Source organism: Narcine bancroftii, chromosome 1 (assembly GCF_036971445.1).
Source record: "Narcine bancroftii isolate sNarBan1 chromosome 1, sNarBan1.hap1, whole genome shotgun sequence".
Lineage (NCBI taxonomy): Eukaryota > Metazoa > Chordata > Chondrichthyes > Torpediniformes > Narcinidae > Narcine > Narcine bancroftii.
Window position 1 is genome coordinate 299,075,477 of NC_091469.1, and position 144,179 is coordinate 299,219,655.

At 39.1% G+C, this 144,179-nt stretch overlaps 2 protein-coding genes across 5 annotated transcripts in view; both read left to right on the forward strand.

Moving 5' to 3' along the window:
- The first annotated feature begins 11,502 nt into the window (after positions 1–11,502).
- Positions 11,503–118,332, forward strand: lgr4 (leucine-rich repeat containing G protein-coupled receptor 4). Of its 4 annotated transcripts, XM_069905242.1 has the most exons (18): positions 11,504–11,929; positions 47,638–47,709; positions 51,159–51,260; positions 57,328–57,399; positions 66,308–66,379; positions 78,304–78,519; positions 81,010–81,081; positions 81,842–81,910; positions 84,286–84,357; positions 84,450–84,521; positions 86,918–86,989; positions 88,156–88,221; positions 98,283–98,354; positions 100,045–100,116; positions 100,430–100,555; positions 101,940–102,064; positions 110,355–110,429; positions 114,471–118,332. In XM_069905242.1, exons 1-18 carry the CDS (start codon positions 11,676–11,678, stop codon positions 115,745–115,747), a joined length of 2,958 nt encoding a protein of 985 aa, XP_069761343.1. In that variant the 5' UTR covers positions 11,504–11,675; the 3' UTR covers positions 115,748–118,332. The 4 variants fall into 4 exon arrangements, with proteins under 4 accessions (XP_069761353.1, XP_069761343.1, XP_069761358.1 ...); XM_069905252.1 differs by lacking the exon at positions 100,045–100,116 and having other exon boundaries at positions 11,503–11,929; XM_069905257.1 differs by lacking the exon at positions 51,159–51,260 and having other exon boundaries at positions 11,505–11,929.
- A 15,416-nt stretch (positions 118,333–133,748) lies between these two features.
- Positions 133,749–144,179, forward strand: part of LOC138751864 (coiled-coil domain-containing protein 34-like) — a 23,698-nt gene continuing 13,267 nt past the window's right edge. Inside the window, exons 1-3 of the mRNA XM_069914730.1 lie at positions 133,749–133,973; positions 138,973–139,303; positions 141,338–141,580. Of these exons, the coding sequence (XP_069770831.1) occupies positions 138,990–139,303; positions 141,338–141,580 (557 nt within the window). The 5' untranslated portion in view covers positions 133,749–133,973; positions 138,973–138,989. The remainder of the gene's footprint in view (positions 133,974–138,972; positions 139,304–141,337; positions 141,581–144,179) is intronic.

Here is a 144,179-nt window from a genome sequence, read left to right on the forward strand (position 1 = left end):
TACTGACATTGGGTTACTTATCCCATCAGTGATTGCGCTATGAAGACCGCTTCAATGGTATTTTTCCTTACCCTTGAGATGCTTGGCGTGAACAGTCCAGATCTCACAGCTGAGGAATTTAACTAATTGATAAATTTGGGCATTGTTTACAATGAAGTGATACTACCTTCAGGCAAAAATTACAGCTGACAAGAAAAGTGGTTCAGCCTTAGCTGTCAAAGACATTGGTGCTCTGTGATTAGTAAGGGATTGCATAAGGTGGTATGTGAGTGGGAAGGGAAGATTGAGAATCACTGCTCTAGACCCAATTGTTACTGATATATTTTGCTTGAGAAAACTTGTCATTGGCCCATTTCCTTTGGAGTTATGAAACCATGCACATAGTGAGTCATTTAGGTACAATTAAAACAATGGTTTTCAACCTTTTTCTTTCCACGCACATCCCACATTAAGCAATCCCTTACGAATCACAGAGCACCTAAGGTATAGGGAATACTTAAAGTGGGATGGAAAGAAAAAGGTTGAGAACCACTAGTGATGCGGGACAAAAGGGTGGGGGCTGGACCTTATGGGGACTGATGATCATGATTGTTTGGAGGGGCACAGCTCCTCACTTGGGGGGCAATGCCTGTGGATGTCCCCCTTGGTGCCGACCTTGAGGTTTCAGCCAAGAGGATCATCAAAACCAACATAATCTGATCTTACTCAACAATATTTTGTAATAGAATTACCAAAGAACATTTGGTAGAAGGGATCCTGGTTGAATTAACACTCCTCTTCTGCAAGGCAGCTAATTTAAAATAAAAATCAATAACTGGAACCTGATTTTAATATTACCTCAAAATTGTACGTTCAACTGTGAGACCACTGGCAGCAGATTCCCTCTGGCAATTCTACAAAAAATAGATGATCACTATCCCCCAGTCTGTGTTTGAACAAACATCAAAGTATTTTGCTCAACAATGAATTAGTGATATTAGCTAATCTTAGATTACTGGAAGGAGTTTGCACATTGGCTTCAGCTCTGAAATCAACAAGAAAATCACCCCCCCCCACCCCCCCAAATGACGTCTGATTTCACTGGAAACAAATTTTTTTGAAAAGGTTAGCTTCTTGAAAAAAATTAGAGATTATGATAGACAAGTTCAAGAAGAACTCCAAGATAGGGTCAGGGGCCCTTCCTTGGAATTGGGGGAGTAATTGAAGATGTATAGTTTTCAAAACAACTGGAGTAAAGAGTGAGGTGCAAGATAAAAGATTAGATGAAGATTGTGGTTAAGACTGTAACAGGTATAGAAATGGAAAGTCTCTCGACCTCCAATAGTGTTTCAATGGTTCTCTCATATTATGTCCTGTTTAAGTTCAGAAAAAAAATAGAAATCATGTATTTGATTTGAAGGTACATGGTGATCTTTTAAGTCTTATTTTCATTTGATATAAATGTCTTTAATGTGATTAGATGTATGAATCAAAAGCTACAAAATATACATAACTCTCAGATGGTTTTTGGTTAATTTTCTATTTTTAATAGAGTAGGTTAGGTGGGGTTTTTTTACACGTGTGTGTGTGTGTGTGTGTGTGTATATATATATATGTGTGTACATATATATATATGTGTGTGTGTATATATGTGTGTGTGTATATATGTGTGTGTGTGTGTATATATATATATATATGTATATATAGATATATGTAGATATATCTATATATATATATATCTTCTTTGGCTTGGCTTCGCGGACGAAGATTTATGGAGGGGGTAAAAAGTCCACGTCAGCTGCAGGCTCGTTTGTGGCTGACCAGTCCGATGCGGGACAGGCAGACACGATTGCAGCGGTTGCAAGGGAAAATTGGTTGGTTGGGGTTGGGTGTTGGGTTTTTCCTCCTTTGCCTTTTGTCAGTGAGGTGGGCTCTGCGGTCTTCTTCAAAGGAGGCTGCTGCCCGCCAAACTGTGAGGCGCCAAGATGCACGGTTTGAGGCGTTATCAGCCCACTGGCGGTGGTCAATGTGGCAGGCACCAAGAGATTTCTTTAGGCAGTCCTTGTACCTTTTCTTTGGTGCACCTCTGTCACGGTGGCCAGTGGAGAGCTCGCCATATAATACGATCTTGGGAAGGCGATGGTCCTCCATTCTGGAGACGTGACCCATCCAGCGCAGCTGGATCTTCAGCAGCGTGGACTCGATGCTGTCGACCTCTGCCATCTCGAGTACCTCGACGTTAGGGGTGTGAGCGCTCCAATGGATGTTGAGGATGGAGCGGAGACAACGCTGGTGGAAGCGTTCTAGGAGCCGTAGGTGGTGCCGGTAGAGGACCCATGATTCGGAGCCGAACAGGAGTGTGGGTATGACAACGGCTCTGTATACGCTTATCTTTGTGAGGTTTTTCAGTTGGTTGTTTTTCCAGACTCTTTTGTGTAGTCTTCCAAAGGCGCTATTTGCCTTGGCGAGTCTGTTGTCTATCTCATTGTCGATCCTTGCATCTGATGAAATGGTGCAGCCGAGATAGGTAAACTGGTTGACCGTTTTTAGATATAAAATATTTTGTCTTTTCTGTTTTCACCCAATGCAGTGGAGGGGGACTGAGTTTATATAGTTTGAAGTTTTATCTTGATAAATATACACATATGTGATGTTGTATTTTCAGTTTTGTTCCTTTTTCTTCATTGATTTGTATTTATTTTAAAAACCAATTAAAAAAAATGATTGGAAAAGACTGTAACAAGTATAAGAAGCAATTATTATTATCAATTTCCATTCTTTACATTACTCCATTTTCATACTCCAGTTGTTGCAACGAGTATGAATTTGATTTGCATATTGCATTGATCACACCTTTCCTATCAGATCATATGCAACTCTTTTAGCTTGCAGTCGTCATTCTATTTCAATGATGGTGTGGAGCATCTATATATAAATCTGATTTTTTTTTTCTGGTTTTATGTTTTAAGCGATGGATCCATAAAAGAATGAAATCCTCTTGATCAGTTGTTCAAACCATCTTTAATTAAGTCCAAATATTTTTTTCCTCAATAAATATTGTTTCAAGTTTATAAAATGGAATATATGCTATAAGCGTGCAAATCATTTTCTCATGGATGGAATGAGTAACATTCTATGCTATTGCAGATGATATTTCAAGAATATCGTAATTATTTTTGGAATTGGTGCTGGGTCCTGTTGATATACCACTGGGTTTGGTTACAACAATACAATGATGATGTACAACAGTTGATGGCCATCTTTTAATTACTTCTGTCTACTACAGATTTGTCAATAAAAATTGCATTACTTGAAACAAGGGACTACCTACTTGCTATTAAAGCTCCTGTTGCCAATTTTCAGATCTTAATCAAATTTGACTGGTCAAAATTAGTCTTATATCATTGATTCTTATCAGTTTTGAAATGTCACTGAGCTCATCAACAGTGGCTGGCTGAATTCCACACTCTTTAATATCCTGTGTTTTGATTTAAAGAGTTGTGTACTTTGCTGTGGTTTATGCACTGTTTTTCAATTCCTATCTCTAATGTCTATCTATGGAGGAACTCGGAAGCATCAGTGGGAGAAAAATAGTGGTCGATGTTTCAGGCCAGAGCTCTTCAGCAAAACGGAAGCAGGGAGATAGTCAGTCTCATGAGAGGGAGGGGATGGAAAAGGCCAGTAGGGGATTTGTAAATGATGACAGACAAGTTGGGAATAAAGGAATACAGATCATGAATAGGTCCTTGGGATTGGTTAGATTGGCATCATGGATGATGATGTCTTTGTGCCTGAAGGGCCTGTTCCTGCACTGTATTGTTCTGTAAAATGCTTAGCAATTTCTGGAGGCTAATATAAGGTTTACTAAGCTTTCACTTTAGGAATCCTTTTTAAGTATTTCTCAGTTTTCCCATTCGAAGTGTGATCGTTATTATTTCTCATCTCTTTTGTGCTGTGCTCTTTTCACCACAAAACTACTAATGCCATTCAGAGGAAGACATCTTCCACCCACAGCCACTCTAGCCTGTAAAGAAACATTGAAAGATAAGAACAGGATCAGGTCTTTCTTCCCATAACTCCTGTTGTCTTTTCTGTCCACAAATCTCTCCTTAAATATAATCAGCAACCTGGCCTCCTTCTATGGTAGAGAATTCTGAAGATTCGTCACCCTCTGCATGAAGAACTGTTACTTCATCTCAGTCTCGAACATTTTAGCTGATATCCTGAGGTTGTAATCCTAAATTCTAGACTTATCAGCAAGGGGAAACAACCTTCATACATTCAGCCTGACAAGCCTTTTAGAATTTTGTATATTTTAATGTGATCTCTTCTAAAATGGAATATGGGCTTAATCCCTTCTTAAAAAAAAAAGAGTCCCACCATCCTAAGAATAGCTTCACAAACCTTTGTGCATTCCCTATATAACAAATATATCTTCTCTTAGGTAAGGAGTTCAAAACTACATATAATACTTTTGGTGTGATCTCATCAAGGCCCTGTATAATTGTAGTAAAACTTCCTTACTCCTGTATTGTTACCTGTAGGGAGTTAAACACGCAAGTCTGAAAATGCTGTGATTATAGTAAAAACACACTGAAATGTTGGAGGAACATCCAGTCTCGCAGTGTCCATAGGAGGTAAAGATATATTACTGACTGAAGGGCCTGAGCCCTTCTTCAAGGAATTAGCAAAATGCAGGAACACATCAGAATAAAGACTCAAGAATGGCTAGGGAAGGAGTCCAGATCAATAAAAATGTTGTTTGGATCTAACATTGATTTCTCTGTTAAACACTTCCCTCCCCCCACTGCTTCTTCCCTCTGTCACTTTTCTCCCAGCTCTGCCTTTTTCTTCTCTCCCTCTTTTTTTCACCCTTTCCTTCTGTTTCCTTTCACAGAGCCAAAATCAATTCCCACCTCTCCTTATCATATCCAATTAACACCTTTTGTTGGTCTGGACTCTTCTCCCTGATAATCTTCAGTTGTTATTCTGATGCCTTCTTGTTCTTTGCTTATTCTTGAAGGGCTCAGGTCAAAGCATTGTTAATGTATCTTCACCTCCTATGGACACTGTGAGACCAGCTGAGTTCCTCCAGCATTTCTGCATGTAATGTAGGGTTCCATTTGCTTCCTATAAAAGGTTTAAAAGGACTTCCATATTCCTTTCTATAACATTTCCCAATTTATTGCTATTTGTCTTTCTTTTTTTGAGCAAAATCAATAACTTTACATTTATCCACATGATATTATATGTCATATATTTGTTCACTAATTCATCTTGCCATAATGGTCCCGACACTACCTTGCATATTCTTCATAATGCACAATTTCACCCATCAGGAAGCTTAAAAATATTACAATTGGTTTCCTCTTCCAAATCATTGATGTTATGTTGTGAATAGGTGGGACCCAAAAACTGATTTATTTCTGATCCATTTCCTATCTGTCAGCCAGTTTTCCATCCATGCTTCTGTAGTCCCATGTACTTTACTGTGACACACTAACTTCCTATGTGGTACTTTATTAAAGGCTTTTTGATAATCCAATATAACATATCCACTGATTCTCCCTTATCTATTCTGCTAATAATCGTTTCAAAACATCCAGTTACAATTTCTCTTTCATAATTTGACATTCTCTCTGTCTAACTGGATTGATATTTTCTAAGTGTACCTGTTATTGTATTCTTTATAATTGACTAGTATGTTTCTTACCACAGTACTATAATTCTAACAATCCAGAATGCTTAATATTTTAGTGGAAATGGACTGGCAGGGATTATTTTGAGATTATTTCTATTAATACCCCAACAATACATGTAATTCACTTTTTTAAAGATATTTTCCAGTAAAGCCAAAATCATGGTCTGGTAATGGGGACACCAATAGCCCTGAGCGGAAAGCCCTGCAAAAGATAATGGGCACCGCTTAGGCCATCACAGGCAAAACCCTCCCCACCATCAAGAAAATCTACAGGGAACGCTGCTATCAGAGAGCAGCAGCAATCATCAAGGATCCACGCCACTCAGTTCTCACTGCTACCATCAGGAAAGCAGTATAGGTGCCATAAGACTCAGATAACCATGTACTGGAACACCTGCTGCCCCTCTACCGTCAGACTCCTCAACAACAAACTTGATCATAAATTCATTTAAGGATAATTACTTTTGCACTTTATTGATTTTTTTCTCTCTGCTTTGCACATGCCATCTGTTTGCATTTTTTAAATTTGTTTACATGTATATATATCTTCTTGAGTACAGTTTTTTGAACTACCAATAAGTGGTAATTCTGTCTTGCCTGCAGGAAAAAAAAATCTTAGGGTTGCATGTGATTTCATGTATGTTCTTTGACCATAAATTTAAATTAAGTTAAAAAGCATTTGCAAACTGGGATACCAGTGAATTGAATGAGGATGTGGGAACTAGGATTGTGGTGAATCAGAAGGGAGTTCAAGAATTGCCGCTCTTATGAGTTAAAAGGAAGTGGCAAACATAACTGGGAAACTATACACCAGAGCATATGAATTTTTGAAAAGTTAGATAATGGTTTATCAAGAGTTTTACAGCATTGAGTTTAGGTTTAGTAGTCTAGTTTCCCATTTTTCTCCCCCTTTTTTAAATCACATTTTCCATCCATAAATCTGTAATTATTGCATTCAGAAAGATGACAACCAAAGCTGACCTGTAGAGACACAAGAGACTAAGTAATGACAGTGATAAGTGGAACTAGGTCAGGAAGAGATAATGGGAGGACAGACTGCATTTGGAGGGTGGGGGGGGGGGGGGGTCTGGAGACACAGCATGTAAGTGCTAGGTAGATGGAAATATCTGGAGAAGAGGAGAACATGTTGATCAGGAGGAGAGGGAGAAAGAAACACAAGGTTGTGTGGGTTACCTGAAAGTTTTATTATTCATTAAAATAATGCAGATCTGCTCGGTGTAGATGTGAGCTACCAGATCTTGCACAGAGGGTTTCCTGGATTTTGAACTCCCGGTGCTGTATATTTTCTCCATTTTATTTAGTTTTTATCTTGCTCTTAAAAGTATTTGATCAATAGACAACTGAAGGGTATTAGTTTGAATTTCCCCAATGACAAGAATTTGTATAATGCCTTTAAATTAGAAAGGCAACCAGGTAGGAGTTGAAAGATGAATAAATGGCACTCCAGAGAAGAGTGATGGACAAAATTGTAAGATTTAAAGCAAAGTGGGGGAGGGGGGGGGTGGAAAGAGATGGAGAGAGGAAGATTTAAGAAGTGAATTCCAGTGTTTAAAACCCCAACAGCAGAACTTTAATCATCAAAGATAAGGCAAATGGATAGGGGTATACTATCAGAGCAAGCAATGAAATGCTGGAGAAACTTGGCAGGTCATGCAGCATCCATGGTCAATCACTGTTTCAGGTGGGACTATTCATCAGGACTGAGCCTCAATAAAGGGTCCTGACCCCAAACAATGTCTGACCATTTCTACCCTTGGATAATTCATGACCCACTTGATTTCCTTTAGAGTATGGTTTATAGTCCACAATCATGGAATTTTGCTGCTGCACAGGCAATCTAAAAAAAGATGTGCAGTAATTTTGAGTGAATTCCTGCACTGTGATTTATCCTGCAGGACCCCTAAAACTTTTTGGAGGAAGCCTGCAGTGTAAATCACACCGGAAAAATTCATTGTTGTTCATTCACACTATTGCACGTCCAACCACCGGGTCTGTTGCACTCAGGTACTTGCAGTCTAAAAAGGCGCCCAGTGTGAATGACCACATGGGCAGTAATTATGTTAATTTTTTCAGAGATTTTCTCAACGTCGCAATCTGAAAAACATTATTGTTTGCTCAAGATTCCTGTACCTGTAGTTTTTTTTTAATGTTTCTTTATTGGACACATACAAAGGACTGAAGAGTTTGTGAGGTTGAGTGTGTCGCGTATGAACTGAGGGCAGTGTGGCGATATTGAATGTAACAGATGGTGGATTCAAAGCTAGGAAGTATTATAAGACATTAAAGTTAATATTTTAAGTTTCAGGCACTGGGTGACTAGGGGCGTATAAAAGATTAGTGAAGGGAAAGAAATTATAGATGTTGTACTTGGTATTGGACAGAGTAGACACAGCAGAGTTTTAGTTGAGCTGAAGTTAGTGGAGAATGTCAAAGTGATCAAAAGAAAGATTTCAAGCATGGTAAAGGAATATTCACTAGCAAATGGGGTGAAATGAAAAATCCTATTTTAGATGGGCAAATTTTTAACCAATGATATACAAAATTAGAGCGACATATTAAACTGGTGATTTTATTTCAAGATATGCAAATTGCATTGCCTCTTGACCACAAGATAAGTATCAATAATATTTCATCATACAATAGTTTAGAAGGATATGATACTAGGCATTCAAGGAGAGGTAGTAAACTAGATTTGCAATTGCCAGTATGGGAGAAGGCAGAGGGCGATAGTTGATGGTTGCTTCTCAGATAGGAGGCCTGTAACCAGTTTAGACCGTTGATGTTTGTTGTATACATCAATGATCTGGAAGATAATGTTGTGAATTAGATCAGCAAGTTTGCTGATGAGACAAAGATAGGAGGTGTTGTGGACAGCAAGGAAGGTTATCAAAGCTTGCAGAGATAGGAGAATGGGCCAGAAAGTAGAAGACGGAAATTAATACAGACAAGTGTGAGGTGATGCATTTTGGAAGGGCAAAACAGTAAATGATGAGCCACTAAGGAGTGTGGAGGAGCAGAGGGATCTAGGAGTGCAGATACATTGTTCCCTGAAGGTGGCATCACATGCATACAAGGTAGTAAAGAAAGCTTTTGGTATCTTAGCCTTTATCAATCAAAGTATTGAGTATAGAAGTTGGGATGTTATGTTGAAGTTGTTTAAGACATTGGTAGGCCAAATTTGGAATATTGTGTGCATTTCTTGGTGTGAGCGCTGCTGTGTGAATAATTCTGATGCAAAGTCTACAGACTATACAACAGGCTTTAATTAGCTTAAACTTGTACACATCAGTCTCAGTATCTTTGCTGGCTCGATGTGCCTGACTCTCCAAAGGAGCTGACTCAAGTTTTTATACGGGCCGGTGATTGACAGCCGGCAGGTGGGGCCAGCCTCCTGGGTTGCCTAGCTGCTGGTACAGTGGTTGACCCCTGCAGTAGGCTGATAGGAGTGTGGCCAGTGTAGTAGTTGAATCACTATACTGGGTGCCTAACTACAGGAAGGATATCAATAAGATTGAATGCAGAGAAAATTTACTAGATTGTTGTTGGGTCTTCAGGAGTTGATTTACAGGGAAAGATTGGACAGGTTAGGACTTTATTCCTTAAAGCAAAGAAGAACAGGGGGGAGATTTGATTGAGTTTAACAAGATTATGAGAAGTATAGACAGTGTGGATGCGAATAGGCTTTTCCCACTTAGATTGGGTGAGATAAATATGAGAGATCATAGTTTTAAGCAGAAGGGGAGAGGTTTAGTGGAAGTTTTTCACTCAGAGGGTATTATAAACTCTCATTTTAGTAAATGGGATTACCACAGTAAGGGATAGTATAGACAGGAGGAACTGAATGGTCACAGTGAATATTTGACATTTCATAAAGGACAACATGTCACAGCTCAGCAACAATTAGATACATTGGAAGAACTGAGGGAAGGTTTGTCACAGTCTGATCCAGATTTGATACATTTGCAAAGACATCGTCATTTTGCAAAGGAGAACCATTCTGACTGCTGAAGAGAAAGCAGCTTTTTGAAGCAGCTCTTGTGGCCAGCCATTTTTTATGGAATTCAGGCAAAGCATGAACGACTGGGCCTTTTCAGTGGATTGACCTGTGCCGAGAGGGTCTTTTGGGAAGCAAAGTGCTTCATTTTGATTGTGATTAACAGTGAAGGTCACTTGGAGAGACTGCTTCATTTTAAGTGTGACTAGCAGTTAAGTTACTTGGAGAGACCAGTGCTAGGGTCTTGGAAGCTTTGTGGAGGCCACCCAATTTTTGAGCCTTGCCTACAAAAGGACCAGGAGTGTTATGACCACAGCTCGTGTGGATGGACATTTCTTCAAAGGCATTGCAAGGAGAAGTCGTGAGTCTGTAGCAGCCACAACCCCAGTCTTCCCATCAGTTTAACATTAATTCTGCCCATCAAATTTCCAAAGACCTACACTTCAGCACTGAACTTAAAAGACTGAACTTTGAAGTAACTTTCTGGATCTTGGCCTGGACTGTAATGGTTTGGGAATATCACACACGTGCACTGGACACCTGCACATAATTGGGGATAGATTTAATGTTAAGGATAGTTTAAAAGTTTAAACTATAGTTTGAGTTAGAAATAAAATTAGTGTTTTAAAATTAAATACTGTCTGGTTCATCACCTATTGTTGCTCGTTAAGTGTGGTTCATAACAGAGGGAGTGTGGAATGAGCTGACATCTGACATGGTGAATGCTGGCTCGATCTTGTGTTTTGGTTAGGTACATGAATGAGGTTATGGTATTGGGAGCAGGTCAGTGGGACCATGGAGAAGATGGTTGGCACAGACAAGAGGGACCGAACGCCCTGTTCTCTGTGCTGTAGCATTCCATGGTAACTACTCCAGCAATTGGAGGTACAGGCTTTTAATACCATCTGCTCGCGTCTCTGAAATCAAGCCATGAAAGATACTGAGAATGTGCATGTTCTCACCCTCTGCCTCCAGGTAATTTCTTCCAGCAGCTGTCACTGAAGGTTTTGTCATTAGCTATATGACACCTACCTTCAATGAATGTCTGGATCTGGCAGCGACCTGAATCCAGGAGAAGTTTAATGCTGAGGACGAGGCTTTGTCGCCACCGGTTTTGTTTCAACACCAAACCACAGTATATCGTAAGAACGTAATACATCCTAAAATCTCTGATCATGGGGTGTGCGACTGAAATGCACTTAACTGAAGGCTGCATTTTACCAGTTTTTGAGGTGATTACATTTGGTACTTTCTTTAACCACCCCCCCCCCCCCCCCAACATGTTGCACTTGAGGATGGGATGTTAAATTTAAAACCTTTGTCTGTTCGAGGAATGCAATTCTGCTGGAGTGAGGGGATTGCAACTTGGTCCGCCGGAATTTCTCACACTAGGGATTTTGTTTTGTCTCCAGGCTTCCCATCTTTAGAAACCAACGTAATTTACTCAATTGCTGCTTCTAATATTTCCCTTTAACATTGAATCGACAGAACTGGCTTGAAGGGCCAAATGGCCTATTCTTAAGTCAAGCTAATAATGTCTTGGGTGCAAGGGACGAGACTAAATTATTGACAAAGCGACGAGCCACTCCGAGCCTCCTACATGATTTAAAAGAGAAGTTGCCGCAAAAATAACCTTGGGTGAAATGTTGGACGCACGGTCTTGAAGGCGGGGTGGGGGGGGGGTTGTGGGAGGGAGGGAAGCGGGAGCGGCGGCTCGGGGTGTCAATCATCCGCTGGCTCCGCCCCCGGGCCCGCGGCGTATCCAATGGCGACGGGAGAGGGGCACGGCCGTCTCCGTCGTCTGCTTGGTGGGGCGATACGTCAGCTGTTTACCGAGCGGCGGTGCGGAGTGCGGGCAGCCGGAGCGAGGGTTCCGCGTCGCCGGCTGGTGGGGCAGAACGGGGGAGAGTTGACGAAAAGGGAGTTTGATTCGCCTCCTCTTTAAAAAAAAATCGTGGTGATTTCTTGCCCCTTCCCTCCATGTGCCGGTGGTGTGCGCGGTGCCAGCGGCCGGTGTCCCAACGGCGCTGCCCGGCTCCTCGGCGGCGGCGGCTGCTGCTGCTGCTACTACTGCTTTGGGTGGGATCGAGCGGGAGCGGCGCCGAGAACGTGGCTGCTCCTTGCCCGGCCGTGTGTGTCTGTGAAGGCGACAGCGGCTCGCCGCACAGGGTCGACTGCTCCGGTCGCGCACTCACCATCGTCCCGCAAGGCCTTGGCATCTTCACCTTCTTTCTGTGAGTAGAACGAACGTGGGGTAGTCCGGCTCCAATGTTAAAAAGGTGTTGCATGCTCTTGCATTGAAGGTGGCGGACCGCCCCCGTGCACTGGGGCTGTCAGCCAAGGTGGCGAGATTTAAATCCGGCAACTGGGGCACAATTTTCAAGCCAGAGATGCCCATAATTTACGATTGCAGTAGATATTAATCGTGAGCACCAACAACCATCATGGGCTCTACTTTTCGTCCAGGTCGAAAGCAGGACATTGCCAATTGGGAATGTCCGAGAGGAAAGATTGCTTGTTGGAACTTGGGGGGGGGGGGGGGGCTACTTTGTGAATTTACTACCGAAATATTCTCAACTTTAAGGTAGTTTTTATTATGAAGGTGGCATAGTCATGGAAATATTTTGGGCAATGATTTTTTTTAAAACTTACCTGCTTAATGTGGGAGGTTTGACATTGAATAGGTAATTTGCATCGACATTAATTCAAGTTTAATTAATTTTACTTTTGTAGAATCCTATTAACAGGCCCTAGTGGCTTGGTTACTGATCCAAACCTCTTAAGACGTAAACAGTTTGTTTTGGCTTTTAGGAGCTTGCTCCATACAATTGTGGTGGGGAGAAATAATTTCTTTATTCCTGGATGTCATCTGTGTTGTCTGATTTAACTTGAGCATGAAGCAGTGCTCCGGCGGACCACACAGAATGACGCTGCTGAAGTTGGTAGTTCGTCAGTAGGAAACTTATGGGAAATAGATTTATTAGGAAAAGTTCCCAAGTACTCATTGAAGTTTTTAATGCACACTCTGAAGTGTAAATTTTGTGAAATTAGTGGAATTGACTTTTGTGTATTAGCAATTTTACCAGTAGTTAAATACTGATTAGCTCTGCATGTGCTCTATCTGCTCATACCCCTTTCAGTGCCCCCCCCCCCCCCCCCATGTCCAAAGACAACCATGTAAGTGGGCAATTTGACTCTGGTTACCAGCACACATTGCCTTGCTTGTTGCAATATATATTGAGCATACTGTGTTTACAAAGCCGAGTAGTATAATTATATGCTTTTTTTTCCTGGGAGTTTAAAAGTACATGAGCCAGTTTTCAAGTACAGGAATGGAGATCAATTTCAGGAGGTGCTTGTTATTTGTATTCCTTTATTTCACTTTTTTTTCCTGATTCTTGCAAAGTCAGAAAGTCTGGATACTGGATTTTTTTAAAAATGAATCTGCCCACAACTTGAATTTGCAATGAGAATGTCTCAAAAAAGCTCAACTTTTCTGCACCCAAAATATGTGCAAGGAAATACATTGCTTAAAAAAACATGAAACTTGACTTTCATTTGTTAATACCCAGATGTCATACACCTGAATGATTTTTCATTTAGTGCATCGATTGAAAATAATTGTATTTAGACAGTGAGCTTTCTTTATTTAAACAATTTGTAAAGTGTACCTCCTGGATTTGTCAGAAGTTTTGGAATTGTACTTGAAAGAAAATTGTTTCCAATAGAAACTGAAATTGCTCCAAGATAAAATAACTTTAATGCTTTCTAAGATTTTTTTAACAATAGTTCACTTTATAGATAGTATGGTCCTCAATTTTGACTGCACTTATTATACAAGGATAATTTAAAACATGGTCAGACATTACTGATAATAGAAAGTATAGTAATTTGACCATGAGCCTACTTTACAATTGCAATCATACATCCTGCCAAATTTGTGGCTTATGATAGTCAAATGCTAACAGCTATATTTTCCCCATGCAACACAATTAATAATTAAAGAAAAATAACTTGTTCTTCTGAGTTTTGCATTGAATTTATTCTTGTCTGTTAGAATATTCACAAATTCTATCTTAGTATTGAATGCATACTTTTTTTAATTTGCTTTTTAGTTTGGGGGAAAAAAGACCCTTTGTTATTAAATACATTTGTGCAAAGGATGGTGTTAAGTTTCTGGAACAAACTCCTCAAAAAAAAACAAATTGGGCCATAATATTTGACAGCAGAATGTAAACTGCACCAGGGAAGCTGTTAAAATGCCACTGATCTCATAATCAGAAGTGCAGCATTTATAAAGCCATTAATTATTTTTGAGACATTTTTTTTCCAAATAACTGCCTTCAGCCTTGTATGTTCAAGGATTTTAACTACTTGTTCAAATTAATGGTCACTTGTATCACTTTTTTGTATGACTTGCTCATAAATGTTGTAATCTGAAAACAAACATTAGCATATTTGAAACTAATCCAGTGCCCAATGAAGGTTTTAAAGTTTTTTCTTCTGCTGTTGTGTCATAATAACCATATATAACCATATAACCATTTACGGACAGGCCATGTCGGCCTTTCGAGTCCGCACCGGTTCACTAGAACAAACTCCACATATATTCTGTTATTTCAGTAAGTACAGTACTTTGAAAAAGTATATTCTTTATAGTTAATGTTTTTAAAAGAGGACAAGAAACAGAAGTTTGCAAAAAAATTAGAATCTTTTGTGCAGTACTAGTATGTACACTTATAAATTGAATTTACTGACAAACCCATATTTCCAAATTTAGTGTATTTACAGTACAATAAAATTTGTAAGATGTAATTAATGATTTGTGAATAAATACCGTCAAATAGAAGCTTATATGGTAACTTCATAATTCCAAGATTTTTTTTCTCAAAGAAGCAATCTTTTGGGGTGGGGGAGGGAGTTGGTGTGCATGTGTATGTGTGTGTGACTATTGCATAAATAATGGGAGGAGGTTGAAATTTGGTCATAAGAGTTGTATAGCATCAAAACAGTTTCAGCTCCACTTATCCATACTGGTAAAATTGCCCACCTTCATTCTTTCCTTTTGGCCAAGTTTGGAACGTATCCAAATTATTTCTATCCATACATCAGTCTAGATGTTTTTTCACCATTACTTGCATCTAGTAGCCATAAGTTTGGGTAGTTAGTAGTTTGCCTGTATTTGCATCCTTGATTTAGCCCCTTTTCCTCTGGAACCTTGCGCCAGGAATTGACAGCCAATTTACCAGTTAAGAATCCAATGGAAAAGGGAAACAATCAGCACGCTGGCGTCAACCGACCTAAAATCACGTCGGGGATTGACAGCCTTGATCCCTACTCATATCCCTGGTGTCAGCTGATGCCGGCGTGCCAAACAAACCAGTGGAAAAAGGATGTTGCATCCCTGGACTATTGTTGAAGGGAGACTGTCCTATCCCTGGGGATGACTTGTGGTCAGTGCGAAAGCAATTGGTGACCCAGTTAAAAGTGGCCTAGTGGAAACAATAAAAATGGTTTCTTTAACCGGGACACTGCATGGCCAATTGACTGGAATGCCGTGGAAACAAGGCTATTGTTAACAAAACAAAATCTGTTTATCTTTTTGCAGATAAGATGCTAGAAGTACTGTTAAGTGAGCTAGTTATTCTATTTGTTGATCTGATAAATACTTCAGAAATTTGCAGCTTAAAAATAAATTCTGATTCTTTGAATAACAAGGCAGATTTTTTTTGGCACCTGGAACAATACATAAAATCGCCTTACAAGTTTCCAGTGAACACTTTATTACCACTGATGCATTGCAGACAAACTAAAAAAAAACAAAATTTTTCATATTGTCTTTTCTAATTATTTGTTGTTAAAATTTAATCCCTTGTCAGAGGGATTTCTATGTGTGGCATATTAGTTCTTGATAGTGTTACCAGCAAGACCAGTACTTGTTGTCCATCCTCGTGTGTGGCGTCTGCCACCTTAATTTGGCTGCCGATTTTTTTATTAGTGGTTGAAAAAGTGTTACAGGACATTTTGATCTAATGACTGAATGGATGTTACTGTGTTTATATTAGTGTATGGTTGTTTTCCAGACTCTTTTATGTATTCTTCCAAAGGCGCTATTTGCCATGGTGAGTCTGTTGTCTATCTCATTGTCGATCCTTGCATCCGATGAAACGGTGCAGCCGAGATAGGTAAACTGGTTGACCATTTTGAGTTTTGTGTGCCCGATGGAGATGTGGGGGGGCTGGTAGTCATGGTGGGGAGCTGGCTGATGGAGGACCTCAGTTTTCTTCAGGCTGACTTCCAGGCCAAACATTTTGACAGTTTCCGCAAAACAGGTCGTCAAGCGCTGAAGAGCTGGCTCTGAAAGGGCAACTGAAGCGGCATCGTCTGCAAAGTGTAGTTCACGGACAAGTTGCTCTTGTGTATTGGTGTGAGCTTGCAAGCGCCTCAGATTGAAGAAACTGCCATCCGTGCGGTACCAGATGTAAACAGCGTCTTCATTGTTGAGGTCTTTCATGGCTTGTTTCTGCATCATGCTGAAGAAGATTGAAAAGAGGGTTGGTGCGAGAACGCAGCCATTGTTAATGGAGAAGGGTTCAGAGAGCTCATTGCTGTATCTGACCCGACCTTGTTGGTTTTCGTGCAGTTGGATAACCATGTTGAGGAACTTTGGGGGGCATCCAAGGCGCTCTAGTATTTGCCAAAGCCCTTTCCTACTCACGGTGTCGAAGGTTTTGGTGAGGTCAACAAAGGTGATGTAGAGTCCTTTGTTTTGTTCTCTGCACTTTTCTTGGAGCTGTCTGAGGGTCTGAAAAACCTCACAAAGATTAGCGTATACAGAGCCGTTGTCATACCCACACTCCTGTTCGGCTCCGAATCATGGGTCCTCTACTGGTCAGTGCGAAAGCAATTGGTGACCCAGTTAAAAGTGGCCTAGTGGAAACAACAAAAATGGTTTCTTTAACCGGGACACTGCATGTCCAATTGGGTCCTAGAATGCTTCCACCAGCGTTGTCTCCACTCCATCCTCAACATTCATTGGAGCTACTTCATCAGCAACATCGAAGTACTAGAGATGGCAGAGGCCGACAGCATCGAATCCACGCTGCTGAAGATCCAACTGCGTTGGGTAGGTCAAGTCTCGAGAATGGAGGACCATCACCTTCCCAAGATCGTGTTATATGGCGAGCTCTCCAAAGAAGAGGTACAAGGACTGCCTAAAGAAATCTCTTGGTGCCTGCCATATTGACCACCACCAGTGGGCTGATATCGCCTCAAACCGTGCATCTTGGCGCCTCACAGTTCGGCGGGCAGCAACCTCCTTTGAAGAAGACCGCAGAGCCCACCTCACTGACAAAAGACAAAGGAGGAAAAATCCAACACCCAACCCCAACCAACCAATTTTCCCTTGCAACCACTGCAACCGTGTCTGCCTGTCCCGCGACGGAATTGTCAGCCACAAACGAGCCTGCAGCTGACGTGGACGTTACCCCTCCATTAATCTTTGTCCATGAAGCCAAGCCAAAGAAAATAAATTAGTGTATGGAGGATGATGGTCATGCTCCTTCTGCATTTGGCAATTGTATTAAGATCTTGTTCATTTTCATTAATTTTTGATTTAAGTTAGTGCTGATTTGTTATTGCATCTACTTGATCTAATGAGAATGCGTGAGTGGTTCTATTGATCTGGATGTTTTTCTCTAACCATTCTTTAAAATATGCGGTTTGTTGTTTAAAATATGGTGCAATGTTGCTATGATAATCAGTTCAAGTACCATGTGAAGTGCATGCCAACAGGTTATTCTGGGTGGGGGGGGGGGGGGAGGAATTGCATTGAAGTGGCGCCCAACTAATACTTGTCTGAAGTCCATATATAACAAACATTTCCAAGAAGAGAAACACTGCAAAATCTTTGCCAACTAATTTTATCCTTTCCTAACCTGGGGGCACGCAAGCTCCATTTTTATGCTATTACTGCCATTCTGGTTATTTGAAAATTCAAAGCAGATTGTAATCATGTTTATTTTATGGATTAAAAATATTTTAATTTGTTAAGGAATGTACTGGAGTCAGATTTTCTGTATGCTAGAGATGTTAGATTCTAGTTTTATGGTATGGATGCATGCCTTCTGGACACCAATTGCATAGTTTAGAACTGACTCTTATTGGAATAATTAAAATTGAAACACCTTGAGGGAATCAAGAACTTAAAATGTAAATGTCAAATAATTTCACCTTTGCCATTTGTCTAAGTATTGTTATCTAACCTGAAATCCTTCATTGTCAACATGATAGGAAAACAAAGGATATCCTTTTGGTAAAATTTGAAAAACTAAAATAAAAAGATAGATTACTGAACAGTTGCAACATTTTGAGCAATGAACACGATGAGGTATAATTAGTGAACTATGTTTATAACCATTTTTTAAAAATGCTTACATTTCATGTAGAAATTGCTTTTATTTTGGGAAGTTCACTTTAAGCTTGAAAACTCTTTAATGAGCCTTTTTGAGGAATGATTCTCTCTACTCTGGACTGCTGCTTTTCAAAGCAAATCCTTTTAGCCACTGGCTATAGGTCTTGATTTATACTACCTTCAGTTTGTGCATTCCAGTGTTGGTGGTGACTTGAATTATGAAATTTGAGGACTGATAGCTTTTTTTCCCCCAACCAGCAAACTGTTGCCAATTGTTGCACTGGATGTAGAAAAATTGTAGTTTTAAAAAATTAGAAACCCCACATGATGGCTTATTTGAACAAGTGTGAAAGTGCTTTGTCGTGTGAGTGTATAAATTGATTTCTTCCAATTTTATTTTTCTCCCTCAATGAAATTTTGATTTTTTTTAAATTAACTGAGCCTAATAATAGAACAGTTTAATATTTCCTGCATAAACTTCTGAAGGAAAGATTACCTGTATGACTTTTAAAAAGTGACTGGACATGATATACACACTGGAATGTGCTGGCTGAAAAGGTGAAAGTAGTCACTTTCAAAAAAAAAGTATTCCATAAATATTGAATGGAAAAAGCAGGAAGTGAATGATGTTATGAACATTATAATTTTTGAGAGAAGCTTGCTCAGAATGATGTGGGATGATTCCCTAAACTGTGAAATGATACTATAATCTGTGAAAATTCCCATTTTAACTAATTAGACAGGTGGCATTGGTAGGAATATATGGTAATTTCACAGTTTCATTTTTATTACTGTAACCATTGTTGAGTGAATGGCGTGATATTGTTTAGCCTTGCAATGGTGCCTTAAAAGTACAATATGGTCCAGGATAACTTCTCATTTAAACTTACTTTCTATAATTGAAGAAGTAAATTATTTCACATAACATTTTTAATTTGTTGGTTTTACATTAGATTTTTTTTCCAGAAATATTATCTATAAATACAACATTACAACATGGGCTAAAAATAAAGTTTAATGATCTTAAACAATTTGTAATCATTACTGATTAGTTCATGTGGGCAGATAAGCAATAAATTGCATTGTACATATAAAGTTTGTTAAATGATTACTCAAAGAATCCAATGCAGTAAAACTTGATAAATTTGACAGCAAAAATATAAATTTGATCTATAAAAGGCAAAGGAAAGAATGATTTGTTCATCTGACTAATTATAAACTTATTTGGATTGTGTATTTGGTACGTCGAGGGGAGGAAATTAACTGAATGTGAGTTGCCTTTTGAGGCGGGAAGAGAACTTGGCAAATAACAGAAAAATCCTATTTTTATATATTAAAAAAATTGTATACTTACCTCTTGTTTCCACAGGAAACACGTTTACGCTGACTTGCTCTGACGTGGTGGATGTGCAATGTACATCCGATACACAGCGTCACTACATTGACTGTGTAGTTGGCTTCACTATCCTATGTCCAAAAATTCAGGAAAAGGAAATGTCTCTTGATACTCCGACCATTGATAGCTATTTTGATTAGCGTCATGCGAACGAACCTCCTGACATGTCTCCTTGGTTTGCTGCATATTTAAAAATCCTGCGTTGTCATCACGAGGTGAATGCATCATAGTGTGTCATCAGGAACATTGTATTCACTACCAAGTTTCTTACATAGTGCCTGCTGTCAATTTAGACTGCAGGCGGTCTGTAAAAATGTCTAAGGGTCCTGGAGGAAAAATGAAGGGATGGAATTTAGCAAATAAATTCCATCACAACATTTTTACACTACCAGCAGAGCAGGAAATTTGTGCAAATTTTCCGCTTCTCAGCAGCTGTGTAAAAGTCATAAACGATAGATCTATTTGTATGCTGTTTATCAGAATCCTGTAAATGCATTGACTTCTGTCTCAGCCAGGAAATGTAACAAGCATTGACACAACAATGAAATGACAAGTTTTAAAATATTATTTTCGTAGCACAATGTATAGTTTGTAACTACACATTTCATTTTGCCAAAAAAAATTATAGCTTAATAATTTTGAAATGAAAACTTTCAAGAAATGACAAAAGCAACTGCCGCAAAATATGTTTACTGGCAAGCTTCACAGTATCCATTTTGAAATGAGTTGTTAGTTTCCACTTGGTTGCATATGAATAGTTGCACGGGCCCTTGACCTGGTCCCTCCACAGGGAAGCTGATGTGGGCTTTATGGCAGGAACCTTGCTGGTAACAAAGAAAACATATGGAATATTTCACTTTCCCTTTTTAGGTTGGTTCAGCTTGGTGATTTGTGCTGCACATAACCATCAGTTTCAGAACATGGGGTCAACATTGACCTACCTTTCGGTGATATTTTGAAGAACCCATCCAGCTGAGAATTTGGTGTTTGAAACAGCCAGTTGTATTTATGATACAAAACAAATTTTAAAATGTTAAATTATACAGTAAAATGATGAACTGAGGAGTTTATTCTTTCCATGGGCAGTGAGGCTGCTGAATGACTTCAGAAGCAACACTCCATAACTATTTATGAAGGATATTTATTTTAATATATGTGCATGGCTACTGCATGTGTGTATGCTTTGTATGTGTTATTTCTGTATGCAGGTTTTGCACTGTTCTGCACTGTGGACTGGAGAGCACTGTTTTGAGTAGTACTAGAACAGTTGGATGACAAATAACCTTGAACTTGAACTTATTTTTGGACATCAGTATGTTTTTATGTTGAAACAATCTTGATATCTGCACATTTTTTGGGGTTGTGTGTTGTTCACAAATGTCTCAAAACAAGTGTTTTTAACACTTTAATCTGGAATAGTAAACACTAACATGTTAATAATTGACAGAATTGTTCTTTTTTGGAAACTTGGAGAAGCCTACCTATAGTTGTTTTAAGGCCAGTTTTCCAGCATGTCAGGATTCCTGAATTCTTTTCTGAACCATTTGATTACAGGATGTGAAATTGGTTCTGTTTCTGTGTTCTACAAATCCCTCAATAAGTCAATCCCTTCAAGAATAAAGTCTGCAAATCCTTGGTGAAGTTGTTACTCTGTCTGCCTGTTCCTTGTTTGCCCCCTTTTCCACCTCATTAAGTTAACTTTAAATCTTGATGTGGTTAATGACATGCAGGGTTGATTATTCTCTTTGGCTAGTGAGATATTTCCTTCCAGTAATTGAGTTCTATGGCCTTTCACCCAGGAAACGCCTGGATGTTTAATTTGTTTTTCAGGGAGTGTTAGTAAGCAATTAAACCACACAGTGTTCTTTTTAGGTACCTCGCACCTGTGGTGTGCCAAATTATTCAGCAAATAATTTTATTTTAAACAGTTCATTGTATTCTTTTTTAAAGCTATGTTTTAATAAAATTATAATAGTCTTTTAGTAGCCTTAAGATTTTGTTAAAGGAGTTGACTAATTGGCTACAGAATTTGTTTAGCTTTTGTTGACAACTTTTTACCTACAGCTAATGGTATTTTGAATCATAGTAAAATATGTAAATGTACCCACTTTTTAAAAAAAAAAACATCTTATTTTCAAATCTTATCGAAAGGCTTGGTGAATATAATGTGTTCATATGTGTAAGTATGAAGTGAATTTGGGCATTCGTAGTTATCTTCCCCCAGTGTCACTTGATTTGTGACTTTAAAAAAAAATTATCCATATGGCAATGTGTCTGTCTTTCTAATCCTATTGGCTCTAATTTCTTTCCACAATTAATTTTTTTTGTGTTGAGAAATTACATTTGACTGAATCTTAAGAACAAGAAATGCTCAGATGAAATGGTCTGCTTTCTTGAGATTCTGATGGCTTAGAACTGATTAGATGAATTCAGTAAGTCTATACTGCCAAAAATATGGACCCCTATCAGTTTGAATGCAGTCTTGACACTAAAGCCTTTGCCTTGAAAATTAGTTATATTGCCCTAATTAGTTTGAGTGACTGCACCTTTTTTTTAATGATTTACCATTCACTAACATTTGACTATTGAAGTAGAGTGGTGAGTTGAGTTTGCAAATGTAGTGCCAAATGAACAACAGCTCAGCATTTGAACACATCATCTTTTCTCTAAAAAGGTAGTAAAGCAGCAGTTTGTTGCTGCCTATGGAAACTTGCTTGTTTCTGATTTGGCAAAATATTTCTGCTTTTCTTTTTCAAGAATGGTATTATTCCATTATAATCTCCATGAGCATTTGCAATATTCAAAAATGTAGTAGAAACTCAGCAGGTCATGCATCATCTATACCTCTCATCAAGGTATGAGTAAAAAATGGGCAGGTGTCTGAATAAAGAGATAGGGGAGGGGGAAAGGGGTGGAGCATAGGGACATGGGTGGATACAGTGGGAGGGTCAAAGAGAAAAAAAGATGAGGGTAGCTCTCTGAATGCAGAGGGAAGGAGTGAGGAGCTGCAGGAAAAGAGACAGCAATAGGGAAGGAAAGAATTGGGGGAGGGATTTAACAGAAGTTGACGTGAATGCCGCTGTATAGTTAGAGATTGCCCAGTCAGAATACAAGGTGTTCTTTCAATTTGCCAGTAGCCTTGGTTTGGCAATGCAAGAGGCTGTGGATAAATACAGTATTTAATATTTACACATTGAGTTCATTTAACTATTTTTTTTTCTGATTCAACTTTTTGACATTTAATGCATCAAATATAAATATGCATTGCCAAAATTCAATTTGTACAATCAATATCTGTAAATTTGGCTATGTAAAATCTCTAAATGAAGAAATTGCCATGGTTAAGTGAAGGGGGTAATAGAATAGATCGCCACCCTACCAGGTGTCAAATAAACACTGTCAATAGCAGAAAAATGTACAATAATTTATCAAAAATTAAGTTGCAGCTCTCCTTTTTAAGTACCCTTTGTTTTGTTATCATTGGTCATGTGGGATTATAGTTATATAGTGGTTAATTAGTAGAAATTAACTAATTATAGGAACCAAAAGCAAACAAAAATCATGTAGAAAGAAGTTGTACATTGTTCTACCATTAGGTAATGAAAACAGACTGAAGGATGGCTTGAAGTACTGGGACATACATACTTTGAAACATGGGAAAATTAGCTGTTTTGTTTATTTTGACATTTGAATTGTCTTCTTAAAAACTTTCTATTGACATTAATACCTAAAGTTTCAGTGCAAGAGTTTATTGACCATATTTATTGTGATGAAAATTAACTGCATGGAAGCTAATATGAAAGGAAGTAAAAATCTTCCCTTGCCAATAATTTAACCATTAATTTGGCATTAAATAATTGCTACCTCCTCTCTTTGTAATTATAGTCCTTGACTAGTCCTGTGGTTCCATTGCTCTAACAAATTGCAGTATATCGTATAACAAACTCTATTAGCAATGGCAAATTAGAATTGCAATTTTTTTCTTTCTTATTGAATCTTGAGCCAAAAATTCTCCAATATATTCCACTGGATGTGTGATACTTTACTGAAGTGTAATGTATAACTAACTTGGAAGATGTGGATAAGAAGCTGGGGTCTCTGCTGATTACATAAATAATTACTGGTATCTTTTTGTCCCATAATTGCTTCTTAATCTACTGGATAGTCAGCATTTATCATGAAGGTAACTTGTTTATGGAAATTCCTTTGCAGGCATCATATCGGGTATTTTTTTTTAAAAGGCATTGGTATTGTGGACCAGAGCTTTCGAATTAAATGGCAGTCTCACTGAGCCTCTGAACTTTATTTGAAAGTCTCTTAAAGATGTTACTGTAATAGGATTTGTTACTTCTGAAAAGAGTATTACAAGTTAATGGTATAAAATGTGCAGGGGGTGTCAGTTGTGTGTATAGCTGAATTTGCTATAAGGACTCAGAAACGGTAGTGGACTCAATGGAGGGAAATGTACAGAAGCCTCAAAGAAAGCCATGCACGATTAGATCTGGAGTTGGAGTAATTCGTAGACAAAAAAGGTTATGTTGAGGTTGATTGTTATGTTGGCTCCTTTTGAAGGAGCCTGGGAGTTTTGTGGCCTGCATTCTCCATCTTTCTGTCAAGCTGCTGCATGGAAACGGGTCTAGTGCTGCTTACCACAGAATAAACACATTTACAATAGAATGGGGCCAGATTACTCTTTGACGGATTGAAAATTACTCTTCAGAATGAATGCATTGTTAGGCATTTGTTCCTGTTTAGCACCCTCCCCCCAAGCCACCCCCAGTGAACCATGAATAGAAGCAATCACATTAGTCTGTCACTCAGTCTGTCGTCATGATCTAAAAGAAAAACGGAACAGTCAGGATCTTGCTAAAATCGTCTACGAACTAAAAGTTAGAGTTTAAATTACAGGTTTGTCTTTTATCCCATGATCTCTTTTTCCTGTCCTGGGCCTCTTTTGCTACCTTCTAATTCCATCAACTTGTATGAAGGACAAATCAATATCATGAAATAGACACCTCAACCAAATATGTGAAATAAGCAATACTCTTCAAAACAATTTAAAAAAAAAATAAACGACGTAATTTAATGTGTCTTGGGATTCAATTTCCATTTTGTAAAAAAAATTGTACAAGCGTGTAATTCCACCAAATAAAAAAAAACGATGGGTGTGCATTGTGTAAGTCTTAATTAACGGCTTTGTAAAGCTAAACAAAAGGAGGAAGAAAATGCTACAGAGTTATTGTTATTCCACCCTGTTGGTTCTGCTAGTTGACCATCCATTGGTGCATTTTGTAAATTTAAACTGAATGACACTTTTGTTCTGGACTAACAGAGGTGAAAGAAGCCAATTATTGCATTACTTTCTATGGGCAGCTGCAAGCATGGGAGATTAAACTAAAGGTAAATAGAAAATTTCAACCATTTTAGGTTTAGTTGAGAATTTGTGTGAATCATTAAGATGTTTTCCTTGTAAACCTTTGTGCATTTGGATGTTAAGGGACCACTAGATGGCTATTTGATGTATAGAAACTAGTGAAAACTGAAGTGACTTTTAATGTCTTGATTATTACACAATTGAGGTGAAAATGATTCAGTTTGAGGGTAAACAAATAGTGGTTATATTACTATTATTATGTCTGTTTATCATTAATGAACTGTTTTGGATCCTTGAGCTATAAATTTCATTTGTTTGAAATTTTTGCAAAAAAACATTGACTTGGTATATTTATTCTGGAAGTTTGTTTTTGCCTATAAATTTGGATTATATCCTTGGAGGTTAGTTAAAAGTAGGTATTTGCCATATTAGTAAATTTAATTGTGGTGCTATAATTGACCTTGTTGGTCCTAGCTTAACAAGAGAAGATATTTTTGCTGAAAATTGATTTTTGTGGAAGAATCAAACTGTTGTGATGGTTTTTTGCAATCATCTACGGTCTTGGCACCATTGGACAAGTTTTTAAAATTATTGGTAATGTAAGATACAAGAAGGGAGATTCTGCCTTTTGGAGCAATTTGACACTAGTGACTCAAAAGCGTGAAGCATGGCATTGCAAAGATAGCAAGTTGTATGATTTTTAAAACATATTTTGGATATCAATCTTGTAAATTTTAGATGGGAGTGGATGAGGGACAGACCTTGATGGGGTGTTATTAAGTTGAAGCTTTGAAAAATTCAGAATTTTGCTTTAATTTTCAGTGGTAATTGAAATAACTTTCAAAAATGGTGTTTCAAATTACTTTTTAGTTTATTATAAAATAAACATGGCCCAACATGTTATTAAGGAGGATTCAACAGAATGACAAAGAGTGAAATTTGGTACTGGAGTATTGTGAGAAAGTTGGTCCGAGCTAATGGATTCAATTTCTGTACAATGTGGCCTTTTTTAGTGGTGACAGCTGACATCCTGTCTATTTGTAGCTTCCTGACAGGTTCAGTTCTTTCTTCTGCAGTAAGGAATTATTGTGGTCTTTTCCAAAAAGCATTCTTAAAATGTAACCATATTCTGTAATTCAGATCCATAAAATTGCAGGCAATCCACTGTAGTTTTATATCTGATTCCCAATGTGACTTGGGTTTGAATGACTTTTTATTATTTGTCCTGTTATTCAAATATAAAAAAACATACAGAGCTGATTAAATTCAAAAGCCTTTTATGAATATTAAAGTAAGTACTCAAATCTTGTTTTAATAGAAACAAAGTCTTATTTGAGATATTCGTATAAAATTTTAGTCCCTTTCAAAAAAGATCAGAGAAAAGGTCGTTTTCACTAGGGATAGTAATTCACTGCTTGGGTTTTCAGTTACAGAAGCCTTGGTACCAATTTATTGGTATCCCTACAAATTGCCTTCAGGGCTAATAACAGAAAAGGTTTGTTGAACACACATTATTTTTGAATTGATATGATCAACTCCCATATTTAAGTTTTTTTTAATCCACATTAAACCTATAGAGACAAAAGGGGAGGAGCATGGTGACAAAAAAAAAGATGAGGAAAAGGTAAGTGATTTTTTTTTACAGACTAAAGACCTCAAAACCTATTATGGTCACTTAAAACAATGATGTACCTTCAAGAGCCTCTGCACTCCCTGACAACTCTGGTTTTAGTTTGAGGCTGACATGAAAAAAATCTTCAAGGGGGTGAATACTTGGAAAATATTCACCCTAGACAATCTATCTGGCTTTATCCTCAATCTAGCACAGACCAACTGGCTGACATTTTCAATCTCTCTCTCTCTCACTGCTGTGGTCTGAGGTCCCCAGATGCTTCAAAAGGACATCCATCCATCATGCTGGTGCCAAAAGAGCAAAGTGACCTGCCTCGATGGCTGGTGGCATTTGCATTCACTGCAATGAAGTGCTTTAAGAGGTTGTTAATAGAGAAAATCAACTCCTGTCTCGGAAGGACCCGGATCCACTTCAATTTGCTTATCAGGTAATAGTGGAAGTCGTTTCGCTGGCCCTCTACTCACATGGGCAACAAGAACACACTTTTCAGGCTGTTGTTGATTGAGTGCAGCTCAGTGTTTAACACTATCATACCAACAAAATTAATAATCAGACACTGGATTTTGTGATCTGTCAATCTCTCTGCAACTGCATCCTTTAGTTCCTCACTGGCAGACCCCAATCAGTACGGATTTCAAAATCACCTTCTCTTTGCTGGCCATGAACACTGGGAACTTAAGGCTGCATGCTTAGTCTCATGCTCTATTACCTCTGCACTCTCAATTGTGGAGCCAATTTCTGCTCCGCTGCAGTCCATTAATTTTGCTGATGAAACCACTGTTTTTGGCCTAATAAAATGGGAAATGGTGAGTCAGTATGGATTGGAAGAACATCTTCTAACTGACAGTCAACACAGATGCTCCTCAAGGATGCGTGCTTAGCCCATGCTCTACTCACTCTACACCCATTCCTGTGTGGCTGGACACCATTCAAATGCCATCCACAAATTTGCCGATGACACCACGGTCATCGACAGAATCACAAATGGCAATGAGGAAGTGTACAGGAGGGAGATTGATCTGCTAGTTGAGTGGTGTAGGAACAACCTTGAATTCAACATTGGCAAAAGCAAGGAACTAATTGTGGACTTCAAGAGGACATCTGAACACTATGTATCAGTCCTCATCAAGGGGTCAGCAGTGGAGAGGGTCAAGAAGCTCAAATTCTTAGTTGTCAACATCTCTGATGATCTGGGACCTGCACGTTGATGCTAACATGAAAAAGGTTCACCAGCGGCTATACTCCTTGAGTTTGAGAGATTTGATATGCCACCAAAAACTCCCAAATTTCTACAGCTGTGCCATGGAGAGCATTCTAACTGGTTGCATCAGGCCAGGAAAAATCTCCAGAGTTTTTAACTTGGGCATCATGGGCATTAGTCTTCACTCCATCAAGGGCGTGAAGAGGTAGTGTCTTGAGAAAGCAGCCTCTATGCTCAAGCCCACCATCACCCAGGCCAGGCCCTCGTCACACTGCTACCATTAGGAAGTAGATACAAGCAGCCAATGGCACAAGGACAGCTTTACTCCTCTGCCATCAGATTTCTGAATGGACAATTAACCACAGACGCTATATCATTTTCTCCTAATTTTTGCACAAATTATTTTTTGAAATGTAATTTCTACTGTAATCCTGCTGCAAAACTACTAATTTCATGACATGTTCTGACATTCATGATATTCTGATAATGTACGATGGAGATTGAGAATCTGATTGTGTGATGCCAGAACAACAATCTTGCTCAAAGTCCACTAAACCAAGGAGTTTATTGTGGACTTGAAGCAGGGAAGGCTGAGGGCCCATGCAGCTCTGTTATTGATGTGGAAAAGGTTTGTGTCTTCATGTTCCAGGGAGTTCACATATCAGAAGAACTCACCTGGAGTCAGCACATCGATATAACCACCTCTACTTTCGAAGAAGTCTGAGGAGATTATGGCATGTTGATGAATACTCCACTGAACCTCTACAGCTGTACTATGGAAAGAGTACTGACTAGTGGCCTGGTTTTGAAACTTGAGTGTCCAGGAATGCAGCTGGCTGCAGAAAATGGCCAACCTAGCCAAGTTTATCAATGCACTGATCTCACCCACTGAAAGCATCTATGTGAAGTGCTGCATAGAAAATTGTTTTTCGGGAAATAAATTATTATCTTTTGAACATATGAAGGACAAATATAATATAACTCACGATACAAGGTTTGCATACTACCAACTGAAAACCTACTTGAAGGACAAATTGGGAAACAGTCTGAGGTTACCAGAAGGAAGCAATTTTGAATATGTGATTACAGACACAATGATAATTAAAAACTTGATAATAAACATGTACATCAAACTGCAAGAAAAGGAGAACGAGGAAACAAACTGTAAACCTAAACAAAAATGGGAACAAGATCTAAACACAAAGATAAAGAATGAAACATGGGAAAAGCTATGCTCCGGAACCATGAGAAATACAATAAACACGAGGTTATGCATGATACAATATAATTGGTTACACAGGCTATACATCACATCCCAAAAGTGAAATAAATGGGACCCAACAGTATCAGACAGATGTTTTCGCTGTAAAAAGGAAATGGGAACAACAATACATGCGATTTGGACATGTGAGAAAGTGGAAAGATTTTGGGAAGATCTAAACCAGATATTAAATACAATCACAAAAAGCAATATACCAAAAAGACCCAGAGATCTTCCTTCTAAGTAATATAAGAAGTAAAGAATTTGGACTCGATTTGGATGGAGCACAGAAAAGATTTATTATGATAACCCTAGCTGTAGCAAAAAAATGTATTATGTCAACCTGGAAATTAGAAGACAACTTGAGAATACAACAATGGTACATAGAAATAAATAAATGTATTCCATTAGAAAAAAATAACATATAATTTAAGAAATAACATCACAATATTCGAACAAATATGGGAACCATACATGAAATACAATAGAGAAATCCTACCATGAACCTCCACCACCTAAAATGACAGAAGGAGAAGACAACAAAATGAACTGACTCAGTATATAAAAGTAAAAGATAAAAATTTCTTGTTTATTTTATTAAGTGACAACATTGTTTAACAGATTTAATGTATCTTATAGATTGAACTTTGAATAAATGGGAAGGGGGGAGAGGGAGGGAGGAAAGGGAGTGGGGAAAAAGGGGAGAAAATGACACTATATATTCAAGAGAAAAATGTCTATGTATTTTGGTCAATATGGTTTATTGTGTAAAAAAATAAATAAATAGTGATGAATAAATAAATAAATAAATAAATAAATAGATAGGGCTGCAAATGTCAAAGGACCCCAATAACCCTGGTACAGAAACTTGAAGTCCAGCATTTCTAAGCTCAAGAACAGTTTTTGTCCAACAGCTATCAATCTCTTGAACTTCCTCTGAACAATTCTAACCCTTACCATAAACTATCGTGGAGCACCAAAACACTTGTCTCTGTCACTGAAACATTACTTCTTTCTTGCACTAACTCCATCTGTGAATATGTATTTATCTATCCTTCGGTATTTCTTACCTTTTTCTGAATTTGTCTTTTTTTTTAAACAATAGTAGTTGGTGTGTCTTGGGTATCTTTGGCTGCAGCATGTCAAAATTTTAGTTCATCTCTGAATTGTACCTGTGTATGTGACCAAAAAAAACTTGCATTGAATATGAAGTGCACGGTTTCATTTGAGGATTTCCCAGGGCAGGTTGTGATGTGTGGTGATTATTTGGCTTGAGTATTTGGAGGTTCCAATCAAAATTTCTCTATATGATACAATGAGTAATTAAAAAAAAATAAAGAATGTAGCAATCTTGTTATTTTTCTGGAGTTTTTAAATTATAATTTATAAATATTAAACATTTAAAATTGAAAAATTAGCAGCATTTAAGAAAAATATTGTAAGTTACATCTTTTAGTACGTGACATTCTAAATGAGATAGGTCTATGACTCAAAGCAATCTTTTTCTTCTTTGGCTTGGCTTCTCGGACGAAGATTTATGGAGGGGTAATGTCCATGTCTGCTACAGGCTCATTGGTGACTGACAAGTCCGATGCGGGACAGGCAGGCACGGTTGCAGCGGTTGCAAGGGAAAATTGGTTGGTTGGGGTTGGGTGTTGGGTTTTTCCTCCTTTGTCTTTTGTCAGTGAGGTGGGCTCTGCGGTCTTCTTCAAAGGAGGTTGCTGACTGCCGAACTGTGAGGCGCCAAGATGCACGGTTGGAGGCGAGATCAGCCCACTGGCGGGGGTCAATGTGGCAGGCACCAAGAGATTTCTTTAAGCAGTCCTCGTACCTCTTCTTTGATACACCTCTGTCTCGGTGGCCGGTGGAGAGCTCGCCATAGAACACGATCTTGGGAAGGCGATGGTCCTCCATTCTGGAGACGTGACCCACCCAGCGCAGTTGGGTCTTCAGCAGCATGGAATTGATGCTTGCGGACTCTGCCAGCTCGAGTACTTCGATGTTGGTGATGAAGTCATTCCAATGAATGTTGAGGATGGAGCGGAGACAGCGCTGATGGAAGCGTTCTAGGAGTCGTAGGTGATGCCGGTAGAGGACCCATGATTCGGAGCCAAACAGGAGCGTGGGTATGACAATGGCTCTGTACACGCTGATCTTTGTGTGTTTCTTCAGGTGGTTGTTTTTCCAGACTCTTTTGTGTAGTCTTCCAAAGGTGCTATTTGCCTTGGCGAGTCTGTTGTCTATCTCTTTGTCGATCCTTGCATCAGATGAAATGGTGCAGCCGAGGTAGGTAAACTGGTTGACCGTTTTGAGTTCAGTGTGCCCGATGGAGATGTGGGGGGGCTGGTGGTCATGCTGGGGAGCTGGCTGATGGAGGACCTCAGCAATAAACACAATGAAATAGATGTTCAAGTCATTGTCAATTCCATTCCTTCCACAGATGCTTCCTGATCGGCAGAATTTCTCCACCTTTGTTTTTTTTTCTATAAACTTCAGCATTTGTAGTTTCTTGTGTCTCGAATAAGAACATTCTGGTAATCAATAGGAGAAAAAGTAGGTTATCTGGCCTGTGGAGTCAGCTCTGCCATTCACTGAGACCATGGCTGATTTCTAGCCTGGACTCTGCTCAACTGTTCCCTGTAACCCTTAATTTTGTTATTCTTCAAAGGATTATCTGTTTTAAAATGCATTTAATGAGACAGCTTCTATCTCCTTGGGTGAATTGCACAGACTTGCCACTGCTTCTTGGATTGCGAGTGGAACAGTATACATTAGTTCAGGTGGGGGAATCTCTTATTTCAAATGTAAATATCAATAGTAGCTTCTTACAATTAAAGCAATCTAATTTAAGAGAAGTGCAGAGCATAGGTGAAAGTTGCACAAGATTAATGACTGTCACATGGAACAGCATGGTCACCAGGATTGACAGAAGAATTACCCAAGCAGCTCAATTATCACTCTACATCCTTTTTATTTTAAAGTATTTACTTTAAATACTTTTAAATATTATAGGTATTACATTCCCCACAGCTAACGAAGGATAGATAGTTCACGTAGAGTCGAGTGTTGGAATGTAACAACAGATGTGCTAGTAAAAATTTATCACTAAACTTGAAACTTTAAAGTTCAGAAATGCTTGCACTGAAATTCTGAATTTGTTTTGCTGGCAAGTTCCAGGTCATAACATGGGCATCAAGCTACTGGTTTGTTGTTTTAAAAACCCAGCTATTTGATTAACATCCTTTCAGCAAGGAAATCTGCATTCCTTGACTTCAAAACCATAGCAATCTGGATGATTTTTAACTGCCCTCTGGAATTTGCTTAATTGGGTCAAGCACAAGACTGAAAAAGGATGTGGTATACCTGCCATTGGTATGTCTTATTCAAATATGGCTAAGTAACACATGGTTCATTTGAAACAGGTGAGTTTAATGAAAGCATGGTGGGGCGTAAGAAGTAAAACAAAAATCTGTAGACAGTGTGGTTAAAGTAAAAACAATGCTGGAGAAACTCAGCAGGTCAAACAGTGTCCTTTATATAGTAAAGGGAAAAATACATAACTGACGTTTCAGGCTTGAGCCCTTTATCAAGGTATGGAAAAACATTGGCAGGCATCTGAATAAAACTGTAGCGGGAGTGGTGTGGTCATAAAGGCAGGAGGTAATAGGTGGAGAAGAGAGGGAAGGGACAGCAGTAATCAAGGGGAGGAGAGATGGCTGGGTGAATAGAGAGGGAAGGGGGTTGAGAGGAGAGCAGGTTAGCAGAAACCGTAAAGTCTATGTTAATGCCATCTGGCCGGAGAGTGTCCAGACGGAAATCAGGTGTTGTTCCTCCAATTTACAGGTGGTCTTGGTCGGATAATGCATAAGGCCTTGGACAGACATGAGTATGGGAGTGTGACAGAAATGAAATGGTTGGCTACTGGGAAGTCTCTGTCACTGGTGTGGATGGAGTGAAAGTGTTCAGCAAAGCGAACCCCCAATATGCCCAGTCTCTCCAATGTAGAGAAGGCCACAAAGGGAGCACCAGATGCAGAAAATTAATCCTGTGGATACACAAGTGAAGTGTTACTTCACTTGAAAGGCCTGTTTGAAGGCCACAAACTGTGGTGCGAGAAGTGGTGAAGTATGAGGTGTGGGTTCAATGCCTGCAGCCACACGGGAAGGTGCGGGGGAGGGGGGAGGGGTGGAATTGGTTGGGAGGGATGAGTGCATGAGGGAGTAGCAGAGGGAGCAGTACCTATGGAAGGTAGAGGATGGAGGAGAGGGAAAGATGTCTAATGGGATCCTATGTAAGTGCTGGAAATTCTGGAGGATAATGTGTTGGATGCAGGGCAGGTGGGGCAGTAGGTGAGGACAAGGAGTTTTCTGTATTTGTTGCATCTAGGGGCAGAGGGGGTCTAGGCAGATGATCAGGAGGAGGAGATGCGGGTGAGGGCTGAGTTGATGGTGTTGGAGGGGAAGCCATGTTTGTGGAAGAAGGCAAACTTTTCAGAAGATCTGGACTGGAAGAGCTCTTCTTGGGAACAGATGTGGTGGAGACAGAAAATTGAGAGAAGGGAATAGAATCCTTGGAGGGGACAGGGCGTGAGGAAGTATAGTCAAGGTAGTTGTGGAAGTTGGTGGGTTTGTAACGTATATCAGAGGAAAGCTTGTCTTCTGACGTGGAGAGAGAAATGCAGAAAGGGGAGGGTATTGTTAGAGATGGACCAGATGAGTTTGAGATCGGGGTGAAAGTTGGCCACAAAGTGAATGAATTTGACGAGCTCCTCCCGGGTGCATGAGGCAGCCCTGATGTAGTCATCAACTTTCATCGTGGGGAAGAAAACCTGGTGAGTTTAAAAAAGTGCTGAAGACAATAACCTGATGAGCTAAATGCAGAACAATTGGTAATTCTCAGCAATTAGATCGAGCTTTATTTGTACTTTTTTCAAAGGGTTTTAATGCAAGGTAACTGATCCAAACATTTCTACTTCTGAAGCTGCTGTATTTACTGCTTTTATCGCATTTTATTAACTTCGGTCATTTAGTTTATTCTTGCTGTTCATAAAGGGAGTATATGAAAAGATTACTTGTCAAATTCAGTAGAATCCATGAGTTTTACAGTATGTAAAGAGGCTCTTTGGCCCAAGTTTATCCAAGCGAGTCACAATTTGGCTGCATTTGTCCCATACCTCTCTAAACTTGTATATGTACCTGTCCAAACATTACAATTGTACCTGCCTCTTTACTTCTGGCAACTTGATTTGTATACTCACCACCATCTGAAAAAAGGTGCCTCTCAGGTCATTTATATAACTTTCAGGCATTAAATCTAGTGCCCTCTAGTTCTGGATTCACCTATCTTTGTGGGGGTTGGGGGGGGGGTGGGGGGTGGGGGGTGGCGAAAGACTGACTATTTATATCCTCATGGTTTTGTAAACCTTTGTGATCTTTGCTCCAGGGAGTAAAATCCACAGCCACTCTTTATGATTCAAGCCTGACAGTCTTTTGAATCTTTGAATCCATTTTATTCTACTGACTGAAGTTCACATGCTCTTTGTATTTCTCTTGTAGATGATCCTCTGTATTGACTTCCAATCTAATACTTTGCAGCTGCCATACCACACGATGATGTAACCAGACAGGACACTCAGTTGGACTCCTGTAAAGATGGGGGCCGGCAGCCTTGCCCTCAGCCTCCTTAGGAAGTGTAGGCGCTGCTGCGCCTTCCTGACTAATGAGGAGGTGTAGTGAGTCCAGGATAGGACATCCATTATATGTACACCAAAGACCTTTGTACTCTCCCAACGTAGCCATTCACGAGCAGTGGAAAGTGGTAGAGTTTCATCCTAATGAAGTCCACAGTCATCTCTTTTGTCAATGTTGTTCTCGCACCATTTGGCGAGCCTCCCAACTCCTCATTTTGTATGTACTCATTTTATGTTTATTATTTTTTAAAGTACATCTTTTCACCTCCTGAATTTTAGTACTCAGACACTGGTAATTGTAATGCATTGAATTAGTGTTATATTTTTATTGTTCATTGTAGAAACTGGGATCTAAATTAAGCAAATACAACTGGAAATAAATTAAATACCTTCAAGATTAACTCTGAGAAATTATTCAGACGGTTAATTGTAATTAACTAGGAATTGTAATTTTAAAATAAAGAAATGCTACCAGTCAATGAAAGCTAAAGTAGTTATCTCAAAATTATTTTGAGCAAGTATTAATTCACTTTTGTTGGAATGTATGCAAATTGCCATAATATTGCAAATTTAGAATGTTGCCTAATCTGTATTAAGCTCCAGTGGGAATCGAGCAGTGATGTTTTGAAGTGTATGTGCACCAAAGTTAAAACTTCTTTGAAGCTCAAAGCCACGTTTTCTCCATGCTTAGATGACCCCTTATTAAGGTATTTTATGTCAATGTTTTTCAATAGCAAATAATTTCATTGGCTTTTTTGTTTGGAAAACAATCTTTAAATTCAGACACCTTTTGTCAGAACTGGCAAAGATAGAAAATGTCTTTAAATTCATTAGACATGCATTGGTTTTCAGTTGTTGGTCTTCAATGAGAGGTTACCGTTATTTGGAATTGACTTAAATTGTATTACTTAGGACTTGTAACACAGGAAATGTCCAATTGGCATATCAATGTACGTAGGTGGATGAATGTTACAGCATTAACCTAACGACCAGCATTTTTTTTAAATTAAAATTTATTTCTTCTTTTCTCTAATGGGTGGGGTGGGGGGGAAGGAAACCAACCCACAATCAGGTGTTATTTCAGTTATTACATTGAATTCAATGTGAGACAAGGCAAGGAGAGTGATGCCCTGAGAAATGTCTAAAAATATGCAATGGCACAACATGGCAGTAAAAAAAAGTCCCTAAATATTTACATTTTGAAAATTGATTCTACAATGTTTGAAATGGAATTTGAAATTTTAAACCATATACTTTGAGGTTTGACAATGTTTTATAAAAATTGGTTCCTTGTTTATAAAGTGGTCTATAATTAGTAAAATAGCTGCTGGTATATTGGGACTTCAGATGCATTGGTAATAGGATGTATTAAATGCATATTTTAACATTAAAAATTCATTATAAGTTGAAAATGAATTTGGTTTTGTCAGTGTTTCCATGCAGATTGTCAATATTTTAAATAATTTAAAACAATTTCCAATATTGTTACATTAATTAGACCAAGGAGTGCACCTCCCATTCCTGCCCATCACAGTGAGTGTATCTTGTTGGGTTTGAGTAGAACTTGCAAAAATACCATTGAATACTATCTTTAAAAAAAAATTCACACTATGAACCATATTAATCAAAATACACACAAACATTTCCCTCTTGAATATACACAGTGTCATTTTCTCCCATTTTTTTCCCCCTCCCTCCTTCACACCCCCTCCAAATCCATTAAATGTTCAACATATACAATACAATAAACCCATTAAACAATGGGATCACACAATGAAAATAAACAAGAAAAATGTGTCATCTACTTTTACACACCGTATCAGGTCATTTTGTCTTATCATTTTAGGGGGTGTAGGTCCGAGGCAAGCCCTCTCTGTTATGTTCCATGTATGGTTCCCAAATTTGTTCAAATAATGTGACTTTATTTTTTAAATTACATGTTATTTTTTCCAATGGAATACATTTATTCATTTCCATGTACCATTGCTGTACTCTAAGGCTCTCTTCTGATTTCCAAGTTGACATTATACATTTTTTTGCTACATCTAAGGCTATCATAATAAATCTTTTTTGCGCTTCATCCAGTTTGAGGCCTAATTCTTTACTTATATTATTTAGAAGAAAGATCTCTGGATTTTTTAGATTTTTTGGAATGTTGCTTTTTGTGATTTTTATTTAATACCTGATTTAGATCTTCCCAAAACTTTTTCACTTTCTCACATGCCCAAACTGTTTGGTAATGTTGTTCCAATTTCCTTCTTACAGCGAAAACATCTATCTGATAATGTTGGATCCCATTTTTTTTAACTTTTGGGGTGTGATATATAACCTGTGTAACCAATTATACTGTATCATATGTAACCTTGTGTTTATTATATTCTTCATAGTTCCAGAGCATAAATTTTCCTATGTTTCATTTTTTATCTTAGTTTAAATCTTTTTCCCACTTTTGTTTGGGTTTATAGCTTATTTCATCATTTTCTTTCTCTTGCAGCTTGATGGACATGTTTGTTATAAATCTTTTAATTATCATTGTGTCTGTAATCACATATTCAAAGCTGCTTCCTTCTGGTAATCTCAGTCTGCTTCCCAATTTGTCCTTTAAGTAGGTTTTCAGTTGGTGGTATGCAAACATTGTACCATGAGTTATTCCACATTTGTACTTCATTTGTTCAAATGTTAATAAACTATTTCCCAAAAAACAATTTTCTATTCTTCTAATTCCTTTTCTCTTCCATTCTCTAAAGGAAAAGGTATCTATTGTGAAAGGGATTAGTTGATTTTGCATCAATAATAATTTTGGTAGTTGGTAATTTGGTTTTTTCCTTTCTACGTGAATCTTCTTCCAAATGTTGAGTAAATGGTGCAGTACTGGTGAACTTCTATATTGCACCAGTTTTTCATCCCACTTATAAAGTATATATTCTGGTACCTTCTCCCCTATTTTATCTAGCTCTAACCTGGTCCAATCTGGTTTTCCCTTGTTTGATAAAAATCTGATAGATATCTTAATTGTGCTGCTCTATAATAATTTTAGAAGTTTGGTAGCTGCAAACCACCTTGTTTGTACCATTCTGTTAATTTATCTAGCGCTATCCTCGGTTTCCCCCCTTTCCATAAGAATTTCCTTATTATTCTCTTTAGTTCATTGAAGAATTTCTCTGTTAAGGGAATTGGTAACGATTGAAATAGGTATTGTATCCTTGGGAAGATATTCATTTTAATGCAATTTTCCCTTCCTATCAGTGTTAGTGCATTGAATACTATCTTGACTCTTTCACAAACTTTAATCAAAATAATGTTCTTTTGATCAAAAAAAATTATAGAAGTAATTTGCATTGCTTCATTTGACTTTGCACAGTAGTGTATATTACATTTTTTTATATAATTACATGACAATAAAGGAATCTTGATCTTGAAAAAGTGAAAGGAAAGGGCCCTGCCCACATGTAATCTTTTCTACCTACTTTGCATTTAATCATTTGTCTCTTGAGCTTCTGAGCAGATTTTCCTTAAATCTCGCAACTTAAATACTATGAGTTTTACCCTTCATTCTTGGGTTTGTACCTTTTTTTTGGGAGGGGGGAGAAAGAAACTAGGCGTTGGGACCAAAATTTGTTACTGTGCAGGATTTAAATAGCAATTTTGTCCTTGTCAATGACAGAACTTGTAAAATATTTATAAGTTCATTTATTTGTCATGTGATTGTACCAATACAACCTGATGAAACACCCTTCTCCAGACCACAGTGCAGAACAACGTATGACACACATACGGACAATCAATGCATATGCACATATATTAAAATAAACTCAAGATATCGTAGTGTCATTTTTTTTTTAAGCAGTTGCACTGGCCATGGGAAGAAGCTGTTCCTCAGGTTGGTGGTTCTGGCTCTGATACTTTATATTTCTTTATATTTTTCTTGATGGGATATTTCTTTATATTTTTCTTGATGGGAGTAGCTGGAAGAGCTGTGTGGATGGTGGTAGGGGTCCTCCCTGATTTTACAAGCCCTCTTTCAACAATAATCCAATAAATCCCATTGAGGAAGGCAAACCCGGTAATTTGGTCTGCTGTTTTTATAGACCTGTGGATTATCCTCCAATCTGGTTTACAAACTGCCCCTCCCCCCCCCCCCCCCCCCCCAAACTTACATACCACCTCAATCAATCCCTATGCCATAAGTGTTCTGTGATTAGTAAGGGGTGATATGTGTGTGGCAAGGGAAGGTTGAGAACCACTGCTCTTGATCCAATTGTTACTGAAATATTTTGCTTGAGAAAAATTGTAATTTTGGCCCATTTCGTTTGGAGTATTCAAATTGTGCACATAATGAGTCAATTAGATATGATTAAAACAGTGGTTTTTAAACTTTTTCTTTCGACTCACAATCCACCTTAAGCAATCCCTTACTAATCACGGAGCACTTGAGGCATAGGGATTGCTCAAGGTGGAATGTGAGTTTGGGGGGAAGTTTGAAATCATACCACACTGTGATGCAGCTGGCCATGACGCACTCCATAGAGCTCCTGTAGGAAGTTGACAGGATGGTGGCTGGTAACCTTATACCAAAGTTCAGTCACTGCTGCATTTCCTGACAAGTGAGGAGATGCAATGTGTTCAGGATGGGTCACTTAAATGGACTCCGAAGAACTTTGTTCTCTCCTCTCGCTCCATGACCTATTAATGTGCAGTGGAGGATGGTTGACCTTGGTCCTCATCAAGTCCTCAATCATCTCCTTTGATTTGTTCATGTGGAAAGTTATTCCTGCACCATTTCATGAGTTTTTTATTTGGTTCATTGTTGTTGCTCTTTGATGCTGATCATCAAAAACAAGAAAAAGGAGAAAGAATACTCCTACTCATGCATTCAGCAAAATAACTGCTGACCTCACAACATTTCGCTTTCCTCCATTATGGTTTTTAGACTGCAATGTCGGGAAAATTGCCGAGAAAAAATATAACATAATTACTGCCCATGTGATCATTCACACTGGGTGTCCTTTTAGACTGCAAGTACCTGAGTGCAACAGTCTCGGTGGTTGGACGTGCAGTAGAGTGGTTGACCGTTAACGATTTTTCCGCTACAATTTACTCTGCAGGCTTCCTCCAAAAAGTTGTAGGGGTCCTGCAGGATAAATTGCAGAGCAGGAATTCACTTAAAATTCCTGCACTTTCCTTTTTAGACCGTCTATGCAGTGGCAAAATTTCTTGATTGTGTCATTACATGCCTGCAGTCTAAAAACCATACATAATTACAATAATCCTTCACCTTTCACCCTGGAATATGTTTGGTGATTCTACCTCCAAAATTCAGGATAGAAAATTGTAAAGGATCATGTCTGCCTGGAAAATAACTCCATATGAAATATAGAGCCCCTTATTCTGAATTGATGCTGCCTTTGTTCTCGAAGAAACATACTTTTGCTGTCGACTTTGTAAAGCTCCTCAGAATCTTTTATGTATCAGTAAGATCATTTGTTCTAAACTTTAATGAGAAAAGAGCCCAGCCTTTTCTCATAAGACGTCCCATTCGTGCTAGGGCTCTGTTCCGTGATCTTTCACTGATCTGCCTCCAATGCTTTGAACTTGGAAGCTAAAATTATGTGACATTCCAGGTGTGGGCTTGCTGATGTCAGCGTGGTTGTAGAAAGATGTCCCTACTTTTATAATTCCTTTGCGATGAAGACTAATATTTCCATTGTAGACCTAATCACTTGCTCTATGAGCATGTTCATTTTGTATTTCATTTTTCATTTCCATAATCACCTCATTCCACTGTCTCTCCTTGGTTCTGTTTTTCCATTTTTACAACAGAGGTGGATAACATTACATTTCCCCACATTATACTTTGTTTGGCAAATTTTTACTCATTCACCTTGCCAACCTATAATTCTTTTAGATCTTTATATCAACTTGTTTTCACGTCCATTCTTGTGCTGTTAGTCACTTTAATTACATTACTCTTGGTTCTTCTGTGCCATTTGTTGAGATTGTCAATCAGTAAGTCCAAATTCTTGTGCTACCCCACTAATTTACCCATCTGAAAATAACCATTTATCCCAAGGATGTTTTCTATTGAAACAGAGCAGTAGAGAACAGCGTAGGATCAGGCCCTTCAGCAGAACATGATGCTGAATTAAACTGAATCTCGGCTCATGATTCCTGACCCTCAATTCCTTTCATATTTTTCATTGTATCTGTGTGATAACCTCTTAAGATATACTATCATATCTACCCCAATTAGGCTGTTCCAGGCATCTAACACTCTTTTTTTAAAAACAAATTTTGACTGGCACCTCCCCCCCCCCCACCCCCCACTGCTAATCCTCTAGTATTTGGCTGCTGCCGATGACTGAGACGTCCCCAACCGCCTCTCCCCCACCCTCCTACACGTCCCTACTGCTGCCGCTGACCTCCCCACTCCGGGATGCTTCCTGGGCCGATGAAAAACACTCGCTGGCAAGTCCACGGACTCCTGTCTCTCCCGACGCTGGAGTCCTAACTCCGAATCCTCCCCTCGGCTGTCGCACACGCACACCAGGGAGTCCGGTGTGCCGAAGTTGGAGGGAACGCGACTGCCCGGGAGGCCGCTCTTCTTGATGTCACCGGGACAAGGGATTCTTCCGACCGTATGGCTTGGGGTTGGGAGGCAGTGGCACGTCGTTTGAGAGGGAGAGTCAGAGAGAAAAGTCAATAGGAGAAGAAATAATGGAATGACAGAGAGGTGGGAGTTACCTCATTCAAGGACAATAGTTCTAATTTCAACCTCTGAGGTCAATTCGTCTCAGAAAAAAAAATTTGGATAAATGAGGATTTCTGATTTGTTTTGGATATTCTCATTTATCCGAAATTTGCACCAAAAAAATTGGAATAAATGAAAATTTTGGAGAATCCGATTTCAGATAATCGGAGTTTTCATCCAGAATTTTTAATTCAGCGGTGTCATATTTTGACAGGTATAGATGCACTAGGCAAAGAACCGAACCAACCTGAAATGCTACAGAATGGCAAATGGTTTGCTTATCACGCTAATCCATGAAAGAATGAGAATAGTTTTGGGATGAGGATTGATAGTTTAAATCAACTATTCTCACCTTTTTTGTTGGCTAAGGCCCCCTCAGGACCCTGCTCAAAGTTTAGCAGTCAAGTTGAGTTGGTTTCTTCCGTAGTTCTTTCCTACTGACTACATTTTTTTATATATATAATTTCAGTCCGTGGTTCCCGCCACCCCCTTAAACGTGCTCTTCTCCTCAGGGGGCTATTTTGGTCTCCATTGAGAATGGCTGGTTTAAACCAAGGTGAATTTTTATAGCCTTGAAAGCCAGGATTAGATAACAAGAAAGTTCTGTGTGTAAAAATGTGATTTATTTGAAAACTATGCAACTCTAAATCAGAAATTTATCATTCCTGACTGATTTTTTTTTAATCTACTCAGGGACCCAATAATTTACTTCACTGTGCTCAAGTAGGTCCAATTTATTCCTTATTGTTATTTTTCATTTACTAGTTGTCTGCTTTGAATTTCACATAGTTGCAAGTTTGGAAGCAATTATTATTAATTAGAGTGAATCATTGTTAAGAATGAGAGTATCAACTCCTGCCAGGTTCCCAGCAGCCTGGTTCCTGACACAGCATTCAATGTACATTTGGAGACATTTGGTTTACCAAGTTGCTCTGCTCCATTCTCTTCTCACCCACTCCCAATGGTCTCCACCTCTACCTATCTTCCCCTTCCACCCCACCTTCATTGATTCATTACCCTATTATTTTTTTAACCTCTCCTCCCCTCTCATTTTTATGCTTGCCCATACTGATGAGATTGATTGTTCATTTCTCTTTGTGGAGTCCCTCCAGCTTAGCTTCTCTTTATTTGCTCAAGGAATTTTTTTATTCTAAATTATAGCCAGTATTAGATGTAATTGGGCTTCTTTATTAAAATTGTTCTTGCATTACTCTGAATTATGCTCCTCTCTCTTGAATTCTTTTCAAGACATCTTGGTATTTTCATAGTTTCATATTTTTTTGTGATTCAGTTTTTAAATCTCAATAATGCGCATAGTGCTAAACGAATTATGCTATGTGTAACTGTTTTGCAGTATTTGAGTAAAATTAAAGTTGAGGTCATGATTTTACACGAATGCAGGCTGCCACACCTCCATAACTATCAGAGGTGGTCGTGATGGTGGCCCCACGAGTTGTCATTGTGGTCGGGAGGTATGACTGCCGTGCGTCCGGGCTGGGGATTTTACTACAGGATGGCAACTTCACAATCACGGAGGTGAAGGAGATAGTTAGGGGCATCTCTTTGTGGTGGACCTTAAGTGGTATGCTAGCCTTTATAAATCATAGCATAGAATATAGGAGCTGGGAGGTGATGTTGAGACTGTTCAAGGCATTGGTGAGGCCAAGTTTAGATTATTGTGTGCAGTTCTGGTTTCCAAATTATAGGAAGGATATCAATAAGGTAGAGAGGGTGCAGAGAAGATTTACTAAATTGTTGCTTGGATTGCAGTATCTAGAATACGGAGAAAAATTGAGTAGACTGGGTCTTTATTCATTAGAGCATAGACGGTTGAGGGGGGATTTGATAGAGGTATATAAAATTATGAAGGGAATAGATATAGTAGATGTGAATAGGCTCTTCTCCTTGAGGGTAGGAGAGATTGGAATGAGGGGTCATAAGTTAAAGGTTAGGGGGCGCAAAACTTTAGAAGTAACATAAGAGGAAGCTTCTTCACTCAGAGAGTGGTGGCTGAATGGAATGACCTTCTGGACGAGGGGGTTGGAAGAATATGGGCAGGGAGCAAGTAGGTGGAACTAGTGGAGTTCACATAAATCGGTGCGGACTAGAAGGGTCAATTATGGCCTGTTTCCGTACTGTAATTGTTATAATATGTAGGTTAGCACTTTAAGGTAAAAGGAACCTTAATGGAACATGTATTTGATTTGTAAATGTTCACGATATCTGAACGAGCTCTGTCCAGCTGTTGCCAGATTTGCACCAAGTTCTTGATACTGTTATGTGCCCAGAAAGCAGCAATAGAAATTCACCAAGACTGTGTTGTATTTAAAATATTTTAATTATTAATTACCAATAATACAATATCTTATCTAACTTATCTAAACTTAACCCCCAACTATGTGTAAATATACTGATGTGTGTATGTGCAACCCGAACCATTACAGCTCAGGCATAATTCTGGAACGCCATTTCAAAGTTCACCCTCTGAAATCCAATGTTGACTTGAAGACTCATAAATTGATTAAAAGAATGAGGTGAGAGAGACCAGGTGAAAGACAGTTGTAAACTCTCAAAATCCTTGTTGAGTTGCTTCCCGAGAAATGTCCTTTTTAGATGAGTGATGGTCAAAACTCCCCTTTTCTTGGCATAGGGGAAACGAAGCGAGTGGTGTTCACAAAGCTACCAGAGCCCTTTTGTGGGTCAGCCGAAATGATTTCCTTTCAAAAGTGACCTTTCCTTTGGCCATAGTGAGATTCAACAAGTCCCCTTCAAAAGTGACCTTACGTTTGGTCACACAAAGGCACTTCAGCACAGTATTCCTCAGAGCTGCTGGATCTTGTGCTGCTTCCTTAAAATAAAAAAGCTCCTGATTAAACAATGTGCTGTGTATTTACTATGTTGGTCACATGGTCTCTGCACCTATGTTCCACCTATCTTCCTCTCTCTTCTGAAGTAGTGAAAATAAGTACATGCTGTCCCAACCTGTCAATCCACAGTCAATCTCCAAAGCTTGCAGTTTGATTTGTTCTCTTAAAGTGGCAGAACCACTCATATGAAAATGAACTGGGAGCATATAATAGTACAGCCACGGGAAGGACAAGTGTACAATATGCCAAAGTGCTGGAGAAACTCAGCTGGACATGCAGAATCCATAAGAAGTAAAAGGCAATCAATGTTTTGGGCCCAAAACCTTCGTCAGGAATGTGGAAAAACAGGTTGACACCTGAATTAAAAAAAAGTCGGGGTACGGAAGGGGTGGCGCACAGGCTAATAGTTAAGAGGTGGATACAGGTGGGAGAGAAGAGAAGAAAGTAACTGAGAAGTAATGGGGAGAGGGCAGAGGCTAAGCAGGGTAGCTGTTTGATAGGAAAAAAGCAAGAGAAAGGTATGGGAGGTAGAGGAAAGGAGATAGAGGGATAAGAAAAGAGTCTGGGTGAAGGGGGTTAATGAAATTTGGAGAAGTCAATTGATGTCTGATTGGTAGACTACTGAAATCAAATACAAGGTACTGTTCCTCCAATTTGTGGGTACACTCAATTTGGGAATACATGCAGTAATAGAGAGACATATCTGTGTGGCAATAGTTTGTGGAATTAAAATGGTTGGCCACTGCGAGAATCTTGCTGTTGCAATGGATGGAGTGAAGGTGCTCAGTGAAACTATTTCCCAGTCTGTGTCCAATCTCCGCATTATAGAGGAAGGAGCAGTAGATCATTCCCAATAATTCACAAGTGGAGTGTTACTTCACTTGGAAGGACTGTTTGGGCAGGAGTATATGCCAGGTTACTGACAGTACCATGAATAGTAGCAAGTTTTCATCAGGTTTCTGGCATGGCATTGCTATCTGTAACATTTTTATTGGACAGTCCTTGGGTGTGGGTTCTGAGGTGGCTAGTGAACCTATTGTAGTCATTATAAACTCATCTTTAGAATACCTATTTGGTAGACTGGTGGATAATTTGGAAGGTGCATAATTTCCTTTTCCACTTTGAATCGGTATAGATCAGAGGTTCCCAGGAGTTAATGGGTTGCACTTCAAGGAGCACTGAGCACATCCTTGAGTGCCTTTTTCTCCCTGTCTAATAATCTCCTCTAAAACATTGTTTAGAATATTGTGTGTTTCAGATCAGTTATTATTTATTGCCTTGTAATGAAACAGCAATGTAATATTCCACGAAATTGCCTTTAATCTGCCAGAAGGCAGATAAAGATTTGCCATTAGCATTGCCCGGCACCCTTACAGTCAGAGGAAGAGAAGCAAAAGAGTCCCCTCAGAGTCACTGGATGTCCATGGAGTCACCGCTAGTGCTTCTGCAGCCAAATGTCCAGTTCAAACCATCAGCAACCCGAGCTCAGATCCAAACCTTGGTCAGGAAGCCTTCATGCCCAGGGCCCTTTGGGAGCCCTTCTTGCCCTCAGCACCCTCTTGATTCCTGGTTCTGATATCTACAGTATAACTCTCGATTATCCAAAAGGGTTGGGACTCGGCCTATGTCGGATAAACTTTTTTATTGGATAACTGGTCTTTCTTTTGTAAACAGCCCAGTAGCAACAGCAGTCACTTGTAACAGTGTTTCAACAACCACAAACAACAAGGGAAGGCTTTTAAGCATTAAATAATGTTTAATTCTCACAAAAAAATAACTGCTGGCCACCACTGATCACCGACACCTCCCCACCGACGCCCCCGTTCCTACCTGGGAGTCTGCTCTCCTTGATGATGCCGGGCCAAGAGATTCTTCCAACTGTTTGAGGCTAGGAAACAGTGGCACACAGTTTGAAAGGGAGAGTTGGAGGGAGTTATATGAAATGAGGGCAATCATTCTAATTTCATGTCAAGTGAATTTTTTTTCAGCCTGTGAGGTCAGTTCGGCTCCGAAAAAAAATTCAGATAAATGAGGATTTCTGATTTGTTTCAGATATCCTCATTTATCCAAAATGTTTTTATTTTAAAAAAAACAGATAAATGAGGATTTTGGAGAATCAATTTTTTTTTTGATAATTGGAGTTGTACTGTAGTTCCAAGAGCCAGTCACCAGCAGCCTTCAATCAGGTGTGGGTCCATTAATCTCAAGTTGCCAACAGCCTGTCGTCTATATAGGTCCCTCAACTGCTGAGGCCATCGTTGGTCCGCTGTTGTTACCATCCCTGTAGGGTTGCCTCCTATGCTTCTCAACAGAAGCTGTTCTTCCCGTGTCTAGTGCCGAGCCAGTCTGCTGCTCCTTTGGAGACTGTAACCCATCGTGGCCAATGCTAAACACAGGTGGTGCCATCTTGGGCCCAGACCCTGCAGTCATTGGATCTTAAATCAAACACTGTCGGCTCCTTTCACAGCCTGTTTCAACCCTGTATGGACCTGCCAGAAGGGGTACTGGGCAGTAGGACCAGTCAGCAGAGCACTGTATCTCTGCTTCCCACTCTCCCTGGGTCTGGACCAGCAGCAGTGCTGCCGCTACAACAGCAGCTCTGGCACCCCATCATTTCCACTTGAAACTGGTATCAGGCATGCAAATGATGTGGATTGTCCAATATGGACAACTGAGAGTAACAGGAGTCTGAATTTGGGATGTTATCCTGGGAGAAGACACTAATAATGTTTTGCTTATCCTACCAATGAAATAGGAAGACTTTGGGGGAACATGATGCCTTTTTATGGCTGATTCCATTAATGCTCTCATTTTGGGGAATGGATCCTAAATGACATAGTCCTGCCATTAAATCTTGGTGAGGCTGCTAGAAACCAGTTCATTTTACCTATGTGATGCAGTATAATTTCTCCTTGGTTTACAAATACTGTCTTTGTCGAGGCATGGTGGATCTAGTCCTCGTTCATTAAACCAGACTCATTGAAATTTTCCCATTGAGATGTGCTGAGGGAAACGGACTGTTCTATTTCTGGTCCAAGATGAGTTGAAGAAACTCATTTGGTATGGCATTTAAGATGTCACAGTTTACTCAATTAGTCAACAAAAGAATATTAGGCAGCATTCCACTCTGATTTGTCATCCATTTGCTAACTAGGTGACATTGCATAATTTGTATAATGATTGATAGTATCAGGTTATATTGCAAGAATCTGCTGTATTATGTTTCCCAAGAAAAGACTTGGTGCCTTGAAAAAAAGTGGTTAATTTACAATTTGCAGAGGGGGGAAATTGCATTAATTGCTGAACAAATCATATATCTATAATTGGAATTGCGCTTAACGTAAATGTTTTGCTTTTCAGAGATGCAAGCATGAATAACATAACAGAGTTGCAACCCGATTCCTTTCCAAAGCTTCCATACCTTGAAGAATTGTAAGTATTTTGAAGAATGAAAGACGTAACAAATTTTTGATGCTTGAAAATTTCACGTGCCAACACTTCTGTTATTAAGACTTCTGTCTAATGTATTTGCTGCTTAGCAATTCAAACAGAAACATCAGTACTTTCTGTATTATAATAATTAGGCGTTTTCACACTGCAGGCAAGTGGTGACCCTTCTTTGTCCCAGAGAAATTCCCAGGAATTCACGACTTCTTGGGAATTTGCCCTCCCCAGCAAGTTCGAGGTAGTCCTGCCGCCCCCCCCCCCCCCCCCCCAACCGATGATGCATTGTGCACTCACAGGAGTAAGAGTAAGTTTCCCTTGTCTGTCGATTGCCTGCTCCCTCCCTCACCCGCTTGGTCCCTCCCTCCCTTCTGGCTGTCGGTTGGTTGCTCGCCTGCTCCTTCCCTCCCTCCCCCCACAACCCCATCCGTTCGTTGGTTCCCCACCTACTCCTGTGCTTCGGGGCCACTTTGGCACATCGCAATGGTGACACAATGCGGGATAAATGGCTGACTTTGTTTCCCATAATCCCTCACGCAGCTGAAACTGCTCTGGGAAATCCAGCTGCGTGAGGGATTATGGTTAATGAGGATGGCCATTCATCCCGCATTGTACTGCCGTCGTGATGGGCGAAGTGGCCTGCTGTTCTCTGGCAGTAAGTATCTTTTAATTTTAATCGCCTATGTGATGCAGCACACATAGGCTTCCCTGCTTGGCCATTTGGCTCTTCTTGCTGCAGAGAGAGAGCAGTCCAGGAAAATTTCCAGGGATCACGGCCCTACATACTACAAGTTCACGGGAGGGTTCCTGTGAAAATTTCCAGAGAATCTCCATTTTACAATGAGGTGTGAAAAGGCCTAATGTTTAATGGAAGGGATGTAGCGTGTTGTGAGTGGGCGCAGTGAAGAGACTGAGACAACAGGCTATGAGCTTGAGTATCACAACTGGTTTATTTTGAATTTGGCACTTCAGCCTTTAAGCCTGTCCTTGGTCCCGGCCCTAACATCCTGACGCATGCATCCCGATGACGTAAGTGCATAAGCGACCTTTTGGTCTGGACCGGAAGAGACGGTGCCACGACGCCGTCCTTGCTGCAGTTGCCCTGCTGATTGCGCGTGACAAGCTGGGCCGGTTCACTGTTGCAAACATATAGGTTAAAATGTGCAGTGAAGGTTGTTGGTTTAAGCAAAAAGCAAATAAACCAAACCAATGCAAAATATGTGCAAGCATATTTCACAATGTTTTGTTTGAAGAAAAGGTATTGTTTTTGAAATTAAAATTTTGATTGTTTGAGGCCCTCATTCAAATGACATAACTACACCATCCATCTTTAGAGAAAACTTGAACACAAAATTTTAATCATTTTTGACCAGAGCTATAAATGTGCAAAATATAATTCTCTTTAGATTGCCCATCCGAAACCCCTCCATCTCTCAACCTTGTTTCTTTCGTTCCCAACCACAAAAGAAAAAAAAAATTGTTATTCAGACACAGTTGCATTTTTCAAGCTGTAAGTCTGCTAACCTCACTGAATAAACATTGCATATAAGCAAATTCTGTGCACTGAGTTGTTTATTTAAGACTCGTGTGCTTTTTGCCAACATTTCCAAACTGTTGCAGTCATTATGCAAATATGAATAGTATTTCTCAGGCAATAACAATATGTGAAAAACATTCTTGAAATATTAAAATTTAGTTGATAGCTCTTCTGAATACTTTATTACTTCTGTCCCACTGTTTCTTATTTTCCCAATGAAAAATTGGCAGTGAATCGCCACAAAAATTCATTAAACAACAAATGGTTGACTGCTTCATACTTGGAGTTTGCTCCCTTGACATCTGCTTGGCAAGGATTTTTCTCTGACATTGGCTTGGTAATTTGAATGGTTTTATTTGGCAACCAGCTTAACCTTTTGTAGAAGCAGGGTGCATTAATACTAAAAGCAGAATTTGTAATATTTTTTTTTAAAATCATACGAGTTTGTGCATCAAAGCCTGTTTTAATTCCTTTCACTTTTAAAATATGAAATTAACACATGATCACTTACCATGATTTCATGACTTGCTTTCTAATTAATGCATCCTAATTCGAAAAGGGTTACTTTGTTCCGTTTTAGAGTTGTTGGTATGAACCAATGCTTGTTTGATACTAATAGTAAAATTATAGGCAGACAAATGGGAATTGAAGGATTGGGTGCAGGATCTTGTGGAAGAGATTGCAGCACCAACATTATCAATAGGTGACAATGTAAACTCATCAGGAATTCCAGAAAATAATATTGTTACATGAAATTGAATGTAATTAGTCATCTTTAGTATTTATAATTACCTTTGCAATTCAAGATAGTGACAGTGGCACAATTGTGTCCCATTTTATATGTCACAATATGCTTTCAATTACTCAAATTGTATGAATGAAAGATGACTCAAAATGGTTGTTTGATCAAGTTTAGATTGCTTTTAGAAATAAGGCTGTTTGGGAGAATTCTGATTAATTGTCTTTTCCTGTTTTTTTTTTTATCCTTGCCTCTACCAGGCTTTTCCTAGCCTTGGGTTCTGAGGTTAATCAAAGCCTTTTGCAGATATCACTGTAGTCCATAGAAGGATGTAACATCAGTAAAGGCTATGTTGTAGGTCACTTTCAGAAGGGTGTTGAACCAGTGAAATTAAAAAGCCTCTCATCAAATTTCTTTGTTGAGTAACACCTGTTGTAGGAATAGATGCAGCAACTTCCATAATATCAGCAAAATATACTAGGGTTAAATAGGGGACCCCCAAAAGGTACAGAAATTTTATCAGATCAGTCAGCACCAAATTGAGGTTCAGGCTTCATATTTAATATGGATGAGATTGATTCATAAACCTGTGCTGCCACATTTTACAAGGAGGCATTGGAGTTGTGTGTCAGCAAAGCTACATGCCCTACTAAAGTTGACTCGTGTATGGTTCAATACCAAAGCATGACAAACAAAACCAACAATAGGATTTGGTGCAGAAAGATTGTGAGAGGAACTCAGTAGCTTGAGCAGAATCTGTGGAGGTAAAGGGATGGTTGACATTTTGGGCTGAGGTCTTGGATCAGGACTGGAATTTTGCAAGTGCATTGTCTTCAATAACTTGGCATGTTTCCAAAGCATGTTATGAAGGCCTTAATTCAAAACGAGTTTTGCAAGTTGAAAGTTGATGGGGTGGGAACAATGGAAAAGAAAATGGAAGGTAAGAGCTGAGCTATCTAATTATTCATTCAGTGCTCCAGTATAAAATATCTAAGATTGCTGACATCATATTTTTTAATAAGGTATAAAAAATACTTGTGTATTTCATGAGATAGTATGGTCAAAGAATATTGATGTGCGGACAGACGGTAAATGTTACCTTTTTGACATGCTTTGACATTTGATTATATCACTGTTCCATGTTGTAAACTTTTTTTCCAGCCTTATCGGTTTGCTTGCTGATGCAGCCAAAAGTGAATTAATCAGTTTTACAATGATGAAAATCTTACTGACTCACTACTTGAATGTAAGCCATGGTGTAAGGTAAAACATAGATATTAGCTGAACTCCTCTGTGAAAGCCTCCCACACTTTGCCAGTTGCATCCTGTATTTTGGAGGGCTGCCAAAATATGGGAAACGGATGTATTTTATAGTTTTGGTTGCAAAGGCTTAATAGACAGGATTTGCCTTGAGCACCCAAATGTTTTCTATCTTGCGAGGACATTTACTGGCAATTTGTTTAATTTTTAAATTCCTTAAGTTTACAACTGAAATTTTTATTTACATTTTTAGATTTAGATATTGAATAAGACAAAATATTGTTCCTGAAATATTTTTCCTGAAATATTTTTGATTCCAATTTATTTTTATCTAAGTTCATAAGAAAATTTAATATTTTAAAAATCCACTTTACTTAACTTTTTTTAAAATTCTTTCTTTGTCCCCTCAGCTTGTAAATCTTGGTCCTCCTGCTTTCGTGTTAAAGCATTGTGTTCAGGTATTGCTATGGCAGGAGTGAGGGACCAGTCAGCAATCTATGCTCATTGTGTTCATGGAGAAAATATTTGAGGGCTCTCGGAAAGATGCACATGCAGCTACTTGACAGCTGCCATCACTGATTCTCTGCAATTGTATTAATTCATCTAATCTGCAATTTTTGTCTTTTTGAATGACACTCAGAAATATACACTAATTAAGTTGTGACAAAACTTTTTACTATTACACGATTCAAAGATGCTGCTTGGAGCTATTTTTAATCATAAACTTGCATTTTATTATATAAATTGACATTATCCTAAAATTCAGCAGTTAGCGTAGCAGTTATAGTGCCAACGACCAGGGTTCCAATCCCAAGCTTTCTGTAAGAAGTTTGTACGTTCTCCCTGTGTGGGTTGCCTCTAGGTGCTCCGGTTCTCCCCCTCCCTCGTTTTCAAAACATAACGGGGATGTAGGTCAATTAAGTGTATTTGGCATGGGCTATATATTTAAATGTTTTAAAGTCTGATATTTTAATATCTTTTAAACTTGTGTAATTGTAATCTTTAATATTTATAAACCTAACTGTTCATACATACTCTTTCATTTGTTTTGTGCAGTGAGAATTCTGTTGTGAATATTTGTTGTTGAAGTCCAAAGATTCATTATGTAGTTGACACATCTCTACTCCTGAAATGAGAAATCATCCCAAGATGCAGATTTTAAAATCTTTGTGGGAAGTTTTATTTGGTCTCTAATTAATTCTGCTGCTTAAATATGACTGGAAAAATCGGCCTATTTTCTTTTCAATCAATTGACCAGATGGATTCCACAACGGAATTTTGTTAATGAACTGTTCTAAAATCAGCAAAGGTTTGATTAAAATAATATTTTTACATTTATTGGAATCACAATCTTAGATAGTAGCAGTATAAAGCTTTATGTTATGCAAGCAAGAAGTCTGTGTTATACATTTCAAAATTCAGCCCTTTTCAAAACTATTTTTCTGGCTGCTGTGTGACTTAATAATCTATTATGATCTCAATATTGGTACTTTGTTTTACAGCTGTATTATAAATTTGTTCTGTCTAATAAAGAAAACTGGAAAATTCGCCATTTAGTGTTTAGAACTTTTGCTACGTTGACAATGCTTTGATTCAAATTCAGGTTAGCATTATTAAAAAGAAATTTGGAATTTTAATTTGGAATACTGTGCAGTGATTTAAATTTTACTTGTTGCTTCAATATTTGAGGTAGTTAACAATTATACACTTTGATTTGTGAACCTGATTATTTCTTCTCCTAAAAGTGAATTTGGTTATGTGGTCATCATGCAGCTTTCATTGATGCAATTCCAATAGGTGGCATACAGGCAAGAGTTCATTATTTCCTTCATCTTATTATTTACCTAGTTACAGAGTAATTGTAAGAGAAGCTCTTATTTTAATCACCTGAAACAGTTTAGTCTCAGTCGATAAGTATGATCATGGCACTATTTGAATGTTTAGACTCCAGGAAAGGTGAGTAAGATTCTTTCTAGCTGTTTGAAAAACTTTAGCAGAAGGGTTTGCATGTAAATATTTGCTCATGTTCAGAATTCCTCGTATATCTGCAAAAAAAAAAAATCTTGCTAGTTGCTGCTGGAGTTCTGTTCTTCAGTTGAGTTAATGTTTTATGGTTTCTGCATGTCCATAAGGTCAGGAAGATTGGCAGACGCTGTGTTTGCAAAAAGGTGCTGGAACTTGATGCTGACTTACAATAGTTTAAGCCAGTTTTTTTTTTAAGTTTGGGCAGCTTTTCAGTAAATATTTTTGCAGTGTTGATTATGCCACATTCCTTTTTAAAGCTGAGAATTCTATGTTGTGCTTTATGAATTTCAGATCTTTTGTAAACCAATTACTATATTTAGGTTAACAATGGCTAAATATAACTTGGTGTTTTACAATAATAGAACAATACAGCACAATACAGGCCTTTCCTCCCTCGATGTTATGCCAACCCATATATTCCTTCCTTAAAAAAAGTACTAAATCCTCCCTACCCCTATTTTTCTTTCAACTGTGTGCCTAAAAGTCTCTTAAATATTCCCAATGTTTCAACTTCCACCACCATCCCCAGCAATGATGCTCAATACTGAATTAGGTAACCCTGTCCAGAGTTTTTGACATCACAGTTAATAGTCAAAATATGCAAAAACGTCAGTTCTTGATGATCTTGCTTTATAATTCCTGCTAAAAACACAAATGAATTGTTGAAGACAATAGAAGACTGAATGGACCCATGTAGTTAATATCCTTGCTGAAAGGTTTATATTAATCTTTTATGTTATTGCACCATTTTTAATTAAATATATTTTGGGTTTACGAAAGTTGACTTTTAAATGCTCACTAAGCTATTGGTCACTAAGCTCACTAAGCCTCAGTCCGGGCACAGGGGGAGCAGCGGCGGCAGCCCCAATCCGGGCGGAGAGTTGTGGGTGGCAGCCCCGGTCCGGGCAGTATGGACCAACCTAAGAGGGGAGGCAGACCCCTCCAGCCCGGGTAAGAAACCTGCATAGGAGAAGGTCACTCCGATATAAAACCTACGACCCAAGGACCTCGCTGCCTCGTCCCAGCTTGCTTGGCCACGGCACACGAACCATGGGTGTAAAGGGTGGGGCCAGTACTGCGCGCACTGCACTCCACCTAAAAGCTCCTTTGCGCAGGCCCGAGGACAGGTCCACGTCCTCCCCCTCCACGTCCTCCCCCTCCACGTCCTTTAAATCTTCGTCCACGATGCCATGCCAAAAGAAGCTATTGGTATAAATTTTCTCTTAATAATTGTAATGTTTAAACCTATTTTCTGGTACAACTTTGTGCATAATATACTGTAGTTAAAATGTAATCAGTGACGTATATTTGAGATATTTATCAAATTGATAAATATGTGGGATGGATGAAGTGCATTTGTGTAAATTGAGATTATTCTGTAATGTTTATTGATCAACATTTACTCTCTTCTTCTTTGGCTTGGCTTCGCGGACGAAGATTTATGGAGGGGGTAAAAAGTCCACGTCAGCTGCAGGCTCGTTTGTGGCTGACAAGTCCGATGCGGGACAGGCAGACACGGTTGCAGCGGTTGCAGGGGAAAATTGGTTGGTTGGGGTTGGGTGTTGGGTTTTTCCTCCTTTGCCTTTTGTCAGTGAGGTGGGCTCTGCGGTCTTCTTCAAAGGAGGTTGCTGCCCGCCAAACTGTGAGGCGCCAAGATGCACGGTTTGAGGCGTTATCAGCCCACTGGCGGTGGTCAATGTGGCAGGCACCAAGAGATTTCTTTAGGCAGTCCTTGTACCTTTTCTTTGGTGCACCTCTGTCACGGTGGCCATTTACTCTAACTGCCAATATAATGCAGCAAAATTTATGACATCAATAAATAGTGCCGATACAGTGTGGCATAAAAATTTTCTGTTGCTTGGTAAGACCATATAATCTCTCCTGAGTTTATTGTGGAGGAGTATGTTCTGCTTTCTGAAGTAAGAAAACATTATTCTGCAATTGGTGTGTCAGCCTAAAAGGTATAATTACTAATGTTGCCATTTACCAGTATTTAATAACAAAGTGCAATGCCTTGCTGTGTGACCTTCTGAATTCATCTGATGTGCAATGAACAGCTCTGAAAGATGAGTAGATATTTATTATTATTTTCGATGGGAGACATCTTGGCCTAATTTTGAGTTCGATTATAGTAAATCCTAGCTGTTCGTGAAAGAATCTCCTGTTAGTTCTCGCACTTGACTGAAAGGAGTATGTTTTGTCACAGTGAATTGATAATGTTAAGATGTATGTTTTTCAATGGTAGCTTGATTAATGTGCCATTTAGTACATAGAAACATAGAAGATAGGAGCAGGAGTAGGTCATTCGACCCTTCGAGCCTGCTCCGCCATTCAACGAGATCATGGCTGATCTTAAAGTTCAGTACCCCGTCCCCACCTTCTCTCCGTAACCTTTAATACCCTTATACTGAAGAAGTAGATCTAATTCCCTCTTAAATAGATTTAATGAACCTGCCTCTACTGCCCTCTGTGGCAGTGAATTCCACAGATTCACCACCCTCTGGGTCAAGAAATTCCTCCTCATCTCGGTCCTAAATGGTTTGCCTATTATCCTCAAACCATGGTCCCGGGTTCTGGATTTTCCCATCATTGGAAACATCCCATCTGCATCCACTCTGTCCTGTCCTGCCAGAATTTTATATGTCTCTATGAGATCCCCTCTTAATCTTCTAAACTCCAGCAAGTACAATCCCAATTTGCGCAATCTTTCCTCCTAAGACATTCCTGCCATTCCAGGTATCAGCCTGGTGAATCGCCTCTGCACTCCTTCCATTGCAAGAACATCCTTCCTTAGATAAGGTGACCAAAACAGCACACAGTACTCTAGGTGGGGTCTCACCAAGGCCCTGTACAGCTGCAGTAAAGTATCCTTGTTCCTATACTCAAACCCTCTTGATATGAAGGCCAACATACCATTTGCCTTTTTAACCACCTGCTGTACCTGCATGCTCTACATTGTAGATATTTTTTGTTTTATGAAGGACTCTAGGCTTTTGCTAAATTTGCTTTAAATTTGTTCTACCTCCCTCTATGTTGCAGGCTTTGAAAACCAATGATTATAGTTAGGCCCAAGGCCAGTGGAAAATTTGTAGGTGTAGTAACACATGTAAAAATTTTCCTTTCCTACGGAAAAATTAAGGGCTTATTGATATTGTTGTTTCCATTGCTAAATCTGGAAAAAAATTAAATTGTTAATTCTTTAAATAACAGTTCTTTGCTCAGTACAAAGGAGGTTGATGTTGTTGGCATTTCACATTAGACAATATGATTGAGATATTGGATAGGTTAAAATGGGGGAAGGAAGGGTGGAACTCGTGGAAGTTGTCATCGTAATCTAATAATATCTGCAGGAATGGGAGTAGTCCTTGAAAATGAAGAACTGTAAATGTTTACACTTGTCTTTAAAAAAAAAAGTGCAAAGGTATGCCACGGTCTTTTGGGCAATCAGATCAACATCTATATGGGGAAACTTTCAGTATTGATGATCAGTGACAGAAATGTAGATTGGTTAGGTAAAGCCAGCATTTGTCTAAATAGTATTGAACTAAGTAATGTTTTTCAATAAAATAATGTGTTTTGCAAGAGAAATTCAAAAGATGTGTGCATGCATTTTCAAAAGGCATTTGAGTGAATAAAGCCATTGTACACTACAGCACAGAAACAGATCCTTCAGCCCTTCTAGTCTGTGTGAATTTTTTGCTACCTAGTCCCACTGACCTGCACCTGGACCATACCCCCGCCCACACCTCCTCTCTCTCTCTTCCCACCCCCTGTCGAAATACCTGGCCAAATATTATATGCTTCAAAATGGAAGGACATGGATAAAAATAGCAGTCGCTGCAGAGATGGAAAATTGTAGAAGTGACACTGAATAGAATAGCAGTGCATAGGTGTTTTTGAACTAAATGGAATTCTGTTTGAGCTCTGCAACACTAAATGACAAAGTGCTTGATTTTATTTTAATTTCATGATTTTGGTTATGTGCTTTCCTGGTTGGTAATTTTATTGTCACATGATCACTTGACCTCTTTTTTTCTTCTTTCAGGAGATTGGCTGGTAATGATCTGTCTTACATTCACCCAGAGGCTTTGTCTGGTCTATCCCAGCTGAAAGTTTTGTAAGTATTGATCTGCTCTTTCCATCTTGAATCCTTCAAAACCTGTTTAATAAAGCTTTCTAAAATTGGCATATGGTGCATGAAAATGGGCTTGATTAGTTTTGTTCCAAAGACTAACAGTCAATTATTAATTTAAGTAGTCCAAAACAAATTCTCATTTTGAAGAACAAAATTGACAATGGATTTAAATGAAAATTATTATTTTTCTGCACTAATCCCATATCAAGGGGTTATTGAGTTCATGTTGGAAAATGCACAAATATAAAAAATTCTTTGTCGATTGATATTTTGGTTACTGAACCCCTGCCGTCTTGTAGAAAATTCTCTTGTAGAAAACTCCCAAGATTCAGTGCCTTTTGGGTAAAGAAATGCTTCTCGTGTCTGTCCTGAATGGTTGACACTTCTATTTTGAGATTGTGACCTCTGGTATAAACACCTAATTAAAGGACTACTGTTATGGACCATGGACTGTCATCATAAAGGATGGAATTCTGCTGGGAACTCTGTGTGACTGAATGGTGCAGCTAGGTCAAGATGTGCAGACAGAGAGAGAATGGAATGTTCAGAATGGCATTTGGAGCAGCAGAACTGCAGTTGGAGCAGCAGAGACCAACTGGAGAGCTGTGTGAAAAGCACATGCCTCATAATTTAATGAAAGGTTAAACATCACAATTTGAGAACTGAGAAAAATCATCTGAGGAAGCCTTGAAAGGAGATTTGTAAACTTATGGCAACACAACAACAGTGATTTTTCTCTCCAACGTTCAATATGACGTCCTTTTGTTATTCAGTTGAAGAACTGAATTTGGACATTGAGCTTTGAGATTGAATTCTGTTGACTGTTTTTGGACTGACTTACTTGACTGACCTGGTTTTTGGGATTTTTCTCTTTTTGAATATTGGAAATGTTCTGGGTTTTCTTTTACATAATGCTGTTTATGAAGATATGATAGCTGTACATTTCTTATAGATACTTATAGTGGAGTTAATTGGGTTAAGACATTATATTGTTAATAATTATTATTAAATTTAGAATTAAAATTTAGAATTACATCTGTTGTTGCTGGTTTGAGGCGTAACAAAGTGGGGGACTTGTCTGGGATCCAACAGATTGAGATGTAACACTACCTATGATGCTCTGAACTCCATAAATGGTTTGATGTGTTTCAGTGAGATTCCCCTCTCTTTGAAAATCTAGAGAGTTGAGGCCCACTCTGCTGAATCTTTTCTTTGTAGGGAAATCTGAACACATTTTTATTCTTCCCATCCCAGGAATTGATCAGCTGAATCATGGTTGCATTCCCTCTATTATACTTACCTTTTCTAAGGTGGATAGGTAGATCAGACTAATATATTATAGATTATTTTATAATTTCAATAAGACATTACATGTCTGAATCTTTGAGTGATGGATGCTTCTGCATGTAGCATCCAGTAATGGAGCACAGACTTGAGGTATTACCAAACATTTTGCCAGAGAGACATGATAAACAACCAACCCCACTCATACCAAACTGGCTCCTTGGTCTGGAGGTGTTTTAATTATTTTAGTTACAATTTAATGTTGTTTTAAGTATGTTAATGGGCTTAATTATTTCAAATTTTAATTTACTCCACAGTATCTCAGTAGTTTGAAGTGTTGGAATATCAGGTAGGTGTGGAGGGGAAGGACTGCAAGCTTGGTCCGTTATGATCCATTAGTCTTGGAACATTTGAGGCTCTTAATCTTCTGCATCGTTGAAGTTGCCTTCAATTTCTAAATAGCCTTACTTTGTTATTACAACCATCTTACTTGAACTTGAAGACTTCCAGTGTTTAGCTGGAATTATGTTTTAAAAAAACACATTCAACTCAACTAAATAAAATAGAAACGAAGTAAAACTAGAAAAAATTAGCAAATCTGGCAGGATTTGTGGAGAGAATGAGTAACATTTCAGGCTGATGATCAACGAGAACGAGGAACTATGAGATGGTGAGAACTAAAGGGTAGTTCTGTGGCTGAATGGAGAAGAGTAGTAAAATAAACTACATGGGGTGAGTTGAAGGAAGTTATTAAAGGTGAAATGAGTGTCTAGGACAGCCATTCTCAATGGGGTCCTACAGCACCCCCCAGCCCCTCTAGGGCCATACCTCATTTAAGTAAATGTCTTGTTTTCTTTTCACTTCATGTGAAATAAATATTGTTTGCCTCTTATGTAGTTGGAGATAAGCATGGAAGAAACCAAAACTTGACTGCTTCACAGGGAAGGAGGCCCATAAACCTTAAGCAGAGTTCTAAGGGAGCCAAAAAAACGGCTGAGTGGCTGGTCAAGGATGTATTCAGGAATATATTAGGCAATAGGGGGTAGTTCAACTACCAGTATGACAGACAAGCCCATGGACAACTCCATTTATTTTGAATATATGGTATTGTGGCGGCTCACCACAAGGTATACGAACCGGCCCCGCTTGTAAGGCACGCGGTTGGGCAGCCGGCCAAAATGGCGCTGTCGGGGATTTCCTTTCCTTCCAGCTTGGGGCTCAGAAACCCATGCTTGGGGACCACATGATGCCCAGATGACGTCAGCGCCCTCCAGCACAGTTCTCAGCCAGGTCCGGGCTGGGAGTATAAGTGCAGCCCAGCAGCGTGCAATAAACTAGTCTGCTCGCTGAGCTCACTGAGCTGGTTGCGTGTTTTATTGCAGGAACAGTGTAGCCGCCACTACAGTATAGTACTTTTTTCCCATTTGTTTGTTGTTGGCATTCAATTCTGATAGTCTCTCTTCTACACAAATGCTTCATTTTTTATTGCATATTTTTTGCTCCCACCAGTGTTAATCAGAGGGCTTCTGACTACAACTGTTTCATTTTCCAAACTTCTCTCATTCTTTCACCTGCACCAAAGATAGGATTCCACAAATTTGCCTTCCACTTCACCTAGATCACACATGTCAAACTTTGGCCCGCGATATAATTATATTTGGCCCGCAAGATCATTTCAAAAATGTATTAGAGGTGGCCCGCCCTGCAGCGAGAGCCAATGCTGTTTTTTGGTAATGTCACCCCCACCATCCTCCCCCTTCATTGCACATCCTTCCCCATTGTAACACGAGAAATTGTAGCACGAGAAGTCTGTCGATGTCATGAGCCGACAAGCCAGTTGGAAGGCTCCCCGCACAACCAGTCACTTCTCCCACCTGTCGAGCGGTGCGGCGGATGGGCGAGTGCCTGTGATTTCCTGTCGGCGCGACGGGCATGCCAGGCTGCGCACGGCCTCCGGGCAGCGTGAGCTCTGCGCGACTGGCACCGGACGGCCCTTCAACAGCGCGAGCGCACTTCTCCCGGTCGCCACGGCCTTCAGTGCTTGCACCCGCGCGGACCCCAGGGACGGCTGGTTCGGCCCTGCACGTGAAGAGAGAGATGGTGGCTGTCCGCAAAGGCTGATCGGCAGTGCGCTGGGCCTGAGTGGGTGGGTAAGCAGGGGTGGGCGGAGGGTGTAGGTGAGGAGTAATGGGCAGGGGAAGTTATGGTGGTGCGAGGGGTAGTTAGAGGGAGGGATGAGTAGAAGGAGGGGTGGATAGGGAAGAGGTCAAAGGGGAGAGGCAGGGCGAGTAGGGGAGGGGTGATTAGAGGGTGAGAGACGGGTAGAGGGAGGAACAGGTTGAGGGGAGAGGCAGTAGAGGGGCGTGTATAGGATGGGGTGGGTAGAGGCAGAGTGAGTGGAGTGAGGGGTGAATAGAGGTTGGGTAAAGGACTGGTCAGGTAGAGGGATGGTGGGTCGAGGGTGAATAGAGGCCTAGAGCCTGAGGAGTGAGCAGGAAATGCTGAGTCCTGATGCAGGCCAAAATGGACACAGCCTGTGAATGCTGACTACATCTCCATAGGGACCAAATAGGTTTCCCTCAGGTCAAGCAAAGGGTGAACTTGAGCTACCTACTCCTGACCTGTAACATTATTCTCCCAAAGTTATATCCTAAAGTTTAACATTACATATGTTGAAAGAAGAGAAAACATGCAGATGTTGTTGAAAATTTTCAATAAATATTTAGTTCGGCCCTCAACTCAGTCCAAGTTTTTAATTTTGGCCCTCCGTGAATTTGAGTTTGACACCCCTGACCTAGATCATCAATCAGACACATTTTCCCGTTCCCTCTTGCTATTCCAAAAACAAAAACATACATCCAAAAAAAGTCCAAAAGCAGTTTCAATGTAACTCTTAAGATGCAGTGAGAGAGGTTGTTTTGTGGGCAGACTTTTGGTTTTATTCTCGATACTTTATTATGTTTATTAAACTAAAATCTTTTGTACTTGAACATTTGCACTCGTTGGTACAGCTATATTTTTTTAAAGCAGCATTGGCTGTAAAATACTTTGGTTCGTGAAAGGTCTTGTGTACTCATGATTTTTTCCAATATTTGGATAATTTGTATGAAGTTGTGAGTCAATGAATATCCTTTCAGCTATTACTTGGCAAAACAGTAGAGCTGAAAGAGGTTGCAGCAATAAGAGGGCAATTAACCATTAAGGCTTGGCTTAATATAAAAACTCTGTGTAGTAAATAATTGAAGAGGAAGCAATAACAAATTTACAGTAGTTTAGGATATTTTTGACAAAGGATTTGTTACTGACTTTCAGTCTCTATAACTGGATTTGATTGACTGCTTGATTCTAGACAGACAACTAAAATTTTAAATGTGGGCATACCTGATGATACTGAAATACTTGTATTTAAAATGCAATGCCAGTCCCTCACTTACAAATAATAGTATTTTTATTTTCTTGAAATTTGATATTCAAATCCAAAAATAGCATCTACAAATAGCTTCAATTTTGTTTGTGCATTTTATTTCTGTTTTGCAGTGTTGATTGGCAAAACAATTTTTTTTTAATTTTAGAACTGTTCCAAGTAGTTGTAAATTGTATATTAGTTTGAATTTTTCATGAGTTTTAACTCAAAAAAGTAAAAGTATCTAATAAAGTTCTATGTAGTAGAAAAGCAAAATACTGTGGGTGCTGGCAATATGCTCAAGAGTGCATCTGTGGCAAGGGAAACTGTGCTAATAATTCACTTTGATAAGCTTTCTCTAAAATTAAAATAAAAGAAATAAATCAATTTTTATGATGCTGGAAAATTTATCCTCATTTTAAACCAGCTCACCTGTATTTACTATTCAGTTGCTTTCAACTTTCACTATTAACAGTTTTGTAATTTAATAATTTCTGCCTTTCCACATTGGGCTTTCTATTGGGTATTCACCTCGCCTCCTTTTTTTTCTTTTTATTTCACAACTTTATTTAATCATTCAACAAGGTTATTACATACAGTGGAAAAAAGATGCATATTGTGAACAATAAAAATTTGAGTGCTTGATTAATAGATCCAAACAACGGTATTATGAATGGGGTGAGAAAGCCCATAAGGTACTTGCATGGCAGTTAAAGAAAGAACAGGTATCAAGGGTTATTAATACAGTCAGACAAAATTCGACTATTACTAACAAACCTCGTGAGATTAATGATGAGTTTCATTCATTTTATAAGAAATTATATACTTCTGAGGAAAAACAGGAGAGCAGATTGATTGACTCCTTTTTATCGGTGTTGAAATTATGGTATTAGGAGAAGATATATTGGAGCTGGAGGCTCCTTTTACTGATTTAGAAATTAAATCGGCTATGTTGGAAATGCCGAATGGAAAATCACCTGGTGATGACGGGTTTTCGGTTGAAATTTATAAGGTATTTTATGATGATTCATCTACAGTGTTTGGAGATGTGATACGACAGATTAATGAACATTATGATCTACCTGAATCATGCTCTCGTGCCTTAATTATTGTAATTCCTAAGAAGGATAGAGATCCGTTAAAGGTGTCTTCTTATAGACCAATTTCTTTGTTGAATGTAGACTATAAAATAATAGCCAAAGTATTAGCGAATCGATTGGCTAAATTTTTACCTAAATTGATACATGTTGATCAAACAGGTTTCATAAAGAATAGATATGCTTCAGATAATATTCTTTGAGTGATTAGTTTGATTAATAAATATCGACAATGCCCTGACCATCTGATGGTGATATCTCTCGATGCAGAAAAGGCTTTTGATAGAGTTGAGTGGAACTTTTTATTTAAAGTTTTAGAGAAATTTAAGTTTGGTCCTTCTTTTATTGGTTGGATTAAAGCTTTATATAATAAACCAATAGCCAGGGTATTGACAAATGGTCAGATCTTGGAATCTTTTAAATTAACTCGTTCAGCTCGACAAGGTTGTCCTTTGTCTCCATCTTTGTTTGCATTAGCAAGGTATGAGAGTTTTAGATGAGTATAAAATTAATTTATTTGCTGATGATGTATTGGTGTATTTAACAAACCCAGCTCAGTCACTTTTACACTTGAAGGAGTGTTTAATACAACATGGATCTTTATCTGGATATAAAGTTAATTGGGAAAAAAGTGAAATTTTACCGATAGGTGAAGGAGATTATTCAGTTTATAAGAATATTATCAATTTGAAGTGGACTGATTGAATTAAATGTTTGGGTATAAATGTGGATGTTGATTATCAATCTTCATATAAATTAAATTATGTATCATTAATGAAAAAGATCAAAACTGATTTGATTAAGTGGAAGGATCTTCCTATAAATTTAATTGGAAGAATAAATACAATTAAAATGAATATCTTTCCACATATACAATATTTGTTTCAGTCAATTCCATGTTTACTTAATTTTTTCCGAGATTTAAATAAAATGGTTAGAGAATTTTTATGGAAGGGTAAATTTCCAAGAGTTGCTTTGAATAAATTAACTTGGAAATAAGCATTAGGAGGATTATGAGGCAGCACAATTTAAATTTATTAGTTCTTTAATGGATTTGGATCGGCCCCCTAGTTGGGCTAAAATTGAAATGGCGAATATTTCTGAATTTGAAATACATCAATTTCTGTTTCCGTGGAATTTAAATTTATTACAACAATATAATGTGCCCATACTGAAACATCTAATGAAGTTATGGATGAAAACAAAAATAGAACAAAAGGTTCTAAGGGTAAATTATTGACCTTAACACCATTATATATTAATCAACTTATTCCTTTTTCAATGCATAATCAATGTTTATTACATTGGAAATCTAAAGGTATAAAAAATCTGGGGGATTGTTTTAAAGAAGGTAAATTTTTATCCTTTAATCAAATGAGAGAAGATTTTGGTTTTAATGAGAATTCTTTATTCATTTATTATCTTCTTCGATCTTTAGTAAAACAAATATTTGGTCGAAATATGACTTTACCTAAATTGACTAAGTTTGAATTTTTTCTTGTGTCTGTACCGAAGAAGGGATATATTTCATTGATGTACGAAATACTACAGGAGAGTATGGGAAAAAAAGGGATGGGATAGATCTAAGATTAAATGGGGAAAAGGATATTAATTTTATTTTTTCTGAGAATGACTGGTTAGATATCTGTCATGATCATGTTACTAGATTGATAAATGTTCGTTATGCAATGGTTAATTACAATTTTTTGTAATTGTATTTATTTACAATTGTATTTAACACCTGAAAAGTTTTTTTTAAAAATATGGCTTTAGTGAATCAGACTCTTGTTTTAGATGTGGTAATTCAGTTGGACCTTTTTTCATGCAGCTTGGTTATGTGTACATATACAATCTTTTTGGAAAGCAATTCAATTGTTTTTGGAACATTTGTATAAAATTAAAATATTTTTAGACTCGACAATATTTTTGTTGGGTAAGTTGAAACCTTTGAAAGATTTGCGACTAGATAAATTTCAGATTGCTTTTATATATTTAGCTTTATCTGTAGCAAAAAAATGTATAGCAAGTACATGGAAAAATGCTAATGTGATTGATATTAACAGATGGCATAATGAGATGAAAACTTGTTTGGTAATGGAAAAAATTACGTATGTTTTACATGATAATTATTTTTTTTCTTAAAAAGTGGTCTTTATATTCAGGATATTTACATTTAAATTTACTTTGATTAGATTTTTTTTAGTTTATATTTTAGTTTTCTTTTTGGGTGTCCTAAAGAGACCTGGCTGAGAGGGGAAGGGAGGGGGTTCTTTTTCTTTTTTCCTTTTTATATATATATATAAAAAATTTATAAACCTCCTTTTTTTCTTTGCTATCTCCATTTTCTTTTGTATTTTCTGGTTAAAAAGGACAGAGCCTGAACACAGAATATTTTCAATATTTTCTATCTTTATACCAACAAAGAAGTGTGGTTTTGATATTTTTTAAGAATTTGTGTGGAGAATTTTGTCTAGCATCAAATTTCTGATGGGTTGCCATTTGCAGTCATTATTAATTTGGCTAAATATGCAGGCCTCTGAGGGGCCTCTGGAGTAGGGTTGGGGAAGACTTAAGTGGAAGAGTTTGGAAGAGTCATCAGAGATTTGATGCAAAAAGTGAATACATTCTCTGTATTAAATTGTACTCGTGTTGACTATCAATTTCACCAGTTGGTTACACACCCTCTGTACTGATTACAACATTGAGTTTGCTATCATCTGCAAATTTTGAAATTGCTCCCTTTCACAGCCAAGGATGGACTTGTTCTCCCCATTTGGCCAGATTACATCATTTCTGGGACTACACAATCTCAATTATTAGTTCCAGCTTCTTTTGCTCTGAGGACCGATCCTGAAGTTGAATTTTATATAAAAAGTGGGATCCATGGAAGCTTGTTATTAAAGATTATTGATTGTAATTTTGACTTTGGTGTCTTTGTTTCCTGTCCCTTTATTGGCAAATGCACATCCAATTATAGTCAAATAGGGTCACTGCAAATAATATGATTAGAGAGTGAATGTGAATGCACATTAGTAAATAATTTTGTTTTTACACTTTATTAATTGTGATGCATTGGAAAATTGAGTGGTCTGCTGTTCTCTCATAGAATGCTTCAGAACAATCAGTTGAAAACTGTACCAAGTGAAGCACTAAAAGGACTTTCTACACTGCAATCACTGTAAGTACTGACATACATTTTGCTGCTGCAGTGATTATGAAACAATCTATTAATCACTATTATTCCTCTGTGAATCAGACAGCAGTTTGTTTTTCTTACATAGATAAAATGTATTAGGGAAATCTAGAAATTATTCTAATTCAGTGTCATTATCATCGGCATTCTGTTGTAATTTTTCTGCTGCTGTCAAGCATAATTTGCTTTAAGTGATGTTGATGGGACTGTAAATACAGCACAACTCCGATTATCCAAAATGGTCGGAGAACTGGTCTTTTTTTTTAAACAACTGAGCAGCAACAGCAAATAATTAAATTTTTTTTGGATAATTTCGGATTTTGGAGAATCCGATTTCAGATCATTGGAGTTGTACTGTAGTTTAACATTAAACATTTTTTATTCATATAACTGAGTTTTAAGATAAATTAAACTATATTTGTTCCTCTGTAAAGTATGTGACCTGAAAAGTATGAAGTTTACATTTCTTACATGAATGATTTAAAGGAGTATTGTTAATTTATATTTTATTTAGCTTGTACTTGTCATGTTTTGTCTTTATTTAGCACTCTGTAGAAAAAATACTTTAAAAGTTGAGCAGTGTTTTCTGTCAGGGCCATTTACTATGATTTGCTTTTGAGCCAGTTTAATGACATTACATTTATTGGGAAATCAGAAATCCTCTTTGAACATACACCTGACAGTAGCATTTGTTTGAAAAGGAGAAGTTCCCAATCTGGAGCTTTCAAGGTATTAGTGTAGAAAAATTTTTCGAGATTGGAGGAGAGTGCAGATACTTTCCATTGACTGTTTATGACTTTTTTTTTAACACACTCAAAATTATTTCTGGGATAATTATGGTTTCCCATCTTTTTAAAGAATTTCTTTTTTATTCAATTTGAGGGAGATTTTGTTTAAAGTGTAAATCAATCCTTTTTTTTCATTACAAGTGGCTGGGTTTGATAACTTTTCGATACTTAGTTTTACCTTGAAGATTAGCGAAAAGAAACCAGGTGGAGTTTATTTCACTCAATTGGCATGCTTGCATGCTGTAGTACTTATTAAAAGTACAGGTTTCAACTATATTATGTAACCCTTGTTAAAAACTAAAAAATTTTACATTTTAAATTTCGATATACAGCACAGTAATAGACCATTTCGGCCCATGAGTCTGTGCTGCTCTAAAACACCCAATTAACCTACACCCCTGGTACGTTTTGAATGGTGGGAGGAAACTGGAGCCCCCGGCGAAAACCCACTCGGACACGGGGAGAATGTACAAACTCCTTACAGATAGCGTGGAATTCAATCCTGCTGTAAAAGTGTTGCACTAACCACTACACCAACCGTGGCGCCCCGATTAACGTGATGGTCTGTAATACATTTGTATGAACACTTCTTTATGAAACTAACAACTTCTGCAATATATTTGTGAACTTGAAATAACAGAATATTAGTTATATCTACTGTGAAGTGAACAGTACTTGCTGCTTGTTTTATTAAAAAGCTGCAAAGGTATTTGAGTATTGAGGTGTGAATTTGAAATGCATTTTTACATATAAACTGGCTGGCAGTACAAAGGTAACTGTATTCAATATAATTAGATTGCAGATCTTGAGAGGAAGGAGTTTTGAAAGGTATTTGAGGGGAAAGTTTTTTTAAACAAAATACATAATTAATATCTGAAACTCTATGCCAGAGGAAGTGGTGGAATAAGACATGATCTTAATGTTTAAGAGACATTTAGATAACCAATTGAATAAGCAATACATTGAAAGATACATACTTTGTACAAGGAAATTATTAATGTGGTCAGCCATGAAGGTTTGCTTGATTTGGTGGGTTGCAGTGCTTGATTCTGTACCGTACAATTCTGACTTAATGTCCAGAGATCATAAATGAAACCAGGCTAATAAATTGGTTACGAAGGCTTTTTTGTTATTCACTTGGGCATCAATGAATATTAGAGGAGGGAGTTTGTAAATGAATTTATATACAGCTATCACATTTACTGGATCAGATGCAGAAGGTTAAATTTATAATTGTGAGGAAAGGTTGAAGAACATTTATGGTTATTTTCCTTTGAGCAGAGAAAGGCAAAGTTAAATGAGGTTTTCACTTTTTTTTGAAAAAAATTCAAATTAGTGAGCTTGTCTAGGTTGAATTAATAATAAAAAAGGTACGTTTTCCTCAGCAGTCCAGTTAAAAGGTATGCAAATCAGTGGTAACTTGTTTAAAGGGGAGATATGGAAAGACTATTTTTGCCAAGGGGTTGAAGTGGGGTGGGGGGGGGTGGCGGCGGGGCAGGGTGGTTTAACTTGTTACTTGAACAGGTATTAGAGGCAAAAATGCTCATTATGTCCATGGATTTTTTAAAATATGTATTTGGTTTGCTGACATGCACAGTTACAGATTAAATACTAGAAAATGGGATTAAGCTCGGTTGCTCTTTCCTGTCCAGCGCGGTAATATGACATTCTGTGTCCCATATTTTCTCCCCTCTTTGAATGTTGGAAGAGTGCTAACTATTTATTTTTGTCACTGATTTAAACATCCATTAGCAGAGAAACATTGATTTGGAAATACAGAGCTTGTCTGGGCTGTTAGCTTTCTCAGTTATTACAAGTCTCAGATGAGTGCTGCTGTAAACAGCTGACAGGTAAACGATCATCGGACAAGTAATTTTGTAAACTTAATCATCAGTCATTAATCAAGAATCTTTGGCTGCAATCCAGTTTGTATATCAAATGTAGACAGTTCCAATAATAATACTTGAAGCAAGTTGACACAAATAAAATCAGAAAATGCTGGAAATACTTGGCTTAGGCAGACTGAAAGAAAGGGAACCAGTAATGAGTGGAAAGATTAAATTACAAAAGCAGTGATGGTGCAAAGCAAAAAAAAATGTCAATGAACAATTTTTAAAAAAAAGTTAATGGCCCTGGGATTCTAAGTGGGTGAAGTAGAATAATTAATTGAAGTTATTAAGCTTGATCTCAAGTACAGAAAACTGGATTGTGCCGAATCATTGAGGTGTTCTTCCTCAACCATGACTTGTTCTTGGACTTTGCTCAATGTTTATGCACCTAATGTGGATGATGAGCATTTTATTTCTGATTTTTTGTTGTTATATCAAGCTAATGAAAATATCATAGTTGGGGGAGATTTTAATTGTGTTTTGGATCCTTTACTGGATAGATCTCCAAAAAGTATAAAGAAATCAAAGATGGCGACACAATTTGGGGCCTTGATGAAGGACTTAAATTTGGTGGATATTTGGAGAAGGGTCAATCCTACGGAAAAGGATTTCTCTTTTTATTCATCCCGACATGATTCATTTTCTAGAATAGTTTTTTTTTAGTATCAGCACATTTACAAGGAAGAATATTACAGGCGGAATATAAAAGAAGGGTTATATTGGATCATTCTTTATTATTTTTCTTTTGTGTAAGTTCAGAAGTGGTATGTTCATCTTATCTTCTTCTTCTTTGGCTTGGCTTCGCGAACGAAGATTTATGGAGGGGGTAAAAGTCCACGTCAGCTGCAGGCTCATTTGTGGCTGACAAGTCCGATGCGGGACAGGCAGACACAGTTGCAGCGGCTGCAGGGGAAAAATGGTTGGTTGGGGTTGGGTGTTATGTTTTTCCTCCTTTGCCTTTTGTCAGTGAGGTGGGCTCTGCGGTCTTCTTCAAAGGAGGTTGCTGCCCGCCAAACTGTGAGGCGCCAAGATGCACGGTTTGAGGCAATATCAGCCCACTGGCGGTGGTCAATGTGGCAGGCACCAAGAGATTTCTTTAGGCAGTCCTTGTACCTTTTCTTTGGTGCACCTCTGTCACGGTGGCCAGTGGAGAGCTCGCCATATAACACGATCTTGGGAAGGCGATGGTCCTCCATTCTGGAGACGTGACCCACCCAGCGCAGCTGGATCTTCAGCAGCATGGACTCGATGCTGTCGACCTCTGCCATCTCGAGTACTTCGACGTTAGGGATGAAAGCGCTCCAATGGATGTTGAGGATGGAGCGGAGACAACGCTGGTGGAAGCGTTCTAGGAGCCGTAGGTGATGCCGGTAGAGGACCCATGATTCGGAGCCGAACAGGAGTGTGGGTATGACAACGGCTTTGTATACGCTTATCTTTGCGAGGTTTTTCAGTTGGTTGTTTTTCCAGACTCTTTTGTGTAGTCTTCCAAAGGCGCTATTTGCCTTGGCGAGTCTGTTGTCTATCTCATTGTCGATCCTTGCATCTGATGATATGGTGTAAGTTCAGAAGTGGTATGTTCATCTTATAGATGGAGATTTAATACAATGTTGTTGAAAAAAAACAGAATTTGTTACTTTTGTTAAGGAACAGATTACTTTGTTTTTGACTGAGAATGCTAATTCTGTAGATAGCCACTTTGTATTATGAGATGCATTAAAAGCTTATTTAAGAGGGCAGATTATGAGTTATACTACTAAAGTTAAGAAACAGTATATGGCAGAGAGTTTGGAACTGGAGAAGTAAATTGCTGAATTGGAGAAGGAATTTCAGAAAGATGTAACAGAAGATTTTAAAAAAGTGGCTGGCTAATTTGAAATCACGTTATAATACATTGCAAACATCAATTTGAGTGTTTAATTAATCGATCTAAGCAACATTATTATGAGTTGGGTGAGAGGGCACATAAAGTACTAGCGTGGCAGTTAAAGACGGAATAGGTTTCTTGGACTATTAATGCTGTTAAAAAGAAATCAACAGTTATTTATAAACCTCAGGAAATCAATGACCAGTTTTATTTATTTTACAAAAAAATGTATACTTCTGAGGGGAAGCAGGATAGTGGTTGTATTGAATCTTACTTATCTAAATTAACGTTACCAGCATTGGAAGAGAAGGATGTTATGGAATTGGAAGCTCCCTTTACAGAATTTGAGATTAAGGAAGCTATGTTGGAGATGCCAGATGGGAAGTCACCATGGGACGACAGATTTCCTGTGGAATTTTATAAAACATTTTATGAAGATTTATCTTTTGTGTTTGAGGAGGTATTACAACAAGTAACTGAAGAGCATGAGTTGCCGTAATCTTGTTCTAGCACTTTAATTACTGTGATTTCGCAAAAAGATAGAGACTTGTTGAAAGTGTCTTCGTATAGATCTATTTCTTTACTGAACGTAGATTATAAAATCATAGCGAAAGTGTTAGCAAATTGACTTGCCAAGTATTTACCTTAATTAATACGTATTGATCAAACAGGTTTTATTAAGAATAGAAATGCTTCAGATAATATTCTTCGATTAATTACTTTGGTCAATGCATATCGACAGCAGCCCAACCTTTTGACAGGGTTGAATTGGATTTTTTATTTAAGGTGTTGGAAAAGTTTAAATTTGGCCCTTTTTTTTATTGGTTGGGTTAAAGCTTTATATACAAACCCGATTGCCAGGGTGGTGACAAATGGTCAGGTTTCATTACCATTTAAATTGACATGTTCGACCCGACAAGGGTGTCCATTGTCACCAGCCCTGTTTGCATTGACTATTAAACTGTTAGCTCAAACAATAAGACATAATGAACAGATAAGAGGGATGAGAGTTATGGATGAAGAGTATAAGATTAATCTATTTGCAGATGATGTTTTGATATATTTGACAAATCTAGAGCAATCTTTGCCACATTTGCGGGAATGTTTATTACAATATGGAACTTTATCTGGATACAAGGTTATTGGGATAAGAGTGAAATTTTGCCAGTTGGAGAAGGAGATTATTCAGAATATTAAAATATTATTAAATTGAAATGGTCTGAAAAAATTAAATATTTAGCAATAATTGTCAATGTTGATTATCAGTCTTTATACAAATTAAATTACGTTCCTTTATTAAAAAAGATTAAAGCAGATTTAATTAAGTGGAAAGATCTTCCGTTAACTTTAATTGGTCGAGTTAATTGTATTAAGATGAATATTATTCCTCTAATTCAATATTTATTTCAATCAATACCGTGTTCTCTTTCAAAGGGATTTTTTTCAGGATTTAAATAAAGCTATGAGAGAATTTTTATGGAAAGGTAAATTACTGCGGGTAACATTATATAAACTTACTTGGAAGTATGCGTTAGGTGGGCTTCAATTACTCAATTTTCAAAATTATTATGAAGCAGCCCAGTTGAAATTTATTAGTAGACTGATGGATTTGGACCAACTCCCGAGTTGGGCTAAAGTTGAGATGGCTTGTATTTCTGAAGTTGAGGTGCCTCAATTTATATTTCGATGAAATGTAAATTTGTTGCGGGAATATAATATGCCGATATTAAAACATCTATTAAAGGTATGGACTAAAAAAAATAAGATTTTAGGATCAAAAGGTAAATTGTCAATTTTAACCCCATTATATAACAATCAGCTTATTCCTTTTTCAATGTTTAATAATCATTTAAAGAGTTGGGACTCTAAGGGTATAAAGATGTTACAGGATTGTTTTGTAGAAAGACAGTTTCTTTTAATCAATTGAAAGAGCGTTTTGATATTGCTAAAAATTCTTTGTTTATTATCAACTTTGAGCTATGGTGAAAGATATGTATGGTAGAGAGATGATTTTACCTGTATTGACGGAATTCGAGTCTTGATTTCTTCTATACCAAAAAAGGGTTATATTTCTGTTATGTACCAAATATTACAAGACAATATGGATAAACCGGAATGGGAGAAGTCAAAGCTTAAATGGGAAAATGATTTAGCCTTTGTTTTTCCTGAAGACTATGGGTAGATATGTGTCATGACAGTGTTACTAAATTGACGAATGTGCGGTAGGAATGGTTAATTATAACTTTCTATATCAGTTGTATTTAACCCCAGAGAAATTGAAAAAAAATGGTTTTAGTAATTCGGACTTAGATGAGGTGTATGTACTGGAACTGTTTTTACATGCTGTTTGGTCCTGTGTTTATGTACAACCATTTTGGCAAGAAATTAGGTTAACTTTGGAAAAATTATATGACATAAAGTTACCACTAGATCCATTTATTTTTTTTTAATGGGTTATATGATTCCTTTAAAGGGATTAGGGTTGGACAAATTTCAAATTGCATTTGTATGCTTAGCATTGTCTGTAGCTCAAAAATGTGTAGCAAGTACATGGAAAGATAACATGGTGATTAATATAATGTGATGGCATAATGAATTGAAAGCTCGTATTGTTATGGAAAAAATTACACATAATCTGCATGATAATTATTCTTTTTTTGTTAATAAGTGGTTACCATATTTCAAATATATGCATTTAGATGTATTTTGATTTATTATATATTCTTAGTTTCTGTTTGTATATTTTTGGCTCTCCTTCAGAGAGCTGGCTGATGAGGTGGGAGGCAGGGTGGGTGGGGACTTTTTTTTCTGTTTTTTAAAAAATTTTATTTATACATATATATATATATATATTATATATATATATATACACATATATACACACACACACATATATATATATATATATGCTTATATAAAATTGTCTTTATGGAATGTATGCTGTATTATTACTAATGATCTTTCAAATAAATAAAGTTTAAAAAAAAACATGACCTGTTCCTGCTCCTGTTCGTGCTACTGACTCCTAACTGCATCGCCAGATCCAACTTCAACAGTGTTTTTCTTTTATTTATTAAGTCACAATAATTCAAAACTATACGCTTTATCACCATATACAGCACAGAACAGGCCAGTTTGGCCCTACTAGTCCATGCCGGAACAAATTCCCCACCCTCCTCGTCCCACTGACCTGCACCTGGTCCATACCCCTCCAATCCTCTCCCCTCCATGTAATTATCCATTCTTTCCTTAAATGTAAATAACGTCCTTGCTTCAACCACCTCTGTTGGAAGCTTATTCCACATCCCAACCACCCTTTGCGTGAAGAAATTTTCCCCCTGCAATCTCAAACCATGGCCTCTGGTTTGAATATCCCCCATTCTTAATTGAAAAAGCCTATCCACATCGACTCTCTCTGTCCCTTTTAAAATCTTGAACACCTCCATCAAATCCCCCCCCTCAATCTTCTACGCTCCAGAGAAAAAAGCCCCAGGCTGCTCAACCTTTCTCTGTCACTCAAACCCTGACATCCTGTCAACATTCTCGTGAACCTTCACTGCACTCTCTCGATTTTGTTTATGTCCTTCCTCTCATTTGGTGACATAAATTTTTATATATATATATATATATACACACATTTTTTTTAGTGACATTTTCCATTTTCTCCCCATCCTTTCTCCCTCTCTTCCCCCCAAAATTAATCCCAAATTTTAAAAAAAGATGTCCTCTGGTTATTATCCAATTTTTATGGACTTGAAAAATAATATTATATATAATATTCAGTAACATACTTTATACTATCCCATTAAGAGTTGGAGGTTTAAGTCTGGCAATCGCCAATGGACTTTATCTATGGTTGCCAGTTTTTTTAAATTGTCCAAAATTATCTCTTGAATTATAGGTATTTTTTTATAATGGAATACAGCTATTTCCATGTATCAGTGCTGTATTTTCAAAGATGCTTCCATTTTCCAAGTTGTCACTATCCATTTTTTTTACTGCTGCCAAAGCAATCAGAATAAATTGTTTTTGAGATCTGTCTAATTTTAACTGTGTCATTTATATTATTTAATAGAAAAATGTTTGGATCTGTAGATATTTTACTTTTTGTTAATTGATTTAATTTTAGATTCAATTCATTCCAGAAAAATTTTACTTTCTCACATGTCCAAATTTTTGAGGTGGAGCTTTAACAGTGTAATCAAGTTTGCAGACGGCACCACAGTAGTTGGCCTCATTAGCAACACTGATGAGTCACACCATAGAGAAGAGGTTGAAAATCTTGTGAAATGGTGCAAGAGTAACAACGTCAGACTCAACTTGAACAAGACGAAGGCGAAGATTGTGGACTTCAGGAGGACCAGAAATGACTACTAAACATCAACAACTCTGTAGTATAGAGAGTGGAGAGCACCAAGTTCCTTGGAGTTCACTTGACTAGCGACCTATCGTGGACACTCAAATAGTGCGGCACGATTGGCATAGTGGTTAGCACGATGCCTTTATGGCACCAATGATCTGGACCGGGGTTCAAATCCTGCGCTGTCTCTAAGCAGTTTGTGTGTTCTCACCGTATCTGTCTAGGTTTTCCCTGGAGGCTCTGGTTTCCTTCCACCATTCTAAACATACTGGAGGTGTAGGTCAATTGGGTGTAAATTGGGCGGCACGGTCTCATGGGCTGAATTGGCCTGTTAACATGTTGTATATCTAAATTTAAAATTTAAATTTAACATTGCTTCACTTGTTAGGAAGGTATAACAGTGACTGCAATTCCTGAGAAGACTGAAGTGGGCAAGACTAATGGCCACCATTATGTCACCTTCCGTAGGAGCTCTATTGAGAGTGTCCCGGCCAGCTGCATCACAGTGTGGTACGGTTACTGCAGAGAAATGGATCGGAAGACAATCCACAGGACCATAAGAGTGGCAGAGAAGATCACTGGTGTCTCTCTCCCACCCGCCCAGTCCCCAGTGATGTGATATAATAGGATTGTTGTCTGAAGAGGGTACACAATCTTTGAGGACTCCTTCCACCCTGCACAAAGCACCTTTCAAATAAGGGAAGAGATATACAAGCATATCAGAACCAGCACCACCAGGCTGAGGAACAAACAGCTTCTTCCCAATGGCAGTGGGAATGCTGAATCTGAGACTCTCATATTCATGAAACAATTTATTTGTATAGATGAAATACTTGTCCTGCACATATATCGTTTGTCTGTGTGTATTACGTCTGGTTGTGTGTCTGCATGTTTTGCACCGAGGACTAGAGAATGTTGTTTTGTCTAATTGTACTTGTACAATCAGATGACAATAAATTTGAAATGGGAAATTGGAAAGTGAAACCAGATGGGGTTGTGGCTGAGATTTTGTGAAATTGAAAATTTCAATGATCATGCTGGGTTTCAGGCTATCCAGGTGGAATATGATCCATTCTTCCTCATAGCCTCACTATGGTTAAGGACAGATAATTATGTGTGGGAATAGGGAATGAATTAAGTTGACTGGGAATCATGGACAAGAGTACAAGCACTTGACAGAACAGTCCTGGTTCTTATACCTGTGCACAGCTCCACTTCATCAACTTCACTGCCAACTTCCACCCCACCGTTTTATTTACTTGACTAATTCTGACATCAGTGAATCAGAAATTCTGAATTAGCTGGGCTTTACTGTGGGAGAGTGTGTAGACTGATGATGTATCTTTTGTTCTGACAAAGTGGAATGAATCCCTGCATTCAGTAAAATCATTTTAGTTTCTATGGGGTGGTGGTCAAGTTTTTGTTGGAACATCTTTGCCAGCTTCATTCCAGGCAGTGGAAATAATATCTATGACCTTCAAGGCATTGGAGGGAATTCAGTCAGCAAGGCAGTTGTGTAACTTAGAATTAGCATTATCAAATAGTTTATTTGACTATTGTTTGTTCTTGGTTTGTAGCATACTTTATCTTGTTGGTGAACATTGAGACAATTACTTTGTAAAGATTTTCCTATGAGCCTGGTTAACTATTTGATATTCTTTTAACCTGCAGAGATGTTAATATTTTCATTTTGAAATCTCTGATTTCCATTAGCCCTTGTGTCCTCAAAGCATTATTGCCATGCTTGTAGGCTACCAATAAGTTGACCGTAACTGAATACACTTGTTGACCATTGCATACTTGACATGTCCAGTGACAATTAATGGGTATCTTGTTGATTTTCCTTCTCTATTTTTAGCTCTTTACCATAATTTTTGGATGACAGGCTCTGTGCATGATTATTTATTAAATTATCACTGATAAATTGTGGCATGTCTTGTGATGCAAACAATGTTTAGGCATGATGAAAAAAAGTTGTGTTCAATTGCATTAGAATCTTGCAAACATAACACTATTGTACTGTATTTTGCAAGAAGTTTGAGTGGCATATAAAATGAAAACCACTGAGGCAAAAGGAGTCCACCTAGTAGTTGGTATGAATACATAGAGGAAGTATTCTTATCCTCCCAGCCCACAGATGTAGAAAGGCCATCAATTTTAAATAATAAGAAACGCAACCCTAACCTTGTCATTGTCCTTGTTTCTAAGTTTATGGCAGCAGGCTGATGTTACCTGAAAGTCCTCTTGTGGAAAAAATGGCCACTTTATTAAGAGAAGTGAATCCAGATCTCTCATGGATGTTGGTGTTTGATGAAGATGTAAATAATGTTCCGTGGTTTCCAGGGGTCAGAAATTTATTCCACCTCTATTTTATCAGCTCTAAAAGGCCCTCCATGTGGCCTAAACTTTTTTTTCTTCTTGTCCCTACCCCTGCCATCACATCCTTTACTGTAATTGTTTCCTCTCAAAAATGAAATCCCCCCCCCCCCCCCCCACACCACTCTATCCCTCCAGCCCTTTTCTAGCTTTCTCTTCATACTCCCAAACTGCAGTGGTCTGTTTAGGACCAGCCTCTTCTGCCCATACAATAACCAAGGATCCCGTCTCCTCACACTTGCTGCCAATTTGGTGACTTGCTAAATGGGGCACGGAGAAAAAAAAAACACTACTTCAATAGGGATGAAAAACTGCAAAGTCATTTTTACCATTCTTTGCACCCTCCTACCACCACATAAATGCTGGAACCTCAGAATACATGATCCTTTGTAAAGCTTTCCTCATTTATAAATGTAATGATAAGTTTACAGTGTAGCTTTGAAACTGGTGATAGTAAACACCATAAAAATGAAGTATTTTTAAGCATTGAATAAGTTTGCTTAAAAATTGTTAACAGGGATGACATTCCTTTTCTGTACAAGAATTATGCCAATGTATTATGGTAATTGGACTTTGCTGCAACCTCCAGGCTGAGCATGTTTTCTTACTGTTTTGTTTTTTGTCCTCAGGCGTTTGGATGCAAACCATATCACATCGGTCCCTGAAGACAGTTTTGAGGGTCTGATTCAATTGCGGCACCTTTGGCTCGATGATAATAGCCTCACTCAAGTTCCTATTTATCAACTGAGCAAGCTACCTGCACTGCAAGCCCTGACCCTCGCATTAAACAAAATTGCACATGTACCCAACCTTGCCTTTTCAAATCTCACCAGTCTAGTGGTCTTGTAAGTGTCAACATTCCAAATGAGACATCTATGAAGCTTATTTAAAAAAAAATAGTGTCATTCAAAAAATTGAAATGTAACTTTTTTTCCAATGAAGGATGTAGAATCATTTTGTTATTTTATTGTGTGATGCTTTATGCCACACTCTAATTGAATCTCTTTTAAAACTATATCTGGCATGTTGGATAAAGCTATGTATTAACTGCAGAATGATCTATGCATTTGTGAATATAAAGGTAATAGTTTACAGTAGTTTAAAAATTTAATATGAGAGCTTGAATGATTTTGTAAATTCGATGTACGCATTTAAATTACTCAATATAACTAAATCTTCACATTGCATTGTGACTTTGTACTCCCTTGATTTTTTTTTCTTTGTTATCTAATACAGTAATTATTTTTTTGGGACACATTGAAGATCACTATGGAGCAGAATAATGGATTTGAATGTGTATGGCAGATTCATGTTGTAAACCTCTAAAACTTGAAGATTTTTGTTTAAGTAGGTTCCTTGAGTCCCTTCACTAGTTTTTCCACTGTTGACTTGTATATTTGTTCACAACAAATGCATTATGATTGCTTTTAAATTCCACCAAATGGGGTGGCTCAACTTGGCAAGGTTAAATATGTGGCATGCCAAGTAATCAGTAGTTCATCATGTTGGTTTCCTTTATAACAGCTGTTTTCCATCTTCATCATTCTTTGAAGAATATGAAATGGGGAGCTCCATTTTAGATAATGCTGTTTCTAAGAACCTGGAAGATTCTCATGACGAGTTTCCAATTGCAAAATCAATCTTGATGTTCTCATTTCAAAACTTTTGCTGAGATGTGATGGACAGTGCTGGCACTGCAAATTTCTTCCCTGCTTTGCATGCATATGCCACCTGGCACAAGCCAAAAAGCTGTAAAAACTGTTGAAAAAACTGAATTGCCTTTGGTGAACTGGCGGAAAGTTAATGAGGCCTACAACAGTCATCTCATCCTAAAAGTTAAGATTCCTGCCATTCCCATATGCAGAGATTTTTCAGTATCATGAAAGTCTACTGATAAATGGGTAAGATTTTTAAGCAAACTCAGCTGTAAAATTAGGATATTAATGAACTTGTGGAGGCCCAAAAGTACAAGAAGTTTAAAAAAAAATTCAATTTGGATATTATTCTGATTGTTGGTAAGAGGCTATGGGTATAAACTATGAATGTTCCCAACTTCGTGGCAATTTTTTTGAAAGCATCAATATTTGGGATATTTATGACAGATATGTCAACTCTTGGAATTATTTAATCTGCAGTTGGATGTTGTGATTGTTGAGAATGGTGTTGTCTGTAAGGACCTTGTACATTCTCCCTGTGTCTGCATGGGTTTCCTCTGGGTGCTCTGGTTTCCTCCCACCATCCAAAACATTTGGAGTTGTAGTTTAATTTGGGTGTAATTGGGCAGGACAGTTTTAAAGGGCCAGAATTGGCTTTTACCATGCTGTAAATTTTTTAAAATTATATTTAAAAATATAGGTCTCAGTGGAAGAACTCTCCCTGTGTTTGCATTTTGAGCTTTTCCAGAAGAATGTTTCTAAAAGAACCCCTACCCATTTCTGCTTTACTTAAATTGAAGCATTTTAATCTGAATTTGTTCCTACGTGGGTGTTTTTATCTGATGTACATTTAAAATTGCTTTCTTGGATCTTTGCTATTCTGTGCTGAACTTTGATATATTGAATAACTTAAGAATACAGTAGTACAAACTGTTGGAGACTCTGATCTTGGGTGACTTTTCCCTTTTCTCTGGTTCCAAATCCCATAGAACTAATCTAAGAGCCAGGAGTTCTATCCAAATGAGAATTTTCTGAACCAAGCCCTCTGAAGTATTTTTTGTAGACATAGAGCACACTAACGAGCCCTTCCAGCTCACGAGCTCATGCCGCCCAAATAACTGAATTAACCTACAACCCTGTACATTTAGAATGGTGGGAGGAAACCAGAACACCCTGACGAAACTCACACAGACACAGGGAGAACATACAAACTTCTTACAGACAGTGCCGTATCCGAACCCAGATTGCTGGCACTGTAATAGCGTTGTGCTAACTGCCATGCTAATTCACACCTAATTGGTTTTTTTAATTTTTTTTATTTTTCACACTATAAACCATATTGACCAAGACATTTTTCTTCTTAAATATATACAGTGTCATTTTCTCCCCCTTTTTCCCCCCTCCCTTCCCTCCCTCCCTCACCCCCTTCCCCATTTATTTGAAGTTCAATCTATAAGATACATTAAACCTGTTAAACAATGTTGATGTGAAGGCTTGTTTTTTGCTTAATTATTATGAACTTCAAATTGTTTATTGCAAAAGTTTCATTGAGAAGTTTTGGGGATACAGTTAAAACACTATATGACATTTGACCTTATTTCAGATAGGTTGTAAAAGTATGATTTTGCTCTTTAATGCTGACCTTTCTGCTTTTTCTATTTTTTGATCGTTTCTCTTCAGACATCTTCACAATAATAAAATTGACACAATAGACATCCACTCTTTTGATGGGCTTGACAATCTGGAGACACTGTGAGTACAGATTTTTCCCTTTGATGTTCTGGCCAAGCAAATGGAATTGTGTGATTAACCAGGATCTCAAACTGCAGATTGATTATCTGGAGCATTTAATTTTGAGTAAATTTGAGTATTTTCTGAAACAACTTCACTTATGCTGGGTGTTTCTCCTTAACTGGGTGAAACACGCTAGGCTGCAGATACTGTGATTGTAGTAAACACACCAAAATGCTGGAGGAACTCAGCTGGTCTTTTCAGCATCTATAGGAGACAAAGATACATTGCTGATGTTTCAGGCCTGAGCCCTTCTTCAAGGAAAAATCAGGAAAGGCAGAAGCAGGATATCCTTGTCTCCTTTAGATGCTGAAAAGACTGGCTGAGTTGCTAGAGCATTTCAGTGTGTTTCTCTTTAACTGTTGGATTTTAATGATCTGTGGATCTTGTCATTTATAGGAAATGGGTAGCCATGATAAGAGTTTTAAAAACTGGATTTTTTTCATAATGCCTAATGTTTTAAACTGAAATTGTTAAAATACTTATTAAATGCTAATATTTAATTTTTGAACTAGTAAGCAATTTTCATTGAATTTTAGCAACATTTTTTCACTGAATTTTCAATAATTGCAGCATCTTTGAACTGATTTGTGGACAACACATTCATTTTGTATTGACTGTAATATGAAAATGCTGAAAGCACTCAGATTTTCAACTTTAATAGGCATATGAACTTGGCAGTGAGTTCACCTTGGTGAAATTTTCTGTATTTACTTCTTAGGGACTTGAACTACAACAACTTAATGGAGTTTCCAGAAGCCATTAAATCCCTTCCACATCTCAAAGAACTGTGAGTTAAAAAGCCTGAATTTATTTTTCTCCCTGGTGCCGGGGTCTAGGATATTCTGGAGCAAGTACACAACATTGTAAAAGGGGTGAGCAGCCAGAAGTCCATATTGGTGCTAGCGGCATAGATAAGATTGTGTCTTGGAAAGGGGAGTTGGTGAGAAAGTTAAAAAGCATGACCTCCGATTGTAATCTCAGAATTACTTCCTGTGCTACATGCTAGTTACACAGAAATGGAGAAATGGGACAAATGATCCATACTTAAAAAGGGGGCTTCAGGTTTTACGATTATTGTGTCTCTTTTGTAGCAGAGGTGTGTATCTGAGCTGGGTGAGGAGAGTATCCTTGCAGGTGTTAACTGAGAGGCTTTAAATGAGTGAGTCAGTGGAGGGGGAGTGACAGTGGGTTATAGAATAATAGTGCAGCAGGTAGAGAGGCAGACGTAGGTAATAGAACAGGTAATTTAATTAGGAAGAGGAGGCAGAGATGGGAAGAGTAACATGAGAGGTCCAGTAGACTTAACTGCATTTATTTCATTGGAAGGAGCCTCAAAGATGAGAGCATGGATCAGCACGCGAGATTATTATATTGTTGCATTTGCAGAAGAATCTGATTGGAAGCTCAGTTAAGAGTTTAGATGTTCAGGCATAACCTGGGCAGGTGAGGGTGCAGTGTTATTAAGGTGCGCATTATGGCAATAGTTAGGAGGATATCCTGATGGTAATGGCCAAAGAAGCTATGTGGGTAGAATTTAGAAAGTTAGGCTGATCACTTTGGATTATACTATGGTCCTTCCAGTAGGAAATAATAGAACAGGTATATTAGGCAGCTCACAATAAAGGTACAAGAGCAATAGGACTGTTGGGATGGATTTTAAATTTCCAATGACAGAGATTGCCTCAGTGTGAGGCATTTACAATCATTTACAAAAAGTGATGAACAAAGCTAAAGGTGGACAAGTTGGTCCTAAAGTTAGGGCCTGAAATTGGGAAGTGGGAAAATTTCAATAATGCAAGACAGTTCCTGGGAGAGGTGGATTGGGAATAGATGCTGGAAAGAAAGCACCATTTGATGAGTGGGATGTGTTCTAGCTGAGACCGCAAGAGTTAATGTGCTGCAACCAGGGTAAGAGGCAATGATGATAAGTTTAGGGAACCCTGGATAATGGATATTTGAGGAGGGAAAAGAACAAAACATTTGTTCTTTAAAAGAACATTTGTACTTTTAAGTCTGGCTGCAGCGATTCGGAGTGTCCTGGGGCAGTTTCAGGAGTGTTGGTATCTCCTCCAGCCAACATATTTCTGGAAGCTGCACAATGCATGTCAGCTGCATGTGGCTCGTGAGCAATAGTTGGCTGCCCCTGTTCTAGGACAACTCAATGATCACAGAACTTAGTATAATGGATCTCCTTTGGACAGCCTCCAGTCCCAGAATATTTTTTTAAATGAGGAGCCCAAAATTGCATGCACGACTCCAGGTGTGGCCTGTACAATTGTAACAATATCTCCCTAAACTACAGTCCCCTTGCAAAATGAAGGCCACATCACTATTTGCAAACATATTTATTTGCTGCAACTGCCTGCCAACTTTTTTACGATTGTGTGCATAAAAACACCTTAGACCATTTTGTATTTCACTCTTCTGCACTTATTTTCCACTTAACTTTTTGATTTCTCTTACCAAAGTACATAACTTCACACTCTCCCACATTAAACTCTAATTGCCATGATTTTTTGATTCACATTCAAACTTCGAGTTGCAGAGTCAAATTATCCTCGTGTGACATGCCCTCATAGCTTTTTTTATGTCAGTGCAATATCTATCCTCCTCCAAGTCATTAATAAATCTTAAATAATTGGAGGCTAAGAACTAATCCTTGGGTCACGCCACAAATTGCACTCTTCCAGTCAGAAAAAGACCAATTTCTCCTGTCTTCTCTGCAACCACCCGTCTTCAGTCCCTGTGAACACAATTTCCCTAATGTCATGGGTTTCTATAAGACCATACGACTTAAAGCAGAAATAGGCTGTTCAGCCCATCAAATTTGCCCCGCCATTTAATCATGAGCTGGTCCATTTTCCCATTCACCCCCACTGTCTCGCCTTCTCCCCATAACCTTGTCCATATCTTGCACTTGCATCTTTTTTGTAACTGGTAACAAGAGCAAGCTTTGGTGACTTTTAGAGTAGAAAATAAATCAAATGCTGAGTAAATAAAATGGCTAATTTTGTATTTAATTTACTTATTTCTTTTGTTTGATGTTTGGCTAAATAGATTTTGAAATTTCATCAGGTGGAAATTAGACTGAAAAATGAGTGATATTCTATTTTGTTTTAACTTTAATGAGCTTAAAACTGATCAGTATTTTACTTGGTCCAGTGGCTTCCATAGCAACAACATTGCAGTAATTCCAGACAAAGCTTTCAGTGGGAATCCTTTGCTTCGAACCATGTAAGTAGAATTTTACCCTCTCAGATTCTTGGCATTTTTATATTTTGTTCCAAGTTTCTCTCCTGTTAGCTGACCAGTTTGTTATTTTTCAGACACTTGTATGATAATCCAATCTTGTCTGTGGGAATTGCTGCTTTCCAGAATCTCTCCGAACTCCAGTCTCTGTGAGTACAATTTCATATTTTTCATAATCAACCCCAGCATTTGAGGCACTAAAGCAATTCAAATTGCTCTAAAATATCTGAAAATGGGCTGGGCTTTCTTTATTTGCTTAGGATTGTTTAATTTAATTTTGACATGTTGCACGGTAACAGGCCATTTCGGCCCACAGGTCTATGCCTCCCAAATCACATCCCATTAACCTACACCCTCCCCGATACATTTTAAACGGTTGGTGGAAATCAGATCCTCCCCTCCCCCCATCCAGAGAAAACCCACACAGAAATAAAGAGAACATGCAAACTTACAGACAGTGCAGGACTCGAACCCCAGTCGAGTCATGATCGCTGACACTGTAAAGGCGTTGTGCTAACCACTAGGCCAACCGTGCCATAAAAACTGAAGTAAAGGAAAAAGAATAGTTATAAGTGGCATGTTCTGATCTCTGAATCTCGATTATAAATGATTATCAAAGTATAATTGAACACAGTTATGGATCCATAAAATATTTTAAACATCAGAATATTTGAGAATATTATCCCAATCTTTTCAATGGTCTGAAACGTGCCCTTCGCCAGTAGTTCAGAAGAGTGCAACCCATAAGTTGCTTCTTGTGGATTGGTTATATTTATGAATCGATGTGCAGGAATGGAATTCACGATACAGAGCGCATTGGAGGTCAGATCAACACTGAGAATTGCCACAAGCTCCAGAGTTAATTGCAGATCAGCTCTCAGCTCAAGAGAACACACTTTATATCTGGACTCACAAATATCATGTGATGTAATAGCATTGGATAGCGATGTGCAGAGGCAATTCACCAGGAGGTTGCCTGGAACAGAGAATTGTAGTTGTGAGGAGAGGTTGAAGAGCTTAGGCTTGTAAGAGAAAACATGTTTGAAACACACAGAAATAGGCATATACATAAGACTGACAGTAGGGTGAATAAAACTATAGATTTAGGTTAAGGTTTAAGAGATTTATATGAGATCTGAAGGATAATATTTTCTACTCGAGAGTGGCGAATATCTAGAATATGGAAGCAGAGTTGCTCACAACATTTAAGAGGAATTAAATGCTACCAGCCTAATGCTGGAAGATAGAATTAATACAAATGGATCAGCACAGACATGGTGGGTCAAATGTCCTGTTACTGTGAATGTTACTTTATAGTGTGTTTAGCATTCAACTGCTAAAAAGCCATGGGGTGCATGGATAGACCTCAGAATGCATCCAAGGTTAAGTAACTGCTTGAGGCGCCTTTGTGGAGTCACCTTGGCAAAAAGGCCTTGAGATCAATTGGAGCCACAGTATTATAAATATTAAATACAGTTGTGGCAAGAATGTAGCAGGGTGAATCAAGGTGAGGGCTTGGTCAAGTACCATCCAGATGTTTACAAGATGAATCTTTCCTTTGAGGTCAGTGATATACTGCTGGGTGATGTCATGACATGGCAGACAACTTCCAGCTATTTAAGATTTATGTAAACTCCTGTGGAGTGTCACAGCATTGCATTGTAACTATGCCAACAATGAAAAATGAAGTTGATCTATGCAGGCAAGAATATTCACCATAAAGATCTTCCATATTCATTCCCTGTCTTTCAAGATGCATCTATAATGTTTGTGGTAAAACAAAAGACAGAAACCGGATGCTTTTTATTGATGACAGCTTGGCTTTCAGGCCCAAAATCCCCAAGTGTAAAACCCTGCAAAAGGTAGTGGACAGAGCCCAAGACATCACAGTCGAAACCACCCCCCCCCACCCCACCATTGAGAAAATATATGGGGAATGTTACCATTGGAGAGCAGCAGCAATCATCAAGGATCCACACCACCCAGCACATGCTCTGTTCTCCCTGCTGCCATCAGGAAATAGGTATCGGTGCCAAAAGTCTCGCATCACATCACCATCAGGCTCAACAGCAAACTCAATCAGAGACTTATTTAAGGACTCTTATGCACTTTGATAATGTTTTTATTGTCTGAATTGCACAGTCAGTTTGTTTACATTCATTATCTCTTTACAGTTCTTTGTTTACATGCATACACTGTGTATTTTTTTTTGCACTACCAATAAATGGTAATTCTGCCTCGCCTGCAGAAAAAAATCTCAGGGTGGTATGTGATGTCATGTATGTACTCTGCCAATAAATCAGAAATCTGCCCACCCTCTTGAATTCTGGTTCTCGTGAGCCAGTCTCCTATAACCTGCGTGGTCTTTCAGCCGCTGAGACCCTCACTGGTCTGATGTTGTGGTCACCATCCTGCAGGGTCGTCTCTGATGGTCCTTCTCAGTGGGGAGTGTTCTCCCTGTTTCTGGTGCCCTGCATTGGTCTGCTCCTCCCAGGGACAGTGGAATGATACATTAATATATTTGCATTATCTTCTTGCAATTCAGCACATTGACTGGAACCAGAATAAAGAGAATCCCACCTGACTTGTGCCAACAACTGAAGATGCTTAAATTTTTGTAAGTTTGGCTTCTTCCCTTCCATACCAGAAGAACAAATTAACAATGTTTTTTTTAAAAAAAATTCATGAGTTTAAATATTAGCTTTTTATTTGTAAAGTAAAAGCTGACAATAAATAAGTTATTAAAAGGTTGTAAGACTAATTTTTTTAATAAAATTTTGTGATAGGGTTAGAAAAGCCTCAAGTGCCATGAGTGAAAGTCTTAGTTAAAACTAGGGGGGGTCTCATCATTATTGTCATGTTCAAATAAAACCAATAATCAATTTTTATTGATTTTCAGTTGCATGCTTGAAAGGAACAGAGAGATTGGCTCTTCAAGTTTAGGATTTATGTAAATTATACAGAATATGCAATTATTTACAACAGAATCGATTTCACCACCTAGAACTGAGAAACAGTTCAGAGACCCCAGTTAGGAGATGCAGTTATTTGAATACCATCCAATCACAACAACGAATCTAAGTTCAATAATCCAATATTATGTGGAGTGTTATCTATCCTATTTTATTTTTAAAATAAAACTGAAGCAACTTTAAAAAAAAAAAATTTTTGAGAATCGTCTAAAATTCCAACATATTGAGTTGAGACAAAGCCAAATGTTATACATATAGTAAAACACAATGCTGCAGAAACTCAGCAGGTCAAACAGTGTCCTTTATATAGCAAAGATAAAGATACATATACAATGCTTCGAGCCTGAGCCCTTCAGTGTATGAGCAAAATGTAGGCAAGTGCCTGAATAAAATGGTGGTGGGGGGAGGGGGAGGAGCACAGACCCACAGGCAAGAAGTAATAGGTGGATAATCATTGTGTTTCTACTAGAATCACTGCGTCTGCAGCCTTATGTTTCACTCAAAATGTTATACATGTTGAAAATTGAAGTAAAATTATAGAGCTCAGCTAATCAGGTGATGTATGGAATATGAGGTAAAACATTACATTTCTGTAGATGAGAGAAGGAACTGTTTTACTTCATAGGTGCTACCTCTTCTGATAACTATTTCGAGCATTTTCTGCTTTCTTTTATATAATAAAATTAAAAACTTTATATAAGTTGTCAGTTACAGAACTTTGCAGAAAAATTCTGCTGTCTCTTTCATTCATGTGAGTTGGCTATGTGTTTGTGTTTGAAAAATCTAGTATCAATTACATTCTTCATCCTAGGGACCTGTCATATAATCTGATTGAAGAACTTCCAAGTTTCCACGGTTGTTCAGCTTTGGAGGAAATGTAAGTTGAATTTTCAATTATTAATGTGATATTTTTTTTTTAATTATTAGCCTTAAGACGAATATGCAATCCCAAAGCAGGAGTTTTGGATACAAGTGACGAAAAAAGTGACAAGGATTAAAAATGGTGTTCATATCTGAATGTTTCATTCTTTTTGCCTTTCTTCTTGGGACATGTGTGACAGTAGCAATGCAGTATTTATTATTTGTACTTTGTACCATTAATGGCACTGTGTCAATAATATCTTGAGAAAATTGCATTGGTGGATAAGGTGCGGATAAATGATGACCTTTCTCCTGAAGGAAATTAGTTTGCCTGTATATTTTTCTGATTATATCTAGACACTGCACAACCAATGTCAATGCACTGCTCTGAATTCTAAAGTACTGACCATCTATATTAATTTGAAGCAGCTTTTGACATTGCTGTGCAACAACTTTATTTCAGGGTGAGATTGCCAGCTCAACAGTTTAAACTTATGATGGAACCAAAGTTGGAGAAATCCACGAATTATCAAATATTTGAATTTTTTTGTAGTCTATGATGAAAAATGCATCATTCAACAATGAAGTAATTCACAAATGACTAATCATTTTGCTCAGAATAATATCACATATTAATGAATCAGAAGGAAATGTTACAAGATGTTCTCTATTCTGCTCAGTTTCTGATGGCATGAGATTCATATCCATTGTTACAAAATGTAGCAATTTTTTTTTGCATATTCTTTCATTGGGGAGGAAATACTTTGAATGTTGGCCTAGAATATTTTAACTGGAGAATTTGTGCTTCTAGCTTTCATTAACCTGTCGTTTTTAAGCAATTTCTACCCATAGGCTTCTGAACTTTGTTCCTTGGATAAAAGAACATAAAGAAAATTGTATCCAAAAATTTTCACAAGTCTAACTCACCTGCCATAATTTTGTTCGAATGTTTTTTTTTAATCCAGAGGAACATTGCCCTTCTGGACAACGAGCCCATGCGGCCCAAGTATACCCCTGTGACTAATTAACCTACTAACCCTGTATGTCTTTAACACATGAGAGGAATGTGCCATTATTTGCAACAGAATTGATTTGTTCAGGGGAGAATATACAAACTTCTTGCAGACAATGATGGATTTAAACCCGGGTCACTGGAGCTGTAATAGCATTCTGTCAACCACTACTCGAACCGTGTCTCTTCTTTCACTCTTTTGTTCCTCCTTAAATCCCTATTTCCACTTATGCAACTTAAGTGCTTTTGCTGAGCTACATTAAATTTAATGGCAATTAATAAGCTGCAGAAATAATACATTTTTGATTATTTATTAAAATGTTTTAGAATGCTCATTAAACTGAGAATATTGAGTGAGAATCTGATAATCTAAGATTGAAGTTTCTCAAAGGATTAAAAAAAAATATTTTTAATATTTATTTTTGGGGCTGATTGAGGTAGCAAGTGTTTAACATTTTTAGTTAAGTCTTTCAGTGAATGCAAGTTAGCAAAATTGGAAAAAAGAAAACGTGAACTAAGATTTGGCAGCATAACCTTGCTTCTGGACTGGAATGTGAAAGTTTGTGGACTTCAGAATTGGCCTGAGTTAACATATCTGCAGTACAACCTCATCAACTGGAGCTTGGGATCATAAAGATACAGTCCAATTTAAACACTACAAGTTGGGAATGGAGAGGAATAAATAGTTTTTTGCAGCTTAGTCTAATCTTGCAGGGAGATGCAGTATCATGAGAGATGCTATGAACAGTGGTCCACACAACAAACCAATCCAAATTAAAAGGTTCTGATTTTTTTTAAACTCTGCCAACCAACATTGCATAAAGTCTGTGGGAAGGACAATCTGAATATTGAGGATGACAGAACTCAAAAGATGATAAAATCTTTGTGTGTGTGTAGGCAAATAAGTGGGACCCCCGCTCCCCCTTTTTCAGCCTCATTTTAAGCGGTTTATGATATGACTGGCGTACAAGTTGACCCCAATTTCTGGCTGCCTGTGGTGCCCGGTTAACTAGCGTACAAGTCGACCCCCAAAACTCGTGATGTCTGAGATGGGCCGTTGACCAGAGTATATGTCCACCCCCATAGATCATGCGGATTGATCTGCTGGGCATTGGCTGGAGGTGATTGTTAACCATGGAGGGTCCATCGACACAATGCAGCACACAATGAAAATATGCAGCGAGCTTTAAGTTGAAAGTGATAGAAATGACCAAGAAAACCAACAACTGCACTGTTCCAAGATAATTTGATGTGCATGAGACGTTGATAAGAGATTGAAAGAAGAAAGAAGGAACTTTAAGAAATGTAATAAAAAGGCAATGCTCGTTGAGAAAAGGAATCACTTGTTGGCTAGATTGGAAAATCATGTTGCAGAATGAGTACATGAACAGAAGCAAGATTGCTACATAGTCACTCAAAATAAAATATAATTACACTGCAGTGGGCCAAGTCACACCCAGACCTCAGTGTTGATTTTGAGGCTACAGTCGGCTGGTGCGATCGTTTCATGAACAGGAAAAATCTGGTATTACGGCAAAAAACAAAAATTGCACAGAAACTACCAAAAGATCTTGATCGTAAATTTGTAACTTTTATTACATGAAACCAGCAGAAACACCAGTTTGCATTGACAAATATCGGAAACATGGATGAAACCCCCATGAATTTTGACATGCTTGGCAATAGAACAGTGGAATGGAAAGATGTTAAAACTACAAACCAGAAGTACAGGCCATGAAAGGTCCAGGTTTACTGTGGTGTTAGTGTGCATGGCTGACGCGACAAACTTAAGACCCATGGTAATCTTCAAATGCAAAATTAAACAAAAAATGACATGCCCTGCAGATATTTTTGTACATTTTCATGAAAATGGATGGATGGAACAGGTGGTTTACGCAAAGAACAGAGTTTGCTGGTCCGAGATATGTTTCGTAGCCACTTAACTGAGAACACTAAAAGTAGAATAGCACTACATACTTACACGGCAGTTATCCTAGGAAGTTTGGTCTATATTGCAACCTCTCGATGTCTGCTTGAACAAGTCGTTCAAAGACCCTGTGCGCGAAGAATGTAATACATGGATGTCAAGTGCATTAAAGTAATTTACAAAAGGCAGGGCAATGGATGCTGCATCACTTGATATGTTGTGTAACTTTGTGCTCAAGGCACGGGACAAAGTTAAAGTAGGGACTGTGATAAAATCATTTAAAAAGTGTGGTATCTCTTGTGCACTTGATGGCATGAAAGATGATTTATAGTAGGACACTGATGATGACATCCGGTACCGCACGGATGGCAGTCTCTTCAATCTGAGGCGCCTGCAAGCTCATACCAAGACACAAGAGAAACTTGTCCGTGAACTACTCTTTGCAGATGATGCCGCTTTAGTTGCCCATTCAGAGCCAGCTCTTCAGCGCTTGACGTCCTGCTTTGCGGAAACTGCCAAAATGTTTGGCCTGGAAGTCAGCCTGAAGAAAACTGAGGTCCTCCATCAGCCAGCTCCCCACCATGACTACCAGCCCCCCCACATCTCCATCGGGCACACAAAACTCAAAACGGTCAACCAGTTTACCTATCTCGGCTGCACCATTTCATCAGATGCAAGGATCGACAATGAGATAGACAACAGACTCGCCAAGGCAAATAGCGCCTTTGGAAGACTACACAAAAGAGTCTGGAAAAACAACCAACTGAAAAACCTCACAAAGATAAGCGTATACAGAGCCGTTGGCATACCCACACTCCTGTTCGGCTCCGAATCATGGGTCCTCTACCGGCACCACCTACGGCTCCTAGAACGCTTCCACCAGCGTTGTCTCCGCTCCATCCTCAACATCTATTGGAGCGCTCACACCCCTAACGTCGAGGTACTCGAGATGGCAGAGGTCGACAGCATCGAGTCCACGCTGCTGAAGATCCAGCTGCGCTGGATGGGTCACGTCTCCAGAATGGAGGACCATCGCCTTCCCAAGATCGTATTATATGGCGAGCTCTCCACTGGCCACCGTGACAGAGGTGCACCAAAGAAAAGGTACAAGGACTGCCTAAAGAAATCTCTTGGTGCCTGCCACATTGACCACCGCCAGTGGGCTGATAACGCCTCAAACCGTGCATCTTGGCGCCTCACAGTTTGGCGGGCAGCAGCCTCCTTTGAAGAAGACCGCAGAGCCTACCTCACTGACAAAAGGCAAAGGAGGAAAAACCCAACACCCAACCCCAACCAACCAATTTTCCCTTGCAACCGCTGCAATCGTGTCTGCCTGTCCCGCATCGGACTGGTCAGCCACAAACGAGCCTGCAGCTGACGTGGACTTTTTACCCCCTCCATAAATCTTCGTCCGCGAAGCCAAGCCAAAGATGATGAAGCTGAAACTGCCTCATAAGATACAGACTGGGACCCATAAGATGACTGTTTAAACAGTGAGCGTATGGATGTGCTTGCTGCCATCTTTGCTTTAGACAATGATTGTGTTGTTTTCAATAAAAATATCAATGAAATTCTGTTGCAGTTGGGGGCTTTTTGGTTTTTCAAGGGTTGACTAGTAGCTGGAAGATGCTGCATGTTGGGTGTTGGAGGTCCTCACTAACTCTTTAAATGACGATCCCAGTAAATCACATTGATGGGGAAGGAGGGAGACCCGAGCCATCATCTTTGCTACTTTTATGATCCTGTGGATTGACCTCCGATCTAATGTTTTACAGCAACTGTATCACACTATAATGCAGCCATCCAGGAGGCTCTCAGTAGAGCTCCTGCAGAAAGATGACAGGACGGTGGCCGGTAGTCTTACCCGACTCGGTCTTCTCAGGAAGTGCTATCATTATGCACCTTCCTGACAAGCGAGGACTTGTGTATCCAGGAGAAATCACTTATTAAGAGGACTCCAAGGAACTTGGTGCTCTCTACTCTCTCTCCACTCATAAGTTATTAATGTCTAGTGGAGGGTGGTTGTTCCTGGTCCTCCTGAAGTCCATAATCATCTCCTTTGTCTTGTCCACATTGAGACTCAAGTTGTTAATCTTGCACTATTTCACAAAATGTTCTGCCTCTTCTCTGTAGTGCAATTCATTATTGTTGCTGATGAGACCAACTTGTATGGTGTCATTGTAAATTTGATGACTCTTGGAGCTGGATCTGACATTGCATTTGTGGGTCATTAGCAGGAACAGGAGGCGGGCTGAGCAAACACCCTGAGGTGCTCAGTGTGATCGTGCTCAACATTCTTCTTCCAATCCGAATCGACTTTAGTCTTTCTATTTGGAAGTCCAAAATCCAGTTACACAGAGAGGTGTTGAGTCCCACAAGAACAGTTTCTCCACCAGCCTCTGACGTGTGATTGTATTAAATGCTGAGCTGAAGTCAATGAGGCATCGATCTCCAGGTAAATCCGGAATGAGTAGAGAGAAAAGGGTATCACATTGTCAGTGGAATGGCTCCATCTGTAGGTGATTTGAAATGGGGCCACTCTCTTCTGAGGGGTACGCTTTGATACATTCCATTGCTAGATGTTCGAAGCATTTCATAATGTTGGAGGACAGCACCACTAGGCAGTAGTCGTTGTGGCCTGTACAGTCCAACTCTTTGGTACGGGCATGGTGGGGACTTCCTTGAAACTATCGGGGAAAATGGATTACTGCAATGGCGCATTGAAGATATCAAGTCATTGAGCACAGTTATCCGCATATACAGAAGGAAGGTGAGAAGCTTGAAACAAACATTCGGTCCATGATTTTAAACGTTGGTTAAAGTGCCCATGATGTGCTTGCATTGGCAGCAGTGTCGCCGCTATACAGTGTACTCCATAATGTTTGGGACAAAGACACTTTTTCCTTATTTGCTCCTGTGCTCCACAATTTTTAATTTGTAATCAATCAATTCACGTGTGATTAAAGTGTGCATTCCAGATTTTATTCAAGGTTATTTTATACATTTTGGCTTGACCATGTAGAAATTGCAGCACTTTTTATGTATAGTCCCCTCATTTCAGGCCACCATAATATTTGGGACATAGCAATGGTATGTATATTATAGTCATGTTTAGTACTTTGTTGCATAATTTCCTTACATGCAATGACTGTTTGAAGTCCATGATTCATAGACATCAGTAAGTGCTGAATATCTTTTCTGGTGATGCTCTGCCTCTACTGCAGCCATCTTCAGCTTCTGCTTGTTTTGGGTGTTTGTCCCCTTGAGTTTTCTCTTCAATTAATGGAACACTTGGTCAATTGGATTTAGATTGGGTGACTGACTTGGCCATTCAAGAATTTTCCAGTTTTTAGCTTTGAAAAGCTCCTTTGTTGCTTTAGCAGTATGTTTGGGATCATTGTCTTGCTGGAGGATGAAGCGCTTCCAATGAGTTTGGTGGCATTTGCTCAAACTTGAGCAGATAAGATGTTTCGATACAGCTCAGAATTCATTTTGCTCCTGCCATCAACAGTTACATCATCAATGAAAATAAGCGCGCCGTTACTTGTTGCAGCCTTGCGTGGCCAGGCCATAACACCCCCACCACCATGTTTCACAGGTGATATGGTATGCTTTGGGCGTTTCCTTTGTGCCTCCACATTTTGCTCTTGTCTTTGCTCTGATGCAGGTTAATCCTGGATTTGTCTGTCCATAAGTCATTTTTTACAGAATTCTGCAAGCTCTTTTAAACGCCTCTTGACATACTAATCTGGCCATCCTGTTTCGACGGCGAACTAGTGACTTGTATTTTGCTGTATATCCTCTGTATTTCTGTACATGAAGTCTTCTGCAGACAATAGTTAATGACGCATCCACGCCTGCCTCCTGAAGAGTGTTTCTAATTTCTCGGACGTAAGTTTAGGGATTTTTCTTCATTATGATGAGAATTCTTCTATCATCAGCCGTTGAGGTCTTCCTTATAATACCAGTCCCTTTGTGATTACTGAGCTCACCATTATGTTCTTTCTTCTTAATGATGCTCAAAACAATTGGTTTTAGTACTTGTAAGGTTTGGGTGATGTCTCATGTTTTTATTTTTGTTCCTCATCCTCACAATGGGTTCTTTGACTTGGCACAACTCTGGTTCTCATGTTGAAAAATGGCAACTACTATTTTAAAATGTTTGTATGTGACCTACACTAAATAAAAAATTGCCCCAATTTATCTCCCAAAAACATATCTATGTACCAATCAAACACAACATAATCTGTCACACAAGGAAGATGGTAAACGGAACCAGATAAAGGAGGGCAGATAGAACGAGGAGATTCAGGAGGTGTCGGTAGGTGGAACCAGGTGGGGGACGGAACCCAAAGGAGACAAAGGAGTGTGGAGCATGTGTTACCTGAAATTAGAAAATTTAATGTTTATTGGGCTGTAGGCAACCCAGACAGAATGTGTACTGTTTCTGTTGTTTGCGTTTGGCCTCATCCTGGCAGTTGATATCGTGGAGGATAGACAGATTAGTGCAGCAATGTGAAACTGAGTTGAAATGGCATGCAACTGGAAAGTTAGGATGGTCATGAAGGTCAGAGTGCAGGTCTTTTGTCAAACAGTTGCTTCTTCTAAACTTGATCTCACTAGTGTAGAAGAGGCCTCATTTGAGAGCCCTGAATTCAGTTGTTGAGGTTGCAGGAAGAGTGCATGTGAGTCTGACCTGAAAGGACTGTTTGAATGGTAGTGAAAATGGAGATGTAGGACAAATGTTGCACCTCTTATGGTTTGCTGTACCAGTCCCATCATTGATGCAATGGAGAAATAGTTGGGGGTGGGAATAGCCAGAGTTTGGATCAATAATTTCCATGCCATCAACAATAAACAGGCATAGCTTGGTCCCATGTGTGGCTCCATTTAGATTTAAACCTTTTAGATATGCATGAGATAATAAGTGAACCAATACAAGACATTAACCTTGGATTTCATCCTCGCCAACCTGTGGTTGAGGCATCTGTCTATGATATTTTTGATAGAATTCTATTCAAATACTTAGGGAGCACCATCTCAAGTGATGGGTCTTTGGACAAAGAAATTGACTCCAGGATCAGCCAAACTTTGGGGCGGCTGCATAACGGAGTGCTGAATCAACACAACATCTGCATCTCCACAAAGTTGAAAGTCAACAGAGCTGTGGCCATCTCTCCAATATGGATGAGAGACCTGGACTCTGTACCAATGTTACACCAAACAACTAGAGAATTTCCACTTGCACGTCATCCTTGGCATCCGTTGGCAAGACTGTGTCTCCAACCTGGAGGTCTTGGGTTGTGCAAAGTCTATCTGCATTGAATCCCTGATCACCAGAGCCAAGATGCAGTGGGTGGGACTCGTGATTAGAATGGACGACCACTGTATGCTTCGCCAGCTGCTCTATAGTGAACTGATGACTGGAAGGAGACCTTAAGGTCATCCACGCAAGCGCTATAAAGACGCTGTGAAGAAAACCCTACACTACACTGGCATCCAGCCAAGAGAACTAAAAGCTGTGGCTGCTGACAGATCCTGTGGCCAGCCCTGATATAAAGCCTACACCAGGTTTGAAGACAAGCGCTGCAAAAAACTGGAAAACAGTGAATAGTGTCACAAAGCAGCAGCCACGATTATAACAAAAACAGACTTCCAGTGTGCTAGACTTTGCACTTCCAGATTGGGACTGCAAAGTCACCTTCATGTCCACAAATGAACTGCACAACAACCTGTCTTCTTCAAACTGAAGGATGACCAGTATAAATATATAGTATCCTCTGGAGAATTCTTTTGGAGACACGTTCCCATATTCACATAGAAGTACCTTTTATTTTTCTGGCACTTCAGTTGTGCTAAATTGAAAATACATAGCTCTCAAAATTAAATATCTGAGGTTCCAATGACCCTTGGCAAGAGCTGAATTGTACATCACAACCCATAGCTTCACAGCTCAGCATGTCCTTCATAGTCCCACTTTTTAAACCCTGGTTAAGTGAGTAAAAGGAGATACCTAAAATAGATGCTAAACATTTGAAACTGGAATCCAGTAGTAAATGTGCACTAAGCAGCAAAAATCGCATGTAACAAGTGATTTTCCAACTAATATGTACAAAGTTCTGTATTCCTGCCACAACTATTCATTCAGGGAATTCACAATTGGAAAACAAAATGAGGAGACACTAAGATTGTTATTTTAAATAACATTCAACTAGATGTGACAAGGGCATAATCCATATTAGCCTCTACCAGATAGCCCCCACTATCACAGAAACCAGTCTTCAATCAATTTTGAGAATACTCAGTGCAGCCAAGACTGGAACCAGATAATATTACAGCTGAAGATATGTTTACCAGGACTCGACACCTTCGGCCAATCTGTTCCAATATATTTACAACATGGAATGTGTCCTGTTTGCAGAAAGCTAATCTAACATTGTTATGAACCTCCTGATGAGCAGCTCAAATTGATTGTTCATACTGGTTGTCTTGCAGTGAATGACTTGGTATGTGACACCCAAAGTCTTTCCATTATGTGCAAGGCACAGATCATGATGAAAGCATTAAGGACAAAATGTGCTTGTTAGTAATCTGCCAAACTAAGTTTTCATTGCTTCTACTAGTGATACACCATAGCTGTTGTGAGCTGAGTCTGCACATTTCACTGTGATTACCTGCCTGGACTACTTCACTAGCATTTTCCAAACCATGACCATGAGTAATTAAGGCCTTTAGGAGTGCCCTCGCCTCAGTTCAGGCAGCACCTATGGAAAGGAGAAACAGTTAATATTTCCAATTGAAGTATTTCCATCATTTTCTGGGTTTTTTTTAAGATCGCCAACATCTGCAGTTTTCATTTTCTACTCTTGTATTGTTTGCTAAAAGCATTTAATTTTGGGAAGGAAAAGTATACAACCCCTGAATTTGTGTGCTGTCTGGAAGATCTTGGTTTGAATTAAAATGGCCTTTCAAATTTCCCATACTTCCAGTTCTTTGATTCCATTTTTTTTGTATCTTGGGAATCAATATGATTGATAAACTGATTAAGTTCAGGTTGCTTTTTTTTTTAGTGTGGTAGTCACGACAAATTTTAAATTCACACATTAAAGCAAATCTGTTTTTAAAATTATCTTTACAGTTCCATGAAGCACAATGAAATAAAAGAAATCAGAGCAGACACATTCCAGGGACTGGTTGCCCTCCATTTTCTGTGAGTGCATATTTTTAGAAATTTCTTTAGTTAATGTTATCAAAATCAAATCCAAGTTTTCAGTTATAAAGCACTCCATCTTTTTTTCTGGAATTACAACGTACTGTTAGTAGATGTTCAGGAATTGGTTAGTTACTAGACTGCTGTTGTTTTCTTTCAGACTTAATTTGTATAGGTGTGGAATTACAAGACTGGAATATTAAGCCTCAAAGATGCTTTCCAATTATTGTACATGCTGATGTGAATGTAGCATATTTTTTCTGATCATTCAGTTCTTTGTTAACCATCTTAATGACTCTATTGACGAAAAATGACATTTGTCACAAGAAACTGCACGAAAACCAACAAGGTCAGGTCAGATACAGCAATGAGCTCTCTGAACCCTTCTCCATTAACAATGGCGTGAAGCAAGGCTGTATTCTCGCACCAACCCTCTTTTCAATCTTCTTCAGCATGATGCTAAACCAAGCCATGAAAGACCCCAACAATGAAGACGCTGTTTACATCCGGTACCACACGGATGGCAGTCTCTTCAATCTGAGGCGCCTGCAAGCTTACACCAAGACACAAGAGAAACTTGTCCGTGAACTACTCTTTGCAGACGATGCCGCTTTAGTTGCCCATTCAGAGCCAGCTCTTCAGCACTTGACGTCCTGCTTTGCGGAAACTGCCAAAATGTTTGGCCTGGAAGTCAGCCTGAAGAAAACTGAGGTCCTCCATCAGCCAGCTCCCCACCATGACTACCAGCCCCCCCACATCTCCATCGGGCACACAAAACTCAAAACGGTCAACCAGTTTACCTATCTCGGCTGCACCATTTCATCAGATGCAAGGATCGACAATGAGATAGACAACAGACTCGCCAAGGCAAATAGAGCCTTTGGAAGACTACACAAAAGAGTTTGGAAAAACAACCAACTGAAAAACCTCACAAAGATAAGCGTATACAGAGCCGTTGTCATACCCGCACTCCTGTTCGGCTCCGAATCATGGGTCCTCTACCGGCATCACCTACGGCTCCTAGAACGCTTCCACCAGTGTTGTCTCCGCTCCATCCTCAACATCCATTGGAGCGCTTTCATCCCTAACGTCGAAGTACTCGAGATGGCAGAGGTCGACAGCATCGAGTCCACGCTGCTGAAGATCCAGCTGCGCTGGATGGGTCATGTCTCCAGAATGGAGGACCATCGCCTTCCCAAGATCGTGTTATATGGCGAGCTCTCCACTGGCCACCGTGACAGAGGTGCACCAAAGAAAAGGTACAAGGACTGCCTAAAGAAATCTCTTGGTGCCTGCCACATTGACCACCGCCAGTGGGCTGATCTCGCCTCAAACCGTGCATCTTGGCGCCTCACAGTTTGGCGGGCAGCAACCTCCTTTGAAGAAGACCGCAGAGCCCACCTCACTGACAAAAGGCAAAGGAGGAAAAACCCAACACCCAACCCCAACCAACCAATTTTCCCCTGCAGCCGCTGCAACCGTGTTTGCCTGTCCCGCATCGGACTTGTCAGCCACAAACGAGCCTGCAGCTGACGTGGACTTTTACCCCCTCCATAAATCTTCGTCCGCGAAGCCAAGCCAAAGAAAAGATAATAGTCATTAACTTTAAAAATGTTACATATAATAGTAATGTGATATTCCAGTTCTGTTTTGAATAATATACAAATATTTTTTCTTTTTTTTTATATAGTGACTTGAGTAAAAACCAGATCTCTACAATTCATGAAAGCGCATTAGCTTCTTTGACTAAACTGACAAATTTGTAAGTGAATCCAACACTTAATGTTGATTTTCGTATTATGATTTCAAGGCTAAACATTAAATTTTGAACTTGATAACTTGAATTTTGCTTGGCAATTTATCAGTCTGTTTCAGTCTGGAAATCATTACTTTATGGAATTTTTTTCAAAATTAACATCCGATACTCGAATTGAGAAATTCACTTTAGATATTGGCCTGACATTTTATAGAATGGAACTTTCATGTTTTATATCTTGAAATTATATTGTCAGTATGTGTTAAGCTGCTCATTGTGTCAGTTTTGTCAGCTAGAATGCACAAATATATCTTTTCAGGGACCTGAGTTCAAATCGGTTGAATTATTTTCCAACACATGGCCTAGAAGGACTAAATCAACTTAAACTTTCTGGGAATCCTGCCCTCAAAGAACTACTGAAAGTAGAAGACCTCCTGAAACTCAGGTTTGCCATTCAAAATATTCTCATTTGATGGCAGATGTAATACTATATCCAGTTTTTGGAGCAGCTTTATGGGACGGATAATTTAGCACCTGTGTAATTTTATTTAAGCAAGAATGATATGGAGGATTGATGGTTAAATATGGAATCAGTATTTATTTATAGAGGTTAAAACAGATATTGTTTTGTTTGTGATAGAGTCTAATGTAAATAAATATTTTCTGGTGGGCAAAATGCAGAACAACAGGATATAAAATTAGAGTTGTGCTGCTGGTGAGAGAGAGAAGAATACAAAGGGTGGTGCAAAATCTGAATGCTTGTCTTAAAAAGGCTAAATCGATTTAAAACTTCAAAACTGAGATTGAGAGATTGATATTGCATGTTAGTTGCAATTTGACATCATTATGTACCAGCAACAAATTTTGGCCCAGTCTTCTCTTCCAAGTAAAAAAAAGTTCTTCCATCCCCAAGTGGTCAAGCATTTTGTTCTGAAATAAATAAATAGATGGATGGATAAATAGGTCTCTCTCTCTCTCTCTCTCCCTCTTTACAGAAGTTTTAGGAATAACGAACCATTGTTTGGCAAATTAAAAGAGGATCTAATCTGTCAACTATCACAAAGGAAAATTTGGATTCTTTGTATTATATCTTATGCTATATGTGCTGCCCTTTGAATTACTTGAACACTTACCAAGTGCTTTTGGTAGGTGTCCAGGAATTATTTACGAGACCTTTCACCGCTGTCATTGATTTCCTTTTGTGCTCAAGTTTCTACATAATTCCAATACTAAATCATTGACAAAGTGCAAAGTTACGATAATTCAATTAAAGTTGTCTATGCCTGAGTTAACTCAACCTTTCATTACTTTCTTGTCAAGGTCTGATTTTTTTTTTAAAGTTTAAAAATTTCAGTCTATTTGACTACATGTAGCTTGCAATGCAAAACTGAATGGCTTGTTATAAGATTAGAGCAGCATTTTTTTTATTAGTCATTCCTGAAAGATTAATGCCTTTGAACTAATGCACATTCATCTTGCATTGTGGTCTTGTCAAAGCTAAAATTCGCATGAATGACACTCAACTTAAAAACTTTAAAGGAGTATATAATTCTATGGCTATCAGGTGATCCATAGCATTCTCTCTTGCCTGATCGGTCTGTAGAAACTTACCAATAATTATTTGAAATTCACTGCAACCCAACTTACTGAAACTTAACTACAATTTAGGAGAATAATAAACTTTGAACCTTAATTGGTAGCACATGATTCCTTGGCATTACGTACTCAACAATGCTCTCCATTATATGCAAAAGCAGAGACATAATAATTGATTAAAATGTACAAATATTTTACTTTAAAACAAGCTTGAAATGTTTTGTATTTTGCAGGACTTTGATGGTTCCGTATGCCTATCAGTGCTGTGCTTTTAGTAGCTGTGATTTCCATCAGGCTGTATATATTGAAGGCATTAAAAGCCAACAAGCCAGTATCTCACCTGTAGAAAAGAAAACTGGTAAGTGCAGTCAATTAGATGTTGAATACTTGTTTAATCTACTGGTAGTAAGCCATCAGTTTCAGGCTATCAGCAGATGTAAGACTATGTTGATACAAAGGAGGTGATTCACTGCAGAAGCACTGCTAATACTGAGCAGCCAGTGCCAAAAATATTCTCTAGATGTATTTATCTTATTCTGGTTTGAGTGTGTTGGGTGCAGATTAATGGAAACTGATTGCTATCATTTGTCAAATACAGTACAAGCAGTCCCTGGGTTAAAAACGTCCGATTGACGAACAACCTGTCGAACTGACAAGTCAACTGGAAGTAGAATGGCATCAACTTCTGGATTGAGCATGGTTGAGTCATAATTCCAATAGTAATGACCAAAAATTGTTAAATTTTATTATTATTGTGTCACCAACAGTACCCACATTGGTCCCGTATCCCCTGACAGCCTGCCACCAGCCCCACACTGATCTCTGGGAGGGAGGAGGGGGAGAAAAGAAGAAGCAGTGGCGTACGCCATCACGACTCCATTGTCAGACTATGCCACACACACGGCCTGGAGAAAGTAGCGGGTGGGCAATGGCACCAGCAGTCTGGCAGAAGGGAGGGAGGGGGGAGAAGAAGCAGCAGCAGCGTGTGCCATCACAATACCACTGTCAGACTACACCGCACACAGCCTGGGCAAAGCAGCAGGCAGGTGAGCCATGGGGGTGGGGAGGAGGGGGGGAGAGTGAGGAGCGAGCAAAGGAATGGGTGTGGGTCGGAAGGAACGAAGATGCAGGAGGGCCATGGCATACCTGTACTGTAGCCATCTCTCCATAATCTTCTGTAAGTGCTAACTTTTATGTAGTTACTTTTATTATTGCGTACAGTACTGTATTATTTCCTGTAGTATTATGTTTTGGTGTATTTTTTTAATTTATTTTTATTTTTCACACTGTGAACCATATCAATCAAAATACATACAAACATTTCCCTCTTAAATACACACAATGGCATTTTCTCCCCTTTTTTTCCTATCTTCCCTCCCCCCTTCCCAACCCCCTCCAAACCCATTAAACATTCAACATTTACAATACAATAAAACCATTAAACAATGTCATCACACAATGAAAATAAACAAGAAAATTGTGTCATCTACTTTTACACACTGGATCAAGTCATTTTGTCTTATCATTTTAGGGGGTGGAGGTCCGAGGGAAGCCCTCTCTGTTATGTTCCATGTACGGTTCCCAAAGTTGTTCAAATAATGTGACTTTATTTTTTAAATTGTATGTTATTTTTTTCCAATGGAATACATTTATTCATTTCCATGTACCATTGCTGTATTCTCAGCTCTCTTCTGATTTCCAAGTTGACATTATACATTTTTTTGCTACATCTAAGGCTATCATAATAAATCTTTTTTGCACTTCATCCAGTTTGAGGCCTAATTCCTTACTTTTTGTATTACTTAGAAGAAAGATCTCTGGATTTTTTGGTATGTTGTTTTTTGTGATTTTATTTAATACCTAATTTAGACCTTCCCAAAACCTTTTCACTTTCTCACATGCCCAAATTGCATGTACTGTTGTTCCCATTTCCTTCTTACAGCAAAAACATCTATCTGATAATGTTGGATCCCATTTTTTTTTTAACTTTTGGGGTGTGATATATAACCTGTGTAACCAATTATACTGTATCATACATAACCTTGTGTTTATTATATTCTTCATAGTTCCAGAGCGTAACTTTTCCCATGTTTCATTTTTTATCTTTATGTTTAAATCTTTTTCCCACTTTTGTTTGGGTTTATAGCTTATTTAATCATTTTCCTTCTGTTGCAGCTTGATGTTCGTTATAAATCGTTTTATTATCATTGAGTCTGTAATCACATATTCAAAGCTGCTTCCTTCTGGTAACCTCAGCCTGTTTCCCAATTTGTCCTTTAAGTAGGCATTCAGTTGATGGTATGCAAACATTGTACCATGAGTTATTCCATATTTGTACTTCATTTGTTCAAATTTTAATAAATTATTTCCCAAAAAACAATTTTCCATTCTTTTAATTCCTTTTCTCTCCCATTCTTTAAAGGAAAAGTTATCTATTGTGAAAGGGATTAGCTGATTTTGCATCAATAATAATTTTGGTAGTTGGTAATTTGTTTTTTTTTTCCTTTCTAAGTGAATCTTCTTCCATATATTGAATAAATGATGCAGTACTGGTGAGCTTTTATATTGCACCAGCTTTTCATCCCACTTATAAAGTATATGTTCTGGTACCTTCTCCCCTATTTTATCTAGCTCTGTCTTAGTCCAATCTGGTTTTTCTCTTGTCTGATAAAAATCTGATAAATACCTTAATTGTGCTGCTCTATAATAATTTTTAAAGTTTGGTAACTGCAAACCACCTTGGTTGTACCTCTCTGTTAATTTATCTAACACTATCCTCGGTTCCCCCCCCCCCCCCATCCCTCCATAAAAATTTCCTTATTATTTTCTTTAGTTCATTTAAAAAATTCTCTGTTAAGGGAAATGGTAATGATTGAAATAAGTATTGTATCCTTGGGAAGACATTCATTTTAATGCAATTTACCCTCCCTGTCAATGTTAGTGGTAATTCTTTCCAATGTTCTAAGTCTTCCTGCAATTTCTTTATTAATGACTGATAATTTAGTTTGTACAGGTGGCTTAAATTATTATCTTATCTAATACCTAGGTATCGGATTGCTTATATTTGCCATTTAAATGGGGATTCTTTTTTTAAATTCTGTATAATCCGCATTACTCATTGGCATCGCTTCACTTTTATTTGCGTTAATCTTGTACCCTGATATTTCTCCATATTCCTTCAATTTCTCATGTAGTTCCCTTATTGATATTTCTTGTTCTGTTAAGTATACTATGATGTCATCTGCAAATAAACTGATTTTATACTCCTTCTCCTTTATTTTTATCCCTTTTATTTTATTTTCTGTTCTTATCAGTTCTGCCAATGGTTCTATTGCTAAAGCGAACAGTGAGGGAGATAGCCATGTTGACCTACTTAATTTAAATTGGTTCGATACATATCCATTTACTGTCACCTTCGCTAATGGACCCTTATATAATACTTTAATCCAATTAATATATTTTTCTGGTAGATTGAACCTCTGTTATACTTTGAATAAATAATTCCATTCTACCCCGTCAAAGGCTTTTTCTGTGTCTAAAGCAACAGCCATTCTTGGCATTTTATTTCCTTGAACTGGATGAATTAAATTAATAAATTTACAGAGATTATCCGCTGTTCGTCTTTCGTCTTTCTTAATAAATCCAGTTTGTTCTTGTTTTACTATTTTTGGTATACAGTCGGCCAATCTGTTTGCTAATAATTTTGCTATTATCTTATAATCTGAATTAAATAGAGATATTGGTCTATATGATGCTGGTGTTAGTGGATCCTTCCCTGTCTTTGGTATTACTGTAATTATTGCTGTCTTACATGAATCTGGCAAGTTTTGTGTTTCTTCTATCTGGTTCGTTACTTCCAGGAGAGGAGGAATTAATAACTCTTTAAATGTTTTATAGAATTCTATTGGGAATCCATCCTCTCCAGGCATTTTATTGTTCGGCAACTTTTTTAATATATCCTGCACTTCCTCTATTTCATATGGTTTTATCACCTTATTTTGCTCCTCTTCTTGCAATTTTGACAGTTCAATTTTAGCTAAAATCTCTTCTATTTTATCATTTTCCCCATATGCTCAGTTGGTATAATTGTTCATAAAATTCCTTAAAGTTTTCATTGATCTCCGTTGGGTTCTATGTAATTTGTTTGTCCTTTTTCCTTGATGCCAATACAATTCTTTTAGCTTGTTCTGTTTTAAGTTGCCAGGCTAATATTTTGTGTGCTTTTTCTCCTAGCTCATAATACTTTTGCTTTATTTTAATTATGTTCTTCTCCATCTTATACATTTGTAATGTTTGTTTTTTTTTTGTCCACCAATTCTCTTTTTATTATATCGTCCCTTGTTGCTAGTTATTTTTCTGTACTTACTATCTCCCTTTCCAACTGTTCTATTTCCCTATTGTAGTCCTTTTTCATCTTAGTTACATAACTTACTATCTGCCCTCTAATGAAGGCTTTCATTGCATCCCATAATATCAATTTGTCTTTCACTGATTCCGTATTTATTTCGAAGTACATTTTAATTTGGCATTCAATAAATTCTCTAAATTCCCTATCTTTTTAAGTAGCATGGAGTTTAATCTCCATCTATATGATCTTGGTGGGATACCCTCCAGTTCTATTGCTAATAACAGGGGTGAGAGATCAGATAGCAATCTAGCTTTATATTAATTTTTCCTAACTCTCCCTTGAATATGGACCAACAACAAAAATATATCAATCCTTGAGTATGTTTTATGCCTACTCGAATAATATGAGTATTCCTTCTCCCTTGGGTGCTGCCTCCTCCATATATCCATAAGTTTCATTTCCTGCATTGATTTAACCATAAATTTGGCCACTTTATTCTTTTTGCTAGTCTTTTGTCCAGTTTTATCCAACATTGGATCCAAATTAAGGTTAAAGTCCCCTCCTATCAATATATTCCCCTGCGTATCTACAATCTTCAAAAAAAATCTTACAAAAACTTTTGATCCTCTTCATTAGGTACATATATATTGATCAAATTCCAGAATTCTGAATATATCTTAACTTTATCATTATATACCTCCCTGCTGGATCTATTATTTCCTCCTCTATTTTGATTGGTACATTTTTATTTATTAATATAGCTACACCTCTGGCTTTTGAGTTATATGATGCTGCTGTTACGTGCCCTACCCAGTCTCTCCTTAATTTATTATGTTCCACTTCAGTTAGATGTGTTTCCTGCACAAATGCTATGTCTGTTTTTTTCTTTTTTCAGGAAATTTAATAGCCTTTTTCGTTTAATTTGGTTATGTATTCAATTAATATTTATAGTCATATATTTCAACATGGGCATCTCATATTCTGTTTACACCTCATTTCTGTTTCCTCACCACCACCTTCCCCATTTTCATCTCTCAGTTTTCCCTTTTTGAACTCAATGTATGACAGCATTTTTAAAACATAAAATACTTCAACAACTCCCACATCTAAAATTCCCTTAACCCCAAATGTCGTCTCCGCCCCCTCTCTGAGTTGCCCCTTGTCCCTTGCCGGGCAACCACAACTGCCCTCTCCATTTGGATTGCAAACCCATTCGCAAGTGTCAACTGATTTCACAGTGACTGTTATTCTCTCCCACCAACCCACTCCAGAAAAGACTTTTATCTTCACATATAACAAAGCTCACCCTCTTTCCCTCCCCCTAACTTCCTTTCTTCCCTTTTCTTTCCCTTTAGTTCTTACTTATACATTATTTTTACATCTTTATATGTATTTTGTCGTCGTTCTTCGTTCTTGTTACATCTCTTCATCTCTCCTTCTGTCCTGCAGGCGTTCTGCAAATTCTCGTGTTTCCTCCAGATCTGAGAACAGTCTGTTTTGCTCCCCCGGGATAAATATTTTAAGCACAGCTGGATATCTTAACATAAATTTATAACATTTTTTCCTTAGGATCGATTTTGCTATATTAAACTTCTTCCTCTTCCTTAAGAGTTCAAAACTTATGTCTGGGTAAAAAAAAAAATAATTTGACCCTTGTATTCCAATGTTTTTTTTTTGTCTTCTGCAATTTTATTTCTTGCCCTATCCAGTATATTTTTTCTTGTCGTGTATCTTAGAAATTTTACTAAAACGGATCTTGGTTTTTGCTGTGTCTGTGGTTTCGGAGCTAGTGTTCTGTGTTCCCTTTCTATATCCATTCCTTCCTGTATTTCTGGCATTCCCAGGACCTTTGGGATCCATTCTTTTATAAATTATTTCATATTTCTGCCTTCTTCATCTTCCTTTTGGCCCACTATCTTTATGTTGTTTCGCCTACTATAGTTTTCCATTATATCAATCTTCTGAGCTAACAACTCTTGTTTAACTTTTTTGTCACTTTCTTCCAATTTTCTTCTTAAGTCATTCACTTCCATTTCTACAGCCATTTCTCGTTCTTCCACATTTTCTAATCTTTTCCCTATTTCTGTCATGACCAGCTCCATTCTATTCACTTTTTCTTCTGTACTTTTCATTTTTCTTTTAATTTCACTAAATTCTAATGTCAACCATTCTTGAAAAATTTTTTTATCTATAATACTGTCCATCTATTTTACCTTCTATTTCTCTGTACAGAGCTTGGTCGTCTTCTTCCTCCCCTTCTATGTCTGTACCTGTGTTTGTGTCTTCTACTTCTCTTCCTTGTATCTATCTCTCTTCTGACTTTCTTGTTGAGTTGCTTGCCTCACTTTGCTGGGCTTCTTCTTGCTTTTGGTCCTCTTCTTCTGTGCTAGTTATCTGTTGGGCCTCCTGTTGCTGTTCTTCTTTCCTCTCACTCCCTTTCCTGTCGCTTTCCTCTTTTTCCAGCTGAGAGCCCTGGTGTCGGGCATCCCTCACCTGGTCACGCTGTATTTGCTCGCTCCTCAGCTGGGCCCCCCCTCCCGTCAGTGTTCTCTTTTTCCTTAGTGAGCGCATGCGCAGTTGCGCGCTTTTGTTTGGCTCAGAGAGCCATTTTTGCAGTCCGGCAGTCGGGAGATCGTGACTCTGTGGGGTTGTCACCAACCTTGGGGAATGGGCTCTTTTCTCCACGATGGCTCCCTGTTTCTTCATGCAGGTAAGGCCCTCTCCTTTCTCTTCTGGCATCTTTTCTTCTTTTTTTCCTGTTGTTCTAACTTTTTCCTTCTTGGGTGCCATTTTCTTTCTTTTCTCCACAACTTTATCTTTTATTTGTTATGTTTTGTGTTTCTTGAACTTTGTCTTTTCTTCACTTTATTTCTTCTTTTCTGGAGAGGGCTGGTATTCTCCTACCGGCCACTACTCCATCACGTGACTCCTTTGTTTTAGTGTATTGACGCTAAATAAGGACCATATATACCTGTTCCGACTTGCATACAAATTCAAATTAAAGACAGACCGAGGAAATGGAACTCTCAACCTGGGGACTGCCTGTAAAACCCCTGGTATCCATCACTTATGGGGATTGGTAGATGCCGGTTGAATGGATTTTCCAGTTGCTTGAGATTGTGTGTTGCGTGAATTCATGAACAAACAATGAGGCACAGCAATTTTCTTGTTTTTTTTCTCTTTTTTTTTTGCCAGTGGCTTGAATTCTGGATAACAAGAGTTTTACTGTCTACCATTATCATTGTCATAATATGAATAATGATCAAAATGTACTTCTAGTCATCCAGCAATTGTCATGTTTTTCTCTGGTGCTCCATGCATGTTGGACTCTGATTTCTTGATTTCTCATTGGGGCATGAAATCAAGCAGTATCTAAAGTAGTCATTTGATCTAAATACAACAAGGACATTACCTGGATCACTAAAATTACTGGTTATTCAAAATCTTTTTTGGAATTGGATAACTTAATGTTGATTCCCACAACCAATTAATTTATAAAGTCTAAGGGAGAAAAAAAATAGCCAACGCTCATTGTGAATCACCCTGATCCATCACTTTGCTGTTTTTCTCCCCCCAAAAAAGATGATTGGCAGTGCAGTCCAACACAATGCTATTGATCCCTGGGACTAAATCTTCCACAGTAATCTACTCAATAGAATATTGTCAGATGTGGAATCCAAATGTATATTTTGCCTCTCAGATAGGTTGTAGTTGTTTCACAAATTACCAATTAGTAATATGGCAATTCTGTTCATAACACTGAACATCTTTAACATTTTTCAATTCTTACACATTCTTCTGTCCTCTTTAAAATATGTGATTCTGTTCATCTGTCTGTCTTGTTACTCCATGTGCTCCTATTCATTTTCTTGCAGGTTTGGATATCTTGTCAATTTCAACATGACATTCTTAAATCAATTATGTTTGCACTATTTGCTGTTTCACAAACGCAGTCTTGACTGATCTGCAAAATTTGTTTCCCAGGGTTATCAAATCATTATACTTGGATCAAAACTCAGATATTCTCTACCTTAAAGCATAGTGCAAGTAGCTGCAGTACTTCAAGGCAGCTTGCTGACAACACCTTATCAAGAACTGCTAGAAGTTTGACATAAATGTTCTTGTTGGTGACATCATAGAAACATAGAAGATAGGAGCAGGAGTAGGTCATTCGACCCTTCGAGCCTGCTCCGCCATTCAACGAGATCATGGCTGATCTTAAAGTTCATGATAGCTTGATGAATTATGTAAAAATGTAAGAGGATTTGGAGAAAATTCACCTAACCTCTATCTCTTCCAGGCCAAAATGCTGACTATGAAGTTAAGAATGATGAAGAAAGGATTCAGTCGATAGTGCATTGCAATCCATCTCCAGGTACTTAACAAAGTGTTGCATTGAAATTATTTTGCGCATGTTTGTGGGTAACTGCCATTAAAAAGATTGAATGCCAGTTTTCTGGGTTTTTTTGCATGCTATTTCAAGTATCAAATAGCAGTAGTTTGAAGTCTTGGTTTGTCAATAGAACTGCTGGCTGTACATGAATAGATAAGAACTTTTTTACTTAGAGCCTCTGGCAGTCTGATTTTTATTTTGTAGTTAATTTAGAATCTGAAGTAGCTACTGCAGTGAGAATTGGTGCATTCCATTGCAAATATAAACTTTTATAGAAGCGGTTCTTATAATGTTTTTTAAAAGTGTGCATTTTCTCTTGCATTTATATCTGTTTTCTATTGCTGGGGTATTATTTTTGCGGTGTTGATCACTTTCTTTCGGTTTAGTCTCTTATTTTTCTCCAAGTTGTATGGCATGTAGTGCAACTGGTCAACTGCTACTTCACAGGGCCAAAGGTATAATAAGTTCAAGTGCAGTCTAGGTAGAATTTGCACATTTATCCTGTGACCACATTTGTTTCTTCTGAGTTCTCTGGTCTCTTCTAATTTCCCAATACTTTGGAAATTTAATAAATCATTAAATGAGTGATAGAATCTGAAGGTGAGGAGATGGGGCATTGATGAGAATGTGGGGAAAAAAAAATGGGATTAATGTGGGATTCGTCCAAATAGGTAATTAATGGTTGGTCTGGACTTTTCAAGAAGAGCCTCTTTTGCTGCTGAATCACTCTGCCTCCTGTGGTGGCTGTGCTCACCTGTAGAGTACATAACAAGTTCAATCCACTTACTGGAGGGATAGTTTTCCTAAGGATACATACACTTTGCTCTTCTCTCTCCCCCAATCTAACCTCCTTAAATTCATGAATTTAGAGGATTGCTATTACCTAATAGCCTGAATATGCCTGAGGTTGTCTGATCTCACCAAGTCCTGTAAGTTTCTGTGAGGGGTGCTGGACAAAGTGGTGACTCTCTCGTCCTTTTTCCACTGGCATCCCAATTAATTGGCCGTTCAGGGTCCCAGGATAGGAAGCTGTTTGTGCTGTTTCCACTGGGCAACCTTGAACCGGGACACTGACTGCTTTTCCACTGAACACAACTCATCCCAGGGGATAGGAGAGCCTACCTTCAACCAGAAGTGGGTGACTTTCTGCTGTCCTTTTCCACTGGTTTAATCGGCACGTCAGTGTCAGCTGACGCTGGGGAGATGAGTAGGGGTTGAAGCCGTCAATTCCCAGCCTGATTTGACGCCAGCGTGCTAATTGTTTTCTTTTTCCACTGGACCTGTTTGAATCAATTCCTGGGAAAAGGTGCCACTGGAAAAGGGGCTTCTGTCTGCCTTATGGGAGACAAAAGTTAAAGAATTTTATATGTTACATTCTAAATGTAGTATTAAGTGACAATAACAATACAGCTGTTCTTATAATTCATAAGAAAGAATGACTTGAGTCAGTCAGACAAAATTTATTTACTTAGCTCTATTCATTTATAAACAATCTTCATTACTCAGTGTCTTTCCAGCATTTTCTGTTTTTGTCTATCTGTGGAAAGAGAAACAGTTAGATTTTCAATTCTGGCAAAGTGCCACCGATCTGAAGTGTTAACCTCCACAGATTTTGCCTGACCTGAGGTTTTTGACCATTTTCTAAAATATTTGCAATTTATTGTACACTTTCATTTGATGCAAAATGGTAAACTGCCTTAATCTTGCTTTCTGGAACTCCCTTCTCGCCATGTCTATTCTTTTCCCCCCAATGTTTTCAACATTCTGGCATTCTTCCTTTGCAATTTTTTTTTGTCTCCCCTTTACCAGAAGGATCCAAGTCATTGTAATTTGTTTAGTAATTTTTTTAAAAAACAAGCTTTTCTCAGCACTTGGATGAACTGTTTTTTAAAGCAGCAATCTATCTGAGTGATCCTAGGAAGAGGATACATTTTGGCCCTCAAGCCCGTGCCACCCAATTACATCAAAATGACCTACCACCCAGTACATTTTGGAGGGTGGGAAGAAATTAAGTCGCCTGGAGGAAACCCATATGCAGACACAGGGAGAACATACAAACTCCTCACTGCCAAATTTGAGCCCTATCTCTGGTGCTGTTATAGCATTGCACTAACCATGCTGGAAACAAAAGGATACATCAATTATACAATGAATCATTGGGTTTCTACTATAAATGCATTTTATTTCAAAGAATAAACTCTGAAAACAGTACTATTTATCTTTTTAAGTTAACTTGCAAAATTAAACAGTCCACAAAATGTTTTTGCATGTAAAAGACCCTAGAGTTTCATTGTACCACACAATTCTGTTTAATGAATAATTATCACTCTGAAGCACCCTAGTTTGATGCACAAGAAGCAGTGAAAGGAATGTGTTGTTAAAATATCATTTTGGCTGTGTCAGGAAAAAAAGGTTAGAGCCAAACAACCTTTTTGATCACCGTATCTTGTGAAAGACGAGCATTTTTATGTCTCAGTAAGTAATCTGCTGCTGCGATATTCAGAAGAACCTGTCGTCTCCAGGAACCTATTATGTCAGGGATTGCTTTTTGAAGAAAAAGGGAAAGAAGCAGTTTTATTTAAGAGCTGTCTATGACAAGCTTACTTTACTAAACCAGTTTAATGTGGACAAATGTGTAGTATTGCAGTTTGAAAAGGTACTGTATTTTGGTGTGAACTTTTATTCTGGGAAGCACTTTTTCTTCAAACAGAAATGTCCATATAACTGTTTACAGCATGGAAACAGGCCATGTCGACCCTTTAAGTCCATACCGGTTCACTTGAACAACTCCACTAGCTCCTCCGCAAACATTTGGGTAAATCAGTGAATCGCCCTTCCTGGGTGGAAATGGAATTGCAGTTTACTAACAAATACCTCTATGTTGGCAATTTTCCAATCCTTTTTACCATTTTCCTTTTACAAATTAACAAATAATTATTTGATGAAAAATAGATTGAGAATTTGAGCTCAGTTTAAGAAATTCTTTGGAATGAATGGCTTTGCACTGGCTAGTCCAATTATAGATGACCATTTTTTTCAACTCTCTTTGTTGGTTGAAAGGAATGGACAAAAGTAAGTTTTATTTTAAGCCATCAAATAGAATAACAGCGCGTGCAAGCTACAATTTCACGTAAGCATTTGTAATCTTGTTCGAGAAGATTTGCCTTTTAAGCAGCTATTTTATGGTGCATTATATTTCATAGTCATTTTGCTGTGCTTTGAGGTAGCATAGAGCAGTTTCCTTACAATCAGTTAAGTGTCATTTTTGGGAAGTGAAGCCAAGGCAGTCCTTGCACAATAAATGGCAGAGTTATAGAACAAAGACCTAGTGCAAAGTACAAGAACATCGTTCCCTGAAAATGGGAAGGGTAGATGGTGGTGAAAAAAAAACATTTGGCACTTCTTGCTAAGGACATTGAGTACAAGAAGTAGGACATCCTGTTGCAACTGGTCAAGATGTTGGTGAGACCACACTTGGATGGAGCGTTGTGTGCATTTCAGGATGACTGGAAGCTGGAAAGGTGCAGAAAAGATTCACAGGCATGTTGCCAGGAATGGAGGGCTTAAGTTACAAGGAGAGACTGAAATGGCTGGGGCATTTTTTTTTCCTTCAACACAAGAGGGTGAATATAGAAGAGGTATAGAACATCATGATGGCAGAGTTAAAGTGAATGGCCACAATCTTTTTCACAGGATTGGGGAATTGTAAAACGAGAGGGCATAGATTTAAGGTGAGAGGTGAATGAATTGAAGGGGAAAGTTTTCAGAGTCTGAAGGGTATATGGAATGATCTGCCAGTGGAAATGGGAGTTGTGGGTACAAATGTAATGCTTGAAAAAAATTTTGATGGATACATGGGTAACAGGGATATGGTCCAAATGAAGGTAAATAGGACTAGCTTGGTGAAACAACTTGGCCACCATGGACAATGTGGACCAAAGAGCCATTTTCTGTGTTGTATAATTTTGTGACTGACTAATGACAGTGATTATTTATTAATAAGCTTAATTTTCTCCTTACAAGGTGCATTCAAACCATGCGAACATTTGCTGGGAAGCTGGATGATTCGTCTGACTGTGTGGTTCATCTTTCTGGTGGCATTCATTTTCAATATTCTTGTTGTTGTAACAACATTTGCATCGTGTGCTCCATTGTCTTCTGCTAAGCTGTTTGTGGGTCTGATTGCAACAGCCAATCTCTTAATGGGAATATATACCGGTATCCTGACCATTTTAGATTCCGTGTCTTGGGGAAAATTTGCTCACTTTGGTGCCTGGTGGGAGACAGGATGTGGCTGCAAAGTTGCTGGATTCCTCGCTATGTTTTCTTCTGAAGCATCTATATTTTTCCTTACCTTGGCATCCTTTGAACGGACTATGACTGCACATGACTTAATTAAAAAAGGAAAAAGCCATCGTCTGGTGCACTTTCAGGCAGCTGCTGCTTTTGCTGTTTTATTTGCTGCAGTAATAGCTTGTCTTCCATGGTTTCATATCGGAGAATTCTCAGCCTCTCCACTCTGTTTACCCTTCCCCACTGGCGAGTCTCCTTCCTTAGGTTATACAGTGACTCTCGTGTTGCTGAACTCAATAGCCTTTCTAATAATGGTCGTTGTCTACACAAAGCTCTACTGTAATTTGGAGAAGGAGGATCTTGCAGAAAATTCACAGTCAAATATGATTAAGCATGTTGCCTGGTTAATTTTCACCAACTGTATTTTCTTCTGTCCTGTTGCTTTCTTTTCATTTGCACCTCTCATCAGTGCAATCTCCATCAGTCCTGAAATAATGAAGTCTGTAACACTAATCTTCTTTCCACTCCCTGCTTGTCTGAACCCTGTTTTATATGTTTTCTTCAATCCACGATTCAAGGAAGACTGGAATATGTTAAAATGGCGCCCAAAGCAGAAAGACAAATCAATTGCAGTTACAATGAACTCTCAAAGTGGCTGTGTGACACCTGAATTTTTCTACGACTGTGGAATGTATACACACCTACATGGTAATCTCACTGTATGTGACTGTTGTGATTCATTGTTACTGACAAAACCTTCAACGTGCAAGCATTTAGTAAAGTCGCATAGCTGCCCAGCTCTGGCTGTGGTGCCATGTCAGCGGCCCAGTGGCTACTGGTCAGACTGTGGGACTCAGTCTGCTCATTCAGAATATGCTGATGAAGGGGACTCATTTGTTTCAGATAGTTCTGACCAAGTTCAGGCCTGTGGGAGGGCCTGCTTCTATCAAAGTCGGGGATTCCCTTTGGTTCACTATGCATATAATAGTCCAAGGATCAAAGACTAACTGCACAAGAACATATATGGACACTTAAAAATGATCTAATTTTTCTTGGTGTGATTTTTATTCTGGGAAGCACTTTTTCTTCAATTTGACAGTTGTTTAAAGAAAAGGGAATACAGTAGAAGTCTGAAAATTAGGACTGCTCGGGGATTGAGTCAATCTGGATTCTCGGGCAGTACTTTTAAAATTTAAGGAGGAATAAATAAGAGATAACAAGTAACTGTTGATAATTTATTAATTGTCAAATACAGTATGCATCATTTATCAAAGCAAACAGTTTGAAAGAAAAATAAAGTCACCAACCGTGGTCATTTGTTACTGCTGTGCATCTGTGACGTGCACGCATGCACACGAAAGCCAGCTAAATTTTAAAAGTTTGAGAGGATTCTTGGGTGATCTGGATTTCTGTCATCTGAATTTTTGGACTTCTACTGTAATATTCAGTAAGTTTTTTTTTTGAGCCATCTGTTCTTGCAAAAAGAAAATTACCCAAATACATTAAATGTGTGCATGCAATATAATTACAAACTTTTACAAGTGTTTGTAAACTTTTTCAAGAAGGTTTATTTTTAAAATGACTCTTTTATGGTGCATTCTATTTCCTTGTCATTTTGTTGTGTTTTGGGGCATCATTGCTGTTTGCTTGCAACTACAGTTAAATGTCATTTAATGGAAGACTCACTGCCGGTTTTTGTTTCTTTTAAGCAGTTTCCCTACTGAGTAACTTAACATTTGCCTGCACTGCAGAATAAATGGAAGCTCCACAGTTAGTGTAAACAAACTGGGTTCATTATTTGTAGCTCCTCAGGTGGTTAGGAGATGCCAAAAAAGATTTCCAAAACTGAAATTTCAGGAATGGATTGTAGATACTGTGCATATGTTTTCAAATTTGTATTGTAAATTCTTGGATTGAAAATATAAGGGGTATGATTTTATGTATTCATTTAAAGTAATGGTAACTACCTCTTAAAAAAGGTTAACTACCAGTAGCTGTTTATCTGACTATGGTCTATATTCAGTACATGGTTTTAACAATTCTTGTAAATAGTTTTGGATGTACATTATCACCATGTTATTAAAAATAAAGCAATCTTTGTAAATCCACATTGGAATGTAACTTTTTGTAGCTTTTAATGTTGAAGGGAATATAAATATTGTGATTTTAACCAAAATGTACAATAGTAAAATGTTTTACAATCTTGCATTTTTAATTGTTTTTATGATTGCAAAACTCAGTCTTCACATGTTCATTTTAAAACACGAAAGTCTGCAGACACCTTGGTTGAAGTAAAAACACTTCGTATAGTACTTTAAATAGCAAAGATGAAGACACATAACCAATGTTTTGGGCTTGACCCTGAAAGGTTGATTATTTCTCTTTATCTTTCCTATATAAAGGACACTGTTTGACCTGTTGAGTTTCTCCAGCCTTGTGTTTTTACTCACAAATTTATTGTCTTGAGTATAGCTAAGAATTTTAGTAAATATATAACTGGTTAAAGGTAAAGCACTCTTTTCAAAAGCAACACATTACAGATGTTGAACCTGTTTGGGCAATGACATTAAGTTGAAGGGAATTTCCTGCAAGACATTAATTGTGTTGGTTGCAGGCAGAATTAAGGAGTTCAAACTTGTCTCAAAATGGTACACATATTTTAGCTACCAAATCAGTTTAAAAAAAAAACATACTTTCTAAAATTTGGGCTGTTTGGGCTTTTAACAGTAGAAACTTAGGAAGTCAAGAAATTCTGAGCTAAAAGTTTTTTTTTCAGGTAGTATATGGAGCCTGGGTACCTGGAGTTATTTTCTCTGCCTGTGCTATTCCAATATTGTAGTCATGTTATCAAGACATTTAACTGTTTCATTAATTTTGTTGGGATGGCAATTTTTTTTTTAATCGGTAGAATGCACCTGCACAAGACATCAACAGTTTAGAATGCAGGGGTTTTAGTAGATGAGTGTTCTTCAGTTTGGACTGTACACAAAAGAATTTTCTTGTTCTGTTGAAAATTGGCTGCCCAAGATTTGAGAATAATATAATTTATTTTTTTTAAACACATTTCAGGATGGCATAGTTTAATCAAATAGGCTCAAAGATGGAAGGGATATCTATAATGTAATGCAATATTTTTTTCCATTTGCTTTTGCTCCCAATTTACAAGGAGTGAAAAACAAAATGTGAAATCTTGAAGGGGGCTTTAATGCGTTTTTTTTTCCAGAAGGGTCAATTGGCTAAGTAAAGGGAAAAAAGGTACTATTTATCAGGTACAAAATACCCAAATGAGAAATAACAAAAATATGCAACAGTTTAGCTTTGTCATTTTGGCCTGTTAAGGAAGGGTTTTTGGGTTAGACGAGGTACAAAATGAGATGGGGAATTATTATTGAGGTAGCGTCCTTTCTCAATGGGGCAAAGAAGGGTTAATAACCACCATGCTTTTGTGCGATCATGTTTTTGGAAGCAGTTTATTTGAAATTCCAGTTGCATGTTAAATAATGCGTGCATTCAAAACCTTTTTTACAGCTTTTGAGATGTTCTGTGCAATGTACTTTCACTACCATTAAAATTTATTTTTTTTATTCAATGACCCACGGTGAGAAACTTGTTTATTGTATCCATAATTTGGGAAATCAGACCATTGGTTAAACTGCCAATGACTTATACAACGCATTTACAGATTCTACATTTTCTAATACTTAGCGTGTTGCTGGGTGTTAATGTGAAATATGAGCACCCTGTCAAATCTTTTGTTCATAATATAGTTCCACTAACTGATGCCAAAGGTAAAAATAAGAGACATTTTGAAGATATCTGCTCAAAATGATCTTTTTTTTAAGTAAAAGTCGAGTCTTATCAGCAAAAGTTGGTTGTTTTTGGCTTGTTTTTTTCTCTCAGCAGGTGTGAGTCAATGCTTCACTGCACCAAAGACGTTGGTCAATCCTAACGTTGGGTTGGCTTCAAAATTATTGCTGTGACTACTTGGATATCCTCTGGGTGCTCTAATTTCCAACCACATCCCAAAAGTGCACAGGATGCCAGAATAATTGGTAACTACAAATTGTCCCAGTGAGTGAAAGAAACCAAGGATCGTTGCTAAGAGTTTGGGAAGCTCGTTTTTAAAGAGATTATTTTGGGATGAATGTGAATGGGTAGTTGGTGTAGACTCAGTGAGCCCAAATGTCTATTTCTGTGTGGTATGGCTGGCCTTTTTTTTAATAAAACACCAATACATTTAGGAAGGCATTCAAATTATCCTGAGCATTGGAAAATTAATTAACTTCATTTTCTTTCGAACAAACTTTTTAAGTGCAAAGTTGCACAACAAATATAGTGTAACATGAATGTTTTGTAAATTTTTACACATTACAGTATGTTCTATGCTGTTTATTACTGTTACCTAACATTTTTCAAAAAAAAGATAAATGTGTTTAATGTAAACCTTTGAATTTTAAAGATTTTTTTGACATAAGGATATTTGAATGCTGGTTTATGGTTTAATTATAAAGTTACAATGTGTCTGACCTCTGCCTCGTCCATTGTCAGGGAGAAGCTAAATGTAAACTTGAGGAACAACATGTATTTCCTGAATAGCCTTAAACTTAATGGCATGAACATCAAGATTTTTTTGCCCCATTTTATGTAACCTGCCCCACCTCTATCTGGTTTCATCTCTTTACCTATTGTACATTTTTCTTTCTAACTTGTATTGGACAGGTGAGAGGTCACATTGACATCTCCACCTCTTGCCTGTCCAGTACACTCTAACTTCATGGCCTCTCCCCAAGCTTCCTTCTCCCTTCATACACGCAATATCATACATATATGATACCTTAGTATTGACAAAGGGTCCTGACCTGAAAGGTTGACTGACCATTTCCACCATGGATGCTGTCTGACCTGCTGAGTACCAGCAGCTCATTGTTTGCAACAGTTTCAATGAAGGCCTGACTTGTGTTAAATTGATACTATGTTACAAAAAGACTATTTTTTTTTTCTTTGGCTTGGCTTCGCGGACGAAGATTTATGGAGGGGGTAAAAGTCCACGTCAGCTGCAGGCTCGTTTGTGGCTGACAAGTCCGATGCGGGACAGGCAGACACGGTTGCAGCGGCTGCAGGGGAAAAATGGTTGGTTGGGGTTGGGTGTTGGGTTTTTCCTCCTTTGCCTTTTGTCAGTGAGGTGGGCTCTGCGGTCTTCTTCAAAGGAGGTTGCTGCCCGCCAAACTGTGAGGCGCCAAGATGCACGGTTTGAGGCGATATCAGCCCACTGGCGGTGGTCAATGTGGCAGGCACCAAGAGATTTCTTTAGGTAGTCCTTGTACCTTTTCTTTGGTGCACCTCTGTCACGGTGGCCAGTAGAGAACTCGCCATATAACACGATCTTGGGAAGGCGATGGTCCTCCATTCTGGAGACGTGACCCACCCAGCGCAGCTGGATCTTCAGCAGCGTGGACTCGATGCTGTCGACCTCTGCCATCTTGAGTACTTCGAAGTTAGGGATGAAAGCGCTCCAATGGACGTTGAGGATGGAGCGGAGACAACGCTGGTGGAAGCGTTCTAGGAGCCGTAGGTGATGCCGGTAGAGGACCCATGATTCGGAGCCGAACAGGAGTGTGGGTATGACAACGGCTCTGTATACGCTTATCTTTGTGAGGTTTTTCAGTTGGTTGTTTTTCCAGACTCTTTTGTGTAGTCTTCCAAAGGCGCTATTTGCCTTGGCGAGTCTGTTGTCTATCTCATTGTCGATCCTTGCATCTGATGATATGGTGCAGCCGAGATAGGTAAACTGGTTGACCGTTTTGAGTTTTGTGTGCCCGATGGAGATGTGGGGGGGCTGGTAGTCATGGTGGGGAGCTGGCTGATGGAGGACCTCAGTTTTCTTCAGGCTGACTTCCAGGCCAAACACTTTGGCAGTTTCCGCAAAGCAGGACGTCAAGCGCTAAAGAGCTGGCTCTGAATGGGCAACTAAAGCGGCATCGTCTGCAAAGAGTAGTTCACGGACAAGTTTCTCTTGTGTCTTGGTGTGAGCTTGCAGGCGCCTCAGATTGAAGAGACTGCCATCCGTGCGGTACCGGATGTAAACAGCGTCTTCATTGTTGAGGTCTTTCATGGATTGGTTCAGCATCATGCTGAAGAAGATTGAAAAGAGGGTTGGTGCGAGAACACAGCCTTGCTTCACGCCATTGTTAATGGAGAAGGGTTCAGAGAGCTCATTGCTGTATCTGACCCGATCTTGTTGGTTTTCGTGCAGTTGGATAATCATGTTGAGGAACTTTGGGGGACATCCGATGCGCTCTAGTATTTGCCAAAGCCCTTTCCTGCTCACAGTGTCGAAGGCTTTGGTGAGGTCAACATAGGTGATGTAGAGTCCTTTGTTCTCTGCACTTTTCTTGGAGCTGTCTGAGGGCAAAGACCATGTCAGTAGTTCCTCTGTTTGCGCGAAAGCTGCACTGTGATTCTGGGAGAATATTCTCGGCAACACTAGGTATTATTCTATTTAGTAGAATCCTAGCGAAGATTTTGCCTGCAATGGAGAGCAGCGTGATTCCCCTGTAGTTTGAGCAATCTGATTTCTCACCTTTGTTTTTGTACAGGGTAATGATGGTGGCATCACGAAGGTCCTGAGGTAGTTTTCCTTGGTCCCAACAAAGCTTGAAAAACTTTCCATCACTATATGTATGTCAGTACATAGCTCTGAAAAATGTTACATTTTCACAGTAACAAAAAAACAGTATAGCTTGTGCAGTAAAAACTACACTTTAATTTTTTTTTCAAAAGTTAGTGTATGCAATTTTGCATACCAGTTTAGAGTTGAAGGAACCTAATCAATAAGAACAGAGAATGCACGTACATCACTGGAACTCCTCTTGGGAAGTGCAGCTGGATAAAAGAGTGAAGTGTCATCAGGAGAGCATTTAAGGACCAGTGGCCATAAGTAAATTATGCTTAAAATAGTTGTGGTAAAAGGTAGCATTGGTCCACAAGAGAGTCACAAAGATAATTTTGATGGCATTCAACAGGTTGATTTGGAGAGGCTGTTTGAAGGTAAAGGGTCATTTGGCAAGGATAAGGAGAGTTTAGGGACAGCACATTTCTGTTAAGGGTGAAGGGCAAGGCTGGTGAGATGAGGAGGCCAACAATGACAAGATGTTGAGTCTCTGTCAGGAAAAAAAGAGAAGGCATTTGTCAATAATAGAGCAAATTTCTGATGTAGTACAGAGGATGTAAGAGTTCACCTAAAGGGGAAATGAGTAACTCGGAAGAGAATAAGACCCCTTGAAAATGAACATGGTTATCCACGTGTGAAGCCACAAAAGATGAAGTAAGTCCTAAATGAATATTTCATATCTGTATTTATTGTGGTTAAAGAAGAGGTCAGGTAAATAAACAGTGATGCCTTGAAGAGAATCCACATTACAGAAAAGTTTTGATAGCACAGCTTTGTGCCATACAAATTTAAGTTTTTGAAGAGTTGACCAAGAATATTAATGGGGGTAGGGTGGTATATATGGTTTACATAGACTCTAGCAAGGCCATTGAAAAGGTCCTGCTTTGTGGACAGGTGCAGAAGGACAAATCACATTGGATGCAGGGTGAGCTGGCCAACTGGATACAGAATTGACTTGAAGTTTGGAGAGAGAGTATGGTAACTGAGAGTAATCACTCAGATTGGAGGCCTGAGACCAGGGTATGTTGTAGGGATTAGTGCTGGAACCACTGTTGCTTGTCATCTGTGTTAATGATTTGGATGACAATGTCGTTAGCCTAGTAAGTTTGCAGATGACACCAAAATTGACCATATAGTGTACATTGGTTATCAAAGATAATGATTGGATTTAGATAAACAAAGTGGACCAAGGTGTTGGACTTTCATCAGTTAGACCAAATCAAGACTTGAATGTTGAAAGGTAGGGCTGGAAGAATGATGTGAAATAGTGACTTAAGATATTGACGAATAGTTTCATGAAACTGACAACACTGGTAGATGTTGAAAATCGTGTTACAATTGTGAGATTGCACTTGGAGTATTGTGCAGTTCTGTTATAGGAATGATTCACAAGCAAGTTACTGGGACTGGTGGCTTGAATTATAATGAGAGGTTAAATAGGCTGGGACTTTTTTTTCCCTGGAGCACAAGGAGAAGGGAACGATTAAAAATGGACCTGAATGGCATGTTTTTCATATGGAGTGATGGATATACAGTATGAAATTAGCTGCAGAGGAAATGGTGGGCAGAGACAATGTAATATTTAAGACATTCAGACAAGTTCATGGATAAGAAAGGTTGAGTGGGATATGGAGTAAATGGGATTGACAGGATGCGTGGATGCATTTTGCTGAAGGGCTTGTTTCCATGCTGTCGAGCCCTGACTCTAAAACAAGACAGAGGAGCAATGTCATGTCAAGTGACCCTCAAGCCAAGTCTATTCCACACTTGTTTATCATAGCTTTCAACTGCACTATGAACAACTTTTTATTCATTTCAGCTGTGAATATATTCAGTGACTGCACAGGTTATACACATCTGTTTAGCAAATTAGTCTGGTGAATCATTTTTGAACATCCTCCAATGCAGGTAGGTGCTTAAATTGTGCCATTTTAGTCTCTTGTTCTCCAGGTCTGAATTCATCAATATCAAGTGCCATTATAGGGTTATTACTCCAGGAAATCACCAAGTTACAACAGGAGCCTGTTCCTAAAAAAAATGTTTGAAAGTTGGAGATGAACAACCATGAAATTGCTGAGATGAGGGGGTGAGTAGGTGCAGGAAGAGTGGTTGACAGCTGGCCTTATTGAAGAGTTATCTTCCACAAGTGCAAAGTGATTTGATGGCAAAATCGATGATGAAAAAGGGTAGGCTTTTCAGGAATTAACAATTTAATTTTCTGTGTGAAGAGATAACAGTCTTGCTGAGCAGTCAAAATTTTTTTTTTCCGAGGGACCATGCTCTTGTTTGTGTCTGGTGGTGGTGGATTGAAGCCACTCCTCAGACAGGCTTGAACATGTAATCTCGACTCATTCATCCAGGCAGGACTCTGTGTGCTTGCTGGATTGTTGGAAGTTGACATCTTTTGAATAAAGCATTAAACCATTGTGAATGTAAATTAAAATCTGATAATATTATTCAAAGAAAAGCAGGATGTTTTTTTATTTATGGGAGACCCAGTTTGTAAATTAGCTGGAAAATTTCTACATTAGAGCAATTATTCCATTTTGAAGGTATGTTATTAGTGGTAATAGACTGTGGGATGAGGTAAGGCTATGAAAAATACCTGCAAGCATGTTTTCTTAATAAAAGAAAGGTGGTACAGTTCAATGGAAACTTTTAGCTTCTGAAGACATGGAAGAACTGAGACATTTCAAATTTCAGCACTTTTTTTAGGTAGTAGGAGATGGCAGAAAGTTACCATGGAACAATAGTGAACAAGATAATAAAGTGGCTCCAAATGAAATAATCCATGTTTAGTCATTTGTCTAGATAGATTGGGTAAAATTATGATTCCAAGAAGTTGACCAAAATTTATCTTCAGTTCTCATTACAGACATGTCAAGCTTTCGCAGGCACAGAGAAATGTTACAGAATACAATTTTAATTCTTAAGAGGTGGTGAAATTTACAAAGAAAATGCCAGAGTCTGGGCCCTGGGCATTTCAAAACATGATTGTGAAGAAGATAGGATGCAGGTGAAAATATTGAAGGCACTGACCTTGTTTGTTAAGGGTTTATGTGGAGATGCAGACAAGGAGGAAATAATAGTCATGGAATTGTATACTGCATAGAAACAGGCCCTTCAGATCTGAGAGAATTTGGAGTTGGGGTTGAACAATAGGCTGGGGATGTACACAATGACACAAAGGTCCTGGCTCAAAGAAAGTTGATTTGAGATTCAGTAATGACAGTTTTTTTTCATTTTATTCCATTTCAATATCAGAATTAGCTGATGGCACTCTTGTTCTTGAGTCAGAAGAGCATGCATTCAGATCACACTTCTGAGCAAAAAAGTATGGACAGTCTCTGATGCATTACTTAGGAAATGTTGCACTCCTGGGCATTTTCATCAATTAAGACACAAAATCAAGCTACTGACCTTTGGCTGAACAAAAAAGTTTCTGTAACTCACCTGTCCTTCTAAATGATTTATATCCAATGTCCTGGTTAATATTTATCCTCACTTCTTGTCATAAGAAAACATTCTGATTGTCGTCTGCTGTTTGTGAGAGCATTCTGTGCAAATTAGCTGCCATCTGTTTTGCATGACATCAGGACCACATTTCAATACCCTTAATTGACTGTAAGATGTTTTGAGGCATCCCAGGGCCAAAAGGTAGCAACTAAATCTAAGCTTTTTCAGTTTAAAATGCACGTAGCATGTCATAAACCAAATAAAATGTGATTCGTGAGTAAATGCCATCTTGTTGCTGGTTTGGGTGCTTTAGTTGATGTATAACTGTATAGATCAGGCAGATGAAAAAAAAATCTTATGCTGGTGCCTTTAAAACAGTTTGTATGGGATCCTTTGAAGCAACTAGAGCTTACTTATCTGTATTGTGGAGGATCATGGCTGTCACGTGACAACACTGCCCATTATCTGGTTGGAAGACACACCACCTGCCAATCAAGGTTTGGCTCTGCCCCACCCATCAGTGTACACCTGACAATTGGCCCCTTTAAATACCTTTGTACTTAGTCTTGGGCCATTGGCCTTTGTAATCAATTAGGCCTTGCTGCCACCAATCCATTTAGCCCCCGTAGATTAACTGGGCTTGTGCCCTAGTAAAGGGTTTGGAGCATCTTAGTGTCCCAAGTCGCATAGAGCCATGTCTGCACAGAGCTGAGTGGTGGCGGGTATTGTTTATTTTCCTTGATTGTACTATGTACTCTAGTTCATTACTGTGTGGGTGCATGTGCCTTATCCCTGTTGCAATTTTCCTATGTCCGTCTTCTATAAATAAAGTAATTTACTGTCAGACTGTGTTCGGAGTCCTTGCTTTTGAGACTCATAAAATCTGTTCCCTCAATCATAATGATTGGCACTACGAACAGGGTCTCAAAGGTCTTGGCTGAACACGGATGCGGGGGATGTTTTGAAATGGGCAAGAGAGCCAGTGCAGGCAACGAGGATAAGATCCCCGGGTGGACCAACGAGAGGGAAGAAGGGATTTGGGAGCTTGGTCAGCACGCTGGCGGACCACAGTAAACCAGTGGACTGGTCCAAGCAGTTTGACCCATGTGATGAGAGAATGGGGAACCACGTGGTTTCCCTCAAGAAGTCAGAGTTCCCCAAGGCTAAGGGGAGTTAAAGAAATGCCTTCTGGCTGTTTGCATCCCTCCTGAGACTCCAGATCGGAATTACTGGTTAGATACGTGTGATCAAAAGGATAGGGAGATGGAGGCGCTCCCGCAGTGCAGCTGTATGTTGCAGGAGGCAGTCAAGGCTGCCCAGACACAAGCTAATATCCTCAAGGCCAGAGCTCGCCTGCAAGTTGGTCAAAATGCAGCAGACATGGATAGCTCGCCAGTTTGGCAGGCAGCCAGACCTGCTCAAAATTCAAGCCCTGGTCCGGCGCAGGGATAAGTTGGAAGCATGGCTTGGGGATGGGGATGTGTGGATGGATAGTGACGAGGAGGAGGTGCCTGAGGAGCTCGAGTCCCATTACACGTGCCCTCCCCCCCCCCCCCCCCCCCCACCATGAACCCAAACCCATGCAGGCTCTACCTGTAACCATGCAGTCCCAGACCTGCCAAGAGGGTATCATGCCCATTCTCCACAATGGGGAAGAGGATAAGGAGACCACAGGAGAATGTGCTGCTCAGTCCACAGAGACCCAGGACTTCTCAGCCAAAGAACTGACCAAATTGCCGGATCTGTACTGCCAGATGCTGAGCAAGCAGCTGAATGCATGGTTGCTCTGACTGTAGGACGAGGAGCCTGTCTGACCAGCAGTGTTAACAATACCCTACAGACACTGCAGGAAGGGATCTGGGATGACACTACTCTGTGGGATTGGGTGGTGACTGCCATGCATGTTTGGTACCCTACCCTTCTCGAGTGGGATTTAGAGAGTGAGTACTCGTGAATGACATATACGAGGGAGCCCGTGATCATAACTAACCAGGGTTCGCTAAAAAGCGCTAGTGGGATACTTGGTCATTACCGCGCGCCCTGATTTGAGGTCAGTTGTCCAGCCCCTTATGGGACTATGTGGGATGCCTTCACCCTCCTGGACGGGCTAGAATATGGGTAGCGGTGGGGGGGGGGGGGGAGTGAGGAGCCCACCCAGATCCATAAGGTGAAGCAAAAGGTTGGAGACACAACTTCTCAATTCACGTGTAAAGAGTTATACATGGACCTGTGGTGCTCCAGGGTGAACCATGTAAGCATTGATGGGATCCTGAACCCTGCCATTTATGCATTGTTTGGAGGGGGGTGGGTGAGGAATGTTACCAGGGGAAAACCAACACCCACCCTGGGATCAAGCCCACATGGTCTGCTCCCACCAACACTGACAGTCTCTGCCACTCCCCCAGTCAAAGCAGTCTCTCCTGCTCTCAAGGCTGAACTCAGACCTGCTGAGACAAGAAATGTCCCATCTCCATCAGCAGGAAACTTCACCCACAGGATGGCAGACAAATACCTTCTCCCTTAGGATGAAGCCCAGCATCCCTGACACATCTGTTCCATCGCCTTCTTCAGCTTGGGGTCCTAAGGCCACATATACCCTTAGCCATTAATATTGATAAAGTGCAGGTGCCCAGCCAGAATGTCCTGTTCCTCAGAATGCAGTAGCACTTGGGCCAAAGATATATTCCCAAGAAAAAAAAGATTTTGAATTTTGCTGTGCCCTCAAACAAAATTGACACTCAGAGCTTTGTGGGTCTCCTAGGTTATTGGCGGCAGCTTATACCCCACTTACCATGCTCCTTAGACCACTCTAGGGTCTCCAGAAAGAAGGTCACATTTCTATGGGGACTAAACAGCAGGCTGCTTTTGAAATAGCAAAGCAAGCTGTTGATCAAGCACTGCCACTTGCTCCCCTTTTGAATTACACGTCTCAGCTAGTGAGACGGTGACCAAATGGAGCCTCTGGCAGAAGATCCAAGCATGCAGAATCCCGGTCTGTTTCTAGATGAAATCTCCACTTGAAGCTGCCATCCGCTACACCCCTTTGAGTGCCAGCTGCTCGCCTGCTATCTGGTGCTCCTCACCACTGAGCATCAAACTGGTCCTTTGTCTTCACCTACCTATAATGCGATGGGTTGTCCCCCAATTCCACCCACAAAGAGGTCCTCTATAGCCGAATGAAAGTGTTATATCGCCGACCTCATCCAGAAGGGATCATCCATCTCCACAAACTGGTCATGTCCTTCCCACAGACCCAGGACCCAGCCCCAGACATACCTGAAATCTGACCCTCCCCTGTGGTCTGGGGCCAAACTTTCTACTCCCTTGACCTCCAGAAAAAATTCCATGCCTGGTTAACAGACTGCTCCAGCCACTGGAAAGGAGAAAGCAATATTGGAAAGCAGCGGTATTTCATCCAACCATGGGAAAATTTTAATGAAAGAAGGGGTGGGTGGGTTCAGTCAACTTGCCAAGCTGGCAGCAGTAGTGCTTAGCCTTTGAGGTACCACTGGGCCCATCCATAGTTATACTTTGGCAGTGGCCAACGGTATGGCAGTGTGGATGACCTGGTGGCATGAGATGGGGTGGGAAATTCATGGATGCCCCCTCTGGAGGCAGGTACTCTGGCATTTTATTTTGGATCAGACAACACACAGGAAATTTTTGGTACACCAGGTGGATGCCCATACACACAAAAATGTGGATGAAATGAAACAATGCCACTGTGGACCAGGCTGCCCAAATATGCTGTATCACTGCTTCCCCAAATTGGGGAGAAAAAATTGGGGTCACCCTGACATTTGATCAATGTAAGAACACTTGCTATTTGCCCTATCTGTCAGCAGGTTAAGCCACTGGGTTGGCCAACGGGACTGCTGGTTACATTCACCACAGGACAGGAGCGGGTTGTGTATAGTAGACCGCTCCCACACCAAAATAAGAAGCAATATGTCCTGACAATGGTGGACACATGCTCTGTTGTCCCTGATGAGTCAAAGAATATCACCCACTTGGCTAACCACATTCAGCGCTTGGTTGCTAAAATTCAAAAATCTAGGGACCACAACACGCCATGAGGAAAATGGTGGCCATTTGGTTCTCGGGGGGGGGGGGGGGGGGGGATGGTGGGCAACTGTCATCCACTATGCAGTTGCTCTCATTCTCGTTATTGCCTTTTGTATATTGTACTTGCCAGATTATCAAGAGCACGTCTGCCCTTCATTAATATGGTGTATATTGACATATGGTTATAAGGTTAGAAAGTTTGAAATCATAATTTATTGATTTTTGTTAAGGTTTAGATAGTGCCTGCTTGTATTAAGATGTATTAATTTTCTTGTGACTGTAGTTCACATATGATTTGCAAGTGGTATGACTTCTGAGGGGTGGATTGCATTATGGAGGTTCATGGCTATCACGTGACAGTACTGCCCATTTTCTGGTTGGAAGACACACCAACTGCCAATCAAGGTTTGGCTCTGCTCCACCCATCAGAACACACCTGACCATTGGCCCCTTTAAGTACCTTTGTTCTTGGCCTTTGGGAGGATCATTGGCCTTTGTAATCAATTAGACCTTGCTGGCATTGATTCCCTGCCCCCAGTCCTCCAGTACTATAAAGTGTGCCATGTTGGCTTGCCTCTCTCTTAGAATCTCTGAGGGACCACATTGCGTCACTCTAGGCTGAGTAATCTGGAACAGCGGTGGAGAAATTGTTTGGTAAGGTGTGCACTGGTAAAAGGTTGGGAGCATCTTAGTTAGTGTCCCAAGTAGTATAGAGCTGTGCCTGTACTGAGTCCAGGGATAGTGGGTATCATATTATTTATTTTCCTTGATCATGTGTAACAGCGCTGTGTACTCTAGTTCATTGTTTTCTGTGTGTATGTACCTTATCCCTGTTGCAATTTTCCCACCCGTGTCGTTGGTTAATAAAGTCATTTACTGTCAGACTGTATTCAGAGTCCTTGCTTTTGAGACCCATGTAATCTGATCGCTCACTCAAAACACTATCAAAAAGCAAAACTGCAACAGTACTGTCAAGTTTATTGTCATCCGATTGCACATGTACGACCTGATGAAACAGCATCCTCCGGTCATTCATGCAAAACATGCAGACACACATAATGCACACATAGAAAAAAAAACTTCTAGGACAAGTATTCATATATACAAATAAATATTGATCATAAATATGAGAGTCTCAGATGGTTAGTTCCTTTGGTCGTTCAGTATTCTCACTGGCCATGAAAAGATGCCATTCCTCAGTCTGGTGGTGCTGGTTCTGATACTCCTGTATCACATCCCTGGCAGGAGCAGCTGGAAGATGCCATGTGCAGGGTGGAAGAGGTTCTCAATGATTTTGCACGCCCTCTTCAGACAATGATCAGGGTAGATCACATCATCGGGAGGAGGGTGACTCCAGTAATCCTCTCTGCCACTCTTATAGCCCTGTGGATTAGCCTCCAATCTATTTCTCTGCAGCAATCTTACCACACTGTGATGCAACCGGCCAGGAAGGATGCTCTCAATACAGCTCCTGTAGACAGTTGACATAATGGTGACTGGCGGCCTTGCCGCATAAGTCTTCTCAAGAAGGGCAGTCGCTGTTGTACCTTCCTGACAAGTCAGGAGATGTGTGTCCAGGGTAGGTCGCTAGTTAAGTGAACTCCAAGGAACTTGGTCCTCTCCACGACAGAGTTCTTGATCATTCCTGATCCTCCTGAAGTCCATGATCATCTCCTTTGTCTTGTCCATATTGAGACTTGGGTTGTTACTGGAAATTGCCATGGAAAATATTTTAATTACACAGCAGGTCAGGTAGTATATGTGGATAAAGTCGCTGTTTCAATTCAATGACCTGTCATGAGAAATGAAAGTTAATTGATATCAAATGTTAATACTGTTTCTGTACAGATGTGTTGCCTATTTTGTGCATGAGTGACAATGCAAGTGATGGTGGAATATGATCAAAAAAATGCTGGAAGCACTCAGCAGGTCAAGCAGCATTGGTGGTGGTGGGGGGGGGGGTGAGGGGCGGGGGGGAGGAAAGAATAGCAGAATTAACATTTCCGGTTAAATGCTCTATCAGGTTTAAAAGAATCCTTCAATTCTGGGCCCTTGAGCATTTCACCTATCAAGGCTCTAAGCTATGGAAATCTCTCCTTTTTCAATCTTTTTATTGATTTTAGAGAAAATAATATCAAATATATATGATATAATGTTCAGGTAAAAGTAAATTAAAATTACAGATAGTAAACAAGATGCACATGATCCATGTTATTGATTTTTTTTTAAATCTAATTTCTAACCCCAACCTATTAAGTGAGCAATTCCAATCAAAGCCAGGCATCAATGACTAATTTTTATATTAATTGTTCAAAAAATAAAGAAAAAGACAATTTAATAAAAAGCAAAAATAATTGATCTATAAACTTTGAAAATAAGTAAGGAAAAAACACCCAGAGAATTTTTTTTACTAGTAGTTGAGCACCTAATTTTCTCTAGTCAGAGGGATGCCAATAACCATTGTGTATGTGGGGGGAGGACAACATCTTTCCATCACAGCAGAAGGAGATGGAGTCAAAATTAAGTCCTGGAATTCTATCCTTAAGTGTCACCTTCCCATCTCCTTGGGAAGTTCCCTAAAACTTACCTCTTTGCTTAATGCTTGGGTAAAAGATGAAATACAAATACTCTTCAAGTTGCTTCTATAAAGTGTCCAATGATATTTTATCATGTGAAATGTGTTTAATTTTTTTAAAAGTTTCTTATTTTAAGGAAGTATTTTGTTGATGTCAGTAAAAATTATATTGTTTTCACTTACTGCTCTGATCTTGCAGAGAGATGGTGTATCTCAAGTTTAAATGTTAGGATGCTGGAAGTGGAGAATCCAGTTGCAGAGCGAGGTGTTTAGACCCAGCAGGCTCAACTTCCTTTATCAGGTACTGTGGAATGATTGTGTTGCTTGCCGAGCTGAAGTCAATAAACAGCATTCAAACAGGAGGGTGAGGGTTAGATGGAGGGCTGGATGATAGCATCATCCATAGGGCAGTTGGGTCTGTATGCAAACTGCAGGGGGTCTAGTGATGGGGGCAGCAGGAGCCTGGTGTGCCCCATGACGAGCCTCTCGAAACACTTCATGATGATGGACATGAGTGTGTCAGGGTGGTAGTCATTCAGCAGGGCAGACTTCGGCATGGGGACAATGGTGGTAGCTTTGAAACCATTGGGAAAGCGGCGCTTCTCAGGAAGATGTTAAAGATGTTGGTGCGAACATCTGCTAGCTGAGCTGCACATCCCCTGAGCACTCTGCCGGGAACGTTAACCAGTCCAGCAGCTTTCAGTGTGTTGACCTTCCTCAGTTCTTTTTTCACGTCGACCACTGCAAGACACAGCACCTGGTCATTTGGAGGAGTCTTCGCTGCAATGTCATTTTTCACCTCAATGGACCACATAGAGGTTGTTCAGTGCATCTAGGAGAGAGGCATCACCAGCACAGGCAGATGGTGTAGTCTTGTGGTTAGTGGTTTCTTAAAGGCCTTCCACATGCGTCACATGTCCTTGCTGTCCAGGAAGTGACTGTGAATGTGCTGGGCATGTGTACACTTTGCTTCCCTGATGGCCTGAGACAGCTTGGTTCTTGCAACAGCTGGGGCTACCTTGTCAACCACTCTGAAAGCAACATCTCAGGTCTTGAGCAGCACGCACACCTCCACTGTCAACCATGGGTTCTGACTGGAGTGAGTTATGATGGTCTTGGGCAGAATTATGTTGTTGGAACACTTACTCATGTAGCTGGTCTGATGCCGTATACTCCTCCAGATTGATGCAGTCGCCACTGGTTGCTGCTTCCTTGAGCATAATCCCAGTCAATGAGCTCAAAACAGTCCTGGAGTGCATGAATCACCCATGCTGGCCAGGTTTTAACCTTGCTTCTGAACTGGTCTGGAGCATCTGATGAGGGTCTGTACGCTGGGATCAGCATTACTGAGGTGGGAGTGGGGCTCTGCCCGATTATGTGTCAAAAATGTTTGTATACACAAGGTCCAACGTGTTTGTCCCTCTCATAGCAAAGTCCACATACTGATTGAATTCTATGGTCAGAATGGAACCTTTCACTGTGTTTGTCACTAAGCACGATGTAAAATAACCCAATGTAAAGCCACCTATTGTACTCCAATGTGGCCACCTGAAAAGTGGAGAACCTGGCCAGGAGGAGCACTTACCCAACCCTCCTCCTGGAGGTATAATCTCCGGCTCCGAGAATCTCCCGTTGCACCTGAAAGCAGCGGTGGGACACAGGAGCCGGCGTTCGCTCGGATGCGGCTCTTCTTCACGTTCAGGTGGTAGAAAGGCGTCTTCTCCGCGACCACCTGAACGCCCCAGTGGGCATTATCTGCGTCCGACTGCACCAAGATCAGCAGAGAAGAAGCAAGTCGAAGTGCAAATGCAGAAAACTTATTTTCAATAACATGCTTTTGTAGTTTGAAGTCAACGTAAAATATGACAATCACAAAAATAGGTTATATCTTTTGTAAAAATAATACGATAGGAAATTAATGTGATTGCCTTGATGAAGGGCTCAAGTTGGAAACATTGGTTCTGTATCTTGATCTTTGCGGTTTGACCTGCTGAATTTCTCCAGGGTTTTGTATTCACGACCCAATTCGCCCCTGCACCTCGGTAAAACTCTGGAGGTCCAGTTTACCAGCCTCTCTGGTCGTTTATTCCGATGTTGGATTGAGGAACAAAAGTTGGGCGGGGGTTTGCAAAGAAGCGGGCGGCGCTCGTTCCGACCAACTGGACCCCACCGCGCTGCCCTGGAGACGCGTCCTTCTGAGCCCTCTGCCCTGACTTGATTGGCGGAGACGGAGCGCGCCGCGGTGAATTGTGGGGGAACGGCCGCGCTCTGGGGGCTGCCATGTTCCCGGTTGCGCGGCGAGTTGGGGGCGTCGGTGCAGAACAGGTTTAAAAAAAAACCCCAAACCCGGGCGGGACGGGAAGGTGGCGACGCCGGGGAGCAGCAGCAGTCCCGCGGGGCGCTTAAGAAGGTTCTGGGGCTCTGTTTGCAGCACCCCCCACCTAAGAAGGAGAGCCCCCTGGAACAGGTAATGCAGGAAGGGGGCCCGCAGAGCAGTTCCCTCTTCGAGCATCGGCTTTGCTGTTGGTTAATGAAGGCAGGGCTAATAGAAAAGGAGGAGGAGAATGAATTTTGTTTATCAAACAAATCTGCAGATGCTGTGATCATAGTTTGTCCAAAAATGCTGGAGAACCCTAGCAGGTCAAACAGCGTGCTTCATCTAGCAAAGAGCGAGATACACAACCAACTCTTTGGGCTTGAGTCCTTTATCCAAGTGTGGGTGAAGTGCAGACAGGAGCCTGAATAAAAAATGGTGGGGGACGTGGGGGTGGGGGGGAGGATGAGCTTGCCTGTGGATACGGGAGGGAGAGTAAAAGGTTTTTTTTTAAGTGATAGACTTCTGAATGGAGAGCTGGAGGAAAGAAGAGAGAGAACTCATCCGGTTGGAGAGTCCCCAGGTGGTTCTCCAGTTTACAGGTGACCATGGTTTGGCATGGCACAAGTTCATGGATGTCGACGCAGAATTGAAATGATTGGCTACTGGGATGTCTCCACCATTGCTGCGGACAGAGTGAAGGTGCTCAGCGAAACAATCTCCCAGTTTACGTCCCTTCTCCAATGCAGAGAAGGCCAGAATGGGAGCATTAGATGACCAATGCAGATTCACACTTTGGAAGGACTCTTTGGAGCTCTGAATCGTGGTGGGAGAAGAGGTGTGAGCTCAAATGTGCAGTAAATCGGGCAATCCATGTCCAGAAAAAAAAAAAAAGGTCAATATAACTGTCAACAGAGCTGGCTAGATCTGATGTAAACAAGAAATACTGGACTGGAAGCAGTGCTGTGCCATCCAGAAAGATGATTTGGATTCATGGATGAATGAAAGAGATGATAATATAGCACACATTGTATTTTTGTATGCAAAAGTACCATGAGTTTTTAAAAATAAGTTATTGTTGGAGGTGGAAGAGTAATCCAGGGAGTAAAATTGGACTGGCTGAAGAGAAAGGGGAGATGTGACTTGTGGTGAGATGCTATGGAACGTGGTAGGAATTGTAAAGGATAATCTTTTGAGTGCAGAGGTTGGTGTGGTTGAACATAGCCTTGGAAAACCCAATGCTTTTCTGCGGGAGGAGAGGGAATGAGAACAGACAAACAGGAAACTAATAAGATGGGTTGAAAGCTTTGTCAATTTTGGTAGGAGGAACTCATGCTAAAGGAAAAAGGAAGAAATCTCAGAAGCATCTATCTCATTATCAGCATAGCTACAACAGAGGAACTGGGAGAATGCTATTTCCCCACTCTTGGAGGACCAAAGATAGGGTTTCCATAATTCTACCTTCCAACTCCAGCAGTCTTTGCATTCTACAATTAATTTTAACAATTTCTGTCACATTCAACATAATTTTATGACCAGGCTCGTCTTCTCCACCCCTCCTCTTTCAATATCCCAAGGAGACTGTGATTCTCTGGTCTGCTCTTGACTCAAATTTGTTTTAAGGTTTATTGCAAACAACAATTATTTTAGTTTGAATTTTATGTAAATTGGTCAAGATGTGCATTCATCATTTATATTTTTCAATGCTTAATATTATTGGACATCAATCAAGCATGTAAAAATTTGACGTTATGTTATGCAAGGATCGACAATGAGATAGACAACAGACTCGCCAAGGAAAATAGCGCCTTTGGAAGACTACACAAAAGAGTCTGGAAAAACCTCACAAAGATAAGCATATACAGAGCCGTTGTCATACCCACACTCCTGTTCGGCTCCGAATCATGGGTCCTCTACCGGCATCACCTACGGCTCCTAGAACGCTTCCACCAGCGTTGTCTCCGCTCCATCCTCAACATTCATTGGAGCGACTTCATCCCTAACATCGAAGTACTCGAGATGGCAGAGGCCGACAGCATCGAATCCACGCTGTTGAAGATCCAACTGCTCTGGGTGGGTCACGTCTCCAGAATGGAGGACCATCGCCTTCCCAAGATCGTGTTATATGGCGAGCTCTCCACTGGCCATCGTGTCAGAGGTGCACCAAAGAAGAGGTACAAGGACTGCCTAAAGAAATCTCTTGATGCCTGCCACATTGACCACCGCCAGTGGGCTGATATCGCCTCAAACCGTGCATCTTGGCGCCTCACAGTTCGGCGGGCAGCAACCTCCTTTGAAGAAGACCGCAGAGCCCAGCTCACTGACAAAAGACAAAGGAGGAAAAACCCAACACCCAACCAACAAATTTTCCGCTGAAACCGTGTCTCCCTGTCCCGCATCGGACTTGTCAGCCACAAACGAGCCTGCAGCCGACGTGGACATTTACCCCTCCATAAATCTTCGTCCGCGAAGCCAAGCCAAAGAAGTTGAAGCTATAACCAAATTAATGAGGTAAACATTAAAGGAAATCATTTGCCCCCTTTCCACTGGCACTCTGTCCCAGGAATTGACTGGGAATTTATTGGGACAGGGTCCAGTGGAAAAGGAACACTGTCTGTCTGAAACGCTGTTATCAAATAACATAATTTCATGCCAGGGATTAACCGCCTCTACTCTTACTCATATCCCTGGTGGGCTGATAAAACCAGTGGAAAAGGTACAGCAGAAAGTCACCCATTTCCAGTTGAAGGTCGAACATCCCTGGGGATGACTGTGTTCAGTGGAAAAGCAATTAGTGTCCCAATTAAGGGTGGCCCAGTGGAAATGGCACAAAGGGCATCCTATCCTGGGTCACTGCACAGCCAATTAATTAGGATGCCATTTTGGAGGAAAGTAAAATTTTGTATTGGATAGTTTTAAAACTATTGTTTCAAATGTGCTGTAGGATACCATGATACAATATTATAATTTATCCTCTAAATACTGTAATAATGCTTTTTGTTCTCTATTGTTATAGTATATTTATACCATAATTTCCAATCTGATTTAGTTGATATCAAGACTACAATAGTCAAATCACAAAGTGTAATGATGAAAACTAAGTATTCACTAAAATTGAAAAGTTCACTTTTTATCAATTTGGTTCCAGTTTTATGGGTTACTGGTAGGGTGCATAGCAAGAAATTATTTTCTCTAGTTAGGAAATGGAGGCATTGTAGTGTGGATTGTAGAGGGTCATGTGACCTCTCCGTCTAGAACCTGGTGGGAATGTGGATTGTCATGTGACCTATAGCTGGGCCTAATTGTAAGTCCACTCATCTGCCAATCAAGGGATAGATCTGCCCACCTGTGAGGCTGATGCATGATTGGCCCAGGCAGCTGACATGTGGTTGGTGCTCCAGGTGGCAATCAAAGGGTAATCCCCATGGGTGAAGCTAACACACAATAGGTCCTCACAGATCACATGGATGGGTCCTGTATTGAAAAGCTGAGCTTGTGCAGTCTCGCATGCTCGCTCTTTCATGAGCTTCTCTTTTGCGCTCATTCTCTGCTCTTACAGCTGCTTGGAGACCATCACTGAACTGCAGGCCACGAGTAGCTCTGGAGGGCCGTGTGCAATGGGCTAGCACAATTCTACTGAATGTTGAGCTGTCGGCAATGCTGGAGACTAGTTTCATTTGATATACTTGTTAGTTGTAATTAATATACTGTTAGTTAGTGTGCTGACCCTTCCAGAGATGTAGAAATTTGGCAGGACTGTGTGTTTAACCCTTCCCTTCCATTCCCAGTCGGGAGTTGAGAATGTTTTGTTGTGATTTATTCATACCCGATGTGTATTTATTTGTGTACTATTGCTGTTCATGTGTTCATTAGTTGTGACCATTGCTCAACTCGAGGCTGCGAGCCATGGGCAGCTCTGGAGGGCCGACTGCAATGGGCCTGTCCCTGATCCCAAGCAACACTAGAGATCAGGTTCATGTGCATGTACTCATTTAGTTTCACCATCTGTGGGAGGTGGATGCTGAAGAAGTTAAACCCTTGGTGTACCATGGCTGTGGATGGTGGGTGCAAGTCTGTGAATGTGTGCTCTTTTTGTGAATTCCCCTTTGTGTAAATAAAGACCTGTCCATGTGATCAGTGAGGATCAATATTTATTCATAATACCGATGAACCTATTCTAGAATAGAACAGGCATAATGTAAAATTTAGCAAATGTATTTGCAAAGTATGTTAGAATTATAGAACTCTTCCATCTGAAATTTATTGGTTGACAAATATTCAAGGTATGAAGGGATAAGCAGAAAAGACAGAGCAATGAGTTAGGGTTTATGTATCGTCAACATATTGAAGTAGGTAATCAATGTCTTTGAATAGGTGTGAAAGTTTAAATTGACTATTTCTGCCTTCCAAACCCAGGTCACTGTTAAAAAAATTGTGACGTCCATATCTCTGAAAGGTGTCTCCTTTAAATGGCAAAGCTATTATGATTTGATAAAATAATTTTGGCACTTTAAAATTTGGAGAATTTCCCACATACATGTAGTTGTTTCTGCATGTTCAATATGGCTCATTGTATCATAATTAAATCTGTTTTGCATTTCAATATAAGCTTATTGTCATCTGATTGTACAAGTTCAGCCCGATGGAAACAGTGTTCTCCGGTCCTTGGTACAAAACGCGCAGATATACAACCAACTATAACACACATGCACACAAACAATTGTATATAGGACAAGTATTTCATCTGTATAAATAAATGCTATTTTATGAATATGAGAGTCTTGGATTGTTAGTGAGCAGTTCCTTTGGTTAAAAATGCACAGACATACAACCAGATAAAACACAAATACAGACTAACAGTACATATGTAAGACCAAGTATTTCATCCATACAAATAAATAAATGTTGTTTCATGCATGTGAAAGTCTCAGATAGTTAGTGTTGAGCAGTTCCTTTGATCATTTAACATTCTCACTGCCCGTGGGAAGAAACTGCTCCTCAGCCTGGTGGTGCTGGCTTTAATGTTTTCCTTTTTTACCAAAGTTTTGCCTAATATATGCAAGATTTGTAGAATAATTTGTGTCAATTTGCAATAAGACTTGGCGTGATTTTTGAAGGTTTCATTTTTAAAAAAATATTTTGTTTTGACCAGAAAAATTTATCTGAAGAATGTCTTCACAATCCAGTGATAAAGAAAATGCAGAAACAAATTCTCTTTCAAGTCTATATCAGATGAATAGTAGATTGGAAAATGAGGTTCAACCCGCGCACTGTGAATCACCCTCCTCATCAGGTTCCACTTCTTCCCTGCTATCTCCTATTTACCATGAAAGCTACATAAGTAGCGAGGAAGAAAACGTGTCACAAAACAAGCAGGCAGACAGATTTTCAAGAAGAATATCAGAATCCACTCCAAGAAAAACTGTGGATAGTTTTTCAAAAAGACCAGTGCTGTCTACATCAGGTGGACAAAAAAAATCCAGGTATGTCTGTGTATTTTAACCCTTACAGGTTAATTGCTGTCTTATTTGTTCCAACAATGGTTGAAGGTATTGTATTTATTTTCAATACTTCTGGCATGTGTTCCTCCTCCTCCATTATAACTGACTTTTCACTTTGTTCTTACCTTCTGTCCTATTCATTATCATCTGTCTTTTCCTTCACCCATTGAATCTGTCAGACCACCTGCTACTTTTCCTAACTGTTATGATGTCACAAAATAAATCTTTACCACCCAGTTTTAGTCCCAAGAGGAAATGTTTCCCCAGCAGATCTTGTACTACCACTTCAATTTCTGCTGAATTTGCTCGAAAGTCAAGTTTATTGTCATCTGATTGTACAAATTCAACCCGATGAACTAGCGTAAATAGTGCAAAACGCACCAGATAAAACACAAATACAGTGTAACAGTACATATGTAAGATAAGTATTTCATCCATACAAATAAATAAATGTTGTTTCATGCATGTGAAAGTCTCAGATAGTTAGTGTTGAGCAGTTCCTTTGATCATTCAACATTCTTACTGTCTGTGGGAAGAAGCTACTCCTCAGCCTGGTGGTGCTGGCTATGATCCTCCTGTATCTCTTTCCCAGTGAGAGCAGCTGAAAGATGACGTGTGCAGGGTGGAAGGAGTTTGCCATGATTTTGCGTGCCATCCAGACAGCGGTCCTGATAGATCACTTCAAAGGTCAGGGGAGGAAGGGAGACTCCAATGATCTTCTTTACTGCTCTTATTGCCCTGTGGATTGACCTCTGACCCATTTCTCTGCAGTAACTGTACCACACTGATGCAGCCTTTCAGGATGCTCTTGATAGAGATCCTATAGAAGGTTGACATAATGGTGGCCGGTAGCCTTGCCTGCTTCAGTCTTCTCAGGAAATGTTGTTGCACCTATCTGACAAATGAGGAGATGTTGATCTCTCCATTTTCAGCCCTTTGAATGGTGTTTTAATTATTTTTTTACTATAATAGATCTTTTGGATTGAACAATAACTTTATTATCAAAAATTTTTTAATGATTGGGGGATGAAAGCTGTTTCTGGCTGAGAAAAGGGAAGAATTGGATGTAGGTTCAATTATTTATCTGTGGGGATGCACATAATTTCAGCAGGTGAACCGGCCCCGCTTGTTGTGGGCGGCACGGCAGCTGCAGCAAGGATGGCATCGCGGGACCGTCTTTTCTGGTTCAGACCGGAAGGGTTTGTACGCACTCGCGTCATCGTGATGCGAACACCGGTGCATAAGGGGCGGAATGGAGTCATGCTTAAAGGCTGCATGCACGATTCAAATTAAATCAGTTCGTTGTGATACCTGAGCACGCAGCCTGCCGTTTCAGTCTTTGTGCTGCGCTCTCTCACAACACGATCATTCTGGGGGGACGGGGCTGTTTCTTGTGAGACTGGTATGCAATCCACTTAGTATTTCAACATTCATCAAGCTGACCTCTTCTACCACTTGTCCCAAGACTCACACAGTCATCCCTTTCATTTATTGGGCTTTTTAATTTTTTTTTTCACTTCACTACTTTTCATTTTAATAGTAATCACTTATTTACTTTTCAGAGGTGGTCAGTTGTTCATGCACTCTATTTGGAGTCCATTTACTCTTTGATTTTATTGTAATTTTCATTTCTACAGAAAGGCTTAATTTGCTTTTCTCTAATTGTTTACTGACCTGTACAATTTAGCAGCAGAGTGGTTTTAATTTGTAGAAAAAATGCTATTTTTTTGTTGTTATGCCACAATTTCTTATTTTTAAGTGGTCTATAATTTTTTAGTGAATACAATGCTCTGTTAGAATATTTATAGCCTCCAAGCAGTTTGTTTAATTATTGAGGTTTTTTATTGTTGGAAATCTTTTGATTATAGTTGTATCATCTTGTGACAGTATCATAGATCATTAATTGACTTGTGACAAACTTTCAGTTGAGCAGTGCTTCCAAACTGTATGTTCTTATACAATAGTATTTCATGTCAAGTATGGAAAATTTTAAATTACAATTCTGAATCCACATAGGCAGAACATGTGTTTGAAAAGGGAAGCCCTGTACAAAGGATGTAATTTGGAAGTTTCCAAAGATTCCACAACTTCTCTGCTCTCACCTATTTACCATGACAGCTATGAAAGTGAAGATGGCAAGACTGAGGTTTCCAAAACTCCTGCAAGCAGCATTTCAAACCGAGAAATGGCTTCTACCGCAAACAAAACTGTGTCAAAAAAATTGGCAATATTCTCTCCAGTCAGATCAAAAACATCCAGGTACATTTTCCATCATATATTTCTAACATCTATTGCAGCTTATTTGTTCAATTTTGCATCTTCTGAAATTTACATTTCTGTTGAACTATAATTGAAAATGCAAAACAAAATGTTTGATTTTTATCATTAGTGTTTTTCTTTGAAATACTTCTTAGTTATCTGAATGAGAACATTTAAAAAAGGTAGTTCAGTGCATTCTGGGAATCAAGATTGCTCCTGCATTTCTCTTTGAGGTGGCACTAGCATACTTACACACACACACACACACACACACACACACGTGCACACACACACACACGTGCACACACGCACACGTGCACACACGCACACACACACACACACGTGCACACACACTCACACACACACACGTGCACACACACTCACACACACACACGTGCACACACACTCACACACACACGCACTCACACTCACACACACACACACACACTCACACGAGTGTGTATGTGAGAGAGAAATAAATTACCTAGTGTTACTACAAACTCCAATTTTAGTTTTGTTCACATTTCTATCAGCATTAAATATTGTTTAACTGCGGCATGTACATCTGAATTTTGTTTTTGTAGGCTCATGAATTTTAGCATTTTCATAAAAAAGTACATGAGATGTAATACTTGGGTGTTAGTGTATTATCTTTACTCGCAGTTGAATTAATGTTACAGAATTAATTTTTGAGAATGATTTTGGAGGATTTTAAATTGTGCAAGGAGAAAATCCTTACAGGAGTGAAATGGGGAAAGAGAAAAGTAAGGGAAAGTTTTGAAAGATGATAAGTATATGTAACAAAGAATAGTTGTACAGATATTAATAACCCAGGTTCTCTGCAAAGTAAAACTAATGCAGATGTGGACCAACAAGTAAAAATTAACCTTTAGACTTAAAAACAAAACACTCCTGCAAAAGTTATTAAATTAGTATGCCTCAACATTAACAATGCTTAAATTATAAAAAAAATTTGTCAAAATTAATTACATAATTTTCTCTAGTGTTTTAAAATTCAACTGGTTGAATGATTCATAAACCACCAATTTGAATCTAAAATCCAAATGTAGTTGTTAGCAGCAGAGAGCAGACACAGTACTGCTCTGAAGGGATCAACAGCTGGGTCCCAGTGACGGTGATGGTTAAATGTCCTGTTTAAAGAGCCAATGGTGTTTTGAAACTAAAATCCTCAACCATCTGTGCCAACGATAATGGGATCTGGAAGGCCATGGCCATGAAGTATTGCATACTCCAAGGAACACTGGACTGACATAGGGCACCAGAAACAGGGAGAGCACCATCTGTTGAGGATGAGAAGCAGAGAAGACAGCCCTACAGGACAGTAACTATGGTGGTGGAACCAGCGATAAGTTCAGTGGCTGAAGGACCCACACAGGGCTGCAGGTGATTTGCAGTCAGGAGACCCGCACGGCCATTGAAGGCTTCCTGATCTTATCAGAGGTTTGAATCCGGAGCTTGGGTGGCCAATGGATTGAACAGGATTCTTTACAGCTGCAAAGGCAGTGGGAGCACTGGACGCTAATCCACTGAGTCACAGGAACTCTGAAGGGAATCTATTTTGCTGCTCTTTCTCCCTTTCTAGAAGGGGCGCTGAGTGACACTAATGGTGACTCTGATTGCTTTACGGCAGGCAGAAGGCAATTTTATGTACAGGTAGTCCCCAACTTATGACTAATTGGGACCAAAGGATCAGTTGTGTCTTGAAATGGATATGTTGGAATTTTGCCTGCATGCTTGAAATACCAAAGTCTTAAAGCAAACTTTTTAATCAAATCCTTTTTTCATGGTTGATTTAACAGTAACAACTTAAAGCTTCCTGAATTTATTGATTAACCTTGGCAAATCTTTCCACGTTCTGGTCCATGCTTATCTTGCTTGTTTGTGTCCCAGGATCTGATGGCTGGGCATGGCCACCTTGATTCCTGGGATCATGTGCCTGTCTTCGGTTGGTGCATGCACAGTGGATTCGCGCCTCGGAGTTCGGTTGGTGCATGCTTGAGAGTTAGACACCCTAATGATATTGAATTTGAGCCCTTAACTCTCACACACGCACCAACCAAAGTCTCATGCATGCGCACACGAATCAAGGTGGATTTTCATACCTGCATAACCTTTTATAGCCTCACATATTTTCTCTTTGTCCTTTAAAATTGTTGAGACAGTGGAATGAGACAATCTCTCATCAAGAGATAGGCTTTTCCTCTTGCTTGCCATCTTTCTAGTGCGCCTACAGAGTGACGACTGCATGCATATTTTAAAAAAAATTGGTTTTAAGTGCAGATAAGTTGAGTAGGTCCAAAGTCAGGGAGTACCTGTAATATATGTACTATACTATCACATGACAATAAAGGTATCTTGTTACAAGCATAGATATGTTTGCCTGGAAAGTCTTATAAATTAAACTCCTCGACAGGAAATTTATATTGTCAAATCAAAAGGCAGTGCCAGGTTTTGACCATTAGAATTGGCACCCTAATATTTAAGTCTCTAACTTTTCTTTCTATGCAGTTCTACTAAAGTTTGCATTTGAAGATGGCTGCAAACAAACTGAAAAAAAAACATGAAAACACTTAAATCT

Coding starts and splice junctions, on each gene's coding strand:
- lgr4 (XM_069905242.1), top strand. CDS start 11,676: ATGTGCCGGTGGTGTGCGCGGTGCCAGCGGCCGGTGTCCCAACGGCGC. Junction 51,261..57,327: donor AATGTAAGCCATGGTGTAAG/GTAAAACATAGA, acceptor TTCTTCTTTCAG/GAGATTGGCTGGTAATGATC. Junction 84,522..86,917: donor CTCTCCGAACTCCAGTCTCT/GTGAGTACAATT, acceptor CTTGCAATTCAG/CACATTGACTGGAACCAGAA.